The 125,499-nt window shown below is 43.2% G+C and overlaps 1 protein-coding gene and 1 long non-coding RNA gene across 2 annotated transcripts in view; both read right to left on the minus strand.

The window, feature by feature from the left end:
* Positions 1-20,884: 20,884 nt before the first annotated feature.
* On the minus strand, positions 20,885-80,445 carry LOC111721593. The gene is made up of 4 exons (XR_004230508.1): positions 80,273-80,445; positions 37,177-37,566; positions 32,619-32,844; positions 20,885-21,379 (listed from the first exon to the last, which is right to left on the minus strand). It is a non-coding gene; the product is annotated as an uncharacterized LOC111721593 (long non-coding RNA).
* A 41,410-nt stretch (positions 80,446-121,855) lies between these two features.
* CNGA2 (cyclic nucleotide gated channel subunit alpha 2) overlaps positions 121,856-125,499 on the minus strand; it is a 7,373-nt gene continuing 3,729 nt past the window's right edge. Inside the window, exons 4-6 of the mRNA XM_003774834.2 lie at positions 124,865-124,972; positions 124,444-124,550; positions 121,856-123,282 (exon numbers count right to left, since the gene is read on the minus strand). Coding sequence (XP_003774882.2) covers positions 121,856-123,282; positions 124,444-124,550; positions 124,865-124,972 — 1,642 coding nt within the window. The remainder of the gene's footprint in view (positions 123,283-124,443; positions 124,551-124,864; positions 124,973-125,499) is intronic.

The following is a 125,499-nucleotide window of genomic DNA, read 5'->3' on the forward strand; positions in this document are numbered from 1 at the left end:
CCAATCTATTTCCATTTTTCATTCGGTCCAAATCCTGAGTTTTTGAAGTCCTGGTCTTTTTTATGTTTAGGGAATCCAAGATTGCGATTTTGGTCCTGTAAAGTCTTATTTTTCAGAAATCCAATGATTCCTGAGAGTTTTAATCCTATGTCTCAAGAACCAATGATTCTGAGGGTTTTCAATCCATTCTCAGAGAACCAATGATTCCTGGGGTTTTTCCAAAAATCTTTGATGTCCATGAGTCAAAGCCTAACTGCAGCTCTTTCAATGAGGCACAATCAGCAACAGAACCCCGATATTTCTTGGTCTCTCCTTTGTTTAAAGGGTCTGCTCCATCTTTATGGAAAGGGAATTGGCTCGTTGGACCCATTATTTTCTCCACCAGAGAAAAGCAAACCTCCCAAAGCAGTTAGCCTATCTGGTCCTTTCCATTCACCACTTTCTGGGTCTCTCCAATCACCGGGATTATCTAAAGATAGTATTTGCACTGGACCTACCTTGGTGGTTATAAACCTTTTGCCAGGCATCTTTTTCAAAATCAAAAGTTAATAGTATAAAGGGTTAGATTTAGAAGTTCTAGGTTACCTGTGGCTCCCTTTCTTTTGTTTTTGGAGGAGCGTCTTAATATCTCTTTTCCCTTCCACTATTGCCTTTGAGGTTAAAAGGATGGGGTGTAAAATCTTATACTGTGCAGAAAAGTGTCAAAAATGTTTTAATATAAGAGGAATTGTTCGTTTTTATTCTTTGGACTCCCAAACGGCAAATGCTTGTAAGGAATTAGTGACCACTGGTGTCTTTTGCTGCTGGTATTGCAAAAGTGAATTTAAAAGGTGTCTACACAACGGATGAAAGAAGAACCAAAAGATTTATAGTGGGTCACATCCATTGCCGATTTCATTGGGTTCAAACACGAGGTTTTCCTGGAGGAGTGTAGACGTGGAAAAAGGGCCTACAACTATGCTCCTACTTCCTTTTGTTATTCCAAATTTAAACGTGCTAACGCCATGATATTTAGAATGAGATTGGGCTTCCTGGAATAAAGGGTATTGACCAAATAGTTAAACATCTGCCTTTAATTGCCATCAAATATGGGATTAATCCACCATGAGAATGGAATTAATATATAGATCTTGCCTGGATGTTTCTCATTGTTTTGTTTTTAAAGGCTGAATATTAGAGGCTGCAAATTTTATTTGGGCTGTGGAATTTTTGTACCACCCTACTGAATAGGCCGAATCAGATATTATATTTATGTTCCTGGATAATAAGAAAACTAAATGATCCGGTACAACATTATTGAGTGGACTGAAAAGGAGTTCTGACTACCTCTTTATTGTTAGATCATGGGAGTACACAGCACAAATATTATTTTGGATGCATCCGAAGATAGTTTCCTTTAAGAGGAACTTTAAAACTTTTTCTTCAAGAATCCATGCTAATTATTAATAGTCTAGTTATCTTTAGTGAGACCCATTATATATTTGGACCATGGCTAAAAAATTTGCCACTTGGGATGGTCTCACAACACACATTAATTTGTGTATTGGTATAAAAGGTGTATGTCTTATCAGGTCTTGTCCCAGATAATTGTACTGCTCACTTAGTGGCCTTTAATAAAATTCTAGCCACAAGCACTGGGTAGGGAGTAAGGCTTTGTTCTGGTTGTGCCAGGAGGTTCACCCACTCTATCACACTGTGTCCTTGATGAAGGACTGCTGTGTGCCTTCTTGTGTGGCAAAACTGATATCTCCAAGGGTTTTTGAGTGACTCTTTCAACCACATTGGATAAAGCCAGTTCAACTTCTCTCAAAGCCTCTTGAGCTTCTTTTGTAAGCTGGCGTGGTGAATTTAAAGCACTGTCTCCTCTTAAAATGTCATATAACGGTTGTAATTGATAGGTAGTCAAACCTAACACTGGTCGCATCCATTGGATGTCTCCTATCAATTTCTGAAAATCATTCAATGTGTTTAGCTTTTCTGTTCTTTAGGACAGTTTTTGAACTGTAAGCACCTTAGGGTATACTTCATATCCTAAATATTGAAAAGGAGCATGTCTTTGAATTTTTTCTGGTGCTATGTATAATTTGTAATTCCTTAGTGTTTCTATGGTCTTTTGTAGACATGCTTCTAACATTTGTTCCTCAGGTGCACATCCCAAAATGTCATCCATGTAATGTAATAGCATAACTTTTGGGAATGCTTTTCTTACTGGAGCAAGAGCAGCAGCAACATACATTTGACACATAGTAGGGCTGTTTTCATTCCCTGTGGCAAAACTGTCCATTCATATCTTTTATAAGGCTCAGCTAAGTTAACGCTGGGCACTGAAAAGGCAAATCTTTTCATATCCTCCTTATCCAGAGGGATAGAATAGAAACAATCCTTAATATTTATGACCCAAAGAGGACATTCTCTAGAGACTAAGTAGGAGATGGAAGTCCAGGCTGAAGAGTTCCCATAGTTTCCAGCTGTTTATTCACTTTTCTTAAATCCGTTAACATCCTCCATTTTCCAGATTTCTTTTTCACCACAAACACTGGGGAATTCCAAGGACTTAGAGAAGGTTTTAAGTGTCCTTGGTCAAGCTTCTCCTGTACTATATCTAATAAGGCCTGAATTTTATCATTACTTAAGGGCCACTGTTCTATCCACACTGGTGTATCAGTTTTCCATTGGATAGGAACAGGTGAAAGTGTTGGCAGGCCTTCAACAGCAGCCCTGCTTAAAAAACCGAAGTACTCATTTTTAACCCTAATTGCTGTAAAACGTCTCTTCCCCACAGATTGATGGGGATTTTTTCAACTATAAAAGGAGTAAAATTCTGTTTTGCCTTCAAAAGTCCATCTCATAGGGCAGACTAACTTCAGCTGCTATTGATCCTCCTATGCCAGACATGTGGTGTCTGCTTTAATCTTTGGCCAGTGACTGGGCCAACTGGCACCTCTAATGACTGTCTGATCTGCACCAGTGTCTACCAATCCTTCCAATGGAAGGCCATTTATATAGATCGTGAGCATAGGTCGGTCAGTTGTTACAGCTGCTGTCCAATATATTGATGGATTTTGTGATCTGAAATCAGAATCTTGGTGACTATCACCAAGCTGCTTATTAGGATTCTGTATGAGTAAACCTGATGCTACTATTTCTCCGGGGTGATAAGTCACACATTGTCTGCCTGTATTGGTGACTGGGATATTATCTACACATTCCCAGTTTCCCACATCAGTGTGTGGATGGACACTGTTTTGTATGTACTCTCAGGAGGTAAAATGGTCAAGCCTACTGTGCCTGGAGGCAAGGGATCCATAGGCTGGAAAGGAACAGATTTCACCTCTCCAAGGGGTATCTCAGTTGTCTCAGCTGCATACAACTCTATTCTCCCTAATTGTAATCCCTTTCTCCCATCAGGTTGCTTCCTGGCTGATTGATTGTGTAATCCCTTTCTCCCATCATATGGCTTCCTGGCTGATTGGTCATGTCTGGGTATTGGACTTCTAGGCACTCTCTGGGTGCACCATTGGCTGCCATCATGCCCCAAGTGTTTTTTGCCTGGGGCCCTGGGGCTGGGCCCCTCATCCCGTTTCCCTGAACCTGTCTACATTCTGAGGCCCAATGGAAACCTCTGTTGCATTTTGGACATGGGGTGGTGGGTCTTGTTCTCCCACCCTGTTTTCTCACTCTGCCTCTATACCAACATTGAGCTTTCAGATGCTCTACTTTACCACACTAAAATCATTGACGTGTCTCTCTAGAAGTCCCTTGCCAGAAGGGACCCTGTCTACCCATGTTGGGATCTTGGGAAGTCTGCGTCATAGACTGGCTATAAAAGGCATCTGTGCCCACTGTGCCACAGCGTCTTATGAACTCCTCTAAAGGAGCATCCTTGCACAGTCCTAGTATAATCCTTCTGCACACCTCATTAGCATTTTCCTTAGCAAGTTGCCTTATTAAAACATCTGTTGATGAATTTCCCCCATTAGTTCTTGTGATAGCAGTCTGCAAACATCCCACAAAGTCAGCAAAGGGTTCATCTGGCCCTTGTGTTATTTTTGTGAAGGCCTCACCTTTGTCATTTTTATTGTGAATCGAAGCCCACGCTTTGATAGCATTAGCAGCAATTTGCTCATATGCTGCTACTGAATAATTAATCTGTGCTGTGACATCTGCATATGGACCTATACCTGTTAGTAGGTCATAGGTGATCGCAGCATGAACAGCATTTTGACTATTTTGTTGGGCTTGTATCCTACAGAACTCACTATATTCAGAAAGCCACATGTAATTTTGTCCAGGTTCTAGGCATACCCTTGCTATAGATTTCCAGTCATTAGGAGTCAAGATTTCAAAAGCCAAATTCTGTAATAGCATCTTAATATAAGCTGATGTAGCCCCATAAAGAGTGCAAGCCTTTTTTAGGTCTTTGATGATTTCTATGTTAAAAGGGGCGTATCTTCAACTTTGTTGACCAGAGCCATTAAACTGGGAAATTACAGGAAAGATATGTAGCTGGAGCTCCCTGACATCCACGCCCTTTTCTTTGGCCTTTATTAAGCCCTCTTGTAATCTACTCATAATTGGATAATGGGGATGCTGGGGGGGAGGTGCTGGTGCTGTCACTGCCCCCCTCCTGCCCTCCTCCTCCATCCTGGAGGGTGGAGTTGATGGAGGAGATTCAATCACTTGCTCCTGAGGTGGGGCTGAAGCTTCCTCCTGAGGGGTAGGTCACCACACCCTTGCTCACTTAAGTCTCCATGCCCTGTGGGGATATGGTCATTAATCTCTTCATTGCCTTCCTCCTTAATATCAGGCCTCCCTCTTTGGCTACTCAGAGAGGGAGCACTGGGTTTTTTCTTTCTTCTAGGGATAGGGTTTCTTAATGCTAACTGAATTATATTGTATAAATAAAATACCTCGAAGGAAATTGAATGAGGACCGTTTTCATTGTAATATGCAGACATCTGTTGTCCAACCAGGGACCAGATCTCTCGAGAGATCTGCTCCTGCTCTACGAACCAAGGGGAGATGCGGTTTAATGTACCCAGAAGTCTAGCTTCCTGTTCCCAAGTTATAAGTAGCCCTTGTCCATCGATCAGCTTAAGCATGCTTTCTAAATGCGCGCACCCTTGTGGGTGGGGTTGAAGAGGTTGGGGGTGGGGATGTGGAGAGTCTTTAGCTAGCATTTGTCCCATTTTAGCCAAAAAAAAAAAAAAAAAAGATTACTGGTTTAGTTTTTAAGAAAATAAGTTCCCTGTTTTTCTATTAACAATACTCACCCAAGTTCCTGGTCACTGGAGACTTCTTCAGTGCTTGGTTCCCACCGTTGGGCGCCAACTGTGAAGACCGTGTATTTTTAAATCAGCAGGAGTCCGGATTTCAGGTTAGGGGAAAATCATCAGTCTTTATTCTCAGTGAAGAAGGATCAGAGGTGGAAGATAATCGATATAGCAATGTGTGCAGCTGAGGCAAGAAGCTAAGCTAGATCAGCAGCCACACGACCAGCAGCTAGGAGTATCGAACCCAGGCCCAATCTCTCCCAGCTTCTCTTCCTGTGTCTCTCTGCCTCCACCCACCAAAATCGTCATTTCCTATACAACACATCAGGACTTGCACGGAGAGTGGGCAGGGACCATTCTTTATCCAGTCATGTATATTAATAGAGTATAGCCCAATTACTATTTAGCTTCACGAACTTGGGACCTCAGTGCATTAACTCAAACCTCAGTCCATTACACCCAAACTCGGCTGATCCTGATCTATACCATGAGAAGGAGGTACTAGAGATAGAAATCAGGATATCAGCCACCTAGACCATGGAATTGCTGCTCGGGCTAGGAAAATGCTACAGACCCGGCAGATGCCCCCTAAGAAGGACAAGCCATGGGCGTCCTCCAGAGACGGTAGGCTTCCATCCCTTGATGACCCAGGACAAGAAGAAGTATCAACAGCTCCCTTATAGGTACTCACAAGATATCATGACTCACACATTTTCCATGAAGGGCCCAGGTCTTATTCAAAGCCAGCTTTTCTTTAGATTCTGCGCCATAAAGTCCACATGTCTCAATAGAATGTCTCTGGCTGGCAGATTCTGCAACTCAATTCGACAAACGTTTTTGAATCAGTAGCTATGGCAAGGCACTGTGCTAGGAGCTAGAAGTACCAAGACAAAATACAAAGGGTCCCTCCCTCTAGGGATTCTAGCAGAGGTCCTTAGGCCTTTTTTGGGTCATGGACTCCTTTGGCAGTCTGGTGAAACCCATCACCTCTCAGAATAATGTCTTTAAATGCCTCAACTAAAATATGTACGATTACAAAGGACACTATTATATTGAAATGCAGTTGTCAAAGTAGTTGAATAAATTATTCAATTTTTTTTTCAAAAAGGGGATGTTCATGAACACTAGGTTAAGAACCCCTATCAGGTGGGGGCTGCTTTAGGGGCATGTATATAGCACATATTTTTTACTATTTTATATAATATTTGTGTAACTAGGAGAGGGAACAGAATCCTAATATAACCACGGGGAGGTAGAAAACCAGAAAAAGCCAAATGTAGGAAGTGGCAACTTGGGGAAGTTGGGGATTTTATGGGGAGATGCAGAAAAGGGCACACCAAATATGGAGACCCCTTTGTACAACAGCCTCAAGGGCTATGAGGTACCATATATGGGGACCAGCTAAAAGGCTACCTGGACTGCAACAGAGAGTTTAGGGAAGGGAAGTGATATGAAGGAAACCTAAGGAGTTGGGAGGAAGCCAGACTTTGGGGAGTTTTCAATGGCAGACAAATGCTTTGGGGATTTTCTGGGCCCTAGCCTCTGGCTTTGCTCGGAGAAAAAAGTCAAACTTGCAGAAAGGATTCCTCTTCTTCCATGCCCTGTACTTGTTCCATCCTAAACCCCATCTATGCCAGAGGGAAGGGGCAGGCTGATCCCCTTTCTTCCCTAAGGAATCTCAAGTTATGAAGCACCTTTTCCCCCACAAACATTCAGGCCAGGCCGGTAGCTCTGCAGATTAAGGAAGAAAACAAGCTGAGTCACAGAACAGCTCAGCCCAACAACTTCCTGAAGGTGCTTGCCTCAGAGGGAGGAGAGGTGCTTGAGAACTCAAAGCATTGGGCAGGGAGATGGCCTGGGGAAAGTACAATGATCAGGGAGGGCTGGAAGAGAAAGCGAGGGAGGAAGGAAAGAGAGAAAAATAAGAAATCCAGAAATGAAAATTCTGGGCAATCTGGAAATATATCCTCTTAATCACGTACTCCCCCTTTTTTGCAGAAGGATAAATAAGCCATTCATTCATTTATTTATTCACCAAGCAATAAGAAACATCTGCTATAAGCCAGGCACTATGCTAGACCAAAATGAAAGGGACATGGGTCCTGGGGAGCTTCAAAAGCAGTGAAAATAACGACAGCCAGTTAAGCAAGGCAACTGACCCGTTCTTTCACGGTGGCCCCTCTTAGCACATAAGTTTTCCCCCCTGTAAGTCAAGGGTGCTCCACTAGACAATATCCAGGTTCTCTTCAAGTTCTAGAATTCTAGGCTTCTATCTCCTTTTCCTCAACCACATCAGCCAAGCTGCTCATATATGGTGCAGAAGTCCATTTCAATTTACAGACCGATTCATCACATGCAGCAAGAGATGATTAATTTGGACAACCTTGACCTAGAAATTGGTGTCAAAACATATTTCCAGGCATTTGGGAAACTCATCCAACTCACCAGGCTTGGAGAATGATCAAAAGTTCTGGAAACAGTCATCCAGGAACTGCTTTACGCTGATGCTTGTGGACACACATGCTCGCTCACACACACACGCGTGTGCACACAAGCAAATGCAGCTGTTGCTGACAGAGGGTAGAGTAATCGGTACAAAACTCTCTCATGTTCTCTGTGCCCGAGATCTCAGGTAGCTCAGCAACATAGTCTGGCACATCAGAAGTCCCCGGGGCCTCCCACAAGACCAAAAAACACAAAGGCAAAAGAAATATCACCCAGGAATACAAGCCCCACAGAGCTACCCTGCTATAGCACAATAGCTCTCTCTTCCCTTTCTTCCTTTAACCAACTCTGTAACAGTTAAAGAATGGATCAGCCTTTAACACCATCAAAGAAACCCTGATTCTCCTAGCTTTTAAGTACTGCTTGAAGGCTACTCCAAAGAGAGGATGTTGTGCTCCTCCATTCCACCCAGCTGCTTCCTTGCCACCCCCACAGTTTAGCCACCCTGGATTCCTACCTTTTAGGTCTTGTTCCACTTTACAGCTCTCCACATACTCTGTGAACCAGGATTATTTGTCTCCTCACTAGTCCACAAGCCAGACATCACATCTCTCAGTCCTGGGCATTCTTCCTTGCAATTCCCCATGCCTGAAATTCTCTCCCTGCTCAGCCCCTCTTCCAGGCTTCTTTCAAACCCCAGCTCAAATCCACTTCCAGGAAGCCTTTCCCAATTCCTCTTTAGTCCAGTGCCTTTTGTTCATTGATCATTTCTCCCCAATCATTCCTTTTTGGTCCTGAGCACAGATGCAGATCATTCCCAGGCTTGCCCTTCACGGTCGTCCCTTCCAGATGTCGTGGTTATCTAGCCCTCTGTTTTATTTGGGATACATGGGTCCTAATACAGGAGGAGGTCCCTGCTCCCCTTCAGGTGGGCCCCTTTCAAGCCTTTCTCCTGTCCTTGCACGCCATGGTGCTTCACCTTGAATTCATTGTATTGCTGGCATCCTTGTCAAGCAAGTACATCATTAAGGGAATGAGCTGTCCAAGGTACAGTATCATAGGATACTATGCTTTGTTTTAGCCTATCTTTTCTTGCTTCATCTGTCTGCTCTCAGTGTGGTCCTCTTTAGATGATGAGTTTCCTGAGGTTAGGGACTGTCTCTCGCTTTTTGTTGTATCCCCAACACTTAGCACAGTGTCCAGAACATGACTGTTGTTGTGGTTGTTCAGTTATTTTTCAGTCATGTCTGACTCTTCATGACCCCGTTTGGGCTTTTCTTAGCAGAAATACTGGAGTGGTGTGCCATTTTCTTCTCAGCTCATTTTACCAATGAGGAACTGAAGCAAACGGTGAACTGACTTCCTCAGGATCACAGATAGGAAATATCTAAGGCCAGACTTGAACCCATGAAGATGAGCGTTCCTGACTCCGGGCCTCGTACTCTATCCACCGTGTCATTTAGCTGCCCTAGAACATAACAGTCACTCAACTATCGATTATCGACTGAGTAAGCTTGACCTGCCCCCAGGTAGCTAGAGATGGCCACCAGCAAAAAAGCTGCTAAGAGTCACCATTTCATTACGGAATATTAGTGTTCTGTAATAAATGATCAGCAGGATGATTTGAGAAAGGCCTGGAGAGCCTTATATGAACTGATGCCGAGTGAAATGAGCAGGACCAGAAGATCATTATATACTTCAACAACAATACTATATGATGGCCAATTCTGATGGACGTGGCCCTCTTCAACAATGAGATGAACCAGATCAGTTCCAATAGAGCAGGAATGAACTGAACCAGCTGCATACACGCAGGGAAAGAACTCTGGGAGATGACTATGAATCACTACATAGAATTTCCAATCCTTCTCTTTTTGTCCACCTGCATTTTTGATTTCCTTCACAGGTTAATTGTAGTTTCCTTCACAAGTCAATTGTAGTTTCAAAGTCCGACTTTTTCTACAGCAAAATAACTGTGTGGACGTGTATACATATATTGTATTTAACTTCTACTTTAACATATTTAACATGTATTGGTCAACCTGCCATCTGGGGGAAGGGGTGGCAGAAAGGAGGGAAAAAGTTGGAACAAAAGGATTTGCAATTGTCAATGCTGAAAAATTACCCATGCATATATCTTGTAAATAAAAAGTTGCAATAATAATTTTTAACAGTCACCTTGGACAGCTCACTCCCTTAATGATGTGCTTGCCTGACAAGGAAGCCAGCAATACAATGAAATCAAGGCGAAGCAGCATGGCGTGCAAGGACAGGAGAAAGGCTTGAAAGAGGCCCACCTGAAGGGGAGCAGGGACCTCCTCCTGTATTAGGACCCATGCTTCCCAAATAAAACAGAGGGTTAGATAACCACGGCATCTGGAAGGGACGACCGTGAAGGGCAAGCCTGGGAATGATCTGCATCTGGGCTCAGGACCAAAAAGGAGGCATTGATCTTTGCAGCTAGAGCCACAGAAAGGAGGCCCAATCTGGAGCAGGGGAGCTCTTCCCGTTCAGAGCCCAGCCCAGCGATCCATTCTGCCAGCCTCTTTACTGAGGAAAAGGCTGGTACCAAAGCCTAAGAAAACAAGAGACTTGGCGCCCAATCACCCTGGTTGCTTACCTTGCCCAGCTAACATCTCCTGAGTATTTCCTGGGTACGCGCCAGTCACCGCACATATCACCTCTGCTTCTTTTCTCTACCTCCACTTCAAGAAGTGATTTGCTGCCAAGATAACCAGGTCTTGCTCTTAGCCCACTTCCTGCCCCAACCAACTCTACTGACCGAGCCATATACAGCAGGATAAAACAGTCACAACTCAGTCCCATAAGACAATGCCATCAGTAATAGCCAGGATAGTCAAGGGAGAAATGAGTTCTCCACTGAAAGGGGTGTCTCAGTGCTAAATGTCCCTGGCCCTGCCATTCCTTCCCATTATGGGCCAAACTTCTCCATATACAACATTTAGTCTTCAAGCCACTGGGCCTAGTGTCTCTCAGAATCCCCAGTTTTCTTCAAGGCTCACCTCAGGTGCCACCTCCTGAAAGAGACATTTCCTGATTAGCCCCAGTAATTGCTAGCCCTTTGCCCTCCTCTAATTATTTTATACATTTTATAAAAGTGTTTGGAAAGTTATAATACCTTTTTAGACATTGAAAGCTTCAAGTTGCACTAACTTTTGGAATATCCTATATTTATGTATTTTAACTGTGATTTCTCCCCATCATAACATCATCTCTTTGAGGGGGGATACTGTTTTCCATTTTTTTTCATCTTTTTGTATGGACCTAGCACAGTGTCTGACATTTGGCAGATGCATAATAAAAAAGGATTGATGAATTACCGAATGAAAAAATGAATTGGCGATCCCTGGACTCTTGGCAGGTTACAGCCTTCCCTTATGCTCCTTTCCTTCTGGCTTCTGGAGTTGTTACCATGGTCTCCACCCTACTCTGTCACTAACCTCTGGGGGGTCCATCCCACAGAGGAGAGGCTGGCAGGGGAAATTCTGGCTCCATAGCAAGATTGGCCATAGTCCCTTGATTGATGACAGTGGGAAGAAACCCTTCATACTCAAGACTACACAGCCTTCTTCAGGATGTTACAGGCAAAGCTGGATCAGGCCACTGCCACTTCTCCCCTCCTCTCTCTCCAAGAGCTCCACTCCAGGAGCCTGTTACAATGCCTGAAGTCCCTACTATTACTCATTCCTTAATGGCCTTTCTGGAAAAGAGTATAGTCACTGTATTATGGCAATATGGTCCCTGGGAGGGCCAAGACACTGGCTGCCTGGCTCGTTTATTAGTTTCTGAATGTGTTTCCCATTCCCTGTACCTGACTACAGTTAACAAGCCACACTTTGTTTGGTGTGAGAAGTAAATGAGAGCATGAATATGAGCTTGCCCTACAAGCTGAAAAGTAGAACTCTCTAGTTGTACATTAAACCCCTTTGGACTATGCATGAGTTGTTTTCAAGGGGAAGGGGGGAGTCGGATAGAGTGCTAGTTCAGGGGATCTGAGCTCCAAGGTGACTCCGAATGAGATCTCCGAAGTCCCTTCTTGCTCTGCCATTCTAAGCTTCTCTGATTCCAAGCGGTAAATGATACTTGCCCAAGGTCCAAGGTGACTCCATGCATTTGACACCTTCTGTTTGAACAAAGAGTAGCTATAGATAAAACTTGGGGGCTGTGTGGGGGTGGTAATGGTGATGGAAGAAGAGCTTTCCTTAGCCCTGCTCCCCGAGTGTCTAGGCCCCCTGTCCTTCCCTACCTCCACCCTCTTGAATGTAGGCACTCACTCAGAAATTGGACTTTTTCTTCCAGCTGTTTTCCATGCAATGCTCTTCCATCCATCTTTGAGGTAAATGGGCTGCCAGTACCCTCCCTCGCCCAGGGTGGGTGAGGGGCTTGCCCACGAGACTCCATGACCTTGAGCCAACCACCTTGGCAGCTTCAGCATACCCATAAAAGAGGCTGGCTCCTTACTCCCTCCCTGATTTTTCTGCTCCTCATTCTTACCTCATATCTCTTCTCCTTCTTATGTATTTTCCTCTCTCTCCTCTGCCTCTATGCCTTGTTTCTTCCCAACCCCCTATTTCTGAGGAGGGTGAAATCCTTTTGCCCACCCAAAGTGAGTAGCATCCACCCCCAGGAGCACCAACTCCAAACTGGGGAGGGGGAAGAACTTGAGACTCAGAAATGCTGAGGCACACCTAATGACCCAGCACCCTGACTCGAACCAAGCTTCTCTTCCTCCCCACCCCCTGCCTCTGTCTATTATCTGCTTGTCCTTTGGGCAAAGCTCCTAGAAATGAGCTGGCACGTCAAGGGCTCTGAGACAGCCATTTGTTTAAAATCTAATTTCTGGAGCAGGTAGGATGAACTTTGGCATTATTGAGAAGAGGCTCTATTTGCATCTAGCTTTCCATAAAAACACTTCCTCTTCTAGGATCTACACTGTATCTATATCCCTTGCTAACATATCCTTCATGAATAATGGAAAACTCTCCTGAGATTGGTGTATCTATTTACACAGACCTGGGGCTGGCTTCTATGAGCCAACAGAATAAATAACTGCCCCACCCCACCCCATCCCAGTAAGGGGACTTTAGATCCTTCTAGAGACCTGAGATTCTCTTAGTTCATTCTATTTTGGGCATGCTCCCCAACACACACACACACACACACACACACACACACACACACACACCCTTGTTTCTTAAATAAACTGAATGTCACCTCCTAGTAGTACCAGAATCATTTTCTCATTGCCATCTTATAGGTGAACAAGGTCAAGTCAGATTCTATCCATCTGTCGGCCTCCTGGCCCCATCCTCAATATTCAGGCAGTTAGCATTTTCATCCTTACCTAGTTGGCCATGGCAGCTGCTACCAGGCCCCTTATCCCCCATACTGGGGCCTCCCCGAGATGGCCTCACACTTTCTCTGCAGGTCTTACTCTACTAGTCATGACTCCCTTTGTCCTAACTTGCCTAAGTTCAGGACAAACTATGATCATGACATCTGTTATGATATTCAGATGAAGAAATTAAAGCCATTTCTAGTCATATGAAAAAATGCTTTAAATTATTGTTGATTAGAGGAATGCTAATTAAAACAACTCTGAGGTACCATCTCATGCCTATCAGATTGGCTAAACTGATAGGAAAAAAGAAAATGATAAAGGTTGGAGGGGATGTGGGAAAACTGTGACACTAATACATTGTCGGTAGAGTTGTGAATTGATCTAACCATTCTGGACAGCAATTTGGAACCATTCCGAGAGCTAACAATCTTTGATCTGGCTCTGTATCAGGCCTTTGATACTGGGTCTGTATCTCAAAGAGATCATAAAAGAGGAACAGGACCCACATGTGCAAAAGTGTCTGTAGCAGCAGAAACTGAGTAGATGTCGTTCAGTTGGGGAATGGCTGAATAAATTATGGTATATGAATGTGAAGGAATATTATTGTTCTCTAAGAAATGATGAGCAGGCTGATTTCAGAAAGACCTGGAGAGACTTAGAAAGTGATACTGAATGAAGAGAGCAGAACCAGGAGGACATTGTGCACAGCAACAATAAGATTATATCATCATCAACTATGATGGACTTAGCTCTTCTCAGAAATACAGTGATGATCCAAGACAATTCCAACAGACTCAGGATGGAAAATGCCATCTGCATCCAGAGAAAGAACTGTGGAGACAGAACGCAGATTGAAGCATACCGTTTTCACTTTTTTTGCTTTTTCTTTCTCAGGGTTTTCCCCTTTTGCTTTGATTTTTCTTTCACAACATGATTAATATGGAAATGTGTTTAAATGTATTGTACACATATAATCTATATCAGATTGCTTGCTGGCTTGGGGAGGAGGGAAGTAAAGGAGGGAGGGAGAATACAATTAGAATTCAAAATCTTACAAAAATGAATGTGGAAAACTATCTTTACATGTAATTGAAAAAATACTATTATGTAAAAAAAGGTAATAATAGCTGTTGATGTTATATAGAACTGTCTAATTTGAGTCTCAGGGTAGTCCTGTAAGCTAGAGCCCATCCTATCCAATACAATCTAATAAGCATTATTAAGCACCTACTGTGTGCCAAAGTATTACACAACACCTTGGGAAACAAAGATGAAAACAGAACAATCCCTGTCTCCAACCATAAATGATTTTCTTCCCCTGGCTATCACAATCTCACAAAATTCTAGGAGTGCAAAAATACAAACAGCTCTCATCTTGGATTCCCATTAAGGTTTCAAAGTGATTACAACAACCATGTGAAATTGACAGCAAAGGTATCTTTAGTAAAAGGAAAGTGTTCTTTTACAGAAGGGAAAATTCAGACACAGAGAAAGCAAATGACTTTTCCACAGCCATATTGTTCAAAAGGAATTGTGAAAAGAATACTTTCCTAGAGCTCGGGAGACTTGGGCTCACGGTCCTAGATCTGCCACTTTCTAGACTTTTATGATCTTACATCATTTCCCAGGAGCCTCCATTTTTTCCCATCTGTTTAATTGGTACAATAGAAATAAGCTTTAAATCATTTCAGAATTATGGACTGTTATTTCTCTGTGGCAGAAATGCCACACGTGAGTAAACATGCTGGCTTTTCTTTCCCAGCCTTCCCCATTGTTCTCATTTTGAAAAGTAAGGAGGTCAAAGGAACCACTTAAAGGACTTTGGCAAAGCTTCGGAGAGAAGGGATTGAGTTCTCCTTCGCCACTCCAGGTGGTTGGGAGAGCACCTTCCTATTTTTTTCCCTCTGGCTTTGAGAACTCCAGTGTTGCTGGAACTGTGAAAGACTCTCAACCGAACTGTGGATAATGGAGAACTGACTCTATGCACCTCTTCTTCAGAGTCCCTTGGACAGCAAGGTGGTCAAATCAGTTAATACCTACAGAAATGAATTCTGGCTATTCTCTGGAAGGTCAAATACCAAAGCAGAAGCTTTAGCCACATAATGAGAAGATGGATGTTGGGACAGATTGGAAGCAAAAGGAAAAGGAGATGGCAGATGAGATGGACATATAGAATCACGGGAACAACAAATGTGAGCTCAGACAGACTTCAGCAGACAGAGGAGGGTGGGAGGGTCTAGCACGCATGAAGATAGGACACGGCCGAACAACAGCAACATCTTGTGGGAACCAGATGGGTTCCTCACAACTTGGGCGGGGTCATCCTGATTTTAGACTTTTAAGGACTGTCCTGAAGTTTGTTTGGTTGGAGTTTTTCATCTAGGAAGTTTCCAATGACAAAGTCTATCTGCTTCCTCAGCAGCATTTGGCAAGATTTTCTGGTAAGGGTAGAGGTGCTAGAGTATAGATGGAAACGTCACTACTGAACACTGGAGCTGTGTGACATTAAGCCAGAGGACACAGCATTTAAAAAAAAAGAAGAGTAGGCTTTTGGGGAGTGCAGCACTGACAAAGCCCAGCCACTCCAGCTTTTTGAAGTGTTCTGCCCTAAAAAAGACAAACAAAGCTCTGCTCTGGGGAGAGCTGGGAAGTACGCCGTGTCCTGTCCATCCAGCCATAGACACTTAGAAGTGGAGAACAACAAAGTGACCTTGCAGGTCAGCTAGCCCGTGACCCAGACAAGGCAAAACATGCCGTGGGTTACACAAACAAAAAATGGAAGAGAAGGGACCCCTTGGCCACTTCGTGACTGGAACACTCAATATTCTGTTGTTCCATAGATGAGCTGAGTCAGCCTGGAAAATGGCAGGGGAAATTGGCATATTATAGAAAACAAAGAGACCCTCCCCCAGCTCCTCTGAAGCTCTATCCATAATGGCAGGAAGCAAGCGTTTGGGCACAAAGAATAAAACCATGTCACCTTGGCTAGCCCTGCCTTGATTTCCGAGCCAGATACCCCCAACTGGTTCACAAAAATCATTTGTTCAGATCCTTGTATTGATCCCCACAGGGAGGTGTTGTCATTTGACTTGGGCAGGATGTCCTGCAGAGCTCCCAGCTGGGGGAAGGGGGGGATGACACAATGTGAAAGATGCTGTGGGAAAAAGAATCCTTCCTGTTGTGCATATGATGGCTGGATTGGAGTGAGGGGAAGTTGGTGCAGGGAAGAGGTTCTGACACTAGCAGGAGGGGTAATGGGAGCTAGCTGTTGGATAATGGGATAGGAAACAAAATTAATTTTCTGCTCTCATTTTGAACCTTGGCAAACAACTTTAACTTTCTTATAGCGGGTACATGGTCCCTGATCCTCTTTTTATTTCTAAAAGGAAACCAAGAGATGTTATTTTTTTTTCTCTTTTTCTATTTGGATTCAGATATTCAAACATAAGGGAGATAGACCAACAAGAAAATCAGACCCCAGTTTTCTGATCTTAGGCTATTTCATGAACCCCTGAAACAAGAAAGTATATATTAAGCCAAATCAGAGCAGGAATGAAAGGTCTCCAAGTCTGAGCACTCTGCAGCTCTGCACTGTGAAGCGATTCTCATCCCGTGATGGATTCCTCATAGTCATAATTAGTAGCAAAGACATCCCAGTGATACAGGGCTTTAAGGCCTTTCCAGTGCTTTATATACATTATCTCACTTGGCTCAAGTATACAGTTGGTAAAGCCCCCAAGCTCTCCACTTGGAAAGGAAATCACAAGTTCCCATGAGCTAAGAATTCAGGCCTTCTACTCTTCAAGGCTCAGAAGGAGGAAATACGGCCAACTTCCTGAAGCCAGCCAGGGCCGAGAGATGAGCACGGGATCCCAGAACCACAGAATGTGAGAAGTTGTCTAGGCTCTATTTCCTTTCATTTTCCAGCTGAGGAAACTGGGATCCAGGTAGACCATGTGACTTGTCCCAAATCCCACACAGTGGTAATCCCAGGTCGAGTGTGACCCAGGTACTCTGACTCTAAAGCCACCCTATTATCTGTTGCTCTCCTTGTGACCAGCCACTCCTCCTAATGGGAAGAGGAGAACCCCTGTCTCCCGCAAACACTCCTCGTGTGGGTGAAATCCTGGATCCCTTCCTTAGCCAAGTAGTCAGTGACTTTAAGGAATGCCTTCTCAGAAACCAAGGATCACATCAGGACTTTAGACAGAGGTTATTTTTCTCTCTTGCGGAAAAAATCTTGCCGGAAGCCTGCCTCTCACACAAAAAAGGAAACCTGAGACTAAAGTAATTTTCTATTTTTCCTCTGGCAGAGGGGAAAATGATTGACTGCATCTCAATTAATAGGCATCAACTTGCCACTGGAATTAGGTGCCCCAATGATTCGCAAGTGACACAAATGGAGGTATCAGCCTGAGCTCATGAGCAGTTCATAGGGCCAGATGATTAAGCACGCTCCATTCTCCACCCGAAAAGGGCTCCCAGAAGCCAGCAGAGCAGTGAGGGGTGGGAGGCCCAGGGAGCCTCAGCCTAGGACTGCAAGGAAGACCATGGCTCAGATTGGAGATGCTCCAATCCACGGGCTTTCAGCAGGAAGTCCACCCTGAGAGGCAGGGTGCGGGTGTAGAGAGAGCCCAGAAACATGGCATGACATGCGTTCACAGGGCTGCAGGGCTGGATGACAATATGTGCAAATGGACACTTGGGAACTAGCAAGGGCTACAGATATGAGAACCCAAACTGGAATCAGTTCTTGATTACTCATCCCATAACTCTGGCTCTCTACTCTGAATTCCCACAGAAGGGCACTGACCACCTGCCATTATATGGAAGCCAAGATGATCCCACCCTCTTGGTTGCCCCCCCCCCCACAGGCCCTTGTATACTGGCCACAGGGGAGGGGAGAGCTAAAGTTCCTGTGTCCTTGAAGCAGACACAGAAGCAGCAGAAGGAAGGGATACAGGGGTCAGAAACCTCTGGGCAAGACTGGGTCTCAGAGTCTACATTCTAAGGAGTAATTGGTTGAACTTCACTAAATCTTGGAATTGAGAGAAAGTGGAATGTGTGGTTCCCTCAGAATCCTAGTGATAAATGGGTGGTCCCAGGGAATGGCCAAGTGAAGAGCAAAGACAGAAGGTCAGGTTGTGATCACAGCATTGAAGAAAGGGCATTTCCAACCAGCCAGAGGTGAGAATTTCTGTCCCCTTTTACAGTAAAGCACAGTAGGCATCGCTGCTCAGCCCCACTCTGGCTGGCTTTTACCCTCTGACACTGGAGATCCCTGAAGGAGCAGTCATTGATCTTATAGCTTTGCCCCTCTGGAAATCACATCCTCCTACATGCTTTCAACTCTCACCTTTACCGGATGACTGGCTCTCCAATCACCATCTCCATCCATGACCTTTCATTGACTCTCTATGCAGGAGGGAAAGAGTAGGCTAGGGGTGAAAGCAGCAGACGTGAAATGAGGAAGACCTGAGATTTCTGAGATCATCTTGGACATTTCCCAACTATGTGATTCTGAGCCAGTTACTTCTTATACCTGAACCTCAGTTTCCTCAGTTGTAAACAAAGGATACCAATACCTGGAGTAAAGGGGTCTATGAGGATCGAATGAAGGAACGTCTGGGAAACATTTGGCAAACTTAGAAGCAAAGCCAGGCACTTATCATATCCAGATGCCTCCAAGGAAGTGTCCACCTCTAAGTTCTGCTGATCCCCGATACTTGCTAAAAAACAGAGGACCTAGTTCTCCTTACAGATTCCTGCCTCCATATCTTTGCATATGTGATGCTTCTGAGGGACAATGAGCTGGTATCGGCAAAATCATTTTTAATGGCAAATCAAACACCCTGGGGGATCTCCATCTCCATGTTGGTTAGCACCCTCTTGGAGAAAAGACCGAAGCAGCTCAGCCCAGCCCACTGTGACAATCTCACTGGGTACGGTGGAAAAGGTCCGGGGGTAGAAGCAAAACCCTTGCCTGCCATTGCTGTTGCATGCTGACCAAGACCTGTGGGAGTATGCATTTGTGCTCGGAGGGCATCAGGTGTCCTACCGGAGGAGTGGAGATAGGCCTTAAAGGACACTGCAGCTTGGCACTGGAAACAGACAAGTCACCAACCTTGGAGAGCCCTAGATCTCCACCAACTCTTTAACTTCAGTTCAGGGCAGGCCCTGTAGAGATCCCACCTCTTCCTAAGAATTCCTTGTCTAGAACTTCTCTCTCTCTCTCTAGAGATTCTTCCTGTGCCCGTCTAAGAGATCCCATTCTCACTATAGACACTTCCCCTAACTGTTGAGATCTCTCCTCCCCTTCACAATCAGTGTTTTTCTGTCAACCCTCAATCGTTATCAATCAATCCCACATTAACTGCATCGTTCCTTTTGTTGTATCTTAAAATATTTATGTAGTAGGGTCCCCAGGAGGCCTCATCCAATTTCCATAGTGGCATGTCACCAGGCAGCAACATGCCAACAATGGACCGCTCACAGCCCATAAGGTACCTGATAAACACCACCGAGAATTAAATTGGAGAGTTACCATCAAGGCTGGAGTACTGAATGTTCTGTACAGCGGCTCAGAGGAACCTCCCAGTAGAGATGGGACCTTGCTGCCCCCCAACAGGATTCCAGTCCCCTGGGTGCAGCCAAAGTCCTAGCCTGCATGCCTCTTCCTGGGGGTGGAAAATTAGTACCTGATTAGCATGGAAACACCAGAGAGACTGCTGCTTGTGTTTTCCAGTTCAGGGAGGAGGGCAGGGAAGGCAGTGTTGGGGTATAGTTGAAAGCCCCGGATAGCTAGCCCTGTCATGAACATGTGGTATAATAAATAAAGACAGCTGCCTTCACCTCTCTGAGCACTTGACTTCGCTCTACAGTATGGGAAGCCCGAATGAGATTCAATCCAACAAAGACCAGGAGCCCACTATGGGCCAAGACCCATGTTTGGCCCCAGAGAGACAAAGACCCTGCTGAATGAATAGACCCTGCTCTCGAACAGCGTAGGTTCTTCTGGGGGCAGGCAACACGTATACAGATGGGCAAAGAGAAGGTATGTTTAAATTTGCCAGAGTGATTTTTATGATGGGAGGACTAAGAGAAGCTTCATATATAGAAGATGGAACTAAGTTGTATCAAACTACCCAATAACAAACCCCACATCTCGCCAGCCATCACGGTCAGTGATATCAGTCACAGGTTTGTAGGAAACGAGGACTAGATAGGACTTGACTCCTTATCACTATTAGCTAAACTTGGTGCCCACAGTGACTATGACTATGGAGTAGTCATGATGAGAAAAGATGACAATGGTATAGGAAAAGGCAGGGCCTAGTGCAGGCTTGTTGGCCCAAGACTCTCCTGGCCCAAGTGCTCGTCATCATGGGAAGGAGGAAGAGTAGAAGCTTGTGGGGGCCTGGAGACAGAAAGACTTGCAGGTGAGTATCACACATGGCTCACTGGGGACTCCCCCAGTGCCGAGAACTGATCACACAGGGCACTTCCACCAGAGAAAAGGAAAGAGGCCGGTAGAGCTTTGAAGAGCCTAGCCCAGGCATGGCAGTGGTATGATGGTCATAATCCAAACAGGTGAGTAAGGGCACCCCCTTCACCAAATCATCTATGCCAAAAGGCATAAACTGAGGGGCCATGGGGACAGTCTATCCTGTACCTCCAAACCTTTAAGCTAAGGTTATAGCTTTCCTAAAACTGCCTTGGAAACAGATGAGTCTCTGAGCCAGCCAGAAAGTCTGGTCAGGAAGTCAGGAAGCTCACCATCACCAGAAATGGTAGTGCGCTTCATGTCCAGACTAGCACTCATGTCCAAGACAGCTTAGATTCATGATCCCAAAATACAGACTCTAAGGTGTTCCAGGAAACTTTGCAAGGTTCTAGACCAAGCTCAGATCTTCCAGAATAATTCAGATTGCCAAAGCTCCCACCATAGCCTTTGGGTAAAGATTCCAACTCTTTCCCTCCTGCCCTACCCAAGAAAATCTGTCTAAGTCTCCTCTCATGCTCCCCACAGGGAGCCCACCCAGTGTGCAAGTCTTATCACATGAGCAGCCCAGATTCTTTGACATTCATATATTTCTTTGATGGGATCCTGGAATAAAATGGAGTCTTCTTTTGTAATTCCTGTTAGGAAGTGTTACACTTTATTGAGACATATCATATGCCATTCTCTTGCCTTCTGGGCAACATTCATTTTCAATTCCTGGGAGATGATTCTTATTCTGGGACTTGCCACCATACAACACCGGTAGAATATTGTCATTAAAAAGATGGGTCTTTGTTTCTGGAAGAAATTGAGAAGGGGAGCACATCACTAAAAGACCTTAACAATTTCCCAAAGACAAGTCAGCCCACTGGATCCCTCTTGTTCAGTTTTGATCCCAACCACCTTCTTTTCAAGTATCTATCCGTGGTACATATACCAATGGGTAACTATGGGTTGCCAATCTAACTGTGCATCATGGACAAGCGATAGACTGGGTAACTGACTCACTGTACCTCGTTTTTCCCTCTGGGGCACAACAGAACAAGTATAATCCTTCTTGCACATGACAACCCTTCAAAAACAGTGCTCATACCACCAATCCCCACCCCCAACACACACACTCTCTCTCTCTTTCCCCCCCTGTTCCTCCTCCTCCTCCTTCTTCTTCTTCTTCTCTCTTTCCATCTCTCTGTTTCTTCCGTCTCTGTCTCTCACACACATACACACAGATCACATCTTCTCTTCTCCAGGTTCCTTCCTCATAAGACAGGAGATCATACCACCTAGTCCTCCCTTCTGTATTTTCAGCTTTTGGTTTTCCTTCTTAAAATATGGCACCCAGACCTGGACACCAGATGTGGCCTGCCCGGGGCTGACAGCTCTCTGTGAAGCAGGATAGCATCCTGGTCCCAGTGTCGAGCCTTTCAGCAGTTCCAGGGCCATTCCAGGAGAAGATTCCCCTCCCTACTCCCTTCATTTTCACCAATGGCTCCACCCCTCCCCCACCCCCAAAACGCAAAGTCTCAGGAAAGCATCTTGGCTTTCCCCAAGGACTGGCACTAGAGGGCTGTACAATCCCAGAGGGGGCCGTGGACAGGGGAGGGAAGCTTCCACAACATCCTCCCAGGAGATGAGCAGCACTTTGGGCATTTCTCCATTCCACTCACCACCCTCCTTGTCCCTCCTGCCACAGGGCTCTCTCTCCCTGCCCAGACGTAATCTTTGCCCCCTGCCTGACTGAACCACAGCTGGGCTCGCCACATTTGCCAATGTGGGTCTCTCCCTCAGAGGCGACGCTGAATTAAAGAGGCCTTTAAGAATCTCTCTAGTTGCCACAATTACAGCCTACAGTAGCTCTGTGTTAATTTTTTAATGTGCATAATTATCTGTCTAGCAATTCCCCACCCTCAGCCCCCGCTCTTTTTCCCTGCCCCCCACAGGGAGAAAGTGTTGCTGAGATTAGAGCAATACATGGAAAACAGGCAGCCCAGGATGGATTGGAGCCTTCTCCTGAGTCACCCATTGAGCCCTCCTAGAGCAGGCTGAGCTGGTCTGCTTTCCATGGCCAGAGTGGCCCTCGAGAGTGCATCCAGTCCAGAACCTGCCTCTGAGAAAGGTGGATGTTGTTCTTGCTTTGATCTGGCTCAGAGCCACTCTTGCCTTCCTTCGCAAGAGCTCCAAGCATGCTGCTGTCATTTCTTTCCCTGAAGTAGTTAGAATTTGATGACCGGTGCTTCATTGGCACAGTACCTGACACATAGTAGTCTCTTAATGTTTACACAAATATTGGTCCTGAAGTGTTCCCTTAGTCCAGTCCACTGACTCCAAGCAGGACACGTGAGGCTGCTTACTCCTTATCCACTGACTGCTTATGGAGCACCTATTAAGTTCAGGTACTGTCCCGGGGGCTAGGATGTAAAAATAAAACATCTCCTACCCGCCAGGATGGCATATATGCTGCTAGAGCAGTGCCATCCAGCCTAAGCATGCCGTGACTATCTTGGCATTACATTAGCTTTACTAGGTGTCCCAGTAGATGGAGTGCTGAGTTCAGAGTCAGAAAGATCTGAGTTCAAATCCAGACTTGGAAATCTCTAGCTATGTGATCCTGGGCAAGTCATTTAACCTCTCCCTCAATTTCCTCGACTGTAAAATGAGAATAATAATAGTACCATCACAGGGTAGTCACAAGAACCAAATGAGATAATGTTTGCAAAGTGCTCAGAACAGCGTCCAGTGCACAGTAGGCACTTTGTCAATGTTTGTTCCCTTCCCTTCTGCCCTACCAATGAATACAAATAGTACATTTCTTGACTTCCCTGTGGCAAGGATTGCTTTGAAAATGAAGTTACAGTTACATCATTCCCTGCTAGAAAAGATTTCGGTGGTCCTTCATTATTATGCAATAAATTCCAGAGTCCTGGGTCCGCCATCAGAGCCCCGGCCACAAACCAGCCGTGGCCTATCTTTCTGGCTCCAGCCCAACGGTTGCCCCCCTTTATTCCTTTGCTTACATGGCGCCGATAACCGGACCACTCTTCTGCATCACTCACTTCAAATCCTGCTCAGCCTTCAAGCCTCAGCTCTGATACTCCTTCCTTCATCAGTCCTTCTCAGATGCCCACCCCAGCCTCAGCCCACCCGGCCCCTATAATCACGTAGGATTTGTCCTCCCTCTGAATTCTTTGTATCGCGGGAATGGTACGAGTCTTGGGTCCACTTTGTTTGTGTCAGCAACTGCTGAAGCTTGTCAGCCCTGCATGAAGAAGGCACAGGGGGGCGGGTGGGCGGGGGAAGACATTTTGTAGCAATTCGTAAATGAACAAATATCTTTCTGGGCTCCTGGGTATTCTCCAGCCTTGCTCTGTCTCTCAATCTGCTAAATTGGCTGATTTTCCTGGTCAGAATGACTCGACCCTTCCTACCCATGTTCCCTCTCCTTAGAAACTTGGATAACACCCACTTCTTCTTTCTTGCTCACTCTTCACTCATATTCCCCCCTCCTCACTTCTATCGTAGGAGAACTTCTCGGTCTGCGAGGATAGAGAAAATTGAAATTTTCTTGATACCAGCAGTTTCTGAGCTAGGTTACGGCAACCCGTACATCTTCTGTGTACAACACTCAGTGCTGGCGTCATTCATTTCCATTTCTTATCTGCCTGTTAGATCTCGGGCTCCATAAAGGATGAAAGACGGAGATCTGGAAAGGATCTCAGTTGGGCATCAAACCCCTCTGCCTCATTTTCCAAATAAGTAAACTGAGGCTCAATGATGTTTAGTTACTTGCACAGGAGCACCCAGCTAGTAAGTGTCTGAAGTAGCATCTGAGTCCACCTTTTCCTGCTATTAGATCTGGACTATGCTGCCTCTGGTAGCCACATCCTCATTAGTTTTATTTCCCTCTCACACCTAGACAAGAGCTCTGTATTTAATAAGTTTGCAGCCCATGTTTATTGAATTGAATGCCCTGCAGGTTCAAAAGTGTGCTTTCTCCCTTCCCACAACCCCTAATCCCCCAAAGCTGCAAGTCAGTTCTGTTTCCAGGATTCGATACAGAGCATTTATAAGGCAGGCGAGTATATGCAGGGGGATGTCCTTTGAAATTTCTGCCCTTTGTCCGGATGGCTTCTGGACTTCATAGCTAGAAGTGGCCATCAGAAGAGAGACTTTCTTGACCGGAGGGAGAACTTTCTAAAGCAGAGCTTCTGATTCACAAATGAAAAGCACTTGGAGAAACCATTTCTATCTTGTGCTAATTTTTTTTGGCCACTTCCCCATAATACTCCTAACGTTCTTCTTCCCTTTTGGTTCCATTTGGCCAGCTGTCCTTCATTATCCCTTTCCCCAGGGCTACCCGTCCAGGGGTTCTCAAATATTCTATCCCCTGACTCATCCAGTGTTCCCCCTCCCTGCCACTCAAAATCTTTAAGTGATCTCTGGAGTCTAGCTCCCACTGCCCCACTCTACTCCCCAGTAATCTCCCAGACTAGCATGGGGAGGGCCTAGAAGTCAGTCACTCTATTCTTAAAGACCTCAGCTTGCCATAATCCTTGCTCTTGATGTATTCTGCTTGGGCCTTGGATCTCTCTGTAGAAGTCTGACACGAGGGAGATGGAATACAAAATAGAAAATAGCCTCAGCGGTTCTCCCTAAATACCGAGGCAAGGCTGTCTTTTGGGCAAAGAGTTCCCTACTTTCAATCGAATGCATCCTATTCATTTATTAAGTGCAGCCATAAAAATGTAAGGAGGCGGGGGGGGGGGGGATTGTCTAATAGGAGGAGGAGGAGTGGGCCGAGCCCTTCTGGCCCCGGAGACGGCTTTGGCCCCTGGCTCAGAAGGCTGAGGGTTGAGGGGCCGAAGCGTGGCTGAGGACCCCCAGTCTTTCAGTCCCATCTCTGGCCCCCAGGCTTGCCGGCTGGCTCTGGAAAACAGAGACCAGGATGCTGTACCTCCCTCACTGGAGTGCTGGGCCAATTAATTAGTTAATGTCTGCTAAGTGCTTTGAGGATGAGTAAATGGTATATAAGTACTTAAGCATTTTCATTAGAGCAGGACACGTGGCGAGGTGTGTGGAGGTGGCTTGTTTTTCTCCTTTTCTAAAGCCATCTCAGTCAAAACAAGCTTGCCCCTCCTCCTCCCTCCATAGATCCTGGCCCAGGGAGCAACTGTGGCAGTCGGGCTTTGGGGGCTCGCTTCCCCTTCCAGCTGGCTCTGGCAACCTCAAGACCCTCCCAATTTTTGTTCGAAACCCCAAATGGCTGCTACATCCATGCTCCCCAGTGAGCCCTTTGCCAGGATAGTGAGGAACATTTCTCTGGCGCCCTCTGGATGCAAAGCCCTGTCCTTGGTGCTGCCTGGCTGTGTTTTCTAGGGCAGGGGCCCCTTTATGCCACCCCCAGCTGAGCTGCCTGGGATTGGGAGGGTTGTGGGGAGGGGGGAAGCTGCCTGGGAAAATGACAAAATGCCACTGCCTCTCTCCTTCCTTTGCCATATGCAGCACGGTCAGATTCCCTTGAATCTCTGCTCAAACCCAGTCGGTGGGGATTGAGAGGGGGTAGAGAGAGGGTGTGTTTTTTTTCCCCTAGATAAAAAATCTGCTGCTGGAGAAGAGTGATTCCCGGAGCTATTTCTGCCTGTTGTTTCTTAATTCTTTTAATTTCATTCCCTTTAAATATTTTAAACTTGATAAATGATGGAGGACATTAAGGAATAATCGGATATTCGAGTGCTACTGCTTTTCCAGTTGCCTTTTTTTAGAGGAAGCATTTGAGAGAGTACCCAGAGACATCAAGTCCCAGGTCAACTGGAACCAAGTACCTAGATAGACAGGAAGACTTGGATTTGAGCAAATTATTTGAAAAAACCTTTCATTCAATTCTTGTGGACAAGATGGAGAGGTTTGGGGTTATAATTAATTGGATTCAGAATAGGTGGAAGGACTGGAACAGATGAGTTGTCTTTAGTAGACAATGTCAGATGGAGAAGTCTCTAGAGGGGTACCCAGGAATCGTTCTATGGCTCTGTCTGGTTCAATATTTTTATCAATAACTCAGGCAAAGGCCTAACTGAATTTGTATATGACATAAAGCTGGGAGGGACAGCTAACATTGGGTGTCAGAATAGGGACCTAAAAAGTACCTCAGCAAGGAGGGAGAATGGGCTGAACCTCAAAAGATAACATTTAGGAATGAATTAAAAGACATACCCTTGGGTTCAATACAGTGATCGTGTAAGCACAGGATTGGGGGGGGGGGATATGGCTAGACAGAAACGAGTATGATTTTAGTGGAATGCAGGCTTGCAAGGTATGTGGCAACAGTATGACCTGGCAGCCAAAAAAGTAAATGAGATCTTTTTTTGGGGGGGGATGTAAAGGGAAGGAAGAGCAGGGGATACTCCCCCAAGTTCAATGGTGCAAGGAACTTCAAGTGTCGAAACTTCCTCTACCAACAGAGATTGGCTGCTACTCTGTCTGTGGAAAGAAATCAAGTGACTTGCCCATGTTTCCACAGCTAGGCCTTCCTGACTCAGAGACCAACTCTGCCCAATACACCATATTGCCTCTCCAGAGGGTACTAAATATAGGTTGTGTTAATGGAGACAAGTGTTCAGAACAAGGGAGGTAAGAGCGCCTCTATTCTCTGTTTTGATCTGAGCACAGCTGGCCCTACTTTCCTCCAAACCCTCAACGCTCCAGCCCGGAGTCCAACATGGAACACTGTATTCAGTTCTGGATACTCCATTTTAGGATGGATCTTGACAAACTGGAGAGTAAGTAGAGTAGGGCAACAAGGATGGTGAAGGGATGCCAGGGTGGCCATGCTGACCTCATGCCACATTAGGAGAGAATGAAACAAATGCGGATGAATATCCTAAAGAAAAGAAAGACCGGGAGGGGGTGAGGAAGATTTCGTCTCCAACTCTCTGAAGGACAATCGTATGTAATACAAATTAAACTTCTTGGCCCCGAGGGCCAGACTGAGAGCAATGGGTAGAAGAGAAAAAGAGAAGATTTCAGCACTGCTTTTTGAGTCATATGAGCAGTCTGGAAGTAAAGTGAGCTGCCTCAGGAAGCTCAAGGTTCCCCATCGCTGGAGATCAAGTGGAAGCTGGATGGCTATTGGTTGACAGTGCCGGACAGAGGATTTCTGTTCCAATACAGAACAATTAGATAAACTGAGATTTCTTCCAACCCCAATTTTCTGTAATTGTCTGCTGCCAGGATAAATTCAAGACCAGTGCCAGATATCGATTGTGCCCGAGCCACAGGGCACAGCCAAAGAACTGAGCAAGGGCCCAAGGGATCAGGCAGAAAGCATTCATTCATAATGCATTCATTTATTCCTCCCCTTTGTCCTATACCATGGCTGAGTTCCCAAACTTCTCAGTTCTTTATAAATTGGCCCAGACCAATCTGAGTCCTCGAAGGCCACATGGGAAGACAAGGCATCTACTTATGCTGGAGAAGATCTGATTAAATCATAAAGTTCCATTATGATGTAAATCACAGGTCCTGCTCTCTGGAGAAATGGGGGTGAGGGGAAGGCTCCGATGTTCTTGGTTCAATCATAGCTGGGAAGTAGATTTCAAACACAAATATAATGAGATTCCTCTCCAGCCCCTGTCCCTGTGCTGAAGATTCCATAAAGTCCAAGACACAGCCTCCCATTCTTTCACACACTTCAACTTTGAGTCTGCCCCTCAACATATCCTGTACCCAGATTTCAGGACCTCGGTGATTATATGGCCTTGGAGATGTATTGACTTGTAAGCATGTGACTCGCTCACTCCATTTCTCCTATTACTCCTGATAGCCGAGGGTCTCATTCTAAAAGTGTCCCATGGCCATCTCTCCCTTCTCTTGCTATATATCTGGACCTCTGCCACTAGTGATGATTGAATTGTGTCTTGCACCTTGAGAAATGCCTGGGGAAAATGATGTTCCCTCACAAGTATGAACCCAGCAGACTGTTCAGTGATTTGGCAATATAGTCAAATGTCTACAGGGAATAAGATTCCCATTTACTGAACTCCTCTTTCTGACCTTCCTGGTTATTCCCAAGTCTCAGTCACCTGAGGCCACCAGCTCGGGTAGAAAAGCCCCTACTGCTCAATGTGTTTCAGTTGAGGAATACAAGTAAATCTTCCATTTCCATTAAGCAATCTTAATACAGTTTTATTTCCTCCCATTGATGCTTGTCTGACTTACAAGGAAAAAAATTACAATCCGTCGTGACTGCCAATTTCTCCAGTGTACCATAGGGATTTAGGACTTGTATGGAGCAGAAGGAAATCCATTCTGACTGCCAATCATCCCAAACATCCAAAGGTAGCAGGCTGATGATCGGCCACTTTGATATCAAACCCCACTCTATACAAAATCCTGTGATATCGTTAAGGAAATGGGGGCAGCACTGAAGGTAGCCCTGTCTCTCAAATGAATTTGTACTTGCACACATCTCCCTGTTCAAATTATTCACTATTCTTTCTAATTCCAAAGAGCCATTCACCCATCTCCAAGACTGTGAGATAACTGGACCATTGATATTCATAGGTTTGCCCAGACATTCGTATCAGAGAATGATATTACATCTAAATATTAAACATGTGAACAGCTGACTTTGCTACTTCCAGGGTTTATTCTCTTCTCTTGAGGGATTATGAGATTTAAATCTGGAAGGGACCTTAGGGAGGACCAACTCTGACTGCCCTCTACACACACACACACACACACACACACAGAGAGAGAGAGAGAGAGAGAGAGAGAGAGAGAGAAAGAGAGAGAGATTGATTGAGATTCATCTCTTGATCTATTATCTGCCAGGTAACAAGGATGATGGTTTTTGTCCTTGATTCCAAATCTTTGTTGTGTAAGTGGCATATTGTTCAACACAAGGCAATTCTTCAGATCTCTTCTGCATGAAACATGGAGGTCATAGAATTTTTCACTTCCTCCCTTCACCCCAGCTAGTGTAGAGCTAGTGAAAATGAAGGTTAAAGAGGAAGTGTGGCTCAGCAGACCAAGCAATGAAGTTGAGGCATCATCACAGATAATATTCATTAAGCAAGCACTGTATAAAAGCTCTGCCCTCAAAGGGGTTACAATCTAGAGAGACCACTTCTGTTCATGGAAAAGATCCAGAGACCCCCAGGGCAGCACAGACCACATGTGAATGTGTGGAAGGGAGGGGGACACTATTTGGATACTCTGATGGCTCTGTGGTCTCCTTGATGTGAATCCTCCTTCCCGTTGGCACTAACAACAGTCTACATTGCTCTTCTTATCCCAAGGAATTTTGTCTACATCCTTCCAGGAAGATCACCCATAGAATATCTGTTCAAAGCACTGGAAACTTTGTCTGGGTCTTTGAATATTTCCCAGGTACAAATGCAACGAGCTGGTGCAGTGGATAGAGCACTGGGCCTGGAGTCAAGAAGACCCAAGTTCAAATCTGGTCTCAGACACTTCCTAGCTATGTGACCCTGGGCAAATCACTTCACCCTGTTTGCCTCAATTTCCTCACCTGTAAAATGAGTTGGAGAAGGAAATGGCGAACTGCTCCAGTATCTTTGCCAAGGAAACCCCAAATGGGGCTACAGAAAATCAGACATGACAGAAATGACTTATCAACCACCACCACCTATGCAGTCATCAGGCTGTCCATTTCTCATGCTTCATTCTCATTACACGATTGACCCACCTCCCTTTCTGCTAATACAAAGAGGCAGCATAGCAAAGAGCCCTGACTATGGGAGCGGGAGACTTGGGTTCAAATCTAAGTTCTGTCACTTGCTACCTTGTGACCTCAGTCAAATCTTCCCCTCTCTGGGCCTCAGTTTCCTGAGGTGCTTGAACCAGGGAATTTCTAAGCTTCTTTCTATCCCTAAATCTATGACTGTGGGTCTGTTTTTTCTTAAGTGCTCACTGAATTATGACACTTCTGATGTCCAAAATGTCATCAGTGCAAACCTGATGGTTCATTTAAACCTGCTATACATCTCACCCATCATTGTTTAGCTCAGTTGCATTTGTGAACCTTTGGAGATTATGGTGTTCCAGGATTCACAGCCAGAGAGCATCATGGGAAAAATATTGATGCTAAGAAGATGGAGGTTTTTATTTCAAGAAATTGCTCCAGAGCACTGCAAATACTTCAGTGTTCCACATGCAAAGCAACACATTCCATTCCTCCTGTTAAGCTCATTGTACATAAGGAGAACCTGTCCAAACTATAGACACTAATAGATTAGCTCAAAGGACTACCAACCTACCTACCCAAGTGCCTGTGCTCATCTGAACAGTACATTCTCTTCATCCCTTTGGTTTTCCCCGTGTGGTTTACTAACTCAACCCTGTTTGAAGGGTCGAGGATTCCACTGAAGGGACATTGTGGTGTTCTAGGAGTCAGTGTAACTGCCAACATATTATCTATAAACAAACAGCTGGAGAAATTTCCCATCTTGGAAGAATCTTCTATTCTGACTTTGGTTTTGATCTGTCCTGTGGTACTCTCCTCAAGGGTATACATTGGGTTGTCTCCCTTTTTTATATTTTGCTCAAATCATTCCACTCTCCCACAAATAGTGATGCAGAACATGAGGTTATTTGCCAGGCCATCTTTTTGCCTCTGCTCTTCCTCACAAGTCCCATAAAGCAATATGCTCAAAAGTCCCATGGAATGATGTTCCTCATTGCCTTTGGATACTCAAGGAAACTAGATCTGCTAACTCTTTCCTGGGCCTCTACAAGGAGAACCTAGCCCTCCCATTTAGCTGCAATCACATTCTCCATGTCTTCAATTTTCATTTACAACAGGAATGGTCATAGACATGTGGCTCAATTCCTTCAGTAGTATAGTCATTGCACAAATCCCTCACATTTAGCCTGCTACCGGTTCAATGAATGTTTTTTCGTCTAAAATTTGTGAGATTCTTCTGCACCCTCTGCCCTATTGTCTACCATTCTGCCACCATCACTGCAGACACGAAGCTGAGGACCATTTTGTGTTTTATCTGCTTCATAGGTCACTATGGTCAAATAATTCATCTTCAGTGGCCAAACTGCTGATCATGAGCCTCTCTTCCTTAAAGGAGCAATAACAGCTGACATTTATATAGCACTTTATGGTTCCAAAGCATTTACAAACATTACCTCATCTGATCTTTAAAACAACCCGAGTGAAAGATAGTGCAAAGCATATTCCATCTTAGAGACCAACCAACATTTACAGAATGACCTGCCCCTTGAGGGGAAAGACTTACTTTCTCCCTCCTCTTTTTCTTTCTTTCTTCTTTTCTCTTTCCTTCCTTTCTCTCTTCTTTCCTCCCTCCTTCCTTTCTCTCTTTTTTCCTCCCTCCTTTCTCTTCCTTCCTTTCTCTCTTCTTTCCTCCCTCCTTCCTTTTCCTTCCTTCCTTTCTATCTTCTTTCCTCCCTCCCTAGCTTAGGAGAAGACAAAGCATCATGGGAAGAATGAAAAGACCATTGGATTTGGAGTTAGTGGTTCTAATCTCAGTTACCTGGGTGACCTTGACTCATTCAATGTCTGTGAGCCTTAGTTTCCCCTTCTTTTAAGATGAGGCTCTGGGATTATGATACCCTGTGAGGTCCTTTCTAGCTCTAGAGTTCCAATCACCTTGGAAGACTCTGAAGCAGCTCCTAAGTTGGACCTTTATGGAAGAAATATTTCAATGAGAGAAGAGGGCGAGTGCACTGCAGACAGGGGCAATAGGATAAGGAAAGACATGGGGGATGGTAAAAAGACATGCAGCAGAGAGGCAGTATAACTGTATAGAAGGCGCATTAGATTGGGGGTCTGAGAACCTGGCTTGAAACCCTGTCTGTTCTTTATTATTTGACAATGAGTAAGTGTCTTCCCCTCTCTGGACCTCAGTTTCCTCAAGTGTACAATGAAGGGACTTGACCAGATGATCTTTACATTCAGGAGACATCCATTTAGCAAATATTTATCAAGAGCTCATCATATATAAGGCCCAGAGGAAGATATGAAAATAAATACTGAAACATTATCCCTTACCTCGAGGAGCTGGCAGTCTTGTCGGGAAGCTAGGACACGAGGACATGAATCATAAGCGTAGTACAAACAAAGAGCTACGCGAGTCCAGAGAATAAAGCTCCCTCCTGACTAGAGGTAAACAAAGAAGGCTTGGGGCAGGCACCATGAGCAAAAGGGGCTGTGTTGGAGCTAGGCCTGGAAGGATTAGGAGGATTTCCACAAGCAGAGGAGTAGAGGACATTCTAGTCTGTGGAAATAAGATAAACAAAGGCACATAAAAGTTACCAGGGGAAAAAACAAGTGATACTCCCTTCTCCACTCCTCACTCCTCCAATTGTTACTAGTCCAGTGGGCCTGGAGCAAAGAGAAGGTCAGAGAATCATTAGTCTGGCACGGTAGCCTGACACCAGGAAGGTTCAAAGACATTTTGGAGCAACCGAGGAAACTCATACAGTTTCTGATTACCAGGTCATGCAGTCTCAGAGCTGGAAGAACCATTCAGAGTAATCTCATTGAACCCCCTTGTTTTCCACCTAGGGATTTACCTGAGATTACCTAATCTAATTTATGGACCAGGCAGGACTAACATCACCCAGCTTCCTACCCAGGCGCCCCTTCACCACACTACATCGCCTCAGAGTTGTTAGGTACCCTAGGATCATCTTGTCAGGTCTTGTTTTATAAGGTACTTGTCCAAAGTCACACAAGATGCTAGTGGCGAAAGTTGGGCCTGCAGTCTTTAATTTCCATTCTCACGTGTGGCCCTCCTTCAAATTCCCAGAGGACAAGGCCCTTTGTGAAATATTAACTCAGAGTGTAGCTAGGTCACATTCTGCTCCCCATCTGCAGACCCAGTGCCATGGCTGGAGAGCCCAATGGCTCTGCTAGGTCTAAATGGACTGGAAATGGAGCAGAGCTAGAGGCAGGTCCCTGAGCACCAGAGGACACTCTGCTCCATCACTCTACAGCCTTGGGCCTCCCCAAAGGCTTTTAAATTTGATGTTGTCAGAAGATGAGATTCATCTCCTTGGCATGGGGCATTGCATAGAGAATGCCAGCTTCAGAATCTAGAATCCTCAATTCCTGGCTCTGACTATAACCATATCAGCCGGAACAATCATTTCATTGTGTGTGCCTCCATTTCCTCATCTGTATTTTACTCTCACACTCACCCAAGTCCTGGGAGGAGAGCAGTTTATATATGGATTCATAGAATAACAACAACAACAACAATAATAATAATAACTAGCATCGTATAGTGTTTAAAGGCTTGCAAAGCACTTTACAAATACTAGGTCATCTTATCTTCACAATCCTGAGAGGTAGGTGCTATTATTATCCCCATTTTATAGATGAGGAAACTGAGGCAAGTAGCAGTTACATGACTTGCCCAGTGCCACACAGCTAGTGAATATTTAAATCAGATTTGAACTCAGGTCTCCTGACTCCAAGTTCAGCACGCTATCCACCTGTCAGTTACTTCTAAGTAACATATGCGCTTAGCATACGCCCCGATCCATGTGTCGATCCCTTCGGTAACAACAGTGGAAGCAAGGCACCCTTTTTGGGGCTGTGTTTTTGCCAGACTTTTGCCATATAGAATTGGTCTGTTTTTCAGGACATGAGCTAACCCATCACAGCCCCAAAGCTGTGTCATGATGAGATGAATGCAATGTATTTAACTATGACATATCACTGGGCCAGCAGGCTGAAGGGAGTTTCGGAGCCCTTCTGGCTGAATTATCCAGGCTGAAGCTCTAATTCAATTTACGAAGAATCACTTATTTTGCATTGAAATTCGCTGTCCCTCCTAACCTAACTTGGCTCATTTGGGGATATCAGTGTCAGGTATCTGTTCTTATCACAGCAATTAGATTATCCCCAGATAGTTACCCGAAGTGAACTCTGACAGCTCCCACTCACAAGAGCTTTCTCCAGTAACTAGCCTCCCTTCTGCAGTTTCCTTATTTGGGATCAAAGTATGTGAGGCTGGGTGCCATCCCAAGGCATATGGAAGCCTTCGGTTCCTGGGCACCACCTTGCCATCCCGCAGCACCAGCACCCCTCCACCAGCCAGCACTTGTTTCATGGGGGGTGGGAACAATCCAATCCTAGAATCACTCAGGGACTCCAACAAGGGTGTTGACATGGGCTTTGACGTTGCCCTGCTTTGCTGTTGTTAGTCTGTTTACTTTCTTGATGTGACTGGTGAGGTGGGGATGGGGGGGGATAGTTGATGTTATTCCTAACACTTCCCTTGAATATTGATGAGTCCTTGTGCCATTGAACACTTCTATTTCTTGTGCACTGAACAAGAAAACTAGCTGGAGAGAATTCTTCTCAGGATCTGGATAGCCCAGAACCCGCCCCCCCCCCCAACATTCTCTGACCATTCTTTCTCCAAGCTGGAGGCACGATGTATGTCCTTCCCATTCTGACTCTGTCCTCCTGGTCCTTCTCTCTCTTCTCTTCACACTGTCTCCCCTCATTGTCCAGACGACTCAGAGGGCTACATAGTCAGCCTTCCTCTCTCTCCCGAGTTACAGTCCTGCATCACCAAATGCCCGATGGTCATATTCCCATCAATGCCCAGTGGCACCGCTAACTCAAGATATGCAAATTAGAACCCATGAGTTTGACCACTAACCTGACCTCTCTCCCTAACGTCCCCATTCTGTCAACTTAATCGCCATTTTTCTAGTTGTCTGAGTATACAAGGTAGGGGTTAGCTCTGACTCTTCCCTTTCCCTCATTCCCTATAGCCAATCAATTGCCAAGTCCTGTCGATTGTACCTCTGCAACATCACTCAGCATCATCCCCTTATTTTCATTTACCCTGCTACCAGCCTAATTCAAGTTCTCATCACCCTGATCACCTCTCGCCTGAACTATTGCATCAGTCTCCTAGTTGGACTCCCTTTATCCACTCTATTTCCTCTTCAATCCACGTTCCACATGGCCACCAAAGCATTATATGACAGGTTGCTCATGTCATTCTCTTGCTCACAAAACTTCAATGGCTCCCTATTGTCTCTAGAATAAAAATAGAAACTCCTCAGTTTCTCAGCATTTAAGATCCTTCACAATCGGGATCCATTCTATTTTTCCAGGCCAATTGCTTCTTTCTCCCCTCTGTGCTTTCTACATCTCAGTTAAACTGGTTTCCTCGCTGCTCCTCAGTGCGCTTTCTTCTATCTCTACCATCATCCTTCCCCTTCTTATATCTGCCCCTTAGAAAGTCGATCTTCCTTCACAACTCAGCATGGGAAACATGGCTAGGAGGATTTTCCTAAGGCTCCTACCAGCTCTTGGTGTTTTCCCAGTTATTGGACAGGAAGAACACTCAGCCTGGAGCCAGGTAGACCCGAGTTCAAATATGGCCTCAGATACTTACTTGCTGTGGGATCCTGGGTAAGTCATTTAATCTCTGTTGATCTTAGTTTCCTCAGCTGTTAACTGGGAATAATAAGAGTACCTCCCTCCCAGGGTTGTTGTGAGCTTCAGATGAGATAATAATCATAAAGCACTTAGCACAGTGCCTGGCACATGGTGATAATAGCAACAATAATAGCGAATGTTTATTTATTATGTATCAAGTGGTCTGTAAGCTTTTTGATGGCAAGGACTGGCTTGGATCTTCAATGCCTGGAGCAACAGCTCGCACACAGTAAGCACTTAATAATTACGCACTGAGTTGGATGGATGAGATGCTCAGGACCACTGTACTTTCCCTGTGCTTTCCCTTTCACTGGTGTCACCTTTGTAAACAAAGTTAAAAACATCATGGTGGACCAGAGGAACAAATGTAACTGTGCTGGGGTCTGGGTGCTTCGGACTCAATGAGCAGATCCGAAGGCGGCTAGGGCTGGAGGTTAAATCTTTCTCCAGACTTCGTTGAATTTCCAGAGGGTCCCAGGAAAAGACCCTCAAGGTTCACATCCCTTTGGGCCCAGAGTCATCTTAGCCCCTATTTCTCTCTGGTGCCCACCCTGGCTCTCCACAGAGACTTCTTTGGGGGGGCAGTCTTTCCCAGGACCAGGCTTTCTCTCCCCTTCTAGAGCCCACAGGGCTAAGAAGCCCCTACCCCCCAACCCCTCTTCCCAGATGCCCCCCCATAGCCTTTGTTTCTGCAATGCAATTTCTCAATGCGATGGCTCCAGGCTCCAGGCCCCAGGAGGAAAGATCTTATCTCCCTAATAAGACGGGCTTCATTCTGCCCGAGGGAGGAGAACCGACAGATTAATCCTGAGGCCCAGAATTTATTAAAAAACCTCTTTGGCTGTTAATGTGAAAGATGAAATTGTGCTGCAGGGAGGGGGCTAGACAGGCGCAGGGTGGATGGGTGCGGCAGCTCACTTACAAACTTGACTGGCTTAGGGAGCTCGTGGTTCAAGTAAATAGGCTTGTGCGGTGGCAGTGGGGGGCAGATAATCATTATGATTAGAGAGAGAGAGGAGTAAGGGCAGTCCAGTCACATTTCTCCCTGTCCTCCCTACTGTCTTGTCAGATTGCTCAGGAAGAATTCTGGGATGATAGCAGGCACACCCAAGTCAAGAAGCCCTGGCATCTCCAGACTCACCTAGCATAATGGAGCTGCGTGAGCCACCATTGACTGGAGAGGCACAGCTTGGCATGGTGGCTGTGGCTACAAGGTGTAAGAAGTTGCTCCTAAAAGGTCCAAGTTGTCAAGGACCTCGAGAGTCAGAGAGGTCATGTCTCCGGCGGATGACTCCTAATCAAGCCCGGCTACTGCTGGATACTACCTCATGGTCAAGCCTTTGACAGCCCCGTCTGCTGTGGCTGGATCTTCTGGAGTACTGGGACAACCGTATTTGGGAAGGTGCTCTCCAGACTCACCCTTAGGCAAGGGTCACGGGGTAAGGCCAAACATACGGACAATTCAGGTGTCCCATTGGTCTTTGTGATGTCGAGAGACCAAGGAAGGCCTCTGTTGGAGAACTTGTGATGGCTGTTGAGGAAGAACAGGCAGTGGTGAGTGACGGTTGTAGCACCGGAGGGAATGTCTACATTGAAGAGAGCACATCTGAGGGCCTAGCATGGCACCCTTCACACAAATGGCTCCCAATAAGGAACCCTCTAAAAGGGTTGGTTTGGAATGGTGGCAAAGCCCTTCTATAGCAGCCAGGGAGAAACCACATGCAACAGGAAAATAGCAGCAGCTTTATCAGCAGAAGACCAACCAGATGAAGAAATCCTGTCTTTGATTCACCATCTGTGTGAGCCTGGGCAAGTCCCTTCTTCTCACAGAGGCGAATGTCAGTCAGGTAAGATTTCAAATTCAGGCCTTTCTGGATTTTGAGTCTAGTACATGTCCCATCACCATCCCTGACCTTTCATTCTTCTCTAGGCATCTTGCTAACACTCTGGCTGGCTGGCTTTCTTTTAGCCCAATGTGGGCAGTGGCCACCAGGATTGCCTACACTTTTCCCAGAGCTCCCTGGGAGTATTGGGAAGCAGACAGGAGAGAGAAAGACGGGATGTGTCCTTTTGCAAAAGCAATGCTAATTCCCTACTCCACACACCTGAGCAAACAGCTTTGAGCAAAACCAAGGAAGCCAGAGACATCAAGTTCCAGAAGCAGGTCCCTTTTGATTGCAAAGGGGTTTGGGGGCTTGAGTCAATTATCAAATGGCTTGTTTGCATGAACATCATCTGTGGAGAGGGGGAGGCCTTTGAAGACAGTTCTTGGTTCTTTCTAAAGATAGCATCTGTGATCCCCAATAGGCAGGCAGGGAGGCAAAACACACAGAAATCAGAGCAGAAGGAGAGAGTCAAGGCCAAGGCAGGGAAGGCAACTAGGCCCTGGAACACAACCCAGAGCCAGCTAATGCAATCCAGTGCAATCCGATTGCCATTGTAAAGCATCTGCTCTCTGCCGGGCCCTGTGCTAAGCACTGGGGATACATTTGTCTAAAAAGTCCCCATCCCATCAAGGAGTCTATCTGTGACACAAGAATGGGATCATTCTTGGGGAGCCCCAGAGATTTCCCGCAAAACAGACGAAGCTCATTTCTCACAGAGACCGATCGGATCAAACATTTAGTAAGCTCTTACTACGTGCCAGGGACAAAGGCAGCCAGCACCAGAATTAGCTATTGACTGACTCTGGAAGGGAAGGAGAGAAAACGAGGCCACTAAGGGCCTCCAAATGCTGACAATCTATTGCCCACCTCCGCACTTTTGCCTAGAACGTGTCCCCTTCTTATGGCTGCCTCTTAGAAACCTTTCGGTGTTCCCACCTCTGTCACTGGGCTTCCCAGAGCACATTGTTATCCCATTCGAAATGAATGCAACACCTGGCCTTAGTATTTGAGCCAAGTCAAAGGTTTACCTGTTTTTCTTGCTTTGTTTCTCTACCTGTCCCTCCTTCCTCATCTCACTCTCTGTCTAATCTCAGCTGGGCCTTCTCTGCTGCCAGAAAGGTCTTTTATTCTTAATTAGATCTCTAGGATTCTCTCTCATAGCAGCAGTTGAAACAGAAAACACAAATATTTTCTCTTCTTGTCTCTCTCCTTTCCTCCCTCTTGGCAGAAGACCCCTACTCATACATCATGGAAAAAAAAAAGAAGCAATCTGTTTGGAGCATCCTCTTCTCCCCATCTCATACTTTGAACCTTCCAACATCAGCCCTCATTCTCTTCTCCTTTACTCTGATCTCAAAGAGTTGGGTCTATTTGTGCCCTTTGTCCTGTGCCAATCATTTGGTCTGGTAACTTGTTTCTTCATTTACCTGTACTTCTCACCCCTTCAATCTCTGTATCTATTGGTTCCTTCCCTCCTCTCTACAAGCAAGTCCAGGACTTTTCCATCCTTTAAAAAACACCTCTCTAGAGCTTGCCACTCTTTCCAGCTACTATTCCCTAAGATTCTTGTAGAACTACCAGAAACAGCCATCTATACTCATTGCCTCCACTTTCTCACCTCCAACTCATTTCTAAAGTCCTTTCAATCTACATGAAGACCTTCTCACTCAACTGAAACCAGTCTTCAAGTTCACTGACAGTACTTTAATTGCTAAAAACTCAATGTTATTTTCACAACCCCATACTTTGTCACCTTTTTCTAGTATTTGACACTGCTGACTACCCCTTCCACCTTCATATATTTTCTCCTCCCTGGGTTTTCTCTTCTTGTTCTCCTTTACAGATCTGATGGCTGGCTCCTTCTCAATTTCCTTTGCCTGATCATCATTCACATCCTTTCCCTGTACACATGGATGCTTCCACGGCTCTGTCCTGCTTCTTCCTCTCTCATCTCTACTCTCTTTCTTGGGAATCTCATCCACCCCATGGTTTGAAATGTCATACTACACTGATGACCTTCAGATATCTATGTTCAGCCTGAATCTCTCTCCCTAGTTCAGTTTCCCATAACCAATAGCTTGCTTCTCCCTGGATGGCTTATTGGCATCTCAAATTCACCATGTCCAGAACAGAGCTCATCATCTTCCTCATTAACTCAGCTTTCCTTCAAAGTTCCTTATTTTTCTCAAGGGCACCACCATCCTTCAAGTCACCAAGGTTGTTCTTTTTCCTATTTGGGGGACAAATTGGGTAAAAGGGAGAATGGAGCTAGCCATAGAGTTACCCAAACAAAAAGAAGAAAAGAAAGAGAAAGAACAATTTCAAATGCACAGAAAAGAAGTAATTTCAGAAGAAGACAAACAGGACAGCTTTGAAAGGATATTGAATTTAAACTTTGAAAAAACAAGTATGAATAATAGGGATTTAGAGCTTCACATTGTAATCCTTTTCCTCTTTGAATTGGTATATTTTTTGCTGCTGTTTGATTGATGATGATGACTGATGATGAAATGATGACGTTTCAATCATGTCTGACTCTTTGTGACTCCATTTGGGGTTTTCTTAACAAAGATACTGAAATGGCTCGCCATGTCCTTCTTCACCTCATTTTACACATAAGGAAAGGGAGATGAACAGGGTGAAATGAGTTGTCTAGGGTCATACAGATAGGAAGTGTCTGAGGTCACATTTGAACTCAAGAATCGGAGTCTTCCTGATTCCAGACCTGGCACTCTAAGCTCTGTACCACTTAGCTGCTCTTTACTTTGTATCTAAAAACATTCATTTTTGAGGTATTTGTCAAGTTCAGAATTTTAAAAATGAAATGCTTGTTGGTTTACTAATTGCCAAGCCTTATAATTCTACCTCCTCTCTCATTTACTTTCCCTTCTCATTCACAGAGCTAAGGCAACAGCCCCCTATGTGGTAATCCTGACTTATGACTTAGCACTCTTGACCCCATCTTCCACAATACTGTCAGATGGTCTTCCTAAAGTTTGTCTGATCATGTCATTCCCCCATGCTCAACAATTTCCAGTGACTTACTATTGCCCACTGAATATTGTATACATTGGTCTCCTTCTGTCCTTTTCCTTTCTCCTTGCTTCTTTTTCCCATCTCTGTTCCCCCTCTCTCTTCTCTCTCCTTGTCTCTCTATTTTTCCTATTTTATCTCTACTTTGCTTCTTCCATTTATTCTCTCCCTCCTTCCATCTCTCTCTGTCTCTGTGTCTGTTTTTGTCTCTCTTCCCTTTCAGCTACCTCTCTCTGTGTAAATATTCCCTTCACTCCCTCCCCTACCTCTATCTAGCTTACACACACACACACACACACACACACACACACACACACACAGACACACACACACACACACACACACACACACACATCTCCCATTTAGAGAACATTTAGAAGTGTCCAAGAAAGACGGGCCTCTCTAGCAGCTTATTCATTAGCATGCATTTATCCTCCGCATTCACCAAACGTCTGGCTCTGCTCAGCTAATCAGTTCACCCACTCACAATAAACCTATTGACAGAGAAACTGACGCACACAGCAGTGAGGTGATCTGGCAGAAAATGCCGGGTGCATCTACGCCCGTGTGCGCCAATGACCTGCCTATTTGGGGGCTGCTGTAAATGAGTAGGCAGACAATCAATCAGGTCAGCCAACGGTCAGCCTGAATCTGTCATGAAGACAACTGCATCAGAACAGCCATTCTGTGATTAATTGATACCCAGAGCCTGATTATTAGAAGGGCTGGGAGAAACACAGAAATTGAAAATAATTTGGTAACATTATACAGAACAGATCCTGTGATTCAGTAGGCAGGGATTGGGGGGCAGTATTATGGCCACCCTCACAACAAGTCAAGAAAGTTTTTTCTGTCTCATCAAACAAAGCAAGGAACTAAGTCCATCTGGGCTCAAATTTTCAACTTCCAAGCATTAAGAAACTGCTCCTCTAAATGTACCTATTCTGTAGAAAACTGTAGCCAAGAGTTAGAGTTTGTATTAATTCTGAGGGGGATGAATAAAACTAAACATATAAATGAAGAAGCATTTTGGAAATCACTTTCTCAAAAGTATGGAGATGATGGTGATGAAGGAGGGATGAAGAAAACGAACGTTGAGGACAACTGCCTCCAAAGTGAAACCTGCACCTCCCAACAGCATATACCCTTAGTCACTCCCAGAGGGCATGGGTTCTGGAGGTGGAATGCTCCTTAGAGAAATTCTAGTCTAACATCTCATTTTACAGATGAAAAAACTGAACCAGAGGGAGACAAGTGTTTCTAGAATTATAGGAACAAAGATTTCAAGCCAGAAAGGACCTTGGCATCATGTTGTCTAGACCCCCCAATCCCCCACCCCATCTGATTATAGTGAATTTGGGTAGTATATTGTTTTAGAAACCCACAAATTACCATGATTTGTGTTGAATTGTATTTTTATTTTGTTAAACATTTCCCAATTACATTTTAATCTGTTTCTCAGAAAAATTTGTCAAAGTTCACTCAAGTGATAAATAGCAAACCTGGATTTGAATCCAGGTCTGGTACTCTTTCAGAGAAAATCCCCCATCATTATGCCTGGTCTTGATTGTTGGTATAGTTGCTTATCAATCACTTCAGCTTGTCACATGTGAACCCTAGCTAAGAATTTTACAGTCACTTTTATAATCACTCAATGGTACTATTTTCCCCTAAATTTCACCTCCTTTCCACCACCACTCCCACCTCTTCCCTAGTTAAAGATCAGAACTGTTTCTCTCCCCTCAGGTGGCTGTTTGATGGCCCTTCTTGGGCCAAATTCCCTACCTTAGGTTCAGATTTAAATCTCTCTCCCTCATAGCTTCTCAAAGCTCACCTCACCAATTCCCTTGAGTTTTGTCTTCAGAACAAACAGACTTCTTAATTTTTTCCATTCCTCTCACATGACCCAGGATGAATGTATGAGAGTGACCTGGCTAATCCTACTCTGTCCCACCCTACTTCATCTCTTTGGATCCTGTTCTCCAATGGTTCTGTGATCTTGTTGATGGCTTCATGATGAAAAAAGATGGATGTTCAATAAAAGGGAGTCATTTGAAACATTCCTATACTCATTTACATACACACACACACACACACACACACACTCACTCTCTCTCTCTCTCTCACAACGATGTAAACAGATTATTCACTTTGCAAAAACCTCAGACAACAGACACACAAGAGATAAATAAAAACAGGTACTGAGGGAAGTATAAGTAACAAAATAAATTACCCCAGAGAAAAAGGCTCAAAAAAGAGAAACCATCTATGGGATAAAATAACTCCACCAACAACAAAATAACAGCAGAGGGACCATTAAGTGATTTCTCTCTAAAAGTACATAAAGAAACAAGGATAAAAGCAGAATCTAGGTTGAAGAAGTGATAGAAGAGGAAAAGTCCTGAAATACTATGACCTTTAGCTCCTCACAACACTCTGCCCACAGGCAAATCTTTTACATTACTGCGATCATCAAGTAATTTTCTCCTGGTTCTGCTTACTTTGTTCTGTGTAAGTTTATAGAAGTCCTCTCATTTTCCCTGATTTCTTCATATTTGTCATTTCTTGTAGTACAATAACATTATGTCACATATAGCACAATTTGTTCAGCCAGACCTACTTCTTTTTTATAGATCAAACCTCTCCTTGTTTCTTTGACTTCACTGGGGACATGTACCTAATAGTGATATCACTGGGTCAAAGGAGATAGATAGTTTGGTGACTTTTTAAAGAGAATTCCAATTGTGGAAGCTAGGTGACGCAGTATATAGAGAGAGTGCTGGGCCTGGAGGCAGAAATACTTGAATTTAAATCTGGATTCAGATATTAACTAAATAGTAAATACGAACTAGGTGATATTGGGAAAGGCACTTGTCCTCAATTTCCTCATCTGGAAAATGGGAATAATAATAAGACTTATTTCCCAGGGTTGTTTTGAGGATCAGCTGAGATTATATTTGTAAAAGTGCTACATAAATGGTTTTTTTATTCAGCTTTTTTTTTAAGAATCATGTCAGACTCTTCATGACCTCATTTGGGGATTTCTTGGTAAAGATTGGAATGGTTTGCCATCTCCTTTACAGATGAGGAAATTGAGACAAGCAGAGTGAAGTGATTTGTCCAGCTATTAAGTGTCTGAGTTTTTCTGATGAGTCTTCCTGACTTCAGGCACAGCCCTCTATACACCTTGCCACCTAGCTGCCTATGTTAACATTAGCTATTATTAGCAAACTGTTTTCCAGTACAGTTGGACCAATTAAAAGGCTCAATCAGGAGTGGATTCTTTTGTCTACATTTTCCCATAGCCCCTCCAGTATTTAACATATTTGTATCTTATCATCTTCCCATACCTTCTTTAAAGTCCATCCTCCTTTAGATCACTAGCCCCAAGTGTACCCACCCAGAGACACCCGCCCTCCTATAAGTATGGACTTCCAGGGCTCATTGTCTCCTGAATTCAGCAATCAGTATAAATATGATCATATCTAAAATCCAACCCTCTCTATTATTCTGGTCTGTCCAAGCTGAGATAACGCTCTCTCATTTCCCATTTGAACTTTTGCTTTACCTACCTTGCAGAGTGAAGAATTTGGAAAAAGAGTTTTAACCTACTGCACAGTAGGCCACTGGAGTAATTTGAAAAAGCCTTCCCTCACAACTCCTTGGGTGGTGAAGAAAGCCAGCCAAAGACAGGCAGGGTCCAACATGTTTCCTCAGGAGCTACAGCAGAGATTCAGGCTAAAAGTGCCTGCCTCCCCACTGGTATGTCTGCCAAGTGAGGCAGTCTATTAGCTCAGGGAAAAGAAGGGGCCATTCAGGGCCAAAGAGAGGGAGCTGTCCTTCAGCACCCATCAACAGAGGAGCCCAAGTCAGACTTAGCAGTCAGATGTCAAAACACATTAATAAAAATAAATACCTAAACAGGCCACCCAAAGAACGGCCAGCAATTCTGGCTGGCAAGGCTGATGAGTCAATAACGGCCCGTCAGATGGAATTATTCTGGAGGAGTGATCAACTGCCTAGCTGCACGGTTTCTTTGGGGGACAAATATGAGAAAGTGGCACCAGGAATTAATTCCTTGGCTAAGGGAATGACAGAGGGGACAGATAGAGGATGACCTCCAGAAAAAATACAGCAGCAATAAAAGGAAAATCTACTGGAAAGGAAAGCTCATAAACAAAGCTTTCTTCATGTAGTTGGGCAGCAGTAAGGTGTGCAGACCCTTTAGAAACCAGGTCCCTCCAGTACATGCTGGCAAGGAAAGGAAAACTAACTGCTCCTAGCTTTCCAGTGAACCACGAGAGACTCAGAGCACCGACCTCTACTCCTCAGTAGGATAGCCATGGGAAATTTGCGACATTGCTTTGTGCCTCCGTTTCCACACATCCTCAATATTGACTCGTTAAATATTTATCTATACTTCATGGTTTCAAAAGAAATGACTCATCCAAGCTCTATTGACCTTTTAAAAAACTTACTAAAAGTAATTTTTATGTCTTATTTTTATATCACAGTCATTTCTGGACTTACCCCCTATCCCCACCCCCTACCCCTGGGGATAAAAATCTTCCTGGTAACAAAGAAAAACAGTAAAGCTAAAACAAACCAAGGAACGACTGTGTCCCATTGTCCCACAAGAGATGAACTGTTCTGCCATTGTAATCCACACTATCTTTCAAAAGAAGAAATGTTTGCTTATCCATGATTCACCGGGCTTTCTCTACTAGATCCTTTGCTTCCTAGAAAATTCATGGAATACTCACAGAATTGAATTCCTTCTCTCCAGGTATGAATGGGAGAGTATTATGGACCAGTTTGAAAAGCTGATTTCTGAGGTGTATGTGAGCTCAAACATATGTATAGGTCCCTCGCCCCAACAACTGTCTTCCTCCCTCTCACCAAACACCTTCTGGCTCCTTCCTTCAGTGGGCCAGGCCAACCATTCTACTTGTTCATGATAATATTCTATATTCTACCTCTGTGCCTTTCTATAATCTGGCTTCTGTGCTTGGACTACACTCCTTCCATACCTCCACTTCTTGGAACCATCAGGTTCCTTCAAGACTCAGCTTGACAGCCATGTCCTACATGGTGCTTTTCCTGTTCTTCCCACTCAGCTGTTCCCATCCCTTCCTTGAAATGACTTTGTTAAATAGAAAAAACTTTAATAATACAATACTTTGCAAGCATGCTGTATTGACTGACTTGGAAAAGCATTTTCTCCTAGCCGAATGCAAGTTCCTGGAGGCCAGGTATCTTTTCATCTTTGGTTTTGGAGGTCCAGCATCTAGAATGCTGCCTGACACATATTAGAAACTGGATAAATGTCTGGAGGGCTGGACTGAATTAGCAACCTCATGCCAAACTCTCCTCTACATACAGCATCTGTTGCTTAGGAGGAATGGAGAGCTGGACTTCTGCTCCCGTCTGCTCTGTCACCATCAAGACATCCAACTCGATAAAAATTTCCTGTACACAAAGCCCCATGTTCGGCACTGGGAAGAGACAAAGGGTTTGAAGAAGACAAGGTCTCTACCTTCAAAAAGGGTTTGGTCTATACTCTTCTCTTCACAGAAGCCACAAGAATTTACTCAGAAGATTCTCAGACAGAACAATATCACTTGGTCAACAACCATTTCCTGAGAGCTCACTGTGTGCCAATATAGCTAGGTGGTGCAGTGGATAGAGCGCTGAGCTTGCAATTAGGAAAACTCATCTTCATGGGTTCAAAGCTGACTAGCTGTGTGAATCTAGGCAAGTTATAACCCCATTTGTCTCAATTCCTTATCTACAAAATGATCTGGGAAAGGGAATGGCAAACCACTCCAGTATCTTGGCCAGGAAAATCCCAAATAGGGTGACAAAGAGTCAGGTGCAATTGAATAACAATAAATTACTAGGTGACAGGCACTGGGCTAAATGCTGGGAATACAAAGAAAAAGAAGGGAGCGGGCCACAGAAGCATGATGGTGGAATCCAGAGAACAGCTTGGTAAGAAACAAAAAGGTGGCTGCTCAGATGTCCTCTTTAAAAGGAGGTCCTTAGCAGAGCCCTACAAACAGAAATAAAGGTTGAGATTGAGGACAAAGGACAGGAGCATGTTGAAGGGAGGTAGAAGAGTAAAGCAGATACCTTTGTACTCCCAATTGCTCTCACTGAAAAGAGATGCCGATTACACGGCAGAGATAGGTATGATGTGGTAGACCCAGGAATCCTAGAGATGGCAATGGATGGGTTAGTGTGCCATGAGTACAGCTGTTTGGATCAAAGGTGGTGTACTTATCAGTAAAGAAAGGAGAAAAAGGAAGGAAAGAGAGAGAGGAGAGAAGAAGAAAAAGAAATGGAGGAAGAAAGAAATGAGAGAAAGAAAAAGGGAAAACGAAGGATAAAAAGAAGAGGAAGGAACAAAAGAGAGGAGAAAGGAAAGAAAAAGAAAGTAAAGGATCAAGGAAAGAAAGCAAAAGGTGAAAGTAAATGGACAAAGAAGAAAAAAGGAAAGAAGAAAAAGGGGAAAAGAGAGGGAAAGAAATGGAAAGAAAGATAAAATAAAAAAGAGGAGAAATAAAAGAGAAAGGGGGGCGAGGAGGTGGAGGAATCAAGACATGGAAATGAAAACTCTGCCACGTACATGCTCCAGGGAACTGGACATCAAACCTTCACTTCACCCAGGCTGATTCTACTAAGCCCACCTCATCAAGATGTCCGACACACCCTTTTGATGCCAATAATGTTGGGGCAATGCTGATTGTGACTGGCAACTGAATGATCAGTGGTGAAAGCCAGCTTCAGATACCTGCATTTTCCGAGCTACCAATCTCCTGGTTTCTTCTCCGAGTTTTCTTTCAAGAGACCTAGAGTTTTCTTGCCTTCTGAAAGACCCCAAAAAGTCCTTCTTAGCTGAAGGCTGCTACACCCACATATAGGAGTCAGAACTTGTAAGTCAGATATTAGCTGTGCACCTCCCATGGAGCCCCAAATCAATATTCATCAGAAGTAGGTGGAAAGGGGAAAGGAAAGGAAAACCATTGATGGATCCCTAAACATAAACATAAATAAATCTTTGATTTTCTCAGAGAGCAGAATCAGGAGCAATAGGTGCAGGAGCCTTGTGATCATTTAGGTTTTTCGGATAATATCTGCCCTCAGAGAGCTTACTGATTCTCCCATGAGAAAAGTATCTCAGGCTGTCAGCATGTCAAGAAACACCCAGAAATTATTTCTGCCGAGCCATTGAGGATACAGGTGCTCTATCTTCATGTAAAAGCTTTCTGGAGTTCTTTTTATACATGCATACACACACACACACACACACACACACACACACAGACACCTATGCCAACATGACAGTTGCCCCTGGAGAGGCAAGAAGGCATAGCTCTAAGCCCAACAAGGTGCAACTGTAGCTACCTAGCTTTAGTCACCACTCACCTGACAACAGCAAAATTCATTCATTCACTTGCTCAAGGAAAACTGATTAAGCAACTACTACATGTGACCCTGGTCAAGTTACTTTTTATCCTGTTTGCTTCAGTGTCCTCATCTGTAAAATGAGTTAGACAAGGAAATGGCATACCGCTCCAATATCTTTGTCAAGAAAACCCCAAATGGGATCACAAAGACTCAAACATGACTGAAAATGACTTTACAACAACAACAAAAATGTGTAGAACCCTGTGGTAGGTCCAGAGGTCTTAGATATGCTCACAGAGCTTATATCACAGATTTGTTTTCATATAAATATACCAGGTCCATTCAGATATAGAGAACAGTATAAGTAGAAGCCCAGCGCCCAGAGGAGGCAATTTTGGTTTAGGGGTAAGGGGGTTGTCTGGTTTTAGTGAGTCAGAGAGGCCATGGAGGGAAGAGGTATGAATCAAGCAAGACTGGAAAAGTTGGGTATTGCCAACTGAAAGCCAAGCCAACTAGCTTGAAATTTACCCAGTAGGCAATACGGGGAGATGAGCTGGAACGAAATTAAACAACAGGTAGACCTTTAAGAAATTGCAAAGCTTTTTTAATGACTCCAAACTTGGCCCAAAAACAAAGGATGCTTTTAGATACTGATATTTGGCCAGTCCTCTGGCTCTGAGACTTCTAGCATTCTGGTCCTTGGATCACTGAAAATGAACATCAGTTGGAGGGCAAGGGTGAGGTACTTGGTGGATGTGGGCAGGCCGTAGCACCTTAAAAACACAGAATTATGCAAGAGAAATGGTGGAAGGGGGGGGGGTCAGCAAAGATGTGCCAGAAAGAGGATGAGTTAGGTGGAGAGAGCAAGGGAGAAGCCACAGCCAGTTCTCTCATCATTGTGACATCAGGATAAATTAGCAAGGAAGTGAGTCAACAAGCATGTAGTAATTTACTGTGTGCCAGGCACTGCGCTAAGCTCAGGAGATACAAAGAAAGGCCAAAAATGGCCTCTGACTCCAAGGAGCTCACATTCTCATTGGGGAGACAGCATGCAAACAACTAGATTCTTAAAAGATATATGCAATAATTAAGAAAACTCTGAGGTACCACTACATGCATCTCAGGTTGGTTAAGATGACAGGAAAAGATAACGATAAATGTTGGAGATGTGGGAAAACTGGGACACAAATACATTGTTGGTGGAGTTGTGAAGTGATCCAACTGTTCTGGAGAGCAATTTGGAACTATGCCCAAAGGGTTAGCAAATTGTGCATACCCTTTCATTCAGCAGTGTCTCTACTGGGTCTATAACTCAAAGAGATCATAAAAATGGAGAAAAGATCCACATACACAAAAGTGTTTGTAGCACCCTTTTTTTGTACTGGCAAAGAACTGGAAACTGAGAGGACGACCATCAGTTGGGGAATGGCTGAATAAGTGATGGTACATGAATGTGATGGAATATTATTGTTCTGTAAGAAACAATCGGCGGGATGATTTCAATTTCAGAAAGGTTTGGAGGGGGTGGGGGGAAGGGAGAAAGAAAAATTAGGAACACAAGGTTTTACAAGTGTGAATACTGAAAATTATCTTTGCATGCATTTTGAAAATAAAAAGCTATTATGAAAAAAAGATATATGCAATGTAAAGGGGAGGTATTTTCAAGGGAAAGGTATGGGAGGAAAGGTTGTATTAGATAGAACCTCTGTGGCAACCTTATGGGAAAATATAGGCTAGAGAAGCACAGGATGAGCAGGCACAGATGGGTAGCAATTTGCATTGTTGGACGGAAAGCGCACATCAATGAGATCAGAGATCCATTTGATTATTTGTAGTCATAGAGAGCCACTGAGGACTCTTGAACAGAGGAGTGGCATAGCAAAAGCTACATACACACAATATTCTAAAAGGCTCATGGGAACAATGGAGGCAGAAAGACATATTAGGCAGAAATTGCAGATACCCTACTTCAAATTGGAATGAAGTAGAACTGGGGCCCTTTTCCCACAAGCTCAGATCTCCCTGAATTTGCCCTAAAATATGTGGCACTCTCGGACTATCCCTAGACACCTGGTTTAGATGTCCCCTAAGAGATCATCTCATCCAAGTCCCCCTTCCCCTTCCCCATCTTGTCTATGACTCTGCTACCCTTGACAATCCCAGGTGACACATTGGATTGACTACTGTCCTCCTGCAATATAAATAGATAAGGATATTCCTTGGCCCCCAAGCTCTCACATAAGAGAGTCAATAGCAAGAATGGTGAACTAAATATCAAGGCATCTGGGTCCCAGTTCTGACTCCAGCACTTTCTGATTGCGCAACCTTTGAGCACAAGAGGCAACATTTGAATCCAAGGGCATTGCATTAGAAAGACCTGGATTCAAACCTCACCTCCAATATATACCAGTTGTAGGATCTGATAAGGCACTAAACTGCCCTGTGCCTCAGTTTTCTCACCTATAAAATAGGTGATGACCCTTGATGGCCTCTAAGCTGTAAATCTACGTGTTTATAAGTCATCTCCCACCCCAAAACTTTAGTTCCTTTCTCTGTCAAATGAGAATTTAGGGATAATACTACCTTGTCTGTGTTTTTATTCTTCTGGTGAGGATTACAGGAGATAATGAGCACTTCAAGTTTCACCTTCAAACAGGAAGAATTGGGTTCAATGAGGTATAGAAACAAGGGGAAATGAAGCCATAACACTTGAATATCTGAGTTGGAAGAGACTCGGGGACCATCTTATTTAACCTCTAGCTTGAAAAGCAGTTTCCCTCTACAGCATCTTCAGCAAGTACTAATTCTGGCTCTTCGATGAAGACCTCCAGCAAAGGAGGATTCTTGAACAGAGGAGTGGCATAGCAAAAGCTACATATATGCAATATTCGAACAGACGCATGGGAAGAGGCAAAAAGACATATTAGGCAGAAATTGCAAAGATACCCCGCTTCAAATTGGCATGAAGTAGAACTGGGGTCCTTTTTCCACAAGCTCCCAAAAAAGAAGCTGTAGAGACCTGTGGCAGTTCATTCTACCTGGGGAATTCCTAATCACTAGAGGGCACTGCAGTGGATGGAATTCTGGGCCTAGAGTCAGGAAGACTCATCTTCATGAGTTCAAATCTAGCCTCAGACACTTACTAGCTGTGTGATCCTAACCAGGTTACTTAAAACCATTTTGCCTCAGTTTTCTCATCTGTAAACTGAGCTGGAAAAGGAAATGGCAAAGCACTCAATATCTCTGCCAAGAAGATCCACAATGGGGTCAGAGAGAGTCTCACACAATTAAAACAACTCAACAACAATCATAAAGCTTTTCCAGATATCAAGCCTGAATCTGGCTCTCCATACTTTCTACCTGCTCCTTTCAGCGCTGCCCTCAGGAGCCAAACAGAGCAAAGTTAATCCCTCTTCCCAGGGAGAGCCCTTCAAAAGAGTGGAGACAGCTAGTAGAGCTGAATAAAAAGCTTGCCCATAGAGTGCCCAGTTGAGGCCCACTGCTGGTAATGCCATTGGGCACATCATTCAGGAATACATTAGACAAGAATACAGGCATGGGGAAACATACACATGGAGCAAACGCAAAGTAAAAATCAGTAATATGATTGATTTTTTAAATAGAAAAATTATAGCATTTCATAAGTTCTTATAGCAAAGGTAGTAGAAACAATTCACTGAATCCTAAGATTTTCTTTTGTCTCAGTAAAGGGATGAAACCTGGAAAGATTCAGATTGATCTGGCAAGAGTTAGTTGTTCAATGTTTAGTGTGTGAGCATTCACATTTCAAATCTCAATGCTAGGAATTAGGATTCTATTGTTTTTTATTGTCTAAACTTAAGAAAGTGATGAAGAAAATGTTAGTTATGCAGTTAGCCCTCCCCACTCTCAGAGAACTAGTTGTTCACCATTTACTAGCACACCCCTAGAAAGATCCTATTCTAAAATATGGCTGAACAGTAATTCATTTGAAAAAAGATCTGGGGGTTTTCGTGGACAATAAGCTCAATATGATCCAACTGCATTGGTGTAGGAGCCAAAAGAGCAAATACAATCTTAGCCTGCATTAAAACACCCAGGGCTCTAAGGTCAGTGTTGTTTCCACTATACCACACTGCCTCTTCTTCCAGAAAACCAAAAAAAAGGGAGGGGAGAGATCTATTGTAATTTCATTATCTTAGAGAATATAGTCACCAACCTGATTTCTTTTACAGGGTCAAACCACCTTAGAGATAGTGTTCAGTTCTAAGTGCTACAGATTAGGGAGGAAGTTAAGAGAGGGAAGAATGCCCAAAGCATTATTAAAAGACCTTCAAAGTGTCAGGCATTGAGCTAAAAGCTGGGGCTACAAAGAAAGACAAAAAATACTACCTATCCTGAAGGAAGTGACACTCTAATGGGGAAGGCAACAAGCCAACGTACAAACAAGCTCTATGTAGAGAAATTGGGGATAATTGTAGTCGGCAGGAACCAGGATTAAGAGGTATTTGGAAAGGTTTCATGTAGAAGACGGGATTCTATTTATTTTTTTTCAATTAAAGCTTTTTATGTATATATATATATATATATATATATATATATATATAGAGAGAGAGAGAGAGAGAGAGAGAGAGAGAGAGAATGAATGAGAATTTTCAGCATTCACCCTTACAAGGCCTTATATTCTAGTTTTTCTCCTTTCCTTCTCCTTACTCCCTCCCCTAAAAAACAAGCAATCCAATATATGTTAAACACGTGCAATTCTTCTATGTATATTTCCACAAATATCATGCTGTACAAGAAAAATCAGATCAAAAAGGAAAAAATAAGGAAGAAAACAAAATTGAAGCCAGTGACAAAAAGAGTAAAAATACTCTGTTGTGATGCATACTCAGTACCCACAGTCCTCTCTCTGGGTACAGATGGCTCCCTCCCCCCCCAAGATCATTGGAACTGGCCTGAATTATCTCATTGTTGACAAGAGCCACGTCCATCAGGATCGGTCAAGAAGATGGAATTTTAGCTAGAGCTTGAAGTAAACCCATGGAACCAGGAAGTGGAGATGAGAAGCAAGATCATTTGAGGCAACAGTGAGTGCAAATGCCTCGGAGGAGAGATGGAGAATCTTATGTGAGGAACAGCAAAAACACCAGTCATTGAATCTAAAATAGCATGAAGGGATTTATGTGCGATTGAAAAAGAATGAAAAACCAGAAGTGGAGACTAGGTAATGAAAGACTTTGAATGTCAAACAGAAGACATTTGTATTTTATCCTGAAGATTATAGGGAGCCAATGAAGTTCATTGAGTAAGAGCTTATTCAGGTAGTCAGACTTGTGCTTTAGAAAAAACTAATGTGATAGACAAGTAGAGGATGAAGTAGAGAGAGACTTGTGGCAGGCCATTGCAATAGTCCAGGTGCGAAGTGATGAGGGGCTGTACTAGAGTGGTGGCAACAGTCGCAGGAGAGAAAAGGCCATTTGCAAGAGATGTTTCAAAGATAATGTCAACCAGCTTTGCCAGTAGGCTAGATACGGAGGGTAAGAGAAAGTAAGGCATTGAGGACAATACCTAGGTTTTGATGCTGGGTGACTGGAAGGACTGTGGTGCCCTTGATGATATTAGGGAAGTTTGGAAAGGAGGAGGGCTTGGGAGGGAAAGTTGGGTTTAGTTTTGGACATGATGAATTTAAGGTGAATCTACAAGATGTACAGTTTGGGATGTCCAATAGACAGTTGAAAAGGTAATTAAGATGGAAAAGCATCTCAAGATCATGGCATATAAAGATATGCTGAATGAGGTGATCGTATTTAATCTAGAGAAGAGAAGAATCAAGAAAGGCCTGTTAGGTGCCTTCAAGTATTTGGAGCTCTATAACGTGAAAAGAAATATTAAACTTGGTCCTTTAATCCCAGAGGGTAGAACTGGGAGCAATGGGAGGAATATATCAAAGAAAACTGACTCATCATTAGAGTAGAATGAGCTGCCTCAGAATGCAGGGTTCTCCCTAACCAAAAGGCTCTAGCAACACATGGACATGCTGAAAGAGTGTCTTCTCCCTTCCATCTGGGTTGACCTCAATGGTCTTGGAGGGCCCATTTAACCCTGAGAATCCACAAGAGATAGAGCTCAAGAGGCCAAACCAAGATATTTATATTATCACAAAGCATGTTACATAGCCAGAGAAAAGAGACACACATACAGAGAGCTAAACAGAGACAGAGAGACAGAGAAACAGAAACAAGAGACAGGGGTGGAATAAAGGCTGTCCTTGAGAGGAGGAGAGGAAGGGGAGAGAAAGGCCAACTTTTAAGTAAAGAGTCTGCCTCTGGTCCTAATGGAGCCCTAGAAACTGTTATGGCATATGTGCCAATATGCCATAATTGGAAAGAGCACCCCCAATGGATCTGTGGCCTCTAGCACTCCTGCCACAGTCTTGATATGGGTAAATAAAGTCAGAAGATTGAGGTTTGCACCTTGGCCCTGGCCCTCATTCCTGTCCTATGTGATCTTGGATCAGTCATTTCTTTTTTCAAATGAGGTCAAACTCAGTGTCCTCTGGGATCCTTTCCAGGTCTGCCTCCAAGCTTTTTGGATCCTTTTTCCCCCTAATTCTTTCGGGTTTACAAAGTGTTTTCTTCACAGCCACGCTACAAAAAGGAAGGCCAGCATTACTATTCCTGTTTTACAGATGAGAAGTGAGAGGTGGAGTGACTGCTCAGTTAACAAACTATGGATCCTTTTTGTTCTGCTTCCAGGGCCAGGATTCTTTCCCCCATACCTAACTATGTCTCTAAGGTAAGAAAACAGAAGAGGTGGAAGGGAGAGTCATTTCTATTCTCCTCTAGCTACTCTCCGGCAGCCTTTTGGTTGACAGTGCTCCAGCCTGGGTCCCAAGACCCTTTAATCCTCCCCAGACATTACTCTTCAGGCACACTCAGAGCTCTGTTACTTCCAAGGTCACTTCTGCTTCTGAGATCCTCCGCTTAGATTTAGATGCAGCCAGCAGGCTCACGTCTGCTGCCTCTGTGGCTCCCTTGCTGTGCCTTCCACAAAGCATGGTGGACTGGGGCTAAAGTCCAAGTTGTTATTTGACCTCAACCTATAGAATCAGGAACTTTTGAGATACTTGGGCTATGCCTAGTCCTTTGAAGCCCATTAAAATCATTCTACTGGCAACAGAACAGGTACTACCAGGTCCCCAAAAAGATGCATTCTGGTTCAGGATAACTGATATCTGACAAAGGACAGAGGTGCTTTGGAAATGAAAACTCCATGTTGGTTAGAACTTGCATCCCCTTCCTTCCAGCACCCCCATACTGAGCCATGCACATGCTCCCCACCTCTCTCCCAAACCAGCTCAATGTCCACAAGCACACAAAGAAATCAGAACACACAGATCTAGTTAGTATGGGGGACTCGTTCTAACTGTGGAGGTCATTCTGTTGGGAAAAACAACAACAACAACAACTCTGACAATGACTAATCTGCCAAGCGGCTGCTTCGCTGTCCAAAGATTCATAGCTTTGTTCTCCAAAGGTCATCCCCATCAGTTCTAGTCAATTAGAGGATAATTTATTGTCTCTTCCTTCAGTGACCTCCCAGACCATATGCTGCTCGTCAGCAAGGGACTATCCTCCGAGGTAAAGTCAGACATGCCAAGACTCCCAAAGAATCCCAAAAAGGTGGCCAAAGGGACTGAGGGGAGTTGTGGTGGGGTTTCCATGGCAAGAAACATTAGTTAAGTCACATGATGTGTATCACAAGTCGATGCAACTATGGTAACTGGGCTCACCACCCCTTCACAGGTTTGTGTCTCTACAGCCAGAGTCCATGAAGTATGTGTGTGGTGTGGCTGCAATTAGAGCATTTTCCTCTCAGGGGCTGGAACCCAGTTTAGGGTCTTCTCGGCCTACAATTCCAAGCCTGGAAGGTACCTGTAGGACCATCAAGTCTAATCCGAGTAGGCATGCCCAACGAGTGGTCATCTAGCTCTCTGCGTGAAGACCACCTATGGGAGGGAGCCTGTTCCATTCAGGGGTTACTTGGATTCTTGGGAAACTATTCCTAACATCAACTTAAAATGCACAACTACGCCCATAGTTTCTGTTTTGTCTTCTGGGTCCAAGCAAGACAAATCTAATCACTCTTCTTTCCCACGGCATCCCTGAACAACCAACCTGGTTAACAAGCATTTTCCATCAATTATACTTCTATACACATACACTTCCATATTCTCTCTCTCTCTCTCTCTCCCTCCCTCTCTCCCTCTCTCCCCTTCTGTTTTATATATGAGAAGTGAGAGGTGGAGTAACTGCTCAGTTAACAAAATATGGATCCTTTTCCCTCCTTTTCTCTCTCTCCTTCCTTCTCTCTCTCTTTCCTTCCTTCCTTCCTTCCTTCCTTCCTTCCTTCCTTCCTTCCTTCCTCCCTCTCCCCTTCCTTCTGTCTCTGTATCTCCCTCCCTCTCTCTCTTCCTTTCTTACTCCTTCCCCCCTCCCTCCATTAAAACAATCCAGAATGTCAGTTTATTGGTACTTGTTGAAAACGCTGCATTTTATAGCAGTATAAAAATCTAAACATGAACATTTACCAACATTATTAATATATTTAAATATGAAAAATAACTAGGGCATATTCTAAAGAAACACAAATGTTAAGATACAATGAAGGAGCTGTTCATTAATCTCTCGCTATTTTTTGCTCCTTCACAATATTAAAAAATAAAACTCCTTTCACCTATGGACATTGATGTTCCAGCTTGCAAATCACTCCCCCTTTAAGTAGCAGTGAAATGCCTCTATTTGGTGATTTGAAGCCCACAGTAAATCAGTAAGGTGGGTAGTTCAATTATTCTTGTTACCATTTTACAGGAGAGGAAATTGAGATTTGAATAGTGAAATCACCCAGTAGGTGACACAGTCAGGACTGAAGCACAGGGTATCTGACTCCAAACTAGACTTCTGGTCTCTTCTTGACTCTGCCACATTGCCTTTAGAGCTTCCTCAGATGTCATGACTGCTTCCTCAGTTTCTCCCCTGCTCAATTCTCACAAGGCAAGAATATCCAGGGTAGGAGGGAGACACACTGGCTATTCCCTAGTGTTCTATTCTCACCCCAGCTCCCATGATCAGCTAGTCAACTGCCGGAATCCCTCTTCTTCTCATCTCCTTTGTATCTTATGAATGAATTAGTTGTTCCAAAAACTTCATTCTCTCCTTTTCAGAACTCTATTTCCTCCTCCTGAATGTACTGCCCATTTCACTGTTTCACCTAACCATAAGAAAAAAGCAACAGTACCACAACAGTCCCCAAGGTCAGGCTTCTTGCCATTAATTTGAATCAACAAGTATTTAGTAAGCCTCAGAGACCAGCCAGGACTCATGATATGGACGTTACCCATAAACCAAGAGTCCAAGAGTGTGCATATCTCACAGAAAGGGCAAGTGGGCATATCATCCCCCTATCCTTTGAAGCACAAAAGATGCTGATGGAACTCGTATCTAGTTTTTGGGGGCACAGTCACCAGGTATCTACTGATCAGGATGCCTAGCCAAATCTCTAGTGTTTTTTTATTTTTTTGAGGCAATATGTGTTAAGTGACTTGCTCAGGGTCACACTGTAAGCGTCTGAGGTCAGACCTGAATTCAGTCCTCCTAACTCCAAGGCCAGTGCTCTATTCTGCAGTGCGGCCTACCTGGCCCTTTTCCCCTGTGTTTAGAAGAGATCAGGTTGATGCTACCCACTCTCAATTATCAAAGGGTCATTGAGAGTAGAGATCCTTGGGCAAGGCCCAAGGCTTGCATTTCCTTCATTTTATGCTCTTTCCATCTTCCAGCATTCACAAAAACATGACTCCCCCTACCCCCAGAAAGCCACTGAATTGAGACTCACTCTTTTCAGTGCTAGGAATGCCTCCTCTTACAGTCCCTGCCATGCCATCCTTCCAGACACTCATGTTTGCTGTTTCAGAGTCATCCTCAATTCCTCCCTGTCTCTCATCCCTAGTGGTTAGTCAGGTGCCACGTTTTGTCGATTCTGCTTCCACAACATTTCTCACGTCTGTCATCTTCTCTCCACTCACATGGCCACCATGACAGAATGGTGTTTCTTTGTCTCTTTCCCAAACTACTGAAAGAACTCATTAATTGATCTTCCACCTCTCTGATCTCTCCTCTACATAGCTGATGAAGTAGGCTTCTTAAAATATAGCTTTCATCATGTCCCATTTGAGCGGCAGATGTAGGCTGATGGGGGTTCAAACCAGGAGAGTGGGTCAGGAAACCTTTAGTCCCCTGGGCTGGACAACAGCTCCCTCAATTTGTTTCTTCAAATTGAAAATAACTCAGTTGGACTGGACAAGTCCTATGGCCCCATCCAGCTTTAAATCTATAATCATCTATGGCTCTCTATTTCCTCCAACATAAAGCAGACTCCTCACCCTGGTATTTAGCGCTCTTCACAGTCTCTTTCTGTTCTGTCTTTTCAGGATTATTTGACACAGCTCACCTTTTCACATTCAACCTTCCAACCAAAGTGGTCAAAGAGCCATCTTTACAAATAACCCCTATCCTACTTCCATACATTTGTACAGGCTATCCAATATGTCTACATCTTCCCCCTCACAATCCTCACATGCCTTCCTTTATTCCTGTAATAATTGTCAGGTTGCCATCATTTTCACGTTTCATATATTTCTTCATTCGTGTACATTTTGTCTTCTCCAACAGAATGTAATCTCCTTGAGGGCAAAGACTGCTTCACGCTTTTCTTAGTTTTCCCACTGCCTGACACATAGTAGATTCTTCTTGAATTCAAGGTTCCACAATCAGAATAGAGTTGCTTTCCCTTCTCTCAATCTTTGTTCTTTGTTCTTTGAAGCCAGAGAGGAAACTTTGTCTTCTCCCCTTAGGAATGACCACATGCCCAAGAGGACTACATTTGTTGCCCAAGGAAGTGGGTTCAAATTTCTGTTCCACAACTTCCCAGCTGTTCTTCCCTTTTGCCTAGAATATGCCCCAAGTTGGAGAACCCCAAGGTAACAGAAACTCTGCTTATAATATCCACCCTGCCCTCCCCAAACCCTACAAAAAAGGACAGATACTGGTTCAACTAAGATGGAGAACTAAAGTATTGAGGGTTCCAAGGCTGTTTGGATGCAAAGTAATGCAGCTGGGGCCAGTCCTGTTTCCCCAGGAGTCCTATGAGTCAGGAACCAAGACTGATGCTAAGTATACGCTTCAATGTGGGAGGAGATTGAGGTAGCTTTGAGGTCCAGCCCCAGAAGAAGGGGCAAATCTATCATGGAAGAAGAAAGGGATCAGAAAGTGAGCAATAGTGGAATATAAATAGAAAGGGCTACAACCACCAAAGATTTCAAGAGGAAGAAAATTCAATTAAAAATTTAGAGTACCTACAGATAAATCAACAGAAAAGATACTAAAAGCAGAAGGAAAGATGAATAGCAAAAGATTACAAATATCTCTAAACAAATATTGCAAGACACACACCCGATGCACCACAGAACACTATGGATTCTCAAGGGGACATAGCAAAGTATTCCATAAAGGTTCAAACACGAAACTGGTGTATTGAGAGAAGTTTGAGAGGTGAGTTTATGGCCTGAATAGCAGAAATAATTAGTGAAATAGGCAAACTGGAATTTGCAGTGTCAAGTCTCCTCAAAGAAGCTAGAGGAAGACTAAAAGATCAGTAAAAGGACAGTGAAGGACAGTCTGCAAGAAACAATGAGGTTAACAGACCACATGATCTCAACACAAGCAAAACACGTTGCTCTCCATGACAGGTTGGTTGACTAGTGATAACCTAGGGATCATAGGCCTTCCAGAAAAACATGACAAGTCCAAAGAAACCTGAACACCATAATGCAAGAAATAGCCCAAAGAAAACCACCAAGAATTTCTGAGTGCCTAAGACTAAAACACCAGTTGGAAAAAGACATAGATTGCTTCCAGGCGAAAAAACCCTCAACAACAAAAAAACTATGCTTTAAACTCCGAGACACATAGCAGTTAAATTTGATGATTCCAGTGACAAACAACAAATTCTGCAAGCGACCAGCAGGACAATTTTCAAATATAAAGGAAAAGACAGTTTAAAAGCACAAGACTTCTGCACCCACCAGCAACTGCAGAAAGGAATGGAATAAATAATTTGGAAAGCAAAGAAGATCAAGACGCAACCCAGAATGACATACCCTGAAAACCTGTGGCTAATCACCCATGAACAAATGGACTTCAATCAAAGAAAAGCATTTAAAGTATTCCTGGAGAAAAAAGAACCAAACGTGAGCAGATTATTCAACTCACAAAATACTCCGAACAAGAAAAACAAAAGAAAGGTAAGTAAATACAACTACCAGGGAAGTAATGAGTAGCAAAATAAATTATCCCAGCTCTGGGGACTCTTAAAAGAAAAAAAAAATCAAAATAACAAAGACATCTACTGACTTAAAAACAACAACAGAGAGACCACAAATAGATTTCTTTTCAAAAGTACACAAGGGAAGAAAACTGAAGGAAGAATTTAAATTAAGAGAAATAACTAAAACACTATGGACTAAACCCTGCAACCTCCTTACCAGGTGAATCAGTACATTTTGTGGGACTAAATTGCATAATGGGAGAATATGTAAAAGGGAAGACAAGATGGAGGATAGAAAGGAATGTGTGAAGTACTCTAATCAAATCTTTGTAAATAGCAAAGGGAAGCTAACTCCCGCAGTTTCTCAGCAAGAGGTGGGGATACAGGACAGTGGGTGGGGATAGGAAGACAAAGGAAAGGAAGAAATCTCAATTTAAAAGCAAGAAGGAGTCACATTAAAATGCACTCCCATAAGGAAAGAGAAATATTCTGTAATGGAAGCTAACAGACCTTACAATGGGTCGAAACTGTAAGGAAGAAGCACACAGGGACACACTCTCCTCTGAGGAGTTGTTTCTCCATGGACGACATCCTGAGCTTCTAGGGGCAGCCAGCATTCAGGATAATGGGAAGTCACAGACCTAGAGAGGAAATTATATGACAATCGGGAAAGAAAGTAATCCTAGGGAGAACAAGGGATAGACTTTGGACTACACAATTTGGGACTCAGACACTTCTACCATGGGGCAATCCGTCATAAATTGACACTTCTAAGCATGCACAACCCAAATAAAGGGTAAGGAGTAAGATCTACAAAGGGAATAACATGAAAATTTATTTAAAGAGGCACCTCAGATTTGGTACTTAGAAGTTTTAATGCTATGAGGAACACAAGTAGTCTAATTAAGGAATGAATGACCATATAATAAAAGAATAAAAGTTCAGAAGAGACAGAAAGAGAAAAGAATTAATGAAGAGAACCAGACAAAGAAATCTTTCTTAGAAAAATGTATAAGAAAAAAAGAAAAGAAAACAACGGGAGAAATTGGAGGGGAGAAGAGAGGATGTTTTGAATTAGCCACCTGAGAAGAGAGAGAAGAAAAGGGAAAACGAGATAAAGAAAAAAGAGAAAGGAGTCAATAAGTAAAGTAAAATTGTAAACCATGGGAAAGGATAAGAAACAGGAGGAGGGATTGGAGGGTAGAAAAGCATACAGCAATTGGGTTACCTTAAAAGAGATTAAGTAAAACTAATAATAGAGGAAAATGTGCTCACTTAAAAGAGGAAGCTGAACCAAACCAAAACAATAACAACAAAAACAACCACCTATATTCAAGAGGAAAAACATTCTGGAAATATGAATCAAAGAAGATATAAATATAACTGTTATAATGTTAAATGGAAATGGATTAAACTAAAGTGAAAGTTTCAGATTGACTAACAAAACCCTACAATCTGTTGTTTATAAGATACACACTTAAAAACAAAGGCATTAATAGAATAAAAATAAGTCTTGAACAAAAAATACCACTTATCTGGTGAATACAAAAAAGTGGAAGTTCCATTTATGCTATCAGACAAAGAAAATTTATAATTAGCAATATAAACAGAGAAAAATAAGCAAATTACATATACTGAAAGGAGCCATAAACAACAAACCAATATCAATATTAAACTTATGTACTACAAGTTTCATTGTACCCAAATATGTGCAGGAAAAATTAACTGGCTTTCAAAAAGATATAAATAGTAACACAATAATAGTAGGAGACATTAATATTCATCTTTCAGAATTGGATAAATATATCAAAAACATAAACAAGAAGGAAATAAACAATTGAATGATCTGCTGAGGAAATTAAAGGGGAAAAGATTTTTGATGCCTTTTAAATTGAACCACTAAAATATATAGCTATCTGCACACCACACGGAACACATATTAAAAATAACCACGTGTAATAGCAGAGATATTGCAAATAAATGTTAAAAAGTCATTTTTGGACATATGGCAAAAATTTGTTTTCTCATTTATGCATATTAGTTACAAAGTTTTTTTTCCCCCCAATGGGAAAGATGGGGTAGGGTAGGATGGCTAAGATGGCTAGAGACAGGGTAGTAAAAAAAAAGGCTGGGGAAAAAGTCATTGTTTTTAATTCACATAAGAGAACATAACAAAGGTCAAAAAAGAAACGGCCAAGAAAGACATCTTTGAGAACTACTGGTTAAGTTTATTGCTAAAAACTTAAAAAGAAAGCAAGCTGTACATAATGGAGATGGGAAATTTGTACAATCCTCTTATAGTCCACTATCCATATGGAAATGCCAGTTTTATTTAATGTTTGCTAAGAGTGAGAATGAAAATGGAAAAAAAAAATATCAAGGGAAGTAATGAAAAAAAGGTAGCAGTGGAGGAGGATTAGCACAGACATTAAACTCTATTAGAAAGCTGCAATCATTGAAACCATTTTATATTGGTTAAAAAACAGAGAAAGAGATCAGTGAAGCAGACTAGACAAGAAAGAATCAGAAATAATGGAACTCAATAACCCAGTATTCAATCAACTCTAAACCATAAATTAATTTGAAAAGAACTTCCTATTTGATAAGAGCTGTTGGAAAAACTGGAAAGCTTTCTGACACAAATAAGACTTAGCCCAACATTTTACATCATATTCTATAATAAATTCTAAATTAATACATGCCCTGAATATTAAAGATAATACCATAAAAATTAGGAGAAGCAAACCTTTCCTACCTATAGGTAGGAGATGAATTCTTAGCCAAACAAGGGATGGGAAGTAATTAGAAAAGATCAAACAGATCATTTTGATAACATAAAATAAAAGGGCTTTTTGCACAAATGAAATGACTGCATCTAGGATAAGAAGAGAAACAACTGGGAAAAAAATCTTTTATGTCAAATGCCTCTACTTCTAATAAGGATTTGGGACGCAAGATACAGAAATAATGAATAGAAATATATAAGGCCAAAACCCATTCCGCAATAGATAAGTGGACAACAAATTCTCAAAAGAATTGCAAATTAATAACAACTATATGAAAGAATACTCTAAATCACTATTAAGGGAAATGCAAATCAGAAAAACCCTGAGACTTCACCTTACACCCAGGAAATTGGCAAAGATGACAAAAGATGGCAATAGTCGATGTCAGAGGGGATGTAGAAAGACAGACACATTAATGCACTGTTGGTGGAGCTGTAAATTGGTTCCATTATTACCATTTGGGACATCGATTTTGAATTCTGTATGCTAAGAAATTGGCTAAAATATCCACTCTCTTTGACCCCAAGATTCACCTACTGGGCTTAACCCCAAGGAGGAATTGACAAGAAGAAAAGTTCCATATACACCAAAATATTCAAAACAATGCTTTTTGTAGTAGCAAAGAGCTGGGAACACACTAGATGTTCATCAATGGGGATGGCTAAAAGAAAGAATCTGATACAGTATCATAATGAAATTTTGCTGGGCTCTAAGAAACCATGGATGTGAAGAATACAGAGAAGCATGGGGGTACTTACATGAACAGACACCAAATAAATGAGAAAATCCAGGAAAAATAAAATACATAAAACTACAACAAATGCAAAAACTACAACAATGCAAACATACAAAATGCCAACCACCATGTAAATGGTTGTAAATAACGACAACAAAACAATCAAGAATAAAAAAAGCTATGAAGAACAAGCATGGCCCCAGAAAAGAGATATGAGAATATACCTCCCTCCCTCCCTCTTTTCATTTCTCCCTCCCTTTCTCTCTCTGCCTTCTCCACACACATCACACACATACATATATTCTCTCTCTCTCTCTCTCTCTCTCTCTCTCTTTCTCTCTCACTCACTGGAAAAGAGGGAGAGAAGTGGTTCATGGATATGGAATATTGTATATGATAGCAGATTCTTTTGAAGTTTTCATAGATTTCATTGATTTTTCCATTTTTTCTTTTAAAAAATTCTTATAAGGGATGACTCTTTGGGAGAGAGGGAGTATACAGAGGGAAATCTAGGCAATATCAAAACAAAAGATAACAAAACAAATTTTTTTTTAAAAAAACAGAGAGGGTGATGCGCTCTCTGTGGACATCAAATGGACTTTCTGGAACATAAAGAGAAAAAATGCACAACTGACCAACAGGAAGAAGGCCCAACCTGCTATCTAGAAAAAGGTTAGTGGAATTGGATGAATGAAATCATATAAAGGATAATTGGCACACTGAATTGCAGGCAGTTGGGGATCACTGACTGCTTCCTTACTCTGTTAAGTCAAAAAGCACTTATTAAACATTAACTGTGTACCAGAAATTGGATTAAGTGCTAAGCATACAAAGAAGGGCAAAGACAGTTCTGGTCCTCAAGGAATTAAAAATCTAAGGAAGGACACACTACGGACCACTGGTATAAAGAAGATATATACCAGATAAATTGGCAATAGTCTCAAAGGGAAAGGAATCAGGAAAGCCTTCTTGTAGAAGGTGAGGTTTTAGCTGAGACTTGAAGGAATCCAGGAGGGAGACATGAGGAGGCAGAGAATTCCGGGGATCGGGGACAGCCAGTGAAAATAGAGTCCAGAGGTGTAATATACTATGAGAAGGATGCCAATGACGTCAGTATCATTGGGTTTACCATGAGTAAATAGGAGAAAGATGGAAAAGGGGTAGGCAGAAGCCAGGTTATGAAGGCTTTAAAAGCCAAATAGAGAACTTTTATTTTATTCTGGAGATAATGGGGAGCCGCTGGAGATTATTGAATAGGTAACTGGCCCGGTAAGAACTACTCTTTGCTAGTTAAGTAGAAGGTTGGCTAAAATGGGAAGTGACCGGAGCTAGGGAGGTCAACCAGAAAGCTATTGCAATAGATTAGACATAGGGTAAGGGAGACTTGAACCAGCATAGTAGAAGTATTAAAAGAGGGAAGGGAGTATGGAGGAGAGGATTGTAAAGGTAGAATTGTCCAGGCAAAGTCAAGAAGTCCAGGGCTTAGAGCCTACCTTCTATACCTACCTTCTATACTTATTAGCTACGAGATCTTGGGCAAGTTACTTGAGGCTCTTTGGGCCTCAGCTTTCTCCCCATGAAATGAAACGATGGCTTAGCAGTCCCTTTTATCTCTAAATGTATGACTTTCTGGTCTTTTGCATATTTACAATGCCTATCCCACAGGATTGTTGAGAGGCTCAAATGGACATCAAGCACTTTGCAAAACATAAAGCCTCTTTAAAAACATAGTTATTGTGATTCTGGGGACAAAGTGAAAGGCCAGCTCCTTCAGAGAGCTAAGGTCCATTCAAGATAGGGAGGAAGCAAACCCCGCAAGCATGATGCAATTGGCTTTATTGTGAAGGGAGGCTCTGTTGACTTTCAAGCTAAGATCTGCCAGCCCCAGCTCCCTGACCCCAAACTGCTAGGCCTGGCCCGCCTGCCTCCTCAAGCTTTCCACAAGGAGGCCTTTCTCTGGATTGCCTCTCATATGGATCAGGGGACTGTAAATACTGAGAACCCTCCCCAAAGAAGAACAGGCTGTCTCTAGAAGGCTCCCACACAAGGTTGGGGCAGGGTTGTCGTCAGAAGTGAATCCTGGCTGGTTAGCGGTTATTGGTGAAGTAGCCTCTGAAACCCTCACCAGCCCTAGAAGTCAGTGCAAGGTAGCCAGGCTGCTCCAATAGGGTTTTACCTCCTATCAAGGCCTTCCCTTTACTCCTATTTGCTGTTTTAATCTGACTCCAAACTCACTCTCTGGGGTCCCCTTTGCCCATTCCATGCCTTTCGGGTTCCTGTTGCAGACATTCTATCTTCCACTTCTGTGTGACTGGACTACCTGTGCATCATGCTTGGCCTGCTTGCCTTGGAGATCCCTCCAAGGCTCAAACCAATGGCCACCTCTTTCAGGAAACCTTTCCTGATTTTCCCTTAGTGACTCCTTACTCACAACCTTGAGTGACTTTGTATACATCATGTAGTCACTGCTCTGAGAACATACTTCCTCATCTGTAAAATAGTGGGGATAGGATGGGGAATTTCAATAAATTCTAAGGTCACTTCTAATTTTACATCTGAGCTTCCTTCAAGGGTACTTGTCTGTTTCTGGCCTCAGTTTCTCTCGCTATAAAAAGGAGCTGGACAAGATACCCCCTGACCAGCCATAAATGCTAGGATCTGTCAAAGGCCTTCAGACCTCAGAGTCCCTGAGCAGATGCCATGGGCTTGCTGGCCCCCTGGCCTCAGCTCCCTAGGCCCTGCAATTCACCCAGCTCATCAATGCATGCCCAGACTAAAAGCAGCTTCCAGAAATGGCCATCCTAAAGTGGAAACAGAAAAATTCCTCCAGCCCGTCCATGCTTTGCTATCTCTTCCTCACTGGTCTCCACATAGTCAAGGAGAGCTGGTTTCATGTCCTATCTCTGACACACAGGCTGTATGAGAGAGACAAGTCACTTCTGAGTTCCCAGAACTTCTTTGAGATGTCCTACCATATCACTTCTCTGCTCCAGAAACTTCAAGGGCTCCCTACTGCTTCTCAAAATACAAACTCTTACAAACATAAAGGCATTCACCATCTGGTTCCCATCAATTTTTCCAGGATAATTATACATTCGCACATTCTGCATTCCAGCTAAACGGACACACTTGGTGTTTCCTGTACTTAACATTTCCCATTCCATTTCCATGCCTTTGCATGGGCTGGCCGTCCCTCATGCCTGGAGCGCTCACTTTCCTTACCTCCTCCCCTCGAGACCCTCCAAGCTTGGCTCAGGTCCTACTTCCTCCAAGACAATTTTCCTGATCTCTTCAGCTGTTAAGACTCCTCTCAAATGACTTTTTAATTGTATATTATTTATCTGTGTATATTTTCCCCCCAAGTGGAAATTTTGCCTTTATCACTGGGCACAGTGCCTGGTCCTAGGAGGTGCTTAATTAAAGCCTATTGGCTCAAATTGAGTAAGTTACAGACAAGTCGACGTTTTTCTTTGGTGGAAAAAAATTGCACACTGAGAATTCCTTACATGATGCAACCATGGGTTTAGGCCAAAAGGGGATACCACAAAGCTCGAAATCCTGCAACCCTAACCTGCTATCCCGAGATCCCCCATAGTCTCCAGCCCTTCTCCTTGGGCATCCAGCCAAGAAAACCGACAAAAACTCAAAGCCCCCCAATAAGCCCAGCTGGGAGAGGTGGCAATTTCACAAATGTCCTCTTCGAAGAAACCAGGCCATTTTCCCACCTGCTCCCATGACCTCAGCCAGTTCATTAGCAATGGTCAACTTTGATGGAGCACCTATTCCCCAGTCTAATAAGCTTCCTGTGAATGGTTTCTTTTAGCCATCATTCTGGGAGGGCCTAGATCCACCATGGGGCAGGAAAAATAGTCCCAGCTTTAGCATTCTCAGCAGGAGTGCCTTTCAAGGTATTAACTAGGAACAGAGACGGGGAAACTGGCCAGGATTATGCTCTTAAAAATGAAATAAGAGACCGCATTAAGGCCAGGCCTTTCCCCAACTACAGCAATAAAGGAAGAGTTGTGACAGCTCTCATTTCCTCACTGCTCGGCAGAAAATTCATGGCCAAGGCTGTAGCCAAGAAGTGGAACCCTGTCTTTAATCCCCTGGAACCTGAGCTGGCTCCCATGGGATCCTTGGCCTCCCCTTTCCGGCTCCCAGGCACCCAGCCCTTTGCCACATGTCTTATACCAGGGGGCAGCAGAGCAAGTAGTTCTGAGGAGAGCCGTGATTCCCTAGCAGCCAGACCTGCTTCAGCAAGAACACAGCAGGTCAGACAAACCTGATTTCATTCGGGGACAAGGTTATGAGAAAGATACATCAGGGAATCGCTGTCAGAGGAGTTTACCTTGGGTATTCGCAAAACTTCTTTTCATGTTTCTCATACTATTCTATCATTTCTCTTCTTTTAAAAAACAGTTTCCTTAATGCTCTTCTCATCATGGACCCCCACCTCTACTGGATCCCTCCTCTAGAATAAAGTGCAGTCCAATGAAAATAAACTCAAACGTTGACCAGGACGGAGAACACCCGTCTGCCCAGAGACTGGTGCTTTTCTCCATTGGGTTTCGGAATTCAGAACCATACAGCACATTGGGCAAAATTCCAGCGTCTTTTGATGTTTTTCTTGACACTATCATAGTCCAAGAAGATAAAATGTAGTAAGCTCAAACAGGAAATATTTCACTTGGATTCAAAAATCATCAGCACTGGGTAAGGAACATCCAGGGGTAGCAAAAGTTTTCACTGGAAGTCAAGCAAAGGCTCGATGGTCCTTTATCAGGGATGTACCCGGAGGTGTCCTAGAGTTCAGATATGGACTGGCCTCTGAGGTCCCTTTTGACTTTTGGATTCTGTGAGTTGAGGCTTAGGATTCAAGCTCTTTGGCTACCAATCCCAAACTGCTTCAATTTTGTGGTCTTCATTCAGGGAACAAACTATATGATGACTCTGACTTTGTGATTTTGGAAAGAGACTCAAAGACAGGAGAAAGGGATGGGCAGAGAGTAGGTCACACTAAAGTTAAGAATGTTCTGAAGTTTGCCTCATATACATGGGGCAGGAGAGGTCTTGGGATGGCTACTGGGCACTATAGCCTCCTTCCCTCTTCCACAGGCTCCCTCCTTTTAAAAAATGCAATTTTTATTGATGTTGTTTTGACAGTAGTTATTTCTGCATACACTACTCTACACTCCCCACCACACACACACACAGGAGCCTCACCCGGCCACAAAATCAAACAGCAAAGGGTATAGGACATTCTGGACATTCTGGACTCAGGCCCTCCAAGGACATGGAGGAAGGGTGGTTTCTTCATAAAACATGCGCCCTTCTCTCCTCGGACATTGCCGCCACTCTAGTGCAGCCCACCTTCCTCAGACTACTGCAATAGCTGCCTAGAGACTCTCTTCCCGCTCCCCCCCCCCATCCATCCTCCAGTCACACCTACTCCCTCTACTCAAAAAACTCCAAAGGCTTCCTATTGCCTCTAGGGTCAAATAAAGAAAATGCTCTGGCATTCAAAACCTTTCCTCCCCCTCCTATCTTTCCAGTCTTCTCCTACCTGATGTACTTTGCAATGCATCACCTTTTGCCTATTCTACAAACTAGACTCTCCATCTCTTGGCTCTGGGAGTGTTCTCTGCTTGTGCCAGAACCTGAAATGCTCTCCCTCTTCCACCCTGACTACTGACCTCCCTGCCTTCCTTTAAGTGCTAAGTAAAAGTAGATATTTTACCAGAAGCCTTCCTCGACCCCTCTTAATTTCAGGGCCCTCCCTCCGTTACTTATTTCCTATGGATCCCGCATATGGCTTGTTTTGTAATCTGTTTGCATATTGTGTCCTTCATTAGATTGTAAGCTCCTTGAGGACCTGGACTGTTTTTGCTTCCTTCTGTATCCTCCTCAGGATACCGCTTGACACAGTAGGAGCTTAATAAGTATTTATTTGTATTATTCCATGTCTCTCTGAATTTCTGATATCATTTCTTATGGCATAACAATATCTCATCACATTCATCCACCACAGTTTGTTCAAAGTTCCCCAATTGTCAGGTGCTCGGTTTTTCTGACGTTTTGCTGCCACGCAAAGCCACATTTGTCCTTTTGTGAGAATACCTTAGTGATTCAATGTAGTTCAACTTCCCCAGGAGATGCATGTTGGGGAAAGGGAAATGGCGGATCCTTAACCTTATCTTATCCTGTACCCTAAGTCCTCACGGTACCCAGTAGTCATTCTTCATCAGGGAATATAATTGCCCTCCTGCTCCCCTTCTCTCTTCTTAGATTTATGCTAGGACTCCTCTTCATCCCCAAGAATCCTTGTTCTACTTTCCATGGAGAAAGGGGTTTCTAAGATGACCTGGGATTCACATACTACAAATCATAGAGTAAGGCCAGATGAGAAAAGGGAACGAGGAAAGTTCCCAGGAAGACTCAGCACACAACGTCACTCGATTGCTCAATAGCACTCCGATTCATGCCGGTGGGACGTACATTAAGCAGGCATATACATCCTGATCATTAAAGTTGTTGATTCATGTGCCGCCTTGCCTTTAGCTTCAGACTTGGGCACCATGTTGCTTTTACAACCTTGGCCCTGAATAACCTGAGCATGAAAGGACCACAGTGTACAGTGTGCAGCCCAGACGGGCCCTACATCCTCCACTCAGCTTGCCAAAGTCATTTTCCTTAAGTACAAGTCTGACAAGATGACTCTCCCACTCGACCAACTATAGTGGCTCCCTATTACCTCTAGGAGAAAATATCAGCTCCTCCATTTAGCTTTTTAAAGCCCTACCCTACCTGGCCCCAACCTCTCCTCCTAGTCTCATTGGACTATACTTCTGCTCTCTGCAATCCAGCCACACTGCCTTTTTCTCTGTTCCTTGCTCACAAACACTCCATCTCCCATTCCTTAGCCTTAGCAATGGTCTTCTATGCTTGAAATGTGCACCCCCTCCACCTCAGCCTTATAAAGTCTTCCCTTAAGATCCAGTTCAAGCCCTGTCTTCTACATGAAGCCTGATTCTCATTCTCTGTCTCTGAGTGTGTCTGTCTCTCTCCCATACATACACACACATCCTCCTCCCTCCCAAACGACTTGTATTTAACTTCTTTATGTTTCTTTTCCATATTTGTATCTCTATATTCTTTGTATCTATGATACGTGCGTATAAACACACATACGTCTATTACTTATAGTTATTGTATCATCTCAAAAGGAAGGGTTATTTCTATGCGTCCCCAGTGCCTAATATAATGCCTGGCACCTAATAGGTGTTTAGTGGATACTTGTTGATTAATGTCTTTATCCCTGCCAGGCAGCAGTCCGGTGGTCAGGCTAGCAAAGCCAGCCTCTCCAAGCTATTCCATTCCCAGCTAGAACCCTTAGCCGCCCAACCCGCCCACTCTCAGAGCAGTTCCCAGGAACCATCTTGCTAGAGGCAGCACGTATTGGTAGGCAGGCCTCATTCCCATGAGCGTCTTCAGCACCTGCCCAACCTTCTCCAGCCTAATTTGCAGTTTGTCACGGAGAAGATGAAAATTCCTACTTCTGTTCAGAGGACGGGCTTTTGAGACAGTGCTGGATCTCACCACAGAGCTGCCAGACTGGTCGCTGTCCCATGTTGCTATGGATTGACTCTGCCAGGCCCTCATGGGCATCTCACTGTTTACCCCTCAGTAAATACAGTCCGCTAATGTGGCAGTCAGCACCATATGGCAGGTGCCTTCCCAAACTCCCACCATATTAGGCATTCTGCACGGCTCTTGGCTGGGAAAGCGGCAGCTGGTAATAATTTCTTGGACTGTGCCCCCACCCTGGCAACAGACCCAGGCAGAGGAGAATGCCAGCCTACCTCAGGATTAACCCTCTACAAGGTCATTTTTGTTGGGGTGTTCTCACTTTCCAGCCAGGGCCTCCTTTCTAAGGAAAAATGCCTATGACAGGTAGATCTGGAACATATCATATTACTTATGGGGGGATGTTTTTGAAGAGCCTGGGAATTCAAAACAAAACAAAACAAACTGGTTTCTGGTCCCCACTAACTATCTGAAATTCTGCCCCATTCCCTTCGCCTCTCTGGACCTCATTTTCCTCACTTGTACCAAGAAAGGGTTGAATGAGATGCACAGTGAGGTAGAGTTTAACAGCTCCAGGCACCAAACTGCCAGACCACCCAGGATTGGGGGCATAAACTTCTCAGAATCTAGCCAAGGGTACCTGGTTCTCACCAGCCGTACGCAGTTGGGTCGTACCATCATAACAACTTGGAAGAAAAAGATGTCCCCAGCCCTGCAAAAGACCATGCAGCCTCTCTTAAGCTTGGTGTCCACTCAGTACCCCTGTGGGGGGGGGGGGGAGAACTGAACCATGGATTGTAGAAGCAACCAACATGTATTTATTAAGTGTCTACTAAGTGCCAATCACTGTATTAAGCACCGGAACTACAAAGGTAAGGCTTTCTGCAGAAGATGGGGCCTGAGCTGCATGTTAAGGGAAGAAGACAAGGTCTCTCCGAGGCCAAGATAGGGAGGGTATGCATTTCAGGCATAGAATACCAGAGTGAAGACAATGAGGGAGTGTTGTGAACAAAGGACAGAGAAAAAGACCGTTTGACTGGACTGCAGAGTGCAGGAGAAGTAAAGTCCAATGAGACTAGGAAGAGAGGTTGGAGCCAGGTACAGTAGGGCTTTAAAAGCTAAACAGATAAGTTAATATTTTCTCCTAAAGGCAATAGGGAGCCATCACAGATGGTTGAGTAGGAGACTCATATGCTCAAATTTACTTTGAAGGAAACACAATTTGGCACTAGTGTGTAGCATCTGAACTGGAGTGGGGAGAGATTGGAGGAAGAAAGACCAATTAGGAGACTATCTCAATAACCTAAGAGGTGGGGAGGGACTGAACTAAGGTAATACCTCTGTGAGTAAAGCAAAACAGTCAGGTGTGAGAGATTTTGTAAAGGTCAAAGTGGCCAGATGTGGCAACGATCGGAGACGTGAGGTGAGAGTGAGCGAGGAGTCCAGGATAATTCTTAGGTTACAAACCTGAGACACCAAAAAGATGATGGTGCCTTTGGCAGAAATAAGAAACTTTGGAAGAGGGAGTAGGTTTGAGATGGAGGAAAGATAATGAGCTCAGTTTTTGACACCTTGAGTTTGAAATGTTTCTGGGACACCCAGTTGAAAAAGAGGCATATTGGAGATGTGAGATATCTGCAAGTCATCTACATGGAGCTCATTATGGTTGCTGATGAGGATGCCAAGAGAGAGAGAGCATAGAGGGAAAAAAGAAGAAGGTCTACAACAGTCTCAGAGGACATCCATAGTTTGAGGGCAAGGTGTGGAGAGTGGCCCAGAAAAGGAGACTGAGCAGAAATCATCAGAGAGGTAGTAGGAGAATCAGTAGGAGGTAATAGTTTCAGAAAACCCAGAAAGAACAGGGGTGGTCAGCAGAGAGGCTGAAAATGATGCAAATTGAGAACAGGCCATTAGATCTGGCAGGAGGAGATCATTGGTAACTTTGGAGAGAGAAGTTTCAATAGAGTGAGCAAGTCAGAAGCCAAAGAGCAAAGAGTTGCAGACCAAGTGAGAAGAGAGGAAGTGGAGGCAGCAAATATAAATAGCTTTTTTTCTAAGTTCGACTGTGAAAAGGAAAAGATATGGAATGACAATTTCAAGAAATGGTAAAGTATAGTGAAAAGCTTTGTTTTTGTTGATGATGATGATAATGACAATGACAAATTTGATGATGATGATAATGTTTTAAGGATGGAAAGGTGGGCATATGTGAAGGCAGTAAAGAAGGAAACAGTTGATAGGAGAAGTGTATATTTGAAGGGAATAATTGAAGATGCAATGTACTTGAAAAGACATTCAGCCCAACCAATAATTAAAACAATTTCCCATTAGAATACACCTCATAACTGGAAACTGAATGGATGTCCATCAGTTGGAGAATGGCTGAATAAATTGTGGTATATGAATATTACGGAATATTACTGTTCTGTAAGAAATGACCAACAGGATGATTTCAGAAAGTCCTGGAGAGACTTACACGAACTGATGCTGAGTGAAATGAGCAGGACCAGGAGATCATTATATACTTCAACAACAATACTATATGATGACCAGTTCTGATGGACCAGGCCATCCTCAGCAACGAGATCAACCAAATCATTTCTAATGGAGCAGTAATGAACTGAACTAGCTATACCCAGAAAAAGAACTCTGGGAGATGACTAAAAACCATTACATTGAATTCCCAATCCCTATATTTATGCCCACCTGCATTTTTGATTTCCTTCACAAGCTAATTGTACAATATTTCAGAGTCTGATTCTTTTTGTACAGCAAAATAACGTTTTGGTCATGTATACTTATTGTGTATCTAATTTATATTGTAATATATTTAACATCTACTGGTCATCCTGCCATCTAGGGGAGGGGGTGGGGGGGTAAGAGGTAAAAAATTGGAACAAGAGGTTTGGCAATTGTTAATGCTGTAAAGTTACCCATGCATATATCCTGTAAATAAAAGGCTATTAAATAAAAAAAAAAAGAACACACCTCATAAATGGCTGACTTTGCTTAAATGCCTCCAATGAGAGGAAACTCTTTGCTTCTCCAGACAGCATCCAATTTTCTTTTTGGAAAGCTCTAACTGGGAAGTTTTGTTGTTGTTTCTCCTGATATCGACTCAATTTCCCTCTCTACAATTTCTTTTCATCCCTCTATCCTTCCCTCTGGTGCCAAGCAGAACAAAGCTAATCCCCCACCTATATGATGGATCCACAAATATATAAAAGTAGTTTCCATGTTCCCTTTAGGATCCTCTTCTCCAGGCTAGAGAGCTCCACCTTTTTTCAACCAATTCCCATATGATGTGGACTCAAAGTCATTTTGGACTCATCATCCTGTTGTTCTCCTCTGGCCCCTCCCCAGCTTAGCAATGTCCTTCCTAAAAGATGGAATCCAAAACCAAATATAGTGCAGCTTTATCAATAGTTTTATTTTGAAATGGTTTTCTTCATGAAAGAAGTTTTCCAGCTTAAAAAGAAAAAGAAAAATCACCCACATGAAATTCTCAGGCTGTCTGAGCATGAAGGGAGACACTGTTCATGTATGACTTCAACTTTGAGCCACATGCTAATTAGTGTGTGTCATTCTGTCCTTCAGTCAAATAGTTCTGTTCACTGACTCCATTGTTTCATTTACGTTCTCCAAAGTTGTTTCTGGACTCAGTGAGTTTCATCCCGGTCTCATCCTGGAATCCCAACTTTGCTGTCATTCATCTTGTAATTTTATGATTTGGGGTTTTTTATTCATTTCATTGTTTTCCTTTCATTCCTTTGGTATTGTTATGATAAACCGATAATCATATCAGGAGAAAATCCTACTTTTGTTGCTGAGGCTATTGCTAATCTTGGTTCAGTTGTGAACCAAAGTTCAGGTGTTTTTATTAACTCCTTTTAGTAGAGAATATTTGTTTGTTGTGCTGAATTTTTTCTCTGCTGCTGGATCTCGACTTAGAAGAGACCTGGGTTAGCACTGGGCCTGGTGCACTCTGGCTAACTCTGAATAAGCCACTCAAACTTTCTGAGCCTCAGTTTCTTTATAAACTGGCAATAATAATACTCACTAATCCAAAGAGAAGCTGCAAGAGAAGACTACCATATTGATGGAAGCGGCTGCTAATCTTCCTCATTTTGTGAGTTATTTTGAGCTTTGTTTTTGGAATATTTCTGGTGGTTTTATTTCATTCTGGTGTTTGCTTCTCTAGCTTTTTTTCTGAGGGGGATTTAGAAGAATGTGACCTCTTGGTGACCTCTCCCTGTGCCATGGAATAGGGAGCTTAACACAATGAAAAAATGCTCTGGTCCTGGAATCCAACACCCTGAGATCATTTCCTGGCTCTGCTACTGACTAATTACCTGCGAGACCTTGGCCAAGACACCTCAATCAACATAACAGAGCGAATTAAAATCCAAGCATGTTCAAGTCACTCGTGAATTTTTCCTTCATCTGCTCAACTTTGTCTCTCTAGGTCTCAATTGGGCAGAAAGCAAAGTGGCCTACCCGTGGTCATGCCGAGCCAGAGCCAGAATCTAAACCTTGGGCTCTTGCCTGCCTCTGTCTACCCTCAGTAGTGGAGCACTGGTACCTGATCTAGTCTCTCCTCTTCTCCTGGTTGAGAGGGTGGCCTAATGGGCTTTGCAAGATCTACTCCTGGAAGGGAAGTCACAGATCTACCAGGGGTTGGGGTGTGTGGGGGGAGGGTAGAGGAAAGCAGAGTCAGAAGATGTTTCTCCACCACCACCACCCCGCCCCCCCGCCTGCTAAAATTCTCCCACGAGTCACTAATTTTCAACATCCTGCCATGGCTGCAGCAATGGTGAGTCGCAGATGATTGCCACCCTTCTTGTTCTCCCTCCCAGGGCTGGTGCCTATGTCCAGCAGAGCCGCCAAGTCCTAATTCTGCTATCATACCCTGCCCTAACCCACCCAGAGACACACTAGGTGGGAAGGGTATAAAGGGAGGGCTTGGCCCAGTCACCACAACAACATGTAACAGAGGAGGGGGGTGGCCAGGAATAGAAAGAAGGAGCAAAGTGGTGTGCCATTCAGAGAGAAAGATTGAATGATCCCATATGTGAAAGGATGGAGGAAGGATTTATGAGTGCAGCTATAATGAAAGCCAGTTGTCCGTGACCATCTTAAATCTTGTCAGCCCAGGGATAGGCGAAGCCATCTCTGATTTACAGATTGGAAGATTTAACACCAGTGTTCCAGAGTGTAATCCTGAAATGAGATTCTCCCGTGGAGGCTCCCACTGAAACCTCTCTCATGGCGGAATTAACTGCTCATTACACACAAACTGGGGCCTCCTCAGCTGACTGAGAGTCCAGCTCCCACTCTACCCAGGAAGTTCCAATGGTACACCAGGAAGGCAGCTACCAGCCAAGGGCTTCTTCCCAGACCCCGCCCCCCAAGATGGACAGAGCTTCAGAGAGCATGTAATTGAATTCGACAAAGGGAAACTGAGGCCAAAGCAGCACTGAATACCTAGGATGTGTTGAGAAGTGCATAGAATGAGCAGAGCTCTAATACCCTGATGAAGATCCCTCCCCCATTTATTCTCCTCACTGCCTCCCACTCTTTTCCTGGAACTTCTATTTCAAGAAAAGTAGACCATTCTTTATTGTCCTTCCATCTCCTTCCTTCTTCCTTAAAGTTCTGGAACCATGAACTGTGATCAAATCAACCGTCATTGTTTCTGGATGGGGTGCATCGGTCTATTACTCTATTACTCTATTATTATTAAATTTGCGCTGGCTTTGCCACCTAATTCTGTCACTTACTACCTATGTGACTTTGGCCAAGTCACTTTCCTTCTCTATATTCCAAGTCCCTTACATGGTAAGTGAACACTGGAAGAGAATTTAGAAAATTACTTTTGGCTCTAAGTTGCACGATTCTGACCTCAGGGTCCCAAGTCAAAAGTGGGACAGACAAGGAGAACCGGCATGCTCAGGAAGGCTCACGAGGTAAGAGATTTAGAGTTAGAAGATAATTTGGAGGTCAGTCAGTTCAACCCTCTCATTTTACAAATGAAGAAACTGAGGCCCAGAGAGAGAGGGAAAGCTGTGAGCCAAGGTCACAGAAAAAGTAAATGGTAGAAGTCCTCTAACTACATTCTGCACATTGCACCATGCTGTCTCTCAGGTAGAACTCGAATTGGGCCTGCACGTGATGGGCAGGAGGTGGAAGGTATTCCGGCATCTGGAGAAACCTTCAGCATCCAAGGTATGGAGACAGGCCTCCAGAAGCTATATTTTCAAGATCTGGGTCATAGAAACAGAAGGGATAAAGGAAGAGCTGGTAATGAGCAATAGGACTGACCAGATGGAACCTGGTTGCCTTGGCCCTACAACTCTGAGAGAACATGCCAAATCCCTTGCCCTCCTAGGTTGAGGCCTAGGAGGAAAGGATTTTAGACCATGGAAACCCTAGGTGAGACTAGGAGAGGGAACACAATCATTTATTTGGGGTGGCATGGCTCAGGGAACTCCATTACTACCATTCACGATCCCTTGTCCAGGCCGGCTGGTCTTTGCCATTGGCCTCCAGAGAGGCCCGTTATCTGTCCAGCTGGGGTGGCAGTGGAAATCTGGACTGTAAAAGCTGCCGGGTCTCAGTCGCCCAGCCTTATCTCTGTTAGCGGGTCTCATTAGTCCTGAATGAACTCAAATAAAGTGCCCCCCCAACAATCTGGCCCAACTGAAAGGCATATTTCCAGAGGCAGCAAGCTTACACCCCCACTCTGGCTGGCCTCCAGCTTCACCCAGACTGAAGGCTGATGCTGCATATTGTAAATATTGTCTTTCCTCCCCTCCAGCTGATGAGCCCATGTAACTCGGGTGAAACAATCAGAGTTTGTCATCTGTATACAACAGTGGAGAATTCCAGCTAATAATCCTCATAAAAATGGGCTATTTAAAGGGAAATATAATTACCAGTCCCACATGGGCCCAAGGCGACAACGACTGAGGGTGGCAGTGTGGAAAGCCAGGGTACCCACCAGGCACATCACAGGAAATACAAGCTGTTGGATGGTCCAGTAGTAGACCATGAGCACCTTTAGGTGGAAGTACCCTGGCTGAGTATCCTGAGGAAATAAGGCTTCGCGAGTGGAGAGAAAGTATACACGTCGGAAAGTGACCAATAGCTCAACCTGCATATGGGCATGGTGGTGCGATCTGGCCAGGGGTAGGCTGCAGCTCAGGGAATGAGCACCAATAAGCAAGAAGTGGACTGGTTATCAAGATACCAGAGAACCAGTAAGGGGGCATTTTACCCACCTCCTGATAGAAAGGTAATGTATTCAGGGTGCAGATTGAGACATATTTTGGAATGTGGCCAGTGTGGGAACTGGTTTTGCTTGACTGTGTGTATTTGCTGAAATGATTTTGTTTTTCACTTTTTTATCAATGGTCAGAAGAAGAAAAAAAACATTTTGTTAGTTTAAAACAAGTTGGTTAGTTGTTTTGGCAATTCAATTCAATTATGGGTGCGTCAAATATAGCACTGGATCTGGGATCAGAAAGACTCAGTTTCCTAAGTTCAAGTTTGGCCTTGCCACTCATTAGCTGACCCTGGGGAAAGTACTTCACCCTGTGGAAAGTACTTCACCCTGTTTAGCTGAACCCAGCTGAAAACTTAACTACACCAAAATTGTATGTAAGGGCCTCTCTGTCTCAGGGAGAGAAAGGGAAAAGTAGACAAAACAGGTCCTCACCTCAAAGAACTTATAGTACAAAGTGGTAGGAGTGGGGCCGTGCCATTTATACAGATGTTCTCATTTTGTACCTGAGAATATAGAGGGCAAAGACTCGGGTTGTCCAAGAGATTTTCTGCCACCAATCAGAGTGGAAGCCAAGAGTTTTGGTCAAGACAAGACGGATACAACAAGATCCGAATTTGAGGAACTGGGAGTGCTATGAGTGAAGAAGGAGTTGGGAAAAAGCATTATAAAGGCTGGGAAGTAAAAGATTATCATCTGCCAAGTTCAGGAATGATTCTTAGGCACTTGGGACTAGAATGAAGAAGGTGAAAAAGTGAATACCATCAAATGAGCCTTTAAAAGCCAAATAAATTTGGAGCCAAAGGATCCGAGTTCAAATTCTGCTTGTCTATTCCACATGACATTTCTTCTGCAAAATGAAAAAGTTAAATGATAGAACTCTAAGGCTCTCTCGGGATATAAATCTATGCTTCCTCATCAGTTGTGATTTTGTAAGATGATTCGGCAGTTATGCGGAGGATGGATCGTAGAGGGGACAGACTAATTTAGAGGGAATCATAATGCCTGGGTGAAATATGGTGATGACTGATCTATAGTGGTGGCAGTGGATAGAGAGAGGAAAAGGATATAAGAAATATTATGAAGTCAGTTAGTACCTGATTGGCTATGGGGAATGAGAACTCGGGGGTTGGCATCCACCTTTACCCAGTTCTTACCTGTGGCTCCAAAAAGTTGTAGCATTTGTATTTGCTCCAACGGCCATGCAGGAGGCAGAAGCAAATGCTGTGGGGCGTTTAGAGCTTGGTCACATATCAAAGATGCAAAGGTCATTCACTGCATCCCAAGCCATCAGCAGTCATCTTGATTTTTAGCTCCCCACTGGACTTGAATAACTAGAAGAGAGAGTAAGATTGATGACTGCAATTCTGCCTTACTTAAATATAATTCACAGGAGAGTCAAGTTATTACCCCATGATCTTCAAAACTGAAGGATGATCAAGAACAACCACCAACCTCTAAGAGATCTCAAACCAACAAACCCATACTTTCCTCCTGCTATAGTGCTTCTACTCCCCCCGCTCTCTCCTCATCTAATCACTGTAATTCATAGTTACTGTCTACAAAGGAAACAAATTATGAGATATCCCAGCCACACAGTAGATAAGATGCTGGATTTGGATTCAGGTAGACATGAGTTTAAATTCTGCCATAGATATTTGCTGTGGGACCCTGGGCAAGTCACTTATACTCTATTAAGATGATATCATCATCATCCATCATCAACATCATCATTGACTCAGTTTTTTTCATCTTTATAATTAGGATAATAGCACCTATCTCGCTGTAAGAATCTAATAGGATAACAACTGTTAAGCACTTTGCAAACCTCAAAGCTCAATAGAGACGCACAATGCTATTATCAATAAGTCTCTTGTCCTGCTAAGCATCCCTCATCTTTCAGCACTATCTAGCTCAGGCCTGCTCTCCCCTCCCATTGGGATCACTACTAGACCTTGTCCTCTCTACATTTTCTTGTCCTCCCAGAAAGTCGCCAGGCCCCTCCCCCCGTCCTTCCAAAGACTACATTCCTAATCACCTTCACCAATGCTGGGTGTTTTTCCCAAACACTTGCCTTCCCACTAAACTAGGTCTTTGTTATGGGAAGAGAGCTGAAGAACATTTATGTCTATTTCTATGATTGCCATTCAGTAATCACAAAAATGTTCATCATATCTAACTCTTCTCAAATTCCATTCATAGGCACTAGAATTAAAGGGTAAGGAAAGGCTTCCTGTGGAAATGTAACTTTCTGTGTTTTCTGATATGATATAATAGTTTTGTATATTGTTAAGTTTTTTCTCCTTTATATTTGAAGTTCTGTTCTCTGGTTTGCAGAATTTGTTTTCCATTGGAATAAATAATTAAATTTTAAAAAATAAATAAAATTCCATTCATATTTTTAACTTTCTTTTTGTTCCTTCTAGTCTGAAAAGGGTACAATAAAGCCCCTAATAATTATTGTTTTGCTATGTATTTCTCGCTATATACTTTGCTTAGCTTTTCCTTTAGTACTTAGATGCTATATCATTTGCCATATAAAATTACTGATATTATTTCATTGTCTAAAAGCAAAAGCATTTTCCTGATTATCTCCTTTTACCATGTCTATTTTTACTGTTGCTTTGTTTGAGATCATGATTGCCACTTATGATGTTTTTTTCTTATTATTATAGCTTTTTATTTACAAAACATATGCAAGGATAATTTTTCAACATTGACCCTTGCAAACACTTCTGTTCTAACTTTTCCCCTCCTTCCCCCCATCCCTTCCCCTGGATGGCAGGTAGTCCAATACATAAAATATGTTAAATTGTATGTTAAATCCAACATATGTATACATATTTATACAGTTATCTTGCTACACAAGAAAAATTGGACGTAGAAAGAAAGAAAAAAAACCTGAGAAGGAAAACAAAAATGAAAGCAAACAATAACAGAAAGCGTGGAAATGCTATGTTGTGGTCCACACTCAGTTCCCAAGGGTCTCTCTCGGGGTGTAGATGGTTCTCTTCATCACTGAACAATTGGAACTGGTCTGAATCATCTAATTGTTGAAGAGAGCCACTTCCATCAGAATTGATCATCATATAATCTTGTTGTTGCTGTGCATAATAATCTCCCAGTTCTGCTTATTTCACTCAGCATCAATTCATGTAAGTCTCTCCAAGCCACTCTGAAATCATCCTGGTCATTTCTTATGGAACAATAGTATTCCATAGCATTCATATACCACAATGTATTCAGTCATTCTCCAATTGATGGGCATCCACTCAGTTTCCAGTTTCTAGCCACTACAAAGAGGGCTGCCACAAACATTTTTTGCACATGTGGATACCTTTCCCTTCTTTAAGATCTCTTTAGGATACACTTATATTTTTGAAAATTCACCTGAGGCATAATAGAGTCTACTCTACTCCTTCATCTCAACTCTGTCAATATTTAAATTTCAAGTATGTTTCTTGTAAACAACATGTTGCTGGATTCTGCTTTCTAATGCATTCTGTCACCCTCCTCCATTTTATGGGTGAGTTTACTCCACTCACATTTCAGTTAGGTTAGTTGTGGGTTTTTTCTTCCATTCTTCCATAATATTCCATTGTAATGTTGCCCTTTTTTCCTCTCACCCCTCCTCCTTTTTACAAAGAAAAATGTAGTAGAAGGAAGGAACTGAGAGGAACACAAATTATCAATAACTGAAGTGGACTGCTCCTACTCATTTGTGCTTCCTGTCCTCACCCCAAACAGACCTAAATTGTGATGTCTTAACCTTTCTTTTGATCCTTTTAAACCCCTCCCCCATCCATCCTCTCTTTAAGTTGAAGTTTTGCTTATGACAATTTCCTCTCTACCTCTATCTCCCCCGCCTAAACAATCTCTTCAGAGATTTTTTCTTTATAGTACTTACTTCTAAGTCATGTGCGATCCTCACCTGTTCTTTTCTACCCAGCCTCTTACTTCTTAGATTCTATGTTATTTGTTCTTTGATGAAAACTCTCATTTATGGTTTAACATTAATGGATATGTTCAATTTGGAGTTGATTTTTAAAAGATGATTGGTAGATTCTATTTTCACTTGTCCTGGGAGAACTTTATAACATATCTCACAATCGCTCATCCAGCCTGTGATTGAAGGCCTCCCAAGAAAGAGAATCCCTTACCCTCCTAAGGAAGGCCATTCTACAATAGATTAGTTTGAACTGCAAGGTAGCTTTTTCTTACATCAATCTAACTTTACTTCTTTGCAACTTCTGCCCAAGTCTACTTATTCTGCCCTCTGGGAGCAAGTATGAGAAGTCTCATTTATCTTCCATAAATATCTGAAGAGAATCCTCAATCTCCCCTGAGTGTTCTCTTCTCTAGGCTAAACACATTCAATTCCTCCAGCTAATCCCCTACGCCACCAGCTCTGGCCCATCAGCATCTTGGTTGCTTTCCTCTGGACTCTTTGCAGATGCTCAATGTCCTTCCTAAATGTGGTACCTGGGCTCAAACACAATGCCCCTGATGTGTTCTCACCTCATCTGGAAAGTGAGGCGCTTGCACTAGATGTCTTCAAGGGTCCCTTCCAGCTCTCCTATGATATGTGATTAAATCAGAGTACAGGGTACAGTACAGTAGTGTGAGAATCAAATAAAGCAAAACATGGAAAACACTTTGAAAAACTTAAGTGTTCACCTCTTTCAAAAGTCCAATTATTTTTGTACAGCAAAATAACTGTTTGGACATGTATATTTATATTGTATTTAATTTATAGTTTAACATATTTAACCTGTATTGGTCAACCTGCCATCTAGGGGAGGGGATAGGGGGAAGGAGGGGAAAATTGGAACAAAATGTTTGGCAATTGTCAATGCTATAAAATTACCCATGCATATAACTTGTAAATAAAAAGCTATAATTTTAAAAAATGATCTTACTATGATTTAAACAAAAAAGAAAAACTTAAGTGTTCTCTAAATTGTCAGCATCACCTCCTTACTCCTGGAAGCTCTACCTCTCTGAATGCAACCACATGGCATTAGTCTTTTGGGCTGCCATATTAGTGTTGATTCATCATGAGTTTCCATCTTCTGATTAATACACCAAAAAACCCAATTTGTTCCCACACAAATTTCTCCCTGTAGGATAACTCTCTCATCTTATACTTGTAAAGTTGATTTTTTGAGCTCAAGGATAAGATTTTACATTTATCCCTGGATTGGATTTTAATAAGTTGAATCAAATGCTCTAGTCTACCAAGATCTTTTGGGATCGTGACTCTGTCATTCAAGGCACTAATTGTGCTTCTAAGTTTTACATCATCTGGAAACTAGGAAACTAGCATGCCATCTATGCTTTTATGAAAGTCACAGAGGAAAAGTTAAATAGCACAGAGCCAGATCCCCAGGCAAGCCACTAGAGACTTCCTGCCAAGCTGACATTGACCCATTATTCTTCGAGTCTATCCATACGATCAGCTCCAAATTTCTTCTCCTTCCTCCAGAGAGATAGTGGCAGAGTGGAATGAGAGCTGGCCTCAGAACCAGGAAGAACCGGGTTGAGTCCTGACTCTGACACATGGCGACTGGGGGGCATCACTTAATCTAAATCACTTAATCTCTTAGTGCTGGGGGAAATTCTCTAAGGCAAGGCTCTTTGGACTGGGCTTTATGAACTTGTTTTAGAAAATAAAGCAACAACTATATTTCCATGTAATTGGTTTCCCTCCTCATATATAATGTCATTTCCTTCCTAAACGGTCTGCATTTTAAGTATTTAAAAACATGATTCTGAGAAGGGCCTCACCAGATTGTTAAAGGAACCCAGAATCTCCCCAAAAGGGACAAGAACTCAAAGACTATGAAAAGAAATTGTATATGTAGAGGCCATTTCTTTATCCCAGAGTTCCATATATCAATGACATCACAGGTCTCATTTCTATTCCCAGCTTCCCAGCTAGTCCACAAGAATAGCAGTAGAGACTTGGTCAAATGTTTTGCTAAAATCTGGGGAACATTCCCCTGATTTAATACCCCTACTCTTCCCAATCCTACAATTAGCTCAAGCCACCATCTTGTATCTTGTCTACATTTCCTAGACAAACTCCTCCTTCCCCATACTCAGTGCCTCTACTGCCTTATCGCCCACTTACTTCTCAACCCCTTGCAATCCCCTTCACTTAGCTTAAACTGCTATCTTCAGGGTTACCAAGGAAAGCAACTTTGTTTTATGCAGCTGGACATGAATAGCATTTCTTCATCATAAGTCCTTTGGAATTATCTTAGATCACTGTTTTGCAGAGAATAGCTAAATCATTCACAGCAGACCAACATATAGGATTGTCTTTACTGTGTACATGGGGTCTCCTTGTTCTGTTCATTTCCCTTTATCATTTCCTAGAAGAGTCCCATGCTTTTTCTGAGGGGATGTCGCATATCGTTTTTTAAAGTATAATAGTATCCCATCACAATCACATAGCGCAACTTGTTTAGCCATTCCCCAACTGAAAGGAAAACCCTTCATTTCCAAGTCTTTACCACCATGAAAAGAGCAGCTCTAAATATCTTTATACATAGGGGTCCTTTTCCTTTTATCTCTTAGAATGGAGACCTAGTTGTAGCACTGCCGGGTCAAAAGGTTATGCAGTTTTACAGCCATCAGTGTCCCAGTTTTCCCACATCCCCTCCAACATTTGCATGAAATTGATTTTTTAAAAACTATTTTAATAACTACCACTAGCTACAACTGACTTCCTTTCTTTGGTACATTTAAGAACAATTCTGACAAGGGATCTCTAGCCATCATCATACTGCCAAAAGGTCCAGGATACATCAGATCCTAACACTCCAGCATTATCATCGTAGAAAGAACACCAAATTGGGGCAAGCAAGTAGCACAGTGGACAGAGTACCAGCCCTGAGGTCAGCAAGATCTAAGTTCAAATCCAGCCTCAAACACTTATTAGCTGTGTGAACCTAGCCAAGTCACTTAAACCTGACTGCCTCAAAACAAACAAACAAAAATGTACAACAACAACAAAAAACCCCCACTGAATTTGGTCAGAAGATTCAGACTCAATTCACAACTCTACATTTTACTAGCTGCCTGGCTTTGGGGAAGCCATTTAACTTCTTGGGGCCCTCACGGGATCATAAATTTAAATGTGAAAGGACTCCTAAAAGCCATCTAGCTCAAGCCCCCCACATGGCAGATGAGGAACCTAAAGTTCATTAGGTGTTTTCCCTGCTAACCCTGTTTTCTCATCCATAAAGCGAGGGGCATTGCCCCCAGTCAACCCCTAAATCTATGCCATGTACTTGAAGATGACATTCACATCATTTGCTTCTATCCTCTTAATCTTGAGGGTATCACCAAGGCACATAGTACTACCCAGCCAGCTCCTTGCCCACCAACACAAGGCTCTCAGCCACAGCCCCTCTCAGTCCTGGGCCAACCTGCCCTCACTGGGACTCTGACACCTGCACTGCCCTATCCTTACCAAAATCCGGATGAGCAGCACCAACCACCATTTCCCTCGTGCACTAGAATAAGGGTATGCGGTCTTGCTGCCCAGGGATAAAGCAATTCTAACTCCACCAGAGCCTGTTCTCAGACTACCGACCTTTTCCCCCAAATCATATTACTTCTAGCTTCAGCGTCCTCCTGTTCTTCTGATTCCCATGAGCCTGTTCCACCCACCTAAGGAAAGTTCTCCCAGGCTCTGCTGCCCAGACAAGGCTGCCACGGGATCTGCATTTAGATGAGGGAGCATCCAGGAGGAAGCAGGGAGAGAGGGAGGGAAATATTTCTTGCTTCTTCTTCTTTTTAATATAAGCTACAAATAAAGCCAGACTGAGACGGCCTCTCCCCATAATCAAAAGAAAAGACTCACAAATCTGTCCCTCCAAAGAGAGTGCAAAGGAGGGAGGAGGGCAGCAGGAACCAGCCTGGTTGGAAGAATCCAAGATCCTGTGTCAGGGCCTTCCAAGGTGTTGGGGGCTCAGGGCAAGAGTTTCTTCCCCTGCCCACCACAATCACTCCCATTACCCCAGTGGTTTTGGACTCATAAAACACCCCATCAGGTCGGCAGGGTGAGCATAATTATCCCCCTTTTGCACAGGTTCAAGGGATGATCGATCCAGAGCTGAAAGAGGAAACTGAGGCTGAGGCAAGTGATTGCCCAGGATTATACAGGTAAGTGGAAGAATCAGAATTCAAACTCAGGTCTCTCCCAATGATAAATTTATTGCTTCTTCTATTAAACCATCAACACCCCTCCTAGTGGGAGACAGGGGAAGCCTAATCTCCTCCTCTAAGAGAAAGTGGGTTTCCTTTTGAACTGAAGCTGACAAAGCCTGACCTTCCCCCAGGTAACAGATGGCTCTTCCCATACCAGGACCTGGTTGCTTCTCAAGCTGGCAACCTAACAATCTTGTTGATGTGAGGTAATTCAACAAGTGTTCATTAAGTGCCTATTATGTGCAAGACACTATTCTGGGCACACATTCATTTATTCATTCAACAAACATTGTGGCATGGTAAAGTAGAATAGTTGATCTTTAATATGAGAACCTGGCTTTGCAACATAAACAATAGTATATTTATATACTATATAATTTATATACAACTTTTAAGTACTATATTTATATACAATATATTTGTATTTTATTTATTTATATTTATACACAATATTTACATACTCTATACTATATATATTTATATACTATATAATTTATATACAATAAATATACAATAGTATATTTTAAGGTAAAGGAAACCTTGGAGAAGATTCTAGCCATTTTACCCTCATCCATCTATGAATAAAGAAATTGATGAAGGGACTTTTGGAAGGTCACACAAATCATAAAGATGAAAAAGAAATTGGCTTTCTGAATCCAGAGAAAGAACTGATAAATGGAAGTACATATAGAGTAATTTTACATATGTAAATTTACATACATACACATATACACACACCCCTATTTGTGTCTAATAGTGGTCATCTCTAGGACATGGGGATCGGGAGAGAAGAAAATAAAAGAAAAAAATTTACATTTGAATTACATTTACCAATGATGACTCTTGTATATTTTAAATAGCAAGTTATACAGGCTAAATCTGCAGTTACACATGCAATCTTATTCTTATTCTATGTTATGGCAATGTTTCTTATTCCAAAAATTAAAAATAAAATAATATTTTTTAAAAGACCAGGGGAAAAAAACCCAAATTCTAGCTTTGCCATTTACTACCTTCATGATCCTGGGCAAATCACTCCCCTCCTAGGGAACTATTTTGTTATCTATATTATGGAGAGCTTGAATTAAATGATCTCTGAGGTTCCTTCAAGCTCTGCAATTACGGAGGATTCCTTGTATGAGCTTGGGGACTTTTATTTGTCTGAACCTCAGTTTCCTCATCTGTCAAATGAAAGAGTTGAAACAGATGGTTTTGGAAGCCCCTCCCAACTCTATATCTATGATCCTATTAAGTGCCTACCGTGTGCCAGGTGTTGGGGATGCAATGCCAAAAGTGAAACAATCCCTCCCTCCCCTTCTAGGGCATAATTTTGAAGGCACACTGCCAGCACATGGCTGCAGGAACATCTGCAGCTCAATCCTGTCCTCCTCTTCCCTTGGTAGGATCAAACACTAATGAACCAGCTGGAGAGGCACAGTAGTAAATGAGCCTTTTAAAGAAACTTCTACTTAACTATTTGAGAAACCTAGTGAAATATTCATATGTCTGTCAGACCCATATTTACCATAATGACTAGAGCGTGGGATCTGAAGTAAGGAGGATTTGGATTTGAGTTCTGTCTCTCACACACACTGGCTGTGTGACCATCAGCAAATCACTTAACCATTCTGGACTATAGCTTTTTCATTTAGAAAATGGTTATAATCTACTCGTCATCCTGCCATCTGGGGGAGGGGTGGGGGGGGGGGGGGTAAGAGGTGAAAAATTGGAACAAGAGGTTTGGCAATTGTTAATGCTGTAAAGTTACCCATGCATATAACCTGTAAATAAAAGGCTATTAAATAAAAAAAAAGAAAATGGTTATAATTTTACCAGTGGTATGGACTTCCCAAAGTTTTCCATAGGTGAACATAATAGAATATTATTGTTGCATAAGAAACGATCAGCAGGCTGATTTCAAAAAGGCCTGGAGAGACTTACGTGAACTGATGCTAAGCGAAGTAAGTAGAACCAAGAGAATATTCTACACAGAAACAACAAGATTATGGGATGATCGGCTGTGACAGACTTGGCTCTTTTCAACAATGAGATGATTCAGGGAAAGACTTGTGATGGAGAAAGCCATCCGTGTCCAGAGAGGACTATGGGAACTGAATGTGGATCACAACATGATATTTTCAACCTTTTGTTGTTGTTGTTTGCTTGCTTCGTTTTTTCTCTCATTTTTCTCCTTTTTGATCCAATTTTTCTTATGCAGCATAAATGTGGAAATATGTTTGTAAGAATTGCACATGTTTAACCTATATTGGGTTACTTGCTGTCTAGGGGAGGGGGGAAATGGGGAGGGAGGGAGGGAGAAAAATAGGGAACACAAGGTTTTGCAAGGGTGAATGTTGAAAACTATCTTTGTGTGTATTTGGAAAAATAAAGTACTATTAAAAAAAGAACTAAGTAAGCACACACATTTCACTGCCACTATGTTCATAAAAGAAAGAATACACAGAGCAAGATTTGAAGAAATATAAATATCTAGTTAACAATTTAGTGCCTCATTACTTACTACTATGTATTATTAATCATGGATTAGAATGCTGTTTAATGCTGGCTCTGGCTCTGGATGTGAGCAAAAAAACTTTTTTAAGCTCACCTTGAATTCTTAAATTAGTTGCAAAACCTCCCAAGGCTTGATTTGACTCCAATCTGTTTTAATCTTGAGGGCAATTTTTCATCAAAGGTCCTTGTAGGAGAAGTCTATCTAGCCTGTGATCTGTTTTTAGCAGGAAATCCCCTTCAGTATCTCTTAGATAATTAAAGGCATCCCCCTTATTACCCCTTTATCATATTTTTCTAGCATTCCTTATAAGCCGACAAATCTCATTCTCTACTTCCTCATTGCAAAGCAGAAAAAGAGGAAAAACTCCTCAGTGGAATAGAGTAAAACAATTGTTTTATTTTTCTAATCAGCCTAACTACCAAGCTCCTTTTTCTATTTAAAAGTCCTCATTACTTTCCTCCCCACTTCCAGTCCCATTCCCACCCTCTCCTTTCTGATCAATGCTTTCATTTATTTCATCTACTTAGTTTCCTTACTGAACTGCAGATCTCCTGTAGTTTTTATGGCCTGACTTCTGACATAGTCTGCTTTCTCTTGAAAAGGCCTAGAATTCTGAAAAATCCCAGTCCAGACCCAAACAGAATTTTTGAAATGCATTTCAATAGAAACAATGTTTTTAAACAAAAACAGAAGGCATTACCTTCACAGGTGGAATAGGAAAAAAACAGGCCTTAGCCCCTCTCCTTGATGGGCCAGGGCAGGAGAGAAGAGTTCACTACTGATGCCTTCTGCTGGTAGGATGTGTTCATTGTAGTGCAAAGAGAGATGGACTCAGTCAAGAAAAAATGGGTTCTTCCAGTTCCAGCTCCACCAGTTTGGGTAAGTCACGATCTTCCTCAGTTTTTGCTCAATAAATCGGGGCTAATACTACTTGCACTATCTACTCAGAATTATTGTGAAGAACCCATCGGATAATGGCTTAGAAGTGTGTTGTGATATAAACTAGAAGATTATCTAGATTCCCAATTACTGAAAGGACAAGGAATTGTGTTTATTATTCCAAGGATTGAGCCTTCCTTACCTTGGCAGTGATCTCAGCCCCAGTCCAAGCAAGTCATTTTCCTTCTTATTTCATGCCGCTCAGAACATTGCAGAATGACTGTGAAACACCAGATTTTCATAGCGATAATAAATGTGCCTCTGTTATCGCCCTCCTGAATTATTTATCCAGTCATAATGAAGGCAGCGCCACTAATGTCGGCTGCAAATCTCCCCGCTTTCCTGTCTACAGATTCACAGACGGACTCCAGCTTGCAGCCTTGGACTTCAAATTCAATCGGTATCATCTCAGATGAATAGCCTGTGGGGTCATGTTGGAGAGTCTCTTTAAAGCAATAAGCCAGGTGAGGTATGGCAGTCCCCAGACTGTGACAGGGGCTTCCGTGCTGCCTTGTAAAGTGTCGGTGACCTTGGCCACCCAAATGAACCCCTAGGGCCCATTAAGAGCCCTTTGGAGGCAACCAACCCAACTGTGGATTGAGACTCGAGGAAATCTCAGGTCAGCCACTCTGAGGGAATCATGGGATCGTAATCGGAGCCAAAAGGGACATCTGTGAGCATTGAGTCCAATATTTTGCAGATGAGGAAACTGAGACCCAGAGGGATAAAGTGACTCATGTAAAGTCATACAAGTAGGAGAACTATAATTTGAACCCAAATTCTCTAACTCCAAACTCTGCTCTTCCTCTGTACCATAAAAAGAATGAGAATGCTCTGTATGTTTTGAAGGATCTTTTAACCTAGAATGGTGATGATAATAATAATAGTAATAATAATAATTTGCCTTTATTTAGCACTTTAAGGTTTGAATATTTGTTTTGATTCTCACAAACAACCTTAGAAGGTAGGTGCCGTTTTTCCCATTTTACAATTGAGTAATCTGAGGCAGGCAAAAGTTCAGTGGTATATCTAGTGTCACGCACAGCTAGTAAGTATCTAGTCGCATTTGAACTCCAGTCTTCTTGACTATAGCCCAGACCTCTATCCACTGCACTCTAACTACCAAGTAATAACCTTCCCAGATTCATGAAGCAAGCTCTTATGTTTTAAAGAGTACATTTACATATGTTCTCATTTGATCCTCACAACAACCCTGAGAGGTAATCTCCATTTTATAGTTGAGGAAACCAAGGCAAACAGGTTAAAGTGACTTATCCAGGGTCACACAGCAAGTAAGTGTCTGAGACCAGATTTGAAGTCAGGAAGAAAAGTCTTCCGGACTCCAGGTCCAGCAGTCTACCTACAGTGCCACTGTTCTGTCAGTGGGTAAGGGAAATCCTTGAGTCTCACTCAGATGACTTGTTAGGTCAAGCCTTCCCTAATCAATGCAATTTTTCTTTTCTTCCAATTTAATTCCATGGGCAATCTCTAAAAGTTTCTTCAGTTCAAAATCTATACTATGAACCTTTTGGTTTGGAGCTCCAAACTGGTTCCAATGTATCAAGACAGAGAACAGTTCTGAATTCTAGTGCCATCATGCACCAGTCTCTCTCTCCCTCTCCCTTTCTCTCTCTCTCCCTCCCTTCCTATTTTTCTTCCTCCCTCCCTCTTTCTATTTTTCTCCCTTCCTTTCTTTTTTCCTTCTTTCCTTCCTCAAACTCCATCTTTCTTTCTCTTCTCTCTTCCTCTCACCTTCTGTGTGTCTGTATGTATGTATGTGTGTATGTATATATGTGTGTGTGTGTCGTGTGTGTATGTACACCCACAGGACACACACACACACACACACGCATATCTCACATCTGCAAATACATATCCTGGCTACATTTGCTTCCAAGTCATTGATAAAACTATGGCCTAGACCAGGGACAAAGACAGTGCAACACACCATTAGAGCCTGGCATCAATTCGTTTCATTTGGATAGTCATTCAACAAGCCTGTATTTCATTATATGTCACATCCAAAGAGATATGAGAGATCTGGCTGGGTGACAACCTATCAGGGACACACTGGAATAAGGATCATGAAGACTTGGGGCTGGAAATGACCTCAGAGATGATTTCTTCCAAATCATTCATTTTATAGAAGTATAAATTGAAGCTCTGAGAGGAGAAATATCTTGCCTATGATCACAGAGTCAGTATCAAAAGCAAGATTTGAACCCAGACTGCCTGTTTCTCTTGCCAGTTCTCTTTTACTATACTATGGGAAAGCAAAATTTCTTGGCTACATTAACTAAGGAGGACAAACCTGAGTCCCTCACAGGTATCTATAACATATTAATGGATCCATAGAGCTGCTGGAAAGATCTTTGGAATAGTGACAGAAGAACATGCAAAAAAATCACTGATCTCTACAATCAGTAGAGATTTTTTTCATTCTTTGCATTCGTATCCCCAGTGCCTAGCACAGTAATGTCAAACAGTAAGTGCCTAATAAAGGTTCATCGATTGGTTTACCAATTGGTTGCACAAGTTTGTCAAAATCATGAATTTACCCCCATAGTGATTTTAATCTTCCTTTCAGCCTTTGCAAGCAAATGCAATAATACACCAGCCCACAGATATTTTTACCAGCCCAGATAGGAAAAAAACAAAGTGGAAGAAGTCATCATTCTTTTCATCAGGCAGTCATTGCTTAACATGCAAGATTACTTGAAATTACTTTGAAAAACTTTATATTTACTCTGATTTCACAAAATTATACTTTAGAGAACTGTCTACACATTATGGTACCCCATAAAAGTAAGCTCTTTGAGGGCAGTAACTGCTACCTTTTTGCACTTTTTCTGACCTTGGCACTTTGTGTCAATACTTGGCATGGGATGGGAGCGTGATTGCTATATTGTATTGCATTGCAAAGCTGTGGTGTACCTTGCCAGGTTATCTGAAGCCCCAGGAAGTCATGTAGTTTCCTTTCTTTACTGCCCAGTGATCTTTCCAGAACAGAGTCTTTGACTTTGAAAAGAAACTGATTGGTGACTCATGGGAAAGAGTCTATGGGACAATCAGGAGAGAATGGCTCTGACCAGTGATTGGAGGCTCAGCGGCCAAGGTGGGCCTTGGACTTGGAGCTGCCAAGAAGTTACTTATTCTACCTCTCAGCATCAACCAGAAAGTAGAACATTTAGATGCCTTTGCCCACATGCATATCCCAGATTGGTCCTTGAAGAGAGAAAAAAAAAAAGAATTGATAAAAGAACTTTGTCGGCGACTTCCTTACGGTGTGACAGGCTCATTTTTCACACTACTTTCTCTGGGTATTGTGTTTGGGTCTTTTCTCACTTTTCTGGAGTGTCATTTCTCTGGCTTCCAAACCCTGAGCTCATTGCTCCTGTGCTACAGGCCCAGAGAAGTCATTAATCAGGAGAAGAGAGATCCATCGCTCGCGCTCTCCCTTACTCTCTCTTTCTTGTTTTCTCTCTCTCTCTCAGCCCATCCTGGATTTGAGCTCCACCTTCCCTCCTCCCAGTTCTGTAGCTTTCCATCCCTCTGCCCTCCAGCTAGGCCAGGACACAGAAAGCAAGATTCCCAACCCCACAGGCCTCAGCCCTCAGCCTAGTTCCAAAGCTCTTTCTTACAATAGCACTCAGTGATTATGACACTGATTTGGGGATGAACATGACTTGGCCATTTTCAATGGAATGACAATGCTGGATTCTCAGTCAGAGGGGCTGGGTTAGAATCTCAGCTTTACCACTTCACTATCTGTGTTACCTTATATATATCTTATCAAGTTGGTTTGGCTCTCTAGGCCTCAGTTTCCTCATCTGTGAGATGAGAGGACTAGACTCAATGACCTCTAATATTCCTTCTACCTCTGAACCTAGAACCTTTCAGGTGACCTAGGAAGATTTCTAGACATCGTAGGTCAAGGTAGCTGAAGCAGGTCTATTTCTGAAATAGAATTTTAATGCTAAAACAGATCTTTAAAGCCCTTACTCAGTTGTGACACATTCCTCTACTCCTTGTCCTCAACCATGGTACAACTACTTCCTCAGCTGGAGGCTGTTCCCTACCTCCGGTTATGGAGCAGGTTTGATAATTGTCAACAATCTGGGAATTTGCCCTTCAAGGCCCCAGTGGATCTAAGGTGAATAAGCTTTTCCTATCTATGCAAATATAAACTCAAAGAGCCTATGGACATTCAAGTGCCCCAAAGACCACTGAGGGAAAAATTTCACCTCCTCTGCAAGTACCTCCAATGCCAGCCACGTTAACTTCTGTCTGGGAAGGGAAAATGCAGCTTGTCAGGACAGGTGCTGGGGGATGATAATCAGAGAGTTGTCAACAAGAAGAGAAGAGAAAGTCTGTCATATTCCCCAGAGAAGCCTCGACTCTAAAACTGGCTCCAAGATGGCAAGCCAGAAAGGTTGGGAGTGGGAATGAGTGAAAGGGGGATGAGTCAGTCAGACCCAAAGAAATGAGCCTTTTGGCTGAGAGAGAGAAGACTCTGTCCTGTTCATGGCTCGGGCTGGCCCAGGCTGGGGGCGGGGCTTCCAAGAACATCTGCTTTATCCAGCATAGTCTGTGGGTCTGAACATGGGAAATCCCATGATCCCACCAATGTTCAGAAACATTCACTCCAAGAACCTGCCTTCCCCACCACGTTGTGTGAAATTCTGTGAATCTGCCCTGCCCTGGGCCTAGAGCCTGAAGCAACCAGATACAATCAAAGAGAAAATGGCTTCCAGAGAAAATTCAGCAAAACTTAAGGCTCTCTTCTTGAAATCTGAACTGAGGTATCCAACATTAGGACCCAATTCATCTCCATTTGAATGCCAGTTTGGGGGGAATATCTCATTTATATGGTTATCTTGTCCTTCTGTAAGTGTTTACATGTCTCCCCAAATATGGATTTTGCAGGGGCACAGGGGTTTTGCCTCTCTTTGTGTTCCCAGCTCTTAACTCTCTGACACAGAGGTAGTGCCTAATAAATGCCTAACATAAAGTCAAGAATAGCTAAAGGACACTCTGATATAAGAATGCAGTAGAATATGATTTCATCCTAAGAAACACCATACATGATGATCAATATACACAAAACTGAATGTTTTGTCACTGTAATGGCCAATCTTGGACCCAGAGATCACCAGATGATTGAGTTTGATGTGAGGAAGATCTTGGAAATCATCAAATCTAACATCCCTCATTTTACAGATCCAGAAAAGATAAGAAAGTGACTTACCCAGGATCACACAGCTAGGGAGTATCTGAGGAGTCATAAAATCAGGAAGTTCTGACACCAAAGCCAGAATACTATGCTTCCCACAAAGAGAAGATGAATGAACCTATTCTTGTCATGTGGGGAGGGAGGGTATGCATGTGGAATGTCACATGCCCTGTCGGAGATACATGGTGATTTTGTTTAAATTGTTTCTCTTTGAGACAAAAAAAGACTCACTGATTCAGGATGGGGGGGAGGGGGGAAGATGCTATCCAGAAATGACAATAATATGAAAAAGTATCACAAAAGTTCTAGATGGAAGGGACCACTAGGTGGCACAGTGGATAGAGCACCGGCCCTGAAGTCAGGAGGACCTGAGTTCAAATCTGCCCTCAGACACTTAACACTTCCTAGCTGGGTGACTGGGCAAGTGACTTAACCTCAACTGCCTCAGCAAAAAAAAAAAAAAAAAAAAAAAAAAAAAAAAAAAAAAAAAAAAAAAAAAAAGTTCTAGATGGAGAAAAGAAGTAGCTTCTCCCCTGTAAAGTGCAGCCTTCCCCCTCTGGAGCTCCAGAAAGGAAAGGTAGTTCTCTATGCCTTCGCCAGACAGAACATCGGTGCCTACAATCCTTTGTGCTTGATAGTATCTCTCAATCTTCCTAACTACATTTAATATCTCCCCCATTTCTACAGCTCACTCTTCCCCGCAGCACTGTGCTGAATATCTAGGCTTTGAAAATCTTTCCATCTCTCCATCTCCCCACAATATCGATCTTCCTATACTATTCCTCTCTGAGCCACCAATACCCATCCATCCCTGTGCAGGCTCCCAGCTTGGCCCTGGGCGTCTTTGGGGTGGAGCTGCTTGTCTCACTCTACAGGCCCCATCTTCCTCTTTACACTGGATGGCTTTTATCGATAAAGCTTGGAGATCCATAGCATTGGCCTGGCTCTGGCAATCCTTCCTGGTCCCTCTAGTCACCTCTCTGGTCTTCATGAAGCCATATTTCTCCCTGGGAATATGAGTTTACCTCCTTCTCTTCCAAGAAGGAACTGCTTAAATTTGGACTGAAGGAATTACTTTTCTTCACACCCGTACACCTTGGCATCGGGTCACTTTTCCACAGGAAGAGTAAGAGAGCTTTCCAATTGCCAACTGAATAAACTTCTAAAACTGATATCCAAGTTCTGGATCCTCCCTCACCACATGCAGTTTGACATCAACCTATAAGTATAATTCAGGGGAAAGAGTATTGAAGTTGATGTTACAGGACACCATTCTAGTTCTCCCATTTTACTTCCTGAATGATCTTAGGGATCTCTCTTGCTCCTCTTGGGGTTCTCAGCTTCCTCAGCTACAATTTCAAGGTGCAGATAACCTTGGAAGTGTTTTCAGAACTAGATCTATGGTCCTATGATCAACTATACAAATCCTCTACTAGAACCAAAAAATAACTCTATTTTCTTTCTCTTCAACTCTTTTTTTCTTTTAAAAATTAATTTATTTTAAACTCATTTTTAAATTTTATTTTTAGCTCTGAATTCACTCGCCTCCACTTCCCTGCCTCACCACCATTAAGAAAGCAAGAAAAAGAAAATCCATTGAAAGCATAGTCAGGCAAACCAAATTCCCACATCAGTCACGCCAAAAAATTGATGTGTACTCTGACTCTCACTTCACTATCTTGTAGATAGATAGCCTGTTTCATCATGAGTCCCCCTGGAAGTGGGGTTGGTCATGGTTGATTAGTTTCTAAACCTTTGAAGTTTGTTTTTCTTTACAATGTTATAATTATATAAATTATTCTCCTGGTTTTGTTCACTTTGCTCTGCATTAGTTCACAAAAGTCTTCCTGGGTTTCTTTGAAAACATTCTCTTCATATTTCTTAAAGTACAATAGTATTCCATCGTATTCATAGACTAACTTCTTTGGCTTTTCCCTAATTGACAGGTGTTCTCTCATTTTAAAGAGAAGTTAAGTAAGTTGTCCCAAAGTCATACAGCTAGCATCTGAGAAGGCATGAGAATCCAGATCTTCCTTACTCCAAAGCCAGCACTCTATCCCTACACAAAGAAAACACACCTCTTTTTTTTCCATCAGAGAGGGAGAGAACTATTGACATGAAATGCTGTTTACTCTCATTAGAGATATTTGGTGGTTTTTCTTTTCTTGCTTTTCTTTGTTATGAGGGAGGGCTCACTGGTTAGGGTTGGGAGGTGATTCTCATTCTTTGCAACCACAAAAAAGAGTTGCTATGAATATTTTTGTACAAAGGGATACTTTGTTCTTGATCTCTTTGAAGTTTAAGCTCAGTAGCAGTCTGACTGAGTCAAAGGGTTATTCGGTGTAAAAGTTTTTCAAGACATATCTCCAAATTCATTTCCAGAATGGCTGGACCATTTCAGCTCCAAAATCCAGTGCATTAATGTACCCATTTTTCCACAGTCATTCCAGCATTTGTCATTTTCTTTTTTTAAATCAATTTCTCCAATCTTATACGTATGAGATGTTTGTTGATGCCATTCTCTTTTTATAAAACACATCCCAGGTAGGTAGGCACTGGAAAAGGAAGATTTTTCAAGACGTAAATGTTCCCAGGATAGGGAGAATTTTTTTCTCCTTACTCTATTTGGAAAGCCTGGAGAAGTCCTTTGAACTCAGTCTCCCAAAGAAATGATAAGCAGAATAAATAGCATTTGGACTGAAACCTATTACATTAGGGGGTGGAGCAAAAGAGGAAGGCTCCCAGCTGGAGGAATGACTGGAAGAGGAGCTGAACACCAGTTTGAATGGGATGGGAAAAGAGAATAAGTAAGGATTAGATATGGCCGCTAGAAAATAGGGCCAGAAGAGACATATTGCTTTATGGAGAGAGATAGCTGAGCAGCAGCTCACATTAAAAAGACCTAGAGATTACAGTTTATTTAGCTCAAAGAAAAACACCCATGTGATCCTAGCCAAGAAAGCTAATGAAAGCTTAGGGAGGTTCAGCAGTATCTAAGGTTAAAGAGGTGATGGTGCTGGTTTCACTCTGCCCTCATCAAACTACATCTGGAGGATTGTGTTCAGCTCTCAGGAAAGACTTTGATCAGTTTCAAAGCACTGAAAGGGAGGTGACTAGGATGGGTGCCCTAACAAAGGGCCTTGAGATCATGCCATATGATGACCAATTGAAGGCACAAGGGATTTTTTTTTTCACAAGGCAACTGGAATTAAGTGACTTGTCTAGGGTCACACGAGCGAGAAAGTAGAGTCTGAGGCTGGATTTGAACTCAGATCCACCTGAGTCCAGGACCAGCACTCTATCTACTACATCACCACCCAGCTTCTCCCAGGAGCAGGAGATTTTTAACATCAACACGTAATCATTGATTTGAAGGGTTGTCACGCCAGATGTATATTTAAACTCCTTCTGCTTATTGCCAGAATATTAAACTAAAATAAATGCGCAAAAGTTACAGAGCCAGATTTTGGTTCAATATTAAAACAAAACAAACCAACAATCACAGCAACAACAAAAAACCCAACCTTCTTTACCTTCTGAGTTGTGCCAGATTGAGAATGGTTATGTCAGAAAGTAAATAGTTCCCATCATTGGAGAGCTTAAAGAAGAGACTGGGTGCCCCTTTGTCAGGTGTTTTGTGGAGGGGATTCATATTCAGATGTGGGTAGATTGTTTTACCCATTCATTCTCTAGGATTAGATTTTTTAGTTTCCAATTAATTTTTGGTCTATTTTCCCTGGCCTTTTACTGCTTGTAATTTTTATTGCATCATGATCTAAAAAAAACCATTTACTATTTCTGCCTTACTGCATTTGGTTTTAAAGTTTTTATGCCCTGATACATGGTCAATTTTTGTATAGGTTCCATGTTCTGCTGAGAAAAAAAAAGTATATTACTTTCTGTCTCCATTCAATTTTCTCCAAAGGTCTATCATACCTAACTTTTCTATAATTCTATTTAACTACTTAACTCATTTTTATTTATTTTGTGTTTTGATTTATCTAGTTCTGAGAGAGCAAGGTTAAGATACCCCTCTAGTATAGTTTTGCTGTCTAATTCTTCTTGCAGCTCTCTTAACTTGTCCTCTAGGAATTTGGATGCTATACCACTTGGTGCATATATACTTAATATTGATATTCATTATCTATGGTACCTTTTAGTAAAATGTAGTTTCCTTCCTTATCTCTTTTAATTAAATCTATTTTTGCTTTTGCTTGATCTGAGATCAGGATCTCTACTCTGGCTTTTTTACTTCACTTGAAGCATAACACATTCTGCTCCAGCCTTTTACCTTTACTCTCAATGTATCACTCTATTTTAAATGTGTTTCTTATGAACAACATATTATAGGATTCTAGCTTTTAATCCAGTCTGCTATTCACTTCCGTTTTATGGGAGGGTTCATCCCATTCACATTCACAGATAAAATTACTGACTCTGTATTTCCTGCCATCTTGTTTTCCCCAAGTTATACTTTTCTCTTTCCTTTCCCCTGTTCCCTCATCCCCAGTATTTTGCTTCTTACTACTACCTCCTTCAAACAACCCTCCCCTTTTGCAGCTCTTCCCCCTTTCTTATACATTTCCCCCTCTACTTCTGTTCTCCCTTCTATTAGCTTCCCCCTCCTTCTTCCCTGTAGGGTGAGACAAGTTTCTCTGTGGAGAAATTTATGGAAATGTGTCTGATATCCCCTCACTGAGCCAAATCTGATGAGAGTAAGATTCACACAATTCTCATCCCCCACTTCTTTCCCTCAATTGTAATAGGTCTTTTTGCCGCTCCATGAGATATAATTCACCCCATTTTAACTCCATTTTCCTCTTCTTCCTGTAGAATCCCCTTTCCTCTTCTAGTTTCTTTCTTATATGTTCACAATAAAATCAAATTATACCTGCACTCCTAAGTTCATCCATAATAAAGATACAGATCTCAAGAGTTAAACATATCATCTTGCCATATAGCTATATAAGCATTTTAATTTTTTAAAAGACATTTCTTTTTTTCTTTCCTTTTTACCTTTTTATGCTTCTCTTGAATTCTGTATTTGAAGATCAAATTTTCTGTTCAGCTCTGGTCTTTTTATCAGAAATGAATGAAATTCATGTGTTTCATTGAATGTCCATCTTTTCCCCTGAAACATAATGCTCACTTTAGCTGGTTACTTGGTTCTTGGCTGCAATCCAAGTTCCTCTGCCTTTTGGAATATCAGATTCCAGGTCCTTCTGTCCTTTCAAGTGGAAGCTGCTAGGTCTTGGGTAATCCTGATTATGGCTCCTCGATATCTGAGTTGTTTCTTTCTGGCTGTTTGCAATATTTTTTCCTTGATCAGATAATTCTGAAAGTTAGCTGAGATGCTCCTTGGAATTTTCACTTTGGAATCTCTTTCAGGAGGTGATCAGTTAATTGTTTCAATGGCTATTTTTACCCTGTGGTTCTAGGTCATCAAGACAGTTCTCTTTGATGATTTCTTGAAAGATGTCTAGGCTCTTTTTTCAGGGCATATTCATTGATTTTCATGGTTTTTAGGAAGTCCAATAATTCTTAGGTTGTCTCTCCTAAATCTATTTTCCAGATAAGTTGCTTTTCCACTGAGGTATTTTACATTTTCTTCTATTTTTTTTCATTTTTCTGTTTTGTTTGACTGATTCTTAAAGTCACTTCCATTTGTTCAATTCTAAATTTTTTGTGAATTATTTTCTTCAGTTAGCTTTTTTATCTCCTTTTGAATTTGGCCAATTGGACTTTTAAATGAAGTGTTTTGTCCATTGGACTTTTTTCCATTTCACAAATTCTATTTTTGAACGAATTGGTTTCTTTTTCAAATCTATTTTGTAAGGAGCTATTTGCTTTTTCCATTTCATCAAATCTATTTTGTAAGGAGTGAAATGATTTTTCCATTTCACTAAATCTATTTTAAAGGAGTTTTCTTCAGGTAATTTGTATTTCCTTTCCCAAATCCTCTTGTAAAGTTCCTGTTTTCTTTTCCCATTTTTCTTCTAACTTTCTTTTAAGATCCTTTTTGAATTCTCCCAAAAGAGCCTTATGATATGGAGACCAACTCATATCACCCTCTGGAGCTTCATCTGGAGATGATTTGCCTTTAATAGCCTCAGGGTTTGAGGTCTTCTCTTTTCTTTCTCCACAAAAGCACCTATGGTCAGAGTTCTTTTTGCTTTTTTGTTCAATTTTTTTCAAGGTTGAGGTCTGATCTTAGGGCAAAGGGGAGATTGTCCCAAGCTTCCTTTACAGGTGACAGCAGCTTTAGGCTAACCTGGGCCAGTGCTGCTGACTTCCTTCTGGGGCTGGGTGGCCATGGCCACGTCCCACTATTCTGGGGTTCAGAGGCTCACTATGTGCCTTTTGTATTTGGATTGGATGTCTCAGTTAATCTGATCCACTGGCTTGTAACCAGGACGGAACAGCCAAAGTTGCTGTATTCTGACTAAGAGCCTCTGGATAGATTCCCCAGAGCACTGACACCACACTACCCGGGGTGCCTGCTCTGTGCCTGTGCTGGGCCACTGTACCCCATCTCCCCCCGCCCCTGCACTAACCCCCTTACCTCCCTCCCATGTCCGATTGAAACAGACCTTTTCTGAAGTTCTTCCAAAATATCTTCTGCTGGAAATTTGTTAACACTCTAAATATTTGTGGGTTCTGTCACTCTACCAGAGGCTTGATCTGGTGTTGATCTGAGGGACACCACGAAGAGTTCAGATAAAGACCTGTCTACTCTCTGCCATATTGGCTCTGCCCCTCAGATGTGGATTGGACTAGGCACCCCTTAAACCAGAGCTTCTTAAACTTTTTCCACAAGTGATCCCGGGCATACAAATCAAACGTTTACTTATAATAAATAATATGCTATTATTTGCAACTCTCACATTCAGTTACTAGAGCCCATATGGGGTCCTAAAAGCACAGTTTAAGCAGCTGGGCTCTATAGGAATAGTGTGGCTGCAAGGAAGAAAGGCAGTTTGTGAGCAGATTATAAAAGCTATGAAAGCCAAACTCAGAAATATTCCTAGAATTTGTAGCTATAAGAAAGACAAGTCCCTCCCCTCCTCTGGGTCTCAGTTTTCTCCTCTGCACAGTGACAGGACTGGACCAGACTGTAATCAATGATCCTACAAAGAGTTAAAAAAAGGCAACTTTAGCTAGCCTCATTGAAATGGTATCAGTGCCGGCCCCCATCTGAGGCCTCTTGGAAGGTAGATTTCATGGCAAGCTCTTGGCCCCCTCCTGTAATCCTCTCACATGGTAGCTTTACTGGTTTCTCATTTTAAAAGTTACCCATGCCCACCTAGGACAGTAACCACTGGGGCGGTGCCTCCTGGCGGTTTAAGATCTTGTTCTATTCACTTCCTCTTCTCTGCCAGACTCCTGTGTTAGCCTGGAAGCGGTAATAAGGACAAGGTGAGCAGGTGAGATCCTTTTGCTTTCCACATAAAGCTGAGCCTGGCTAGGCAACCAGGACCCCCAGGGATTGGGGGAGTTGTCTCTGTGAAGGATAAGAATTATCTCTCTCCTTGAATGTGACAGAGAAAGGGTTTTTGGTTTTTTTTTTTTCCTTTCAGGCTTGAGGCTGGTAATTGGGCTGCACCAGTGTCTCTTTGCCCTTCAGGCCTCACCCCGCCCCCCTCTCTCCTTGGGGAATTGATGCCAGGATGATGTTTCAAGGACTTCTGCCTCCCGGTCCCCCAGACTGGGTCCCTGGCCCTCATTAATGCATTTAGCTCTCTCAGCATAAGTGGGGTGAGGGAATCAGGCTGGTGGGAAGAGGGAAAGAACCTGCCTCAGGAATGATTATACTGAAGAAGAGGAGGAGGAGAAGGGATTCTGGGAACATAGATGATGGGATAATAATTAGAAGGTGAGTACTAGGGACCAAAGGAGAAGAGGGTGATAATGGTCTAAGGGGATGATAACCAAGGAGCAGGAGAATAACAAGGGCAGGAAAGAGAAGAAGGGGGAGCTAATGGGGCTGGCGAGAATAAAGAGGACAAATGGGATGGGGAGTGTGCTAATAAAGCCAAAGGAGAGTGATAATGAACAGGATGAAGATTAATGGGCATTTTGACTCAGAGTCAAGACCAGTCAAGATGCTCCCTAATTGATGATGGTGGCTGGGGTGGGAGACAGTCCTTATTTATGATACTGCCCCCTCCAAGGTATATCAGGGCAGGCTTGAGGCCCAGAGTCCTATGCTGGGCTGCTGAACCAAAGACAGCCAGTAGGCATGCTGAGAGCAGATGTAAACACTGTACAAAGCAACGGAAAGTACACTGATTGCCCATGGCAGCAACAGCCCAGGTGGGAGCTGAAGAGGAGGGGGATTCAAATCCTTTTCATTTCATTCTTGATTAATTAGCTTAGGAAAGACAGTTTGTGAGGAGTTGGAGATTTGTCTGAGCCATGATAGGGCATCAGAGAATTGGAGTACAGGCTAGAATCTATTGGTTTGATTGAGTTGGATGCAGCTGTCAATAGGGAGTCATTGTGGATTCTGGAGCAAGCATACACTCAGGCAGAAACTAGAGTTCTAGGAATCTGAGATTGATAGTGAATGAAGTCAAGGAAGAAAGAGAATGGATAGGATCTCTAAGGTTCCTTGTTCTGGTTCTATTATAAGCATACCCATATATACTTTTTTCTTTTTCTTTCAATGGTATTTTTTGCAAGTTATCAAACTCTGCATACCCTTTGATCCGGCAGTGTTACTACTGGGCTTATATCCCAAAGAGATTTTAAAGAAGGGAAAGGGACCTGTATGTGCAAGAATGTTTGTGGCAGCCCTCTTTGTAGTGGCCAGAAACTGGACACTGAGTGGATGCCCATCAATTGGAGAATGGCGGAATAAATTGTGGTATATGAATGTGATGGAATATTATTGTTCTGTGAGAAATGACCAGCAGGAGGATTTCAGAAAGGCCTAGAGAGACTCACATGAACTGATGCTGAATGAAATGAACAGGGCCAGGAGATCATTATATACTTCAACAATAATACTATATGATGATCAATTCTGATGGACCTGGCCATCCTCAGCAATGAGATGAATCAAATCAGTTCCAATGGAGTAGTAATGAACTGAACCAGCTACGCCCAGCAAAAGAACTCTGGGAGATGACTAAGAACCATTACATTGAATTCCCAATCCCTATATTTTTGCCCGCTTGCATTTTGGATTTTCTTCACAGGATAATTGTACAATATTTCAGAGTCCGATTCTTTTTTGTACAGCAAAATAACGGTTTGGACATGTATAATTATTTTGTATTTAATTTATACTTTAACATATTTAACATGTATTGATCATCCTGCCATCTAGAGGAGGGGGTGGGGGGAAGGAGGGGAAAAACTGGAAGGAAGGAGGGGAAAAACTGGAACAAAAGGTCTGGCAATTGTCAAAGCTGTAAAATTACCCATGCATATATCTTATAAATAAAAAGCTATTAAAATTTTTAAAAAATAGTATTTTTTGCAAAGATAGTTTTTAAGATTCACCTTTGCAAAACATTGTGCTCCAATTTTCTCCTTCTTTCCCTCCCTCCACCTTCCCCAAGACAGTAAATAATCAAACATAGACTTTCTACTTTCCCCACTTTTATATATGGCAGGAGAATCAATTTTTATCAGTATCGCCTCTTTCTCTAGACCTTATCCCCTGGCTTTTCTCCAGACACGCTATTCATTTCCCCTGATTTTTTTTCCTCCTAACGCTCCTCTCCTACCCCTACTGAGCATTTTATTAATGCCAACTAGGTTGCTCCTGTGCCACAGACTCAAAAGATCCTGGTGAGAAAACAGTGGCTCCCCTTTAGGAGATCCACACAAAGATTTTAGTGCAGTCAATGAAGCAGAAGCAGATGTTTTTTCCTGAACTCCCTTGTTTTTTTTTTCCCATAATCTAGCAAATGTTGGCAATTTGGTCTCTAGTTCTTCTATCTCTTCAAATAACAGCTTCTGCTTCTGGTAATTCTCAATTCTCATATTGCTGAAACCTAACTTGCAGAATTTTAATAAAACTTTGCTGGTGTGTGAAATGAGTGCAATTGTTCAGTAATTTGAGCATTCCTTGGCATTGCCCTTTTTAGGGCCCGGACAGAAACTGATCTTTTCCAATCCAGTGGCCACTGTGGTGTTTTCCAAATTTGCTAGCATATTGAGTGCAGCATTTTAACAGCATCATCTTTTAGGGTTTTAAATAGCTCAGCTGGAATTCCACCAGCTTTATTGTTAGCAATGCTTCCTAAGGTCCATTTGACTTTCATTATCTAGGATATCTGCCTCTACATCAATCACCACAACATCATGGTTATCTGGTTATCGGTGATGTTAAGATCTTTCTTGTATTGTTTTTTGTGTATTCTTGCCACTTCTTAATATCTTCTGCCTCTATTAAGTCCCTACCATTTTGGTCTTTTATCATGCCCATTTTTACATGAAACTTTTCCTTGATATCTCTAATGTCCTTGAAGAGATCACTTGCCTTTTTCCATTCTATTGTTTTCTTCAATTTTTCACATTCTCATTTAAGAAAACCTTCTTACCTCCCTTTGCTATTCTCAAAAAGTTTGCATTCAGTTGGGTAGATCTTTCCCTTTCTCCTTTTCCTTCCCCTTTTCTTCTTACCTCATCTATTTGTAAAGCGTCATCAGATGGCCATTTTCTTTTTTCACTCTTCCTTTTCTTTGGAATGTGTTTTGTTGCATCTTTTGTACAGCATTCCAAATTTCTGTTCAAAATTTTTCAGGCCTTCTCTCTACCAGATCTAATATTTTAAATCTATTCATCTCCACTTCATATTCATAAGGGATATTATTTAGGTAATACCTATGCGGTCTGATGGTTTTCCCTACTTTCTTCCATTTAAGTCTGAATTTTGCACTAAGAAGCTCATGGTCTAAGCCACAGTCAGTTCCAGGTCTTGTTCTAACTCACTGTTTCCCTACCTTCGGCTGAAAAGTATATTATTAATCTATTTCAATATTGACCACCTGGTGATGTCCCATGTTTAGAGTTGCCTTTTGGGTTATTGGGAGGATGTTTGTTATGATCAGAGAGTGATCTTGACAAAACTGCATTATTAATCTCTGCCTTGCTTTATTTTGTACTCCAACACTAAATGTGCCTGTTATTTCTGTTATTTTGATTCCCTATTTTAGCATTCCAGTCCCCTATGGCTGGTTATTTTCAGTGTTATTTGTAGAAGATGTTGTAGGTCTTTATAGAAGCTATCAACTTTGGCCTCTTTGACATGAGAAGTTGGACCATTGTTTTTCTCTTCCACAAATAATGTTCCAATCAATGAAGAATCAGTCATAATCACAGATCTAGAACCAGAAGAACCCTCAGGGGTCCACTATTCCACATTCTCCACTATAAGGAAAATAAAGACAAATGACTTGGTTAAGCATCATGGAAGTAGCAAGCACTAGAGCCAGAATCTGAACATAGATCGAAATCTAGAAAAGCCTTCAAGTTCCTCATTTTACAGATGGGACAACTGAGGCTGAAGGAGATTAATTGACTCGTTCAATGTCACACGAGGAGAAAGTGTCTGAGCTGGGATTGACTCCATTATGAATTGCTGATTGAGGAGACTCCAACTTGCTCATAGGGTTGTCATGAGATCCAAATGATATAATGTATTCAAAGAGCTTTGCAAATTGCAAAATGCTAGACAAATGCCAGCCATTTTAATTATCATCAACAATAATAATTCACATGTTTATAGTGAGTGTAGGTTTGCAAAGCACTTTCTAGACATCTTAATTGAGCCTTATTCAAACAACCCTGTGAGTATTTTTATCCCTATTTTACAGCTAAGTAAACTGAGTTTCAGTAATGTTAAGTGACCCACGGTTATCAAGTTAGGAAGCATCTTAGTGAATCTTAGTTTAAGATTAATCAATGGTGACACTCTTGGGGACCTATACTTGCTCCATCAGTTACTGCCCTTGGAGCTTTAACTCAGTCCTGGTCCTCTCTTGTATACAATGCCCAGCTTATCCCATTTGGGACCCCCTGGCTCTAAATATGTCTTGCTGCCACCCTCTTATCTGGCTTTTGCTTATTGTCCCCAGGTTTCTGAGCCTTGGAAGTGTCCATTTTAGCTCCTGGGGCATCCTCCAGTTTAAAAACCAACCCGGGCAGGGAGGGAACCTTGCCTTCCTCCTCTTGTCCTCAGCTAGGACCTGGCAAAAAGCTCCTAGGAGCCAAACTCGGAAATCTAATCAGAATCTGGAGTATTTCTCAAATTTAGCCCAGAATGGCTCACCTCTACCACTGATGCATGATGATCAAGTGCCTGCTGATTGGCACCCTGGGGGTGTGCCCAATTACCTGGCTGCCCTCTGACTCTGGACACATAGGGACAACATTAGGATGGACTCTCAAATCTGGCACCTGCCCAGGTTATGAAACAGAGTTGGCATTTAAATGACCTAACAACAAATTATTCAATTTAATTTGCTTACTCAATCCAATAAAGAAGCAACAAGGAAAAAACATCTAATTAAAAACATTGATCCATAGAACAAGTGACTCTGAGGACCTGGCATAGAAGTTAGCTCCTCAGCAAACTTGAGCTTCCCAAGGAAATCACCCCACTGTGTCTAGAGGAAAGAACAAACTACTACTCCAGCCATCCCAAGCAGCACATTGATTATCTTTGGATGCTGGAGCTGGGAGAGCTTTCAAGGTCATCCAGTCCACCTGAGAACCAGAAAATCTGGACTTGCCAAAGGTCACACCAGGAGTGCCCTTTGGCCTTTACGGTAAATCTAACACTCTTTCCACTCTTCTCTCTCCTTAATCCCCTGTATTCCAATCTCTGCCCACTGAGGCCCAAAGAGATAAAAGGGCTTGCCCATGATCATGCAGCTATATACTATCAGATTCAAGAGTGAATGGAGAGCAATGTGCCCTGGACTCTCTGAGAAGAGGGAAGGCAAATTCTAACCTTTAGTTTGCTGGGGGGGGGAAGGGAGATGGGGAGGAGAGTGTGGCCCATATGGCTGGCTCTTAAATTAGCTAGACACTAACTGGAGGGGTCTATATAGCTGATGCCTCTATTATCTTTTAAGGATCCTTACAACATTCCTTTGAAGTAAATGCTATGACTATTGCTAGTCTGTTTCCTCGTGTATAAAATGAAGGATAAGACAAGTGTATGGATTTGTGCCAATTACACAGTTAGCAAACACGGGAGGTTGGGTTTGAATTCTGACCCAGCTTCCTTTCCTTGATATTATACTGTCTCTGTAAGTTCTGTTTTTTAAGCTCAACTTTTCCATCCCTGGCCTGCTCTAGGGAGAAATGGCTTCTTTTACCATTAACCCAGGCATCTTCAGTTCAAAAAGATGGTAGTTGGATAACTCTTCCTCCTAAACTCTTCTGCCTCCTTCCTCACCACTCCCCCATTTCCAGTTTTCTCTGAGACTCTTTCCTTCCCAGGAAGCTCAGAACAGCTTTTGGTTCTGCCCCTCTAAAAGCTCAATGCAACCACAGCATACCTTTATATCAGTGGGCCACACTAGCACATCCCTTCCAGAGTGAAAAAGCCTCTCCCCCAAGCAGACCAGTTAGAGGATTAGAACTAGAATCACAGATTTGGAACTTAAAGGGATATTAGAGATGGCTAAGCCAACCCCCTCCATTTTACAGATGAGATCAAGGTCCACAGAGAATATGTGGCAGAGTTGAATTTTGAATCCAGGACCTCTAATTCAAAATCCACTAAGCAGGCTGCCTTGCCCTCATCACAAGTCCCACCTATCTATGACTTTCTTGGTGGAGCTGGGTATTGGTCGAAGCATCTTGGAAAACAATTTGGAATTATGTGAGAAAAATTACCACACGGTTCATAACCAATGATCTAGAGAGCCCAATGCTGGGCCTTTACTCCAAGATGATCAAAGGAAGGCCCCATATACACCCACATATTTAGAGCAGCCCTTATTTGGCTGCAAAAAATAAACTGGATGCCAGTAGACTAGAAAATGGCTAAAGAATTTATGACATCTAATTGTCATCAAATTATTACTTTACAGTCAAGAAATGACAAATAGGAGGAATTCAGAGCAACTCAGAAGACTTCTCCGAACTGATGCAGAGTAAAATAAGTAGAAGCAGGAAAACAATGCTTCCAACCACTACAAAAGAGACACTGAGAGAGGAATAAAAACAAAGCTGAATGTTGTATAATGATAATAGCTAATTTTGGCTCCAGCAAAGAAAAGAGAAAATAAAGCTCCTTCTTTTCCTTGGAGAGTTAGAGGAGCATGGGAGTGAGATGTTGCGTGTACTATTAGAGGAAGTTACCGTTTCAATAGGTTTTGCTTAACTATCAGATTTTTCTTCATTACAAATATATTTGGAAATAACTGTGATGAGTGATGTAAAAGCAAAAGACATCCAAAATAATTTTAATGTATAGATCATTCTCTCCCCAAAGCATATCAGAACCACCATTTCTTTTTACACACACACACACATACACACACGCCCCAGAAGCAGGTTGTTCAGTTGTGTACCACCTGTCTGGATCCAAGGATAGCATATGAGGTACATAGTCAAGTTTGGTTTGGGCTCTTTCCATTTTCAATTTGTGCCTTATTAGATCTTTTCCAGCCCCACAAGCGAGAATGAAATCCCTGGAGTCCAAGTAAAAAATCAGCCATCCCTGAATAACAGCTCAGGAAAGAAAGATTAGATAAGCTTCAAAATGTTTCTGGCTCTTTTGCTTACATTTCTTCTTCCCAGTTCCCATTATTTCCCTCTTCTTCAGTACTGCCTCCCTAAATTCCCGAGGACCCCCTTCATTCCTCCCACCTTGACGAGGGAAGTAGCAAAAACATCAATCATAGAGGAGGTCTTGTTGATACCTTGCCAAAATGATTATCTTTCTAGAGAGGGGAGAATCCTAGGAACCAGAACAATGAGCATCAAGGCAGAATGCCTCAGAGATTCTATTGGGTTTCACAGTGTCCACTTGGAGGTGACCGAGTCACTAAATACTCATCTATGACTGAAAGTGACATAGAGAGCTGAGTTCTACTCCTCCATTATCTGGACCTCAACAAGGAGACACTCTGATTTGGAGTTATACTCTTTAGTCTATAGATGGTAAGGACATCCAAATAATCCCCTCCAAAATGACATTGAAATGATTGTTTTAAAACCTCAGAACACTGCAAACCTCTTAAGCCCTATAATCACCCAAAAGAGTTAACCTCAACTATCTACACAAAAGAAACCAAGTGGATGAAGAATTCCTATTATCTGTGAAACACTATGAAATTATAAATCTCTATTATCTATGAAAGACTATGAAACACAATTGGATGGGCAACTTATAGAGCTCATCTATCAGTACACACACACAGATACATATATATATATATATATATATATATATATATATATGTATATATATATATAAAACCATATGTAACCATATATATACAATACATATGTTTGTCATACATACACAAAGACATACATAACAGAAATTGATACATAACAGAAACTGACTCCTAATGGCCCTGAGTTTTGTTACAGGGAGAAGCTGTTCTTTTTAACATCAACATTATCTTGTCATTGTTGCATGGCTTTTGAGTCACAGAACCTGACAATCTCTAAAGAATGGAAATTGAAGCTCACCCAGAGGGTAATAGAGAGGTCCGGGTGGGCGTGAGCTGGGTGTAACACCTGACAAACAAAGGAATTACAAAGGACAAGTGTTGGGGGAAGAGAATCTCACCACAAAAATGCACAGAATAGGGAAAAACAATTGGATTGCTCCCATGACCAGAGCAAGGGATTATTGATCCACAGCTCTGTGGTGAAAATGGGACTAAACAAACAAGGACCTGTACAGCAGGCCTGGGTGGTTGTGACCTGCAGCATTGGAGGGACTCTCCACCTTGAGAAGATGACATATTCATTAGACTATTGGAGCATTTCTTAGCCTGGTATTCAAGGCTCTCCATGCTCTGGTTCTGACCTACCTCTCCAATTTTTATCTCGCCAGATCTCTATTCCATCCAATGCTCCAAACAAATGTATCCATTTCTGCTTTCTTCACCCTTTTCATGAAAATATTCATGGCATTCTATCCTTCTCTCCCTTCTGTACCTGCGAAAACCTTTCCTATCCCTCAGATTATGGAAGTAAACTGTGGGATCATTTGGTCCAATTCCCTCATTTTTTAGATGAAGAACCCAAGGCCCAAGAATGGGACTTTAGGATCATAGTTCTAGACCTGGAAAGGATAATCTAACCCAACCTCCTCATTTTATCCAGGAGGAAACTGAATCCTAGAAAGGTTAAGCACTAGTCTATGGTGACACAGCAAAGAAGTAGCAGGATTTGAAGCAAGATCTTTTTTGATCCAAATCACACTGCCTCTTACCTACCCAAGATCCCTTAGATAGTGTTTCCAATGATTTCTTCTACCTAATTTGTAAAATCTTGTGTTCCACATTTTTAGGGTCCTCCTTTAGGATCCTTTCTCCATCTACTCCAAGCTGTTAGTGTGGGATTCTGGGCCTTGTTTCACTCACCACCCGGTGAGCTCTGTGTGGGGAGGGACTTGTTCAAGCACATCTCCTTCAGTCTCAAGCATAAAGCTTGGCACATGGCAGGAGCACTCTAAGCACACCCATTAGATTGAATGTGCCTCTGTTTCCCTCAAGTACAAAGCCTGCTTGAGACTCTGAGCACCCCAGTTCATCACACAAACAGAGCTGGCTTTAATGATTTTTGGCCCCTTCCCCTGCCTGCCCAGAGTGCCAGAGGCCATATTCTCCTGTAACCCAGAGGAATAGAGCAAAATGAAGCAAGGAGAAAACAGAGTGGGTGTCAAAGGCAATGTCAAGAAATAATGATAATCCATCAGAGCCCCAAAGAAGAGTGAGAAGGGGCCTTCCCCATTTCTTTGCTAATGGTAGGGGAGAAGAACAATTGCATGTAATAGCTGTGGTTTTTATATGTTGATTAGTTTGCCCAAACTACTCTCTTTTGTTATTGCTGCTCTCTGGGAGGAGTCGGGAGGGAAGAATTGAGAAATATAAGTGATATAAACACAAAAGATGTTAATACAAATATATTTGTGGAAAAAAGAAAGAAAGCAGAAGAGGAAATGGGTTCTGAGACAATCTCATCCCGGCAACTTACTACCGGTGTGATCTTAGACTAGTCATTTAACTTTATGGTCCTCAGTTTTTTCACATGTAAAATGTGAGGATCAAACTAGGTGACTTCTGAGGCTCTTTCTACCTTTAGGGCAATGACCCAAAGTTCTCAGACCTGCAGTTGGCACAGTCTCCTACCACCAGGTCCAATGTTCTGTCTATCACACAACCCCCAAAATGTCCTGCTGGTTTCCCATGTGCCCCTGGGTCCCTCAAAACAAAGGGTAGAATTTTGATCTGATTTTTCCTGCTCAGCATGACAATTATGGAAACAGGTTTAGAAGATTTGCACATGTTTTATCTATATTGGATTATTCGATTCTATGGGAGGGGTGAGGGAAGGGAAGGAGAAAAATTTGGAACACCAGATTTTACAAAGGTGAATATTGAAATCTATCTTTGCGTGTATTTGGAAAAATAAAAAAAAACTTTAAAAACAAAGGGTAGAACAGCGTCAAATACTTATCACTGTGTGACTCTAGACAAGTCACCAAACCTCTGCTTACCTCAGCTTTCTCATCTGTAAAATGGATATAATAACAGCACCTATCTCCCAGAGCTCTTATAAGGATCAGAAAATATGTGTAACATTCTTGGCACAATGTCTGACACAGAGTAAATACATACATGTGAGCTATTACTGAAATTTTAGCTCACATTCCCCAAACTCCTGAGTGCGGTCTGCCAATCTTGAGATAAACACATTTTCTGTAATCTTCCAGTCCGAGCAGTTCTGATCTAGCTTTACCGAATTTCAGGCCCTGAATCAGGACTTAATTTTCTTTCCAGGAACACTCATGATAGGAGCTAAATCATTCCACATCGACATGCAGGCCTGTCCCTTAAAGCACTTATGAGGTGCACTGGAATGGTGGTCACCCACAAGTCACTTAGATTTGTGGTCCCGAAATTGGGGCTGAGGCAATCCCTAAACCAACAAAGATAACCTGAGGCTTCTCTGTCACTTCACTACTTCACTGCTTCCCCCCTTCCTTGCCTCGAAGGGCTTAACCATATCCAGGCCAGCAGGAGGGATTTCTTGCCATTTCCCTTTAAAAGAAATGGGCCCGGGGAAGCCCAGTGACTCCAGCAGAGAGAGGGCAGAAGTGCCTTTCAGAGATCATCAGCTACACTTTAAGAATGGGCTGGAAGGCCTCATTATTTAGTATCTTGAGAGCCTACTCCCTTGGGCTGCTCTTGGGGGCCAGGGAAACATTTGCAATCAGTGATAGTCACGCTACAGATTAACCCTCCCTGGCTCCCAGACAAAGCCGAAGGAAGGAGGGGAGAGATGGGAAACAACAAACATTGGCCATTTGGAGGGCAGAACCCATTAACCCGGCCTCCTCCTCGGCTCACCCCTCCCCGTCCTCCTTCTGGGCCTCCCTCATCCAGAGATGGGGGGGGGAAGGGAAAGGGGAGGTGCATTCTCCACCTGCCCCAGATCCACCCCCAAGCTCCCTTCCCACTCTCCCCTGCGCGCTCCCCACCCCCAGCCTGTTGCCACGACAACCCAAGCTTTGATCAGTGCTGGGACAGAGGGATTTGTGTTTATTTAAATGAACAGGAAGTGCCCCTGACATTTTGAGATGCGAAAAGGAGAAAGACCAGGAGGAGAAAAAGGAAGACGGACCCCCTCTCCCCAAAGTGGGGCTTCTGGAGGGAAGAGGGAGATCGGGGTGGCCTTCCTGCTTAGAGAGCTCTTCCTACTTCATTTTCTCCATCTGGTTCCTCGGGGCCTACAGGGAGCCAGCAGGCCAGTAGATGGCTAGACTTTACAGCCCAGGGGCGGGACTGTGGGCGTGAGGGCCCTGCTGCTAAAACTCTGCCACCTGACCTCGGGGCTCCGGCTTTCAGTAGCTACAAGGTTCTAGTCTAGCGGCTCTGTCTCTGGGCCTCAGGAAAGAACAACAATAACAGGGAAAACAACAACACCAATAATAGTGAAAACAACAACAATAATAGTGAAAACAACAATAACAGTGAAAACAACTTTCATCACAGGATTGTGAAGAATTAGGAAAGCACTTTCTCAGACTGCACACTATTTTGTGAAACTCCCACCCCTCCCCCACTCGTGCCCCAGCACTTAGCAGGATGCCTTCAATATATAGTAGGAGCCTAATAAATGCGAGTTGAAGCGACTTGAACCTCAACCCAGGATGCACGGGGTTCCAGGATGCACGGGGTTCCAGGATGCACGGGGTTAGATGACATCGCCAGGCCGGGGACCTGTCCACGGCACCTCCCCAGCCCGTCAGAAAGCCCACCCCCCACCCCGCCCGTTATCCGTCCCAGCCGAGCAGACTTACCCACCTCCAGCCACGGCAGTGAGAGACTCGATGCGGTGGGCCTGGGGGCGGCGAACGCCCTTCCGGCCTCCCCGCTTAGGACCTCTAGCTTTCCTCAAGGCTCCGTGCAATGAGACTTCCCCCCCCCCCCAGGTGCTAGCTGCCTCCCCAGGTGGCTGGGGGTTCCCCTCGTGCTTGGCGCTTTAACGAGCTGCCCCGTGGAGCGCAGACACCTGCGGAGTAAGGGCCGCTGGGAGTCGGCTTCCCGTCCGGCACCTAAAACAGGGCCTGGCGCGGAGGAGCGGAGAGCAAGAGAACAACCGAGCCCCGAGGCGGGCCGGCCCCAGGCCCAGCCTGGGAGCAGGTTAGCCCCTGGCCCCACCCTCCGGGGAGGTCCTTCAGGCTGAAATCCCAGTTCTGCCCACCCCCGGGAGCCGCCCTTTAGGATCCTGGGCAGCCCAGCTTGCCACGGCCTCTCAGAGATCCCAGGCACGTCCCTGAGCTTCGACTCTCCCAATAAATGTATTTCCGGGCCATCCCACGGCCACTGCCCTCCTTTGGGTCACTACCACGTGCGCTTTCCCCTGCCCCTCCCCCTCCTCCCCCATGCCACATGGGCTCTCCTCACCTCTCTGCTCATTGTGCCGTGTCTCCTGGCCCCACTTCTCCTTTTAGCTCATTGACCTTTTTAGGGTGTTAAGTCCCCTTCAGGACAGAGTCCACCAGCTAAGCACAGGCCCCAATCTCATGGGGGTATTTCCTTTGTCCCCATAAATGGCCAGTTCCACTAGGGAACTTTCTCCATTATTACTAAAAAAACCCTTTTCTGTGCTCTCCCACTCCATTCTGTATTAACCATGCCTGGTGTCTATTATATTCCCTCATTTGTGGGTAACTTCTTTTCCTAAATAAACCTGCCTCTTGCCAAAGAGAATGGCCGTTGTGAATTCTTCACGTGATCAGACCCCAACTTTTGGTACCTGCCAAGGCCTGGTGTTGTCATCAGCCACATGGGTAGGGGCTTCATGCATGTCTTGGGAATAAATGAATGAAGATAGGTTTAGACACCCCAGGAATCAGTGTCTCCTCTCTTAAGGCCTGAAACTTGAAAGATCAGTTCATGCAGTGGGGGGAGAGCAGCTTGGAAAAGGAGAGCTCGTACTGCCTGAGCTCCCCAAAAGATTGCTCAGATCAGGCCAGCTTCTACATTTTTATGAGCATGATATGGGGGAAAGAAAAGAAGATAGGACTCAGGAAACCCAGAAGGTCCCTTATTGAAGGCCCCAATCCCAGGGTCCAGGGCTTCCAATCCAGCATTTGCCATTTGCATCCTGTGGGGCCCTAGGCAAACCAGCTTTCACCCTGGGCCTCAGTTTCCCACTCTTTAGAACAAGAGAATCACAGTAGACAATCTTAAGGTTCCTGTCCAATTAGTTCTAACACAATTGGACTCCTTGAAAGAAACGGACAGACAGAAAAAAAAAATTGGTAATCAAGGAATCATCTTCTTGGTAGGACCAATGGAAGGCTGCTTGGTTCAGCCAAACCCCAGCAAGGAAGGTACCTTTGGGGTAGGGTTCCTTCACCCAAAGTGTGTGAACTTAAAAACAAATTTTGATAACTATTTCGATATATTTGGTTTGCTTTTAATCCTATGTATTTTATTTTTATTTATTTAAAAGCAAAACTCTGAGGAGACATTATTACACTGCTAAGGGAGCCACAATAAAAAAAAAAAAAAAAAAAGGTCAAGATTCTTACTTTAATGGAAGAAAGTTTAGGCACTGGAAGTTCCCCATGAATGAAATCTCAAGTCCAGGCAAAAGAAGTAGCAATAAATAACACAGATTAAACTATAGATGTCTCCTGTGAATCTGTGAGTCTAAGTCCTTCTCTAGCCAACCTGGAAAGGATGTTTGACCAATTAAATGGAAGCAGATTGCTTTGTCTAAAGATTTTCTAATTACCTGGAAGCCAGGTAAGTGCAGCTCACAGTCTTTTCTCCCCACCAGAAGCAAAAAGGCCTAGGCTCCCAGGCTCGCCTAGACAACCCAAGGGGAACCTGCCCATCATCAGTGGCACATGGGCAAAAGTATCAGGCCAATCAGATGTGGAGGAGGCACGGGGTCATGTAACTGTCCAAAACACCGTCACAATGTATTACTGACAGCTTTTTTTTTTTTTTAACCTAGAACTGATCACCCTATCCCCAAGATTCAAGACTGAAGGATTGTGCTCCAGGCCACCAACCATGTTAGGTAAACACAGATTTATGTTCCATGCTCAACCTTGCCAATCTTTTCCCTGAAACCTAGCTTAGGCAAAATTGTGAAATACACGGCAACAAGACTACACGATGATCAATTCTGATGGACGTGGCTCTCTTCAACAAGATGATTCAAACCAGTTCCAGTTGTAGATGGAGTCATCTGCACCCAGGGAGAGAATTATGGGAACTGAGTGTGGAACACAGCAAGCACTCACTCTTTCTGTTGTTGTTTGCTTGCATTTTGTTTTCTTTCTCAACTTTTTTTTCCTTCTTGATCTGATTTTTCATGTGCAACAAGATAGCTGTATAAATATGTATACATATTTTGGATTTAATATATATTGTAACATATTTAACATATATTGGATTGGCTGCCATCTAGGGGAGGGGGTGGGGAGAAGGGGGGAAATTTTGTAACAGAAGATTTTGCAAGGGTCAATGCTGAAAAATTACCCGTGAATATATCTTGTAAATAAAAAGCTATAATAAAAAAATGTGAAATACCTAAGATGGCTTTGCTATTCACCGCGAGATCTTGAGCAGGTTACTTAAATTCTCTAAGAGTCAGTTTTTCTTATCTGCAAAATGGGAAATGGTACCTGGATTGTGAGGTTCCAAAAAAATGGATGGATATGAAAGCATTTTACAAACTGCAAAATACTTTCTTTACACATGACAAGGAAGTAGTTTCAATAATAATTTCCCCATTTCATCCAAGGTGTCAGGATTAAAGGGGGAGTTGCTCAACATACTATGTCATCTATCAGAAAACACCTTCACAGGGTAGGATGAGGAGGAAAGCTTACCTTAGCCTCCCTGTAGGCAATCAACTGGGGCCTCCTCCCCACTCCCAACATCTACCTTCACATCACAAATCTGGGAGTCAATGATACTATGCTTCCAGGGATGGGGTGAGAGGGGCAGGAGGATGGCAAGCAAAGAGGATGGTGGGTAACTTCTCCTCATTCCAGTCAAAGCCCTGGTGCCACCCTTTCTACAGGAGGTCAATTGCTTTCTCCAAGTAAGTATCCCTTTTTGCAGGGAGTAGACCCCTGGGTTGTTGTGACAGCCTCACAAACCTTTACTCTAGGGCAATTCTACCCAGAAACTTGGGCCCAGGACCTACAAAATTAAGATCAGACTGAGGAGTCACTGGATGCCAACACCCTCATTTTATAGGTGAGGAAACTGAATCAGCAAAGGGATGTTGGGTAAATTCCCCAAAGTCACATAGATAGTAATTAGGAGACAGAATTTTAATCCACATTCTGATCGCAAATCCCACATTCTTTGAACAGTGAGGATGTAAATAAAAACAGCCCAGATTTGGAGAAGAATAATCATATATTTTAATGATGGATTATCCCAAGGCATTTTTACTGAATGATGTTAGAGGTCACTGATCTGACTGAGAATATCTGAGAGATTTCTTTGAACTTGCCATTAAAATTATTTAAGCAAAGATAATATCTTAAATTCATAATAATCTTTATCGACATTCATATGGGGCTTTAAGGTTTGCAAAGCACTTTATATGAGTTAGCTCGTTTGATCCTCACAACAACCCTGTGAGGTAGGTGTTAGTATTATTTCCATTTTACAAATGAGGAAACTGAGGCTCAGAGAGTTGCAGTGACTTCCCAATAGTCACACAACCACTAAGAATCTAAGGCAGGAATCACCACTTGGGGTATAGCATTCTGTGTATTCTCTATTCCAGTGGTTCTCAAAGTAGGGTCTAGAGAATCCTGGGGAATCTCTGAAACCCTTTTAGAGGGTCTACAAATTCAAAAATAGTTTTTATTTCCAATATGGTATGTGTCTATAAATATAATCCAGATAAACAAAAACTCTTTGGAGAGATCCTCAATCATTTTTAATAGGATAAAGATACTGAAAACAAAAGTTTGAGAACCACTGCTCTATTCCTTCAAGACACATGAACCAACACAAGAGAGAAAATGCTGGCTCTGCCTCAACAATTCCAAGAATGATGGACTCAAGATCTATTTGACCTCTGCCTCACTGGTCCAGTGGCTTCTGCACTTGAGTTTGAGGATGCTTACAGTCTCAGTCTGTATAAGCCCCACATCATCTTTGGCTCTTCTGCCCATCCTTCACCCTACATCCAATCCTTTATAGAGTCTTTGTCCAAAGTACTTCTACTGTCCACCCCTTCCTCTCTTTTCCCACAGTCACGGCGCTGGTCTGGGCCCTATGTTAGCACTGGATTATTGCAGAAGAGGCAGCCAGTCTCCACGCTCTAGGCCTCCCTCTCTCTCCTCTGATCTCCCAAAGGTCAAGTTCCCCATAATACAGTACCCTACAGCTCTCACACCTAATTGTGTAGCAGTCCTTAGCTTCCTAGTGAGCCAATATAAGGTTCTGAAGCATGGATTTCTAAGCCCTCCATCATTTGTTTATTATTCCCCTCTTCCAAAAAATCAAAATCAATACCCCCACCCTAGGTCAGGCTCCCCACTCCAGGCCAGCAAAAAGATTTTGGGGCACCCCTTCCTTTCCATTTCTGACACTCTTCAGAGGCCCTGCTGAATCATTGACCTCCATTATTTTAAAACTGTGCCCCAAAGCTCAGCCTCCCCAAGAAAGCTTCTGACATGAAGCCCCATGGGCTGTAATCACTCTCCACGGGACTTGGGTAGTTCCGGGGTAACTATTTTATGTGGTCTTGTCATTTTTGCTTTGACACATTTATTGAATTGTCAGCTACTCTAATAGATACATTAACTTGTACAGTCATTGTTTCCACTGTACTTCCCCAAAGAGTCTGGTACCATCTTCTGTGTGAGAAATTCCCTAGCTCACCTCGTTTTGTTGGGGAATCACTCCTTTTGTTATGCCTTGATAAAGTCATCCCAACTGGGGAATTTCTCAGAGAAGGCCCCTTCACGGTCTCTTCTCCCTACAGAGCCAGAGGCAAGATTGGAGATGTATATGTGTGCGCATTGCATGCATGCACATGGGCATTATATGGATATATGTATTTGTGTGCATGTGTGTGTACATGCATGCTTGCATTTGCATGTGCATATCTATGTATTTGTGTGCATTGTGTATATGTATACTTGTATGTATGTGTATGTGCATGTGTACGCATGCATATTGGGGAAGCATCTGGAAGCATCTGTGCCTGGCTTTTTTTAGGGGGAATGGAGTGGGGGTGGGGAGAATGGAGCAAGGAAAGAGGAATTGGGGGGAGTGGCCGTTATTGAAATCTGATCATTGTTGGATGCTGGTGAAAACATCTTGCTCCCTGGCTTCCTTGCTCAATTTCGAACCAATAAGAGTATGGAGCCTTCTTTTTTCTGTTTTCCAGTGGCTTTGACAGAATCAACAGTTCCAAGCATCCCAACAGATACGGTCTCCCCAGAACCAGACCCTGTGGAGGTCGGGCCTGGGGAGCTCTCTCCCCCTAGGAAAAGGGCCTTCTGACTCTGGGAGTTGGAAAATACAAGAACTAAAAGTGAAGATTCCAAGAAGAAAAAGAAGCCATGATATAAAAGAGCCTCAGCTGGGAGTTGGGCCACCTAACTTTCAGTCCCACATCCAGCTGTATTTAACTCTAAGGAAGAGACTTCTATCTGGACCTCAGTTTCCTCTTTTGTAAAATGACTTGGTTCTACTCTAAGGTCCCTTCCAACTCCACCGTTCAAGTCTACAAAACGGTAATAATAACTGTCACTTCTGTAGTGCTTTAAGGTTACATAAAGTGCTTGCCTCACAATAACCCTGTGAGGTGGGTGGTACTACTGTTTCCCTCCCCACTTTACAGAAGAGGAAACAAAATTAAATTAAGTGATTTACCCAGGATTACACAGCAAACAAAAGCATTGGAGACAGGATTCAGATCCAGGTCTCTGATGAGTCCACATCCGGAACTCTTTCAACTAATACTATGCTGCGTCTTCAGGTTCAAAGTGGCTCTTCTAGTGCTGGGCCCGAGGCCGGAACGCAAGGTCAGATGTAGTCCGGTCCATTCTCAAAAGGCAGAGGACCACCTTAACCTATTGTCCAAATGAGCCCATGACCGGAGCATCAAAGGCTCTGGAGCTCAAGGCTTCTCAGCAGCCGTCTCCTCCTTGGCCTCCGTCCCCGGCTCGGGGGTGTCCAGGCCGTCGGACAAGTAGTCGTCCCCACTGGTCTGCTTCATCTTGGTCTCAAGGACTGTGATTCTCTGTTTCAGCTTCTGCTGGGCACCGGTATATTCGCCGAGAAGGCGGGCAAACCGAGTGTAAAGGGTTTCCATGTTGGTCTCCAGTTGTTCCAGCTTCTCCTGGACGTCTACCTCCATGCTGGCAGCCACCTCGTTCTCGTCCAGTAGCCCTTCCTTCATGAGGATTTCCCGCCCACGCTCCTCCAGGACCTTCTTGGCATCCGGGTATTCTGTCACGGCCTCCATGAGGTCGTCCTTGGACAGGCAGAAGAGATCCGAGTAGCCCAGGCTGCGGATGTTGGCTGTGCGCCTATTGCCCATCTTGCTTCCCTTGATGTTGAGGATGCTGATTTCTCCAAAGCAACTCCCTGCTGAGAGCAGGGCATATTGGGTAACACCATCATCTGCAACCACAGCCAGTTTTCCTTCCTTAATGATGTACATCTCCTTGCCGATGTCTCCTTTCCGGCAGATGTAATCTCCGGGACTGAAGACCTGAGGACGAAGTTTCAGCACCAGCTCCACCAACAGTCCGGCCTCACAGTCCTGGAAGATCCGCACCTTTTTGAGCGTCGACAGGTGGACATTGATGGCAATCTCAGCCCTGAGTTTGGCTGGCAAGTTTTTTAGGACTTCACGTTCATCCACGGTCTTCTTGTTGGTCCACAGATAGTCAAACCACCTAATGACCTTGGCTTCCATCTCTTTACTGACCTTGCGGAATTGCATGTAGTGCTTGATAGCATCGATCTTGGCCTGGAACTCAGCTCGAGTGGCATTCATGTTTGAGATCATGGAGCCCACGTTTCCCACAATTGTTGCAAAGATGAGGACACCGATCAGGAAGTCAAAGATGACAAAGAGGTACTCCTCATCCTTCACCGGGGGAGGTGTCTCTCCAATGGTAGTTAGGGTGAGCGTGGACCAGTAGAGGCAATAGATGTACTCCCTAGCCAGGTAACCGTACTCGGGATCTGTGATATTGGGGTATACCCACGTATCCACTCCAAACCCAATGGATTTGGAGATGGCATAATAAATGCAGGCATTCCAGTGGATGATGACCAGGATGTACAGCACAAGGTTGCTGATCCTGAAGATGTTGGGGTAGCTTGTCCTGGTTTCCGTGCGATCAAAGAACTCAAACATGCGAGCAAAGTGAAGGAGGCGGTTGAAGCGCAGCTCGGGGTTGTGAATCCCTACGGCAAAGTACACCACATCGGTGGGGATGATGGAAGCCACATCTAGCTTAAACTGCAGGGTGTGGATATAGTTGTCCCGGAGCTTTTTGGGGTCCTTAACAAGCAGCCCTTGCTCTAGGAAACCTGATGGAGATGCAAAGCAAGAAATTATCTCTGCCCCTCTTCCACTGGACCTGAAAACAAGTTGGATGCAAATGGAGCCCAGCCTCATCTCATTTGAATCCCTCAAAACAGGAGTTCTGAAGTGCTCGGTCTAGCACAGGGGAGAGAAAGAACCCCCTGCTAAAGCTAGGCCAGTGACTGCAATGGCCCAGATATCTTGGGAGTGGGGGTTTGGTCCCCCAGAGTCAATGAGGTCCCAGTCAATAGCAGGGCTGGGCGGAACATCCATCCCTTCCCTGTGGCTCCTGAACATACTGCCTTCTTTTTTGCAGAGCTAAATTAGAGAATTCAGGACCCATTTAAACTCCTCCCCCCCACACACACTCACACAGAGCAAAGTCTTAATATGCCACAGGCCAACCTAATTCGGGTGTTTCCAAGGAATGTCATCCAGAGGAGACGCGAGTACTCCGATGCTGAGTCTCCTAATGGGAAAGTTTCTTTCTGGGAGATTCTAATTACAGTCACCTCTCAGATTTCAATGAAAATGGACAGGAACAGAGATACGAAGAAAGTAAAATAGCCAATGAATCAAAAAATCATCTCTATTTGGCCTTGAAATGCATTCAGATCTTTTTTTTTTTTTTTTTAATAGCTGCAGCCAATTCATCTTCCCTCTTGTGTCTCACTTAGGTTAATATTAAAATTGGGCTGTTTCCTCCACTGACGTCCCCCTGTGATGTCTCACCTTGGTGTGGAGGTGACCTTGAGCTCTCAAAGACTATGCCGGTAAAATACAATCTCTGGCAGGCCCTACTCAGCTGGAAAGGGCTCAAGTACCAACCCAAGGAGAGAGTGACTGGAAGTCTGTGTCCAGAGTGCAAAGAGACTCATCCCTACGGGATCCTACGATGTCAGAAAGGACCTGAGAGGCCACCAAGTCCTACCCCCTCATTGAACAGAGGAGGAAACTGAGACCCAAAGAAGAGATGGGAAGTGACAAAGGCAAAATTTGAGGTTTGGGCATGAGGGGGTCATTTTAACTTTGATTCATTTTACCACTGAAACACACTAAGATGATCTAGCAGCGGAGGGAGCATCACCTGCCTCAGAGGCCAGAAGGCCCAATCTGTGAAAACATGAATGCCTGAAGCAACCCCTGCTGCCTGTGCTTCACGTCACCTGTTCGAAGCCTAATGAAAAGGTCAGCAATGTAGACGACGTCAGAGACGTAGTCGAGTATGAGCCACACCAGATAGTATCCCCTCTGCAGGTCACCGAAGCAGGCCCTGTGAAGGAAGGGATCGGTCAGGAAATCCAATCGTCCCCAGACAGAGTTCCCAGAAACATTAGCTTGAGAGAGCAGGCCAGTCTTTTAGGAGAGCAGCCCAGCTCTTAGGACCAAACCAGTTCCCACCTCTGGGGCTAGCATCTGCTCATCTGGGATACCCTTTAATCCTGCTTGTTTCTACGCCAGCAAAGTTAGCGGCTGGTGGGTTCTCTTGCTACGTGACAGTGTCCAGCAGAGGTGGGGATACTCTGGGATATAAAATGGGGGGGAAGGGAGAAAGAAAAACAGGGACTGGCCAGAAGTCAAGCTCACCTCGCCACCAGCAGGCACCAGTTATAGAGGACAGGCATGGCAATAACAAAGAGCCAGCGGTAGTACCAGTCCCCAGCAGGGTCAAGCACAAAGAGTTCAAATTTTTTCCTGTATAGAGAAAAACAGAAGCTCAGGGGCTGGAAGGGCTCATTCAAATGTGAAAACAGCCCTCCCCCCCAGAAGTAGTCTGCTTTCCTGCCTCCAGCGGTCTTAGGAAAGTCTCAGGAAGGACTGAACTCTCTCTTTACTACCTCCTGGACCTTGGTTTCTATACCTAGAACTTTAGGCTAAGGGGGTGAGCAGTACCAAGAGATTAGATGCAAGAAACCTGCTCAGGGAAGTTCCAGGCCCCGAGGCCTCTGTGTGTCTCTTGCAAAGAATCACACTCCCCACAAATGTTGATGAGATGCCTCCTCTATGCTAAGACTCTAACATGTTCTGGGCTAGGGGGAAGGGGGAGCCCCCGTGGCTCAGCCTCCAGCTCCCGAGAACAGGGGACCTCAGATGACCTCTCTGGGCTGCAGCTAGCGTCTGCCCACGGTGCCCCCTCTGGTTTTCTTCCCCTGATCAAGCAATCACTTCGAGACCAATTCTCTGCTTGGTGCTCTGATTACGGGGTATTGTATAATATGGAG

This window comes from Sarcophilus harrisii, chromosome X, assembly GCF_902635505.1.
Source record: "Sarcophilus harrisii chromosome X, mSarHar1.11, whole genome shotgun sequence".
Taxonomy (NCBI): domain Eukaryota; kingdom Metazoa; phylum Chordata; class Mammalia; order Dasyuromorphia; family Dasyuridae; genus Sarcophilus; species Sarcophilus harrisii.